This window comes from Pleurodeles waltl, chromosome 6, assembly GCF_031143425.1.
Source record: "Pleurodeles waltl isolate 20211129_DDA chromosome 6, aPleWal1.hap1.20221129, whole genome shotgun sequence".
NCBI classification, from domain to species: domain Eukaryota; kingdom Metazoa; phylum Chordata; class Amphibia; order Caudata; family Salamandridae; genus Pleurodeles; species Pleurodeles waltl.
In genome coordinates, this window is record NC_090445.1 from 601,869,446 (window position 1) to 602,013,624 (window position 144,179).

General features: G+C 46.8%; 1 protein-coding gene across 1 annotated transcript; it reads right to left on the minus strand.

The window, feature by feature from the left end:
* Positions 1 to 1,248: 1,248 nt before the first annotated feature.
* Positions 1,249 to 104,591, minus strand: LOC138301998 (uncharacterized). The gene is made up of 3 exons (XM_069242426.1): positions 104,135 to 104,591; positions 53,431 to 53,564; positions 1,249 to 1,409 (listed from the first exon to the last, which is right to left on the minus strand). Exons 1-3 carry the CDS (start codon positions 104,572 to 104,574, stop codon positions 1,300 to 1,302), a joined length of 684 nt encoding a protein of 227 aa, XP_069098527.1. The 5' UTR covers positions 104,575 to 104,591; the 3' UTR covers positions 1,249 to 1,299.
* Positions 104,592 to 144,179: the final 39,588 nt, after the last annotated feature.

Below are 144,179 nucleotides of genomic sequence, written 5' to 3' on the forward strand. Positions count from 1 at the left end.
TATATATATATATATCACCTAGTGGTGGTCATCACTAGCTAGTTATAATTAGGACAATGTTTCCATAGCAAAAGTGCTTTTTGACGTGCCTGTATCTTTGGCACCGTTTGACGAATCTTCATTAAATTTTCCCAAAAAAGTGTCCTGGTGATTCCTATTGTGCACGGAAAGTTTTGAGGTGATCTGTCAAGAGGGGGCTAAGAAAAAGGAGGGCGTCAAAAAAGTTGCATTTCCCATGTTAATTTCCATAGGACCTTTAGACACAACTACAGCCCGAAGCACTGGACAGAATTACACCAAATTTGGCAGAAAGCTATCTTTAGGTACACAAATTACACCTTTGCTTATTTGGTGTAAATCCGCTCAGTAGTTTTTGAGATAGTAAAGAGAAAACACATTTGTATATCTGGGGATGCGTATCCTTTGTGAAGTATTCACGAATAATGCCGAGCTCATGCAGGGAAATGCACAGCTTTGATAGGCTTCAAACCAGGAAGTGTTGGCAGCCATCTTGGGACTCGGCTTCAGGCGAGTGCCACTAAAAAAGTTTTTAAAAAAACAAGGGGCCAGGGTAGAGTCACCTTCGCCCCTTAGCTCTGGTTCTCCACAGCTAAAAAGCATTTTTCTTTTAAAATGTTGTCGCGATTCAGCAAAACAAAAGAAAGAAACAAGCGTAGGATCCTGCGCTTGTTTTCTATAGAGCCCTCGGGTGGGCCAGGTCCTGGGGACATTGATTTATATATGTGGGGGGCACCAGACCCTGCCCCACAGCCCCATGGACCACCACCTCCCTGGGGCGATTTCAATTAAATGTGCGGGGCGCACTTCCCCCCCCGCACACTACAAGGACCACCACCTCCCTGGGGTGCGAGTTATAGTTACCTTAGGGCACAAGTTATAGTTACCTCTGACTATAACAGGTGAATTTCTATGGTTTTGTACATTTAAAATGGGAGCCTAACTGTAATGTCCCTGTAACCTTTGGTTTTTTAAAGTGAATTTCTATGTTTTTTCATTCTATTTCCTGTTTGTGCTTCTCTATTGTACATGGACCCATCAGTTTTAAGAATGACCACTTGTGTGACTTGTGCGGCTCCCTTACAAATTACTTCTAGAGACTCCACTGGAGGAGAATGGGAAAGGTTTGTCATGGAAGAGGCATTTTCTTCAAATTAATAAAAGTAACCAGTTCTGAATATATTTCTTCACTAGTCCAGTAGTGTTATTTAATTTTATTGACCCAATTAATTAACAAAAATAGTTTGAGAAATAAAAAATGCAGTTAACAATTGTTGAAAATCACAGCAAAAGTACCACATAACGTGAGGAGCGTTTCATTTTGCAGTACATATTCAGAAGTCTGGTCCATGGAGATCGTGTCGCCCTTTCTGCTTCACTGACCGGAGACCCTGTAAGTTGAATTAGAAGATATTTAATTTGATACATGTTTTGAAATGGTAGTGGTTGAGACTGGGCAAGATTTGGTGGTGAGACATCATTGCTGCGCTACTGATTCATACAGTTACAGAGCTAATGTGAGGTGATGTTTTGAAATGAGGGAGTATAATTATAATTATATCATTCATAAGACTTCTCATCAATAAAAATATAATTATCAACAATAAAAACGAATGCATAAAATGAAAAATGAGAGCAACCTTAGGATTTTCATGCTATTAACATGTCAAGTTATTTACTACCTACACTAAAAACAAAGCCACAGCAAAGGCCATCCTCTTTGAACCCTGTTCTAATCAGCTATTTCAGGGAACTTTTAAGGATTAAAAAATGTTACTTACTTGTAATTCCAATTCTGGATCGTAAGAATCATCACTGAAGTCATAAACATACAATATTCCCTCCAATGTGCGGGCACCCCTGAACACCTCTTTAACACAGGATAGTAATAAAAAAAATCTACATTGGGGCCAGGCATTTCAATGTAAGTTAATTATTATGTCTCCCCTATAGAGATTGACAGGAAGGGACCTATCCACAAACTGCATTCTGTAGTAGGTTTTGTAGTACTATGCTACTACTACTGTACATACTACAAAATGCAGATCTTATCTTTTTCTGTGCTAAGAACTCCACCCCAACTGTGGTATCTCCACACACATAAGTTTACATTTAGGGGGTCATTTTGACCCTGGCGGTACGGGACCGCCAGGAATAAAACGACGGAAGCACCGCCAACAGGCTGGCGGTGCTTCCAGGCGTATTCCGGCGCGGTCGCACCGCCGGGGCCGGCAGTATTCCGCCACTTTTGCCCCGGCGGTGTTAATCCGCCTGGGCAGCGCAGGGGATTACAAGTCCCTGACGCCAGCCTTTTTCTGGCGGTTTGCACCGCCAGGAAAAGGCTGGCGGAACGTGGAGTTGTGCGGCCCCTGGGGGCCCCTGCACTGCCCATGCCTTTGGCATGGGCAGTGCAGGGGCCCCCTGACAGGGCCCCATGCAGCTTTTCACTGTCTGCTATGCAGACAGTGAAAAGCGCGACGGGTGCAACTGCACCCGTCGCATGGCCGCAACACCGCCGGCTCCATTTGGAGCCGGCTCCTATGTTGTGGCCGTGATCCCCGCTGGGCCGGTGGGCGGAAACTAGGTTTTCGCCCGCCGGGCAAGCGGGGATCTCCAAATGGCCGCGGCGGGGGTGCGGCCAGATCTTGGCGGGCGCAAGATCGTAATGACCCCCTTAGTAGTAAATTGCAGAGGGTTGGGGGAGTGGCTGTAAAATGGAGAAAATGGGGAAAATTTGTGACTAATGGGGAGGGGTTTAGTAGTAAATAGGGGTTAAAGAGGGCTACATGCACCTACCAAAAAAGAGTAACCCCACGTCTGTTCACAAACTGCAATTCTATAGTTAGTATTGGCACAAAGGAAATTAGACAGTAAGAAGCAAAGCAGTAGTAAATGTACTTCAGCACCACATATGACCACTAACAGATATTGCAACATCCGCCCACAGAATATAATTGTGGTAAGGGCTTAATACAGGCCCCCAAACACATTTTATATGTTAACATATTTGAAAAACCTTTTTTTGGTTATAAAGTTTAATGAAACAATAATGCTAGTAAAATATTAGGAATGATTTCTTATCTGTAATCCTAGTTCTCTCATAGAGGAATTTCCATTGAAATCATAAGCACTGAATATTCTCGCTCACGTGCAGGGGTTCCAGAGCAATTGTTTCAAATACATCTTCTTAAGTGTAGATATTTGCCTTTCTTCAGTAAGGCCCAGTGAAGTGCTTACGTTATTAAATGTTTCACAGCATATAAATGAGGCTGTATTGGCCATGTGCTTTAATTTGCACTTAAAAAAGTGAAAAACAGGAAAAATTAGCTTGAATTGTCTTATTAGTCCTTACAAATGTCATTCCCAAACCTTTTTTTTTAAAGAAAATGATGAAAAAGAACAAACTATGCAGACTTCGAGGCTGCAACTCTGCAGGTATGAAAAGAGATTCTGGCCCTCATTACAACCCTGGTGGTCGGTAGTAAAGCAGCGGTAAAACCGCCAACAGGCCGGCGGTAAAAAAAATTGAATTATGACCATGGCGGAAACCGCCAACATAGACAGACACTTTAACACTCCAACCGCCACGGCGGTACAGACAAACAGCATGGTGGTCACCGCCAACAGACAAGCGGAAGACAATGTACCGCCCACACTATTATGAGAGGCCAATCCGCCACCTTTTCCAGGGCGGATTCAACGCGAACAAAAACACAGCGGAAACAGAACTTGGAAGGGAAAACACTCACCTCTACACACCCCACGAGGAACCAGGACGCCATGGAGCCTGAACTCCAAATCCTCCCTGTGATAGTCTTCCTGCTCCTCTATCAGGAGCACGAACGACAGCGGCGACGACCACGGTGAGTACTGCACCTACAACACAGGGGAGGGGGGAGGGAAAAGAGAGTGACACACACACGCAACACGCAACACCCCCACCCCCACCCTCACCCACAACAACGTACACACAAATACATGCTGCATTACATTTACACCCCCTCGCTCCCCCTGGAAGAACGCAATGACAAAAGGAAATGATTGTACGCATTGTAATCAAGAATAATCCATTAGTCAAAAATGTATATACACTATAAACAATTATGTACACCAAGAATTCAAATCCAGGTACTGCACCTATATAGTCCGTGGACCACTGGGCCCAAAATGCATGGGCGAGGCCCACACTCGATACCTGATCGAAACGGAGAGAACACTGCAGGGGCATCAGATCAAAATAAAACAGGCACCTCAGGGGGAAGGGAAGGGGGGCACCTCAGCCGGATGAGTGCACGACGCCAGCTCCACGAGGGGGCTCCATGGCCATTGATGTATCCTGGGGAGTGCAAAGCCACAGTCTCTCAAGTCTCTCCAGTGGGTGGTTTGCCCACTGCTTTATCCTGGGGAGTGCAAAGCCACAGTCTCTCAAGTCTCTCCAGTCGGTGGTTTGCCCACTGTTTTATCCTGGGGAGTGCAAAGCCACAGTCTCTCAAGTCTCTCCAGTGGGTGGGTTGCCCACTGCTTTATCCTGGGGAGTGCAAAGCCACAGTCTCTCAAGTGGATGTCTTTCTCCACTGGTTCTGGAGGGGGCTTTGTGCCCAGAGTGCTTCATCCTGCCAAGGACTGAGGTAGTGGATGTCTTTTTCCACCGGGTCTGGAGGGGGCATGGTGCCCAGAGTGCATCATCCTGCCAAGCACTGAGGTAGTGGATGTCGTTCCCCACTGGTTCTGGAGGGAGCTTTGTGCCCAGAGTGCTTCATCCTGCCAAGGACTGAGGTAGTGGATGTCTTTCTCCACTGGTTCTGGAGGGGGTTTGGGCCAAGAGTGCTTCATCCTGCCAAGGACTGAGGTAGTGGATGTGACACTCCACTGACGGTGGTGCAAAATGCAGGCTGCCCAGGCCCCTGGAACTGACCACCAACCTCGTAAGAATGACCACTGGGGATGGCAGCCATGTCTGCGGTGGTGCCACTGGCTCAGGATGTCGCGGGCCGCTGGCGGTGGGGTCAGTAGCGGCGGTGCTTGCGGCGGTCATTGTGGCGGCGGTGCTGGTGGTGGCCTCACTGACTGCGGTGCAGGTGGCTGGCTCACTGACTGCCGTGCTGGTGGCTGGCTCACTGACTGCCGTGCTGGCGGCGGTGTCAGTAGCGGCGGTGCTGGTGGCGGGCTCACTGACTGCGGTGCTGGCGGCGGTGTCAGTAGTGGCGGTGCTGGTTGCGGGCTCACTGACTGCGGTGCTGGCGGCGGTGTCAGTAGCGGTGGTGCTGGTGGCAGCCTCACTGACTGCGGTGCTGCTGAACGGCACAGTGTCTGTGGTGCTGGTGAAGGGCTCAGTATCTGGGGTACTGGCGGCGGTGTCCGTGGCGGCGGTCTTGTCTGCCGTGCAGGTTCGCGGCGACGTTGACTTGCCTTTCATTTTCAGACCCTTCCTCACCTTGGATGGTGGCACAGCTGTGTTGTCACTTCCAACAATTGTCTTGCCTGAGCCCTTGGTGGCAGGTGTTTTGGCCTTCTCCCTCTGGGATGTGGGCAACTTTTTCTGTTTTGGAGGTGGGGGAATGTCCTTGGCCTCGCTTCTTGGGGCACTGGCAGCCCTGTTGCTTGGCGCACTCTAAAATCCGGCTATTGCTGGCACCACTGTGCCCGGTGATGTGGTGGCTGAGGTGCTTGGTTGGGACCTGGAAAGGTGGGCCCTAGGAGACGGACGGGGTGGGGGAGGTATAGGGAAGAGGTCAACATTTGATAGGTAAAGCTTTTTAGTCACACTGGGACAGGTAGATAGAGGGAGTTTGGGAGTGGAGGAAGAGGTAGTGCTTGTAGGAGGTGTTCGATTGCTGACTTTGGGTGAAGGTGAATGCGCTGGAGGCTGTTGTGAGGTTGTGTGTGACTGCGTTTGTGTACTTTGGGAAGAGGGCTCACAGACACACTGGGAGAGGACACAGGGGATGTGTGAATGGTAGTGGGGTGGTGAGTGCACGTGAGCGGTGTAGTGATGGGTGTGCTGGTGATGGAGGTAGTGGCTGAAGATGTAGTGCATGCAGGTGTGAGTGGAGACGTGACAGGGAGGGAGGAGGGAGACGTGGGGGAGGGGGACAAAGTGGAGGCAGTGGATGTTGGTATGTGTGCATGGGTATGATGCTTGTGTGAGTGCCTGTGGGATGTGTGGTGCTTATGTTTGCCAGAGCCACCCTTGTGTGTTGAGGTGTGTGCATGCTGGTCTGATGGTGTGCTTGGGATAGGCTGAGGTACTGGGGATTGGGTCTTGGTGGAGGAAGTTGGAGGGGGAGGCTGGACACAGGGACAATGGCTGCCATCAGTGCAGAGGCCAGAGCCTGAAATGCTCTCTGTTGGGCTGCCTGGCCAGAAGAACAAGTTACTTACCTTCGGTAACGAGGTATCTGGTAGAGACTCTATCTAGCTGCAGATTCCTTACCTTAGAATTCCCTGGCATCAGCTTTGAATCTGAAGTTTTTTCTGAGCAGTACCCTGCGTGCGCACCGTCGGATGGCGTCTTTCGGATCTGCATGCGTCGACCAGCTCCGCGTGCGTCGGCAGCGTCGTTGGAGCCATCTATGACATCACGGTTGTCTATATAGACGCCGTCTCGGTGCGCATACGTCAGTTCTTTTCCACAACTTCCCGCGCCAGAAGCACAGAGTCATGGAAGAACCAACCAATACACTTTTAACCTCTTTGACTGTTTGGAGTAAAAACACTTTCATGCCTGTAAGAAAGGCAAAAGTTGCCAAAATCAAAAAATATACATATGTACACATAGAAACATATATACATATATATACACATATCCACATGAGAAAAAATTTCCCCAGAGCGGGGAGGCTTGGGCGGGTGTAAGGAATCTGCAGCTAGATAGAGTCTCTATCAGATACCTCGTTACCGAAGGTAAGTAACTTGTTCATCTGATAGAGACTTCTAGCTGCAGCTTGCTTACCTTAGAATAGATACCCAAGCTATAACCCATGGTGGTGGGTCTGAAGGAGATTGTTTTTTTTTTTTATATAAGGAAGTCCTGCAAGACAGAACGGGCAAAATGCCCCTCTCTTCTCACCTGGCTATCTAGGCAGTAGTGTTTCGCAAACGTGTGTAAAGAAGCCCACGTTGCGGCCTGACATATGTCCACCACCGGTACGCCACCTGTTAACGCAGTGGTAGCAACTTTCCCCCTAGTGGAATGAGCTCTCAAGCCCTCAGGAGGCTGCTTCTTCGCCAAAGCGTAGCATATTTTTATACAGAGAATGACCCAGCACAAAATGGATCGTTTCTGTACTGCCCGACCCTTCTTTGCACCAACGTACCCCACAAAGAGCTGGTCGTCCACCGGGAACTCTTTAGTGCGGTCAAGGTAGAACGATAACGCTCTTTTTGGGTCCAGTCGATGGAGACGCTCCTCTTCCTTAGAGGGATGCGGTGGTGCAAAGAAGGTGGGCAGGGTGATATTTTGACCCAGATGGAAAGGGGTCACCATCTTGGGGAGGAAAGAGGCACGAGTTCTTAACACCACCTTGTCAGGATATATCATGAGATAAGGAGGTTTAGAAGATAAAGCCTGCAGCTCACTCACTCTCCTGGCAGATGTAATTGCCACCAAAAAGGCTGCCTTAATAGTGAGCAGCCGGAGAGGACAGTTATGCAAGGGCCTCGAAAGGAGCACACATAAGGAAGGTAAGAACCAGATTAAGATCCCACTGGGGCATAACGAAAGGCACAGGCGGGAACAGATGTACAAGTCCTTTCAAAAACCTCTGTACTATAGGTGATTTAAACAGAGATGGTTGATCAGGCAACTGAAGAAAAGCCGATAAGTCTGCAAGATAGCCCTTAAGAGTCCCTAAGGAGGAACCCTTCTGGGCGAGAGACAAAATAAACAAAAGGATGTTAGACAGAGAAGAAGAAAGAGGATCAATAGACCTCTCTGAACAATAAGAAACAAAACGTTTCCAACGGCAGGCGTAGATCGACTTAGTTGAGGGACGCCTGGCTGCCAGAATGACATCACAGACCTCAGGAGGGAGGTCATAAACCATCAACTGTCGCCGCTCAATCTCCACGCATGAAGGCACAGAGTTTACAGGTTCGGGTGGAGAACCTTCCCCTGCTGCTGCGACAGAAGATCCTCCCGAAGAGGCAGCCTGATTGGAGAACCGAGGCTCATTTTGAGAAGCTCTGGATACCAAATTCTCCGTGCCCAATCCGGAGCCACAAGGATTACTTGGGCTGGGTCGTTCTTGATTTTCTTGAGAACTCTGGGCAGAAGTGGTATAAGCGGAAAAGCGCACAGGAGGCCTGAACTCCACTCACGACGAAAATCGTCGCCTAGCGATAGCCCCCTTGGAAACTCCAACGTGCAAAACTGCTGACATTGCACGTTCTCTGCGGAGGCGAACAGATCTAACCAAGGCTCTCCCCACTGCTGAAAGAGTCCTTGCGCCACCTCCGGATGGAGACACCATTCGTGATCCTCTGAGCATTTTCGGCAGAGTTTGTCTGCTCTGGCGTTCAGAGAACCTGCCAGGTGTTGAACCACCAGGGTCATGCCCTGCTGTTCCAGCCATTTCCAGAGGCGTAAAGCCTCTTGACAAAGGGTCCATGACCCCACACCGCCCTGTTGTTGCAGTACCACATTGGGGTAGTGTTGTCCGTGAACACCTGCACCACCTTCCCTTTCACAACAGGAAGAAATGCTTTTAATGCTAGCCGGATCACCCAAAGCTCCAACAAGTTGATGTGGAGCCCAGATTCCGCCAGAGACCAGTGACCTCTGATCTCCACCTCCCCCAGATGGCCGCCCCATCCCAGAAGTGATGCATCTGTCACTATCCTTAGATCTGGTTGGGGAAGGGAGAGGGGTCTGCCCTTGACCCATTCGCAGTTCACTAACCACCACTGCAGATCTTCCGCAGTCCTCTCCAAGATCTGAACCACGTCGGTAAGATTTCCCTGATGCTGTGCCCATTGGAACTTCAGGTCCCACTGCAGAGCCCTCATGCGCCATCTGGCATGCTTGACCAACAGGATGCAGGAAGCCATGAGTCCCAGCAGCCTCAAAGTCTCTCTCTCCGAGATCCAGGATAGAGGCCGAAACATCGGAATCATAACCTGAATATCCTGAACCCACTGATCGGGAGGATAAGCCCGATACTGCACTGCGCCCAGAACAGCTCCGATGAAAGAGAGCTTCTGAGAGGGAGTCAGGTGTGACTTCGGCACATTTATAGTGAACCCCAGCGAATGCAAGAGGTCCGCCGTCATCTGGAGGTGGGTGACGAGAGCCTGGGGCGTAGGAGCCTTCAACAGCCAATCGTCCAGGTAGGGGAAGACTGAAATCCCTGACCTGCGCAAATGAGCTGCCACCACCGCCATCACCTTTGTGAACACCCGAGGGGCACTGGTGAGACCGAAAGGAAGCACGGTAAACTGAAAGTGCTTGTGGCCCACCTTGAACCGCAGGTAACGCCTGTGGCTTGGCAGGATAGGAATATAAAAATACGCATCCTGCAAATCCAACGCTACCATCCAGTCTCCTTGGTCTAGGGCAGACAAAACCTGAGCAAGAGTGAGCATCTTGGATTTCTCCATCTTGAGGAAGAGATTGACGTCCCTTAAATCCAAAATAGGACGAAGGCCTTTGTTCTTTTTGGGAATCAGAAAGTAGCGGGAATAACAACCACTGCCTACTTCTGATATCGGGACTCTTTCTATGGCTCCCTTGGCCAAAAGAGCTGTAACTTCCTCGCGGAGCAAAGCTAAATGGTCCTCCATCAGCCATTCCTTTGTCGGAGGGATAGAAGGAGGGAAAGACTGGAAGGGAAGGGAGTAGCCCTTCCGTATGATCTGCAGGACCCACTTGTCCGTGGTGATGGAAAGCCAGTGAGGGAGATGAAAACGAATCCTCCCTCCAACTGGATGGACGTGATCCCGCAGAACCACACTAGGAGGGCTTGGGCGCAGTGGAGGGGGGCTGTGTGGCGGCCGACCTCTGGCCAGACCCTCTGGGTCTGATGGTACCATGACCACGTCCTCTTCCGGGATGCTGTGAAGCCTGAGGACGGTGGCTAAACTGTGGCTGGCGTGGTACCACGCCCCTCCCGAAGCCTCGGAAGGGGCGAAAGACAGATTGCTATCGTGCCAGCGCTGAAAGGCCCAAGGATCTGGCCGTGGCTCGAGAATCCTTGAACCTCTCAAGCGCGGAGTCTGCCTTTTCGCCAAAAAGGTGAGAGCCCTCAAAGGGCATGTCCGTCATGCGGCACGTGACATCCCCTGAAAAACCAGTAGAACGTAGCCAGGCGTGGGAACGTAGGGCCACTGACGATGAAATCGCTCTGCCCAGCGAGTCGGTCGTGTCCAAGCCACACCGGATTGTAAACTTGGCTGCATCTCTCCCATCCTTTACAGCCTGGGTTAGAGTGTCCCGTATGCCCTCCGAGACCTGGGGCAGCACTTGCGCCACCTTATCCCATAAAGTATGGGATTAACGGCCCAATAGGCAAGAGGTGTTTACAGACCTCAATGCCAGGCTGGAGGAAGAAAATATCTTCTTCCCAAACTGATCCAGGCTCTTGGATTCCCTCTCCGGGGGAGCGGAAGTGAAGGCACCACGGGAAGTAGAGGTTTGGACAACCAAGCTCTCAGGAGTGGGGTGTTGTGTCAGGAAACTAGGGTCACTGGGAGCGGGTCTATGGCGGCGGCCGACCATACTATTCACAGGAGCCCCTGTGCTGGGTTTGGACCACGTACCCAGAAGGACGTCTGTAAGAGCCTCATTGAAGAGCAACAACGGCTCCGATGTTGGCACCCCCGGCTGAAGCACTTCTGTCAGGATATTCGTCCTGACTGGCACCGTAGGCAAATCTAGGTCCAAGACCTCAGCTGCCCTACGCACCACCATAGCAAAAGAAGCCCCCTCCTCCATAGCCACATTAGGAGGAGAGAGCATACCAGTATCTGGAGATGGGTCCAGTTCACTGGCCTCCCCTAGATCCTCATACCAGTCCTGCTGCAATCCTGATTCTAAAGGGTCCTCAGACCCCTCCCATTCCTCTCCTGCGTCTGGCTATTCCAAATAATGCTCAGACAATGATCTGGGCCGAATCGGCTCCGTCGAAGTCGGAGTCATCGTTGTACGACGTCGCTCCGGCTCCGGATCATCCGGAATAAGGATAGGGCTACCACCGGTGGGCGCCGGTGGTGTAATCGTCGACATCGGACCCGGCGCCGAAGGAGGTCGACTGTGAGAGACCGGCGCCGGTCCAGATCCATTATCGGATCCTGAGGTCCCCAACGGCGCTGAGGCCGAAGCCGCCAGCGTTGAATCCGAAGGGGCCCCTGCTGACCCCACGGGGACCGAAGACCCACCCAAGGGTACAGCCCGCTCAATGACGAGACGCATGGCCTTGTAGAATTCTTTTATTTGAGCGGGGGTCGATCCGGTCCCCGGAAAGGGGGGAAGACGCGGATTCGACCCTGGCGACGGCCCCGCAGAACTGCGCCCGGAACGTCGGCATTCCCTAGACGCCTCGTCGGTCGACGGGCGTGGCGAAGACGAAGTCCGCTTGGACTTTTTCTTCTTCTTGTGCCTCTTACCTTCCAATGACCTCGAATGCGAGGAAGAGGACTTGGGGCTCCGGGAGTGGTGCCGCAACCTCCTCCTACTGCGAGACCGTGACCTCCGCGGAGTCGCGCCGACCGAAGACTTATGTTGGGCCGCAAGAAGCTTAAGGGATCTCTCCCTCAAGGCCTTCGGCTCCGTGGCCCAACAATCGGAGCACGAGGTGGAATCGTGGTCCTTGTCTAGGCACCAAAGACAAACTCGGTGCGGATCCATCACCGACATGGTGCGATGACAACCACCACACGGCTTGAATCCTGTCTTTCTCGAAGACGTGACTCCAAACAGCCAAAAAAGCGTCAACAAACCGTCGAAGCAGGGTAGCTCTTTCCAAAACTGCGCTTAACCGGCACGGAAGGAAAAGAACTGAAGTACGTGCGGCGAGATGGCGTCTATATAGACAACCGTGACGTCATAGACGGCTCCAACGATGCTGATGACGCACGCGGAGCTGGTCGATGCACGCGGATCCGAACAACGCCGCCCGACGGCGCGCGCACAGGGTACTGCTCAGAAAAAACTCCGGATTCGAAGCTGACGCCAGGGAATTCTAAGGTAAGGAAGCTGCAGCTAGAAGTATCTATCAGATTGAATGACCTCCAGGTATGCATTTGTCTGTTGCAACTGCCTCTCTACACCCTGATTGGCATTCAGAATGGTAGACTGCCCAACAGTGAGGGATCTCAGGAGGTCAATGGCCTACTCACTGACGGCAGCAAGGCTGACTGGGGTAGGGCCTGAGGTGCCTGGGGCGAAGGAGATGCCCACCCTCCTGGGTGAGTGGCCACGGGACACACGCTGAGGGGCTGCTGGGAGGGCGGTGCTGGTAGGGGGGGTGGCGGCTGTACCTGTTGATGCAGGGGGCACAGAGGGGCGTGCCACCGCAAGGGAGCTCCCATCAGAGGAGGAGTCGGTGTTGCTGGTCTCTGCTCCTGTCCCCGCCATGGGGCTTCCCTCTTGCTCCGTCCCACTGGTGACTTCAGACTCTGTTGTCTCGCCCTCCAGGGCCATGTGGGATGCAGCTCCATCCTGCTCCGGTGGCACAGGTCCTCCGCCTGATGCTGCTAATGCACACAAGAACTGGGAGACCACAAAAAGGGGGGGGGAGGAAAGAAGAAAGACATGTTCAGTGCATGCAATACCGCAACTGTTGGCTGACACTACAGACAAAGCAGCCCCCTGCACTACGCCGTGCACTTAGAGTTCCCTAATTAGTCACAGGGACATGGGGTACATGTCCTATGCCCGATTGCTGCACACATGGAAGTCACAGGAGCCTGACTAGGTGTAGATGGCTCTTACCACTGGTGGGGTTGGGGTGCCACTTGGCCTACCTCACAAATGGTCCTTGCCTACAAAGCTTGCCCTAGCCTAGGGGAACGCACTGCCCACCTCCCCCACCCAGACACCTCCAATGCGCACAGAGTTAGATGGATGTGATGGTACTCACCCCCTTGTGGCTGCTGTGATGCCTTCAAGCGCCCATCCAACTCCGGATCCGCCACCGCCAGGATCCGGAACATCAGGGGGGTCATGGTGCGATGGCCACCCCTCCCACGTTGGGAGGCCATCCCAGCTGGGCCTCCGCCATCTTCTTGCTCCAGTGGCGAATGTCCTCCCATCTTTTCCAGCAGTGGGTGCTCCGTCTGTGGTGGACCCCCAGGGCCCGGACGTCCTTGGCGATGGCACGCCAAATATCCTTCTTCTTTGGGCGCTGACCTACAGGAATAATACAGGGGAAAAGGAAAAACTTTAACCGTCCGGATCGTCACAGTCATTGTCCCACATTCCCACCCTTGCCCTGACGCACATACACTCACCGACCGATCATGCAGGCCTCACCCCCGTATCTTCCATCCACACTACTCCAAACAGGCATTGCCCATACAGCATGCTCACAGTGTACTCACCTGTTTGTCTGGAGGACCGTAGAGTAGCGTCTACGGGGGGAGGACCCCATCCACTAGTTTATCCAACTCCTCCGATGTGAAGGCAGGGGCACTTTCCCCAGACACATGAGCCATCGTCGCTTCCAGACCGAGGTCACAGCAGCACTTGCAGTGTAGGTCCTCTCCTGTCGAAGATCAGGTATCAAGTGAGTGAACAGGCAGAAAATGGCGGTCACGTCCGCGGCGGTGCGTACCGTCACCGCCGGCGTACATCGTCATTGGCTCCTGGGACCCATAGGGCCCAATGTTAACCAATGCAGGATTGCGCCGTGGTCTTCGACCGCCTACTGTGACGGTGTACAACGCCAGCGCAGTTACCTCATATCCCCTTGTCCCACATTACAGGTCAGGCAGCCGCCATTTCAGTGGGCCACATGGCATTACTTTTAAATGCGTCACACATATCTAGGCCAGGCACATAGCGGATTGATAAATGTGTGCAATAAAATTGTTTTTTTACTACCTCAGTGTTGGCTGACTCTGTGCTCGCTGTTCTCATCCATAGGGCATGTCTGCTGGGGCAGGTGAGGAGATGGCGGCATCCTCCGGTGTACAGACCGCTGGTGGACCTGTCAACAATGGAAGAGAAACAAGTGATAGTCACCTACAGACTTGATCGTGCCACAATCCGGGAACTGTGTGCCCAGTTGGAGCCAGACCTGATGTCAGCTATCCGCCATCCCACAGGAATCCCCCCCCTCTAGTGCAGGTCCTGTCAGTACTCCATTTCCTGGCAAGTGGGTCTTTTCAAACAACAGTGGCCCTAGCATCAGGGATGTCCCAGCCTATGCTCTCAAATGTGTTGTCCAGAGTGCTGTCTGCCCTGCTGAAACACATGCGCAGCTACATTGTGTTCCTTCAGGTGGAGGATTTGCCTACAGTGAAAGGTGACTTCTATGCCCTGGGACATATCCCCAACATCATAGGTGCCATTGATGGGACACATGTGGGCTTGGTCCCCCCCACAGGAATGAACAGGTGTACAGAAACCGGAAGAGCTACCATTCAATGAATGTGCAGATGGTGTGTTTGGCCGACCAGTACATCTCCCCTGTGAACGGCAAGTTTCCTGGCTCAGTGCATGACGCTTACATTTTGAGGAATAGCAGCCTCCCTTATGTGATGGGGCAACTTCAGAGGCACCATGTGTGGCTAATAGGTGAGGACAAGGACCCTATACCCTGTGAATAGTTGTCTGGGTCTGGGGTTGTCCCTAAGGGTTAGTGTGTGTCTAACAGTTGTCCCTCGACATTTGCAGGTGACTCTGGGTACCCAAACCTGTCATGGCTACTGACCCCAGTGAGAAATCCCAGGACAAGGGCAGAGGAACGCTACAACGAGGCACGTGGGTGAACTAGGAGAGTGATAGAAAGGACCTTCGGCCTCCTGAAGGCCAGATTTCAGTGCCTCCATATGACAAGTGGTTCTCTGTACTACTCGCCAAAGAAGGTGTGCCAGATCATTGTGGCCTGCTGTATGCTGCACAACTTGGCTTTGCGACAATAGGTGCCTTTTCTGCAGGAGGATGGTCCAGAAGGAGGTCTTGTGGCAGCTGTGGACCCTGTGGACAGTAAAGAAGAGGAGGCAGAAGAAGAGGATATCAACAACAGAAACAACGTGATCCAGCAATACTTCCAGTGAGACACAGATAAGAAGACATCACTGCCTCCTGCATCTGATAAAATTGTTAGACCTACCATATGTCTGTCACTTTTACCCAGTGTATGAACCCTGACCTATCACTTTGCCTTTCCATTTCACAGATGTGGGTCCTACTGTGTGACCTCTGCTATGTTACCACATGGACTAGGGCTGTGTGACATAGGTATGTTGACAATACAATGGACATTGCTATTTTCCTCAGTTATTACAAATACACATTTGTGAAAGCACAGACTGACTCCAGATTGTTTTGTGGTTCAAGGGTTTTTATTTAAGTGCAAAATAGTAGACAGGGTTGTAAAATGGTCAGGGGTGATGGAGGAATGTCCATGGCAGTGTCCAGATATTTGTCTCACAGGTGCATTGTCCAAAGGGGCACAGGAAGTGGAGCTGGGCAGTTTAAGGATGGACAGGGTGACAAAGTGGGACAGAAAGATGACATTCAGAGTGGTCTCATTTCTTGGCGGGGGTCTTGGCATTGTTCTCTGTCTTTGTCCTGGATCTCAGGGACTGTTTGTGGGGTGCTGGTGTTGTGGTCCTGTGACGGTGTCTCCTATCCACTAGCGCCGGTGGAGGTGGTGGGCAGTTTGTCATGCAGGCTAGTGTCAGGGGCCCCTTGTTGTGCCAAAGTGCCCCTCCTGGTGTTCACAAGGTCCTTCAGCACCCCTACAATGGTGACTAGGGTGGTGTTGATGGACCTGAGTTCCGCCCTGATCCCAAGGTATTGTTCCTCCTACAGCCGCTGGGTCTCCTGAAACTTGGCCAGTACCGTAGCCATCGTCTCCTGGGAATGATGGTACTCTCCCATGATGTTGGAGAGGGCCTCGTGGAGAGTGGGTTCCCTGGGCCTGTCCTCCCCCTGTCGCACAGCAGACCTCCCAGTTCCCCGGTTTTCCAGTGCCTCTGTCCCCTGAACCGTGTGCCCACTGCCACTGCCCCCAGGTCCCTGCTGTTCTGGAGTTGGTGGGTTTGCCTGGGTTCCCTGTAGTGGTGGACACACTGCTGCTTGACGTGGCCTGGTGACAGAGGTATGGGCCCGCTGGGTGGGTGCTGTGCTGGTGTTTCCTGAGGGGGGAGGCTCTGTGGTGGCTTGTGACTGTGTCAGGGGAACCGACTGTCCTGAGGTCCCAGATGGGCCGGGCTGGTCATCTAGATCCAGTTGGACAGAGCTGCTGTCATCACTGTGGGCCTCTTCTGTGGGGGGGTGGACATGTCTGGAACCTCCTGTCCGGTGACGTTGGGTAGGGGTCCTGCAGGGGTGTAAAGGCATGATTATTGCATCTGTGTGTGCCATTGTGTGCAATGGGTGGGTGACCCTGTACCCCAGTGCTTACATTCTTGTCTAGCACCTTGTGTGATAATTGTTTTGGGGTCTGTGTGGGTATCTGTAGTGGACATGCTTTGGTGATGGGTGTCCATGCTTTGTTGTTGCATGCAGGGATTAGTGTTGGGATGGGTGGTTTGTGATAGTGGGACATATGTGAGGTATTGGAGTGATGGGGGTGAGGGCGAGAGTGGGGTATGTGATAGCATGCAGGTAGGGTGGGGGATATGGTAGTTTAGATTTGACTTACCAGAGTCCATTCCTCCAGCTACTCCAGCAAGGCCCTCAGGATGCAGTATAGCCAAGACCTGCTCCTCCCATGTTGTTAGTTGTGGGGGAGGAGTTGGGGGTCTGCCGCCAGTCCTCTAAACTACAATCTGGTGTCTTGAGACCACGGAACGCACCTTCCCCCGTAGGACGTTCCACCTCTTCCTGATGTCATCCTGTGTTCTTGGATGCTGTCCCACTGCGTTGGCCCTGTCCACGATTCTGCACCATAGCTCCATCTTCCTAGCTATGGAGGTGTGCTACACCTGTGATCCGAATAGCTGTTGCTCTACCTGGATGGTTTCCTCCACCATGACCCTGAGTCCTCAGAAAACCTGGGGTGTCTTTGCGGTGCCATGGGGTGGTGTGGGTGATGTGTGAGGTGGTTTGTGTTGTGATGTGTGAGGGGATGTGTTTGTGTGTGTTGTGTGAAGTGCGTGGATGTTGTGTTAGTGATGGTGTTGAGTGCCTGTGGATGCTAGTTTGTTGATGTTGGTGTCTCCCTCTGACCTTCTGTCGCAATTCTGGCTGTAGGGGTTTGTGGGTGATGTAAGTGTGTGTTTTATATTGGATTGGGTGTGTGGGAGTGGTGTGTGTATGTGTATCAGGTGTGTGTATTTGGAATTGTCCAATGTGGTTGTGTTTTGTAAATGGGTGTATTTTGAGGGCGGAGGTGTGTACCAATGGAATACCTCAATTGAAAGACCGCCGCGTGGATTCGTGGGTCGTGATAGTGTGGGCGTATTCTTGTTGGCGTGACAGTGGAGGTTTTGTTATTGCCAGTTTATCACTGACCTTTGGTGTGGCGGACTTGGGTGGGTGTCTAGATTTTGGCAGATTCTGCCTGTGGGTCGTAATAGCTGTAGCGGATTTCCGCGGCCGCAGGGGTGTGTTGGCGGTCTTCTGCACGACGGTAAGCGGCATTTACCACCAATGTTGTAATGAGGGCCTCTGTGCCCTTAAGGGCTCACAGCCCACAAATATCCCATCATGCCCAGTAGGTGTCAGTTACCTCAGTTCTTTTTTACGCAGCCAGCAGTATTATTAGTTCGAGAAACTGATTGCCTATTAATTGTCTCTGTTTCTGCAACACGAGAAGAGGGTGGGTTGCTTATGATTTAAATGGCGATTCCACAGGGAGAGAACTAGGATTGCAGGTAAGAAACCATTCCTTCGCTCTCAGAGGATCTCCATTGATAATCATAAGCACTGAACAGAGTAGCAAGCCCACCCCTACAAAATGCTGTGGAAAAGAAATGAGACAGCCCATAGAGAAAATTAGGCAAATAGATTCCTCAGAGAAGCCTGTCCTACTTGAGCATTTGTTCTCGCATCGAGTCAAAGTGTGAACTGATCTCCACATAGCTGCATTGCATATTTCAGCAATGGGGGTATTCCTCATTAAAGCAGCTGTAGCAGCTTTCCCTCTAGTGGAATGAGCTTTAGGCTTACTGAACAGAACTTTATGTTCTTTCTGGTAGTATAACAAGTTGCAAGATACTATCTACCTGGAAATAGATTGCTTAGACGTGGCTAAACCTACACAAATAGGGCCATAGTTCACAAACAATTGATTAGACTTGATTAGACTTGTGTATGTCTTTTGTTTTGTTTAGACAACATTTTAAGACTTGCCTAACATCTAAAGTATGGAGAGTTCTTTGTGCTGGAGTGGAAGGGTGTTGAAAGAAAGTAGGCAAAGTAATGGCCTAGTTAATGTGAAAATCCGGAACAACTTAGGATAAGAATTTTGGATGAGTCCTCATAACCACCTTATTGCTATGGAACATATATGGTTTATGAGAGCATTAAGCTTGAATCTCACTAAGCCTACATGCTGATGCGATAGTCACTTCCGAAGCAGCTTTCTAAGAAAGGTGTTGTAATATAGCCTTATAGCCTGCTGTAGCAGGCTATACTGGCCATTAAAGGCCCACTACAGTGTTAAAGGCCCAAGCCGAAAACACAGAATCGCTCCAATTTAAAAGAATAAGATGAATGTGCTGATGGGCGTTTAGCCACTTTGAGAATGTTCATGCATTCTTGCAGTAGATTTAAATGTCCAATTTGTATGGGTTCAGGAGCCATGCTGATAAACTCAAAGAGGAGAGATTGGGATGAATCATCTGACCACCTGAATTTCAGTAGAAGGGCTGTCTGTACAGCAGCTTCATATAAGGAAACTCCGACATGGAGAGAAGGTTTGTCAACCACCATTGTCGGGCCACTCCGGAACTATCAAAATCATTCTAGCCTTCAAGTATCACTGTTTGATGATTACTGGTGGAATTAGGGGAATCGGAGGAGAAGCATAGAGAAATATGCCGGACTACTTGATCCATGGGGGGAGCATTCCCTAAAGTCCCTTGTTGGTAATACCTCGAGGCGAAGGCTGGGCATTTTTTGTTTCCTGCGGTTGCAAATAAATCTATGAGAGGAAACCCCACATGCAGATGATGTTTTGAACAACATTGTTGTGTAGAACCCACTCATGATTTTCTTGAAGAATCCTGCTTAGTAAGTCTGTATGAACATTATGTTCCCCAAGAACATTATCTGCAGTGATTCTCATCTCTCTGGCTAACAAACAATTCCATATTGTTTGGGCCTCCAGTGACAAGGCTCTGGACCTTGTTCCCCCTTGCTTGTTCCAGTAGCACATCTCTATTATGTTGTCTGTCTGAACAAGAAGCTATTTTGTCTTGAAGGATGGTAGGAATGATTTAAACGCTAAATGAACAGCTCCTAGTTCCAGGAGGTTGATCTGATAAGTAATTTAATTTGAGGACAAGGTTTCCTAAATTTATTGTAGGTGATCCATGTGTGCTCCTCAACCTAACAGAGAGGCATCTGTCACTACTGTCTGAAAGGTAACATCCGGACCAAAAGGCATCCCATGAAGAAGATTTTTCAGCTTGCACCACCATTTGAGGGAGAGCCTCGCTTTGAAGAAAGCGATGATTGACTCCACTGGTCCTGCAGACATTCTTGTAGTGGTCTCAGGTGAAGACAGGCACTTAGCATCAGAAATATTCAAGATGCCATTGAGGCTAAAAGAGATTAAACTTTTTGCACTGTAGGATGAGAGGCTTTCAAGAGAGACTGACTTTTCAGAAGTATGGATAAAAGTATTTCGTTCCAAGGATACGTTTTTTCTTTTAAGGTGCCAATGGTTCTCCTTGATAATGTAAATATTGGACTAGTGAGGAGTTAATTTGTTGTGATTGACATGAAGATCAGTTGAAAGCAGTGACCGTTATTTAATAATGGAGCTGTTCTTGTTATTGAGATGAAGCATTGTTAAGCCAGTCATTTAGGTATGGATAGACAAATATTCTGAGTTTCCTGAGATGTGCAGCAACCACAGCCATGCACTTCAAAAAAGTTCTGGGGCTGATTTGAGGCCAAAAAGAAGTGCAATGTATTGATAGTGGTTGTGATCTACAACATATCTCAGTAATTTGCTTAGATTTCTTGCTATTGGAATGTGAAAGTACCCATCCCAAAGATCTATGGAACAAAGCAGTCTCCCTGATGGATTTGAGGATACATTTGATGCAGTGCTAGCGCTCATTTAATCAAAGATAAGGGGAATAAATCCTCATGCCTTGATGGATGAGAGGAATGAGCTACGCCACATGCTTCTTATCTCAGCATTTGCAGATGTTGGTAGGATGATTGTTGGAAATGGCCCTCTCCGCAGGGTTACCCCCAAACGCTTTGCCTTTTTACCTCTACATTTGATGAATTTACTTTTGCTGGCCTAAAGACTTGGTGCACTTTACCATGACCAACCAGTGCTAAAGCGCCTGTGCTCTCTCCCTAAAACATGGTTTGGTTGGTAGTGACCTAATTCAAGGCTGAACTGGCCTTACTGGGCATTGGGTCTTTCCCTGGGAGGCTGAAAGGGTGGGGGCTGCTTTTGTTACTGTGGGGGAGGTGGGGGGGTTGAAGCAGTGCAGCAGTTTTGAAAAGCACTGCAGAGTTCCTTGTATATCGAATAGTTTTCAGGCAACAATAAAAGTGCCAAGATAACACTGGTAATCAATGTACCTGCTGGAGAGACATCCAAGTTTTGTCTAGTGGCAGTTTTGACTCATCTAAGGCAGCACAGAGGATTAATATGTCTGCTGCAAAGTGCAGATTATAGAACAGTATTATATGAGCATAGCTAAGTGGGATACTGCTTTTGTCCTAGAGATCATTTTACTACTCTGCAGTTCATAATTTACAATCATAGTCTAGCACAGTGAGCTATGAACTGCCATCAAAGAGCTGCATGCACTTTGCATGATGCAGCTTAGAAAGTGATGTTTTTCCCAGTCTTTGATTAACCTAAATATGTTAAAAAGGGTGTGTTTGGGTAGAAATAAATTGTTATTAGTAAATTCCTAACTACTGTGTTATGTTATGAATCCTACGTTTATGCTGCCCCAGACCAAGCACTCTTAGAAAAATCCTACCAGTATGAATGACTTGTGAATCCTACACTTGTAGCCCCCTTTCTCTTATATAACATTTTCAATACACTGATTTACACATACATGATTCATTGTCTCTGTATGTGTGTTTGCAATGTAAAGTGCTCCAGCACACTATGCTGGTAAGAGAGGGGCTATAAAAAAAAGTAAATATATGTGAGTGAGGGGCTATGGAGCATTGACAGGCACTGTTAGAGGACAATGGTGAGAGAATCATTGAAGAGCCCAAATAGAGATTGCCATATCCTGGTGCTGTGTAAGGTCATCATTTTCTAGGCTTTTAAAACAAATACAATCAAATATGTAAAAATAAATGTGTTATAGAATTCACGGTTTTGCCATTTATTCCCAAATTTTCTTGTGTGGGTTGGGGTAGGATCCCGCAAGCCACATTGTAGTGGCTCGCTCGCTATGTACCCTTTGCGGGTGGTCTGATAAAATTTGCCAGGGCTATTTTGGGTTCATAGTCCGGCCCTGACCTAATTGGCATATTTAATTTATTTATAATTCCTTAGTAAAGTGCACTGCACATGCCCAGGGCCTGTAAATTAAATGCTACTAGTCGGCTTGCAACAGTGCTTGTACCACCATAGCACTTTAAAATATGTCTCTGGCCTGCCATTGTAGCCTGAATGCAGTGTTACACTGCCATGTCAATTTAGCATTGCATTTAAAATCCCTTGCCAAGCTTTAAACTGCCCTAAGGCAGGTCCAACGTAGCCCATAGGGCAGGGTACCTGTAAATAAAAAGCAGGACATAAATTATTATGTTTTACATGTCCTGGTACAGATAAAATCTCAAATTAGCTTCTCACTACTGTGAGACCCCACCTCCCTCGTAGGATAACATTGGGGATTCCTTAGTACATTTAGTAACCTGTAATACCTATTTGAGAAAGGATGGATCTGTCATGTTTGGCACCTATAAAATTGTAATGATAAATCCTCTTTAATGTTAAAATCAGATTTACTGATACAGTTTTGAAAATGCCACTTTTAGAAAGTTGGTATTTTCCTGCTCTTAGTCCTGTGTGCATGCAGCCTGTTTCTAATACACATCTGGAATGGGTGTCAGTTGGGCTCTGTGCATTCCATCTAGACAGTCACACACAAAGGGAGCTTGAGTGTGACTGATGGGTCATCCACTGCCTGATGGACCATTCTGGGCAGTATGGGAGAAAGGGGCTAGATGTCCTCTCAAAAAGGTCTGGCTCCAGACTCATCTGTAGTGAGTCTGGAGCCAGGGCAGGAAGGGAGGATCTTTGTGCACTTCAAGGCCCTTCTTTGAAGCCCCCCCACTTCAAAAGCACAACAGAGTATAAGAACTGAACCTCTGACCCTACCAACTCAGTACACTTCTGGACGTGTGGATATTATGCCAGCAAAAAAGACTTGTATTGCTGAAGGACTGCCACTCTGCTGGACTGCTGCTCTGGAAGAACTGCATCCATGTATCAATACAGTTGCGCTGCTTGGCACTGGTGCATCTCCATTGATGCCAACTCATCGCCGCTGCTGCAAGAATCGACAGTGCAGCACATAGTCTCCACTTCCGATTAATCTATGCATCGCTTCCATTTTCAGGTTCGATGACAACACATAGCCTCCTCTGTTTGTTGCATCTCCCTCAACGTGAACGCGAACGCAAACAATGTACTTTACAGCGGGCCAAGGCTGGTCCCTGTATCCGACCTGCGCTCCATCGTGGTCTGCCTGTGTTTACAGATTTGACCCGATCTAGCGTGAGCAGGTAGCCCCGATTGGTGCTTTGCAGGAAACTACATTTCAGTTCATTCTGTAAAAATTCATAACTCCTGTTCTACTTATTGGAATTTTTAACAATATTAATTGCAATTTTGCAATAAAGAAACATAACACACTATTCAAAATAATTGTGAGTGACAATCGGATAAAACATTAGGGACAGGGCCAGAGGAGCTTGGGGGCTCATCTTGCTGGGATTGTGAGCGGTCCTGTCTGAGGACAGGAGATCAGGAGAAACATTGAGATCCCGGCCTATGATGATGTCTCCTTTCACAAAATGGGAGATTCTTGGAAAAAAGTCTGAATACATTTCCTCTCTCTCCCCACTGGGCCCACAGACTTAGACTATTGTTGTCTGTTTAGTGCCGAGCTTGCCTACCTGACAGCCCTCCCTGCCCCTCTAGATGCTATCTAATTTGAAGGCAAGGTCATGCCGAAGTAAAATTGCCTCTCCTTGTGTTTTACACATATAGGAGGAATTAAATTGACTTGGATACTATTAGGAACAGAGGTGCCTTGTATCAGTCTGAAGAAGATGTGTCTCTTGGAATAGAGCCATGTCTACCTCTGTCTGGCACAGCCAGTTTGTCAGAGTTCTACGTTTAAGGGGGGAATTGAGGCCCTGGACATTTAGTGTAACTATGTGTAAGGTCGATATGGCCAGGCGTGTAAGTGATACTGGCCGGCATGGAAGAGAAGGTGGATGGGATCGACCTCTGTCCCACCGCCCATGGATTTGCTGGACAGGTGTGTTAGTGAAAAAGAAAACAAACTAAACAACAGTATGAAACAGTGCATAGGTAAATGCATGAACAGCTCACCAGTCCCAAGGATAACAAATGTCTCGGAGCGCAAACCGCAACATGTGGGTAACTCACAGGATGTGTGAAAAATCATAGAGAGTCTTGTAGGTAGAGGGCTGACTCCTGAAAAAACCATGGGAGCCCCTTCTCCCCCATGTACTCATAGTCAGATTCGAAGTAGGTGAATCAAAGTTCAGTTGACGGTTCAGTTTAGTTTTCAGTTGACGGCAATCATCTGCTTGTCAAGTAGATAGCGGCCACACTGTCACCGCAACCACCACAATGGGAACTCACGGTGGGGTGTCATCGTCCAAGAAAGTTAATCTAAGGACTTTGTAAGGCTTGATTCTCTGCTTGCAGGCTTTCTTTTGATGAGCGTGTGGGTTAAAAGCACCAACCTCCTCCTCTATCCACCAGCGCCAAGTCTTTTGATCCATGTAGAACCTTGCTATTCGGAAAGGGCATCCCCAGAGCCTCACGAGCCTCCATTCGTGTGTGGGCCACTATCCTCTTGTTGCTGTAGCTAAAATGAAGACAGAAGTGAAGCCTTATCCGTATCGGATCTTGTTGGTCTGCAGATGTTGGTACTGTCGTTACATCCTCTTCGATGAACCAACGTGTGTGCAGACATGTTCTGGTAAATAGTGATGTTATCCCCTTAAAACACAATTGGTTCATGCTTTCTTGCATTATTTGTTCTTTCTGGTGGGAATAAGGCACTCTGGTGAGGGTATGCGTTGCTAGGTTCTTATGTGTTTGTAGCATTGAGTACAATCTATGCGTGTGGTCCAGGAGCACCGGTTGGTCATCTGGCTGTTGCAAGAGGTGGACGAAGAGGGACTGACCGTGGGCCCGTAGATCCACCAAAGGGACCATTGTTGCGATGCCTCTAAAGCGTATGTTATGTTGTCTGCAGACGTTTTCTAGGTCATCAATCTTGTCCTGGAGCAGTTCTTGGTATATGTCAAGCTTTTCTATACACGTTGTGTGGTCATTATTATCTAGGGCATGGTCAGCAACCGTGGATTCAACTGTTGTCAGGCCAGAATCTATTTGGCAGAGGTCCGTCACTTCCTAGTATAATCCTTTCATAGCGACACAATGTCCTTCTGGAACTCAACCAATAAGAGCTGGATATTCGCTTTGGTCACAGGAGACCAGAAGTCATGGCCTTCCTCCGAGCTTTGGGGGAATGCCGAAGGGTCCCCCCATGAAAGTGGGGGGGGATCGACTTCCTGAAGCATGGCCTTGATGGAAGTGAAGCGGGGGTCTTAGGGCCAGATGTAGTAACCGTTTTGCATGGCACAAACTGCGAAAATCGCAGTTTGCGCCATGCAAAACGGCCATCGTGATGCACATTCCCATTTTGCGAGTCGGTACCGACTCGCAAATTGGGAATGCGACTCGCAAATAGGAAGGGGTGTTCCCTTCCTATTTGCGACTCGCACGGCGATGCAGAATTGCTTTGTGACCGCGAAGGCAGTCACAAAGCAATTTGCAGTTAGCACCCACTTGAAGTGGGTGCTAACTCATTCGCAAAATGGAAGGGTTCCCATGGGACCCCTTCCCCTTTGTGAATGTCGCTATAAATGTTTTTTCAGAGCAGGCAGTGGTCCAGTGGACCACTGCCTACACTGAAAAAACAAATGGTTTCATTTTTTTTTTTGTATTGCAACTCGTTTTCCTTTAAGGAAAACGGGCTGCAATACAAAAAAAAAAGAAACTGCTTTATTGAAAAAGAAGTCACAGACATGGAGGTCTGCTGTCTCCAGCAGGCCACCATCCCTGTGAGTGCAGGGAATCTCAAGGGGGTTGCAAATTATGACCTACCTCATTAATATTAATGAGGTGGGTCTTTGCGACTCCCTTGAGATTCGCAGAAGGTGTCTGAGATGCCATTCTGGATACGATTTTGCAAATCGGAAATTGCGAGTCGCACCGACTCGCAATTTCCAATTTGCAAAATAGCATTTTGCTACATCTTGCCCTTAGTTCTGTTTGTCACCTTTCTAGAAGGGACGAGTATCATCTCACCTAAACCCTTGAGGTCTGCCCCGCACAGTCAGCATCATCGAGGGCAACTCTGTATTGTCCTCTTGCCGGCACTTCATGTCTCTCAGCCCTTCTGTAGTCCGCACAGCAGTTCGGGAAGGCCCTGCCACTCAGTGTCACAGGACGTGTCTCCTCTGCACAGTACAGATGGGCTAGCTGGGCACGGGGCCCAGGTGATGTGCCACAGCATTAGAGGTGCACTGCCCCTTCCATGGTCTTGGGTTAATCATAGCTCTGCTGTGGTAATCGCTACTCCTTAATCTCTCCCCCAAATCTTCATGGCCCTGCGAGTTGCAGGGGTCACCTCTTTGCCCGTAGGCCTGTTTGCCTTGCCATGCTTCACAGGTCATCACAGGAGTTGAACTATGTCTCAGGAAGGTCGACTGCAGCGATATGGGGGCAACTACACTCAGGGCGGTCAAAAGTCTGCTGGGGCCATTCCGACCTTCCCGCTGGGCCAGCTGGCGCTAACAATGTTAGCGCCCGCCGGCCCAGCGGGAAGGGGGCCCGCAACACAGAAGCCGGCTCCGAATGCAGTTGCACCCGTCGCGCTTTTCACTGTCTGGCTAGGCAGACAGTGAAAAGCAGGCTGGGGCCCTGTTAGGGGGCCCCTGCACTGCCCATGCCAGTGGCATGGGCAGTGCAGGGGCCCCCAGGACACCCATTCCCGCCAGCCTCTTCCTGGCGGTGTAAACCGCCAGAAACAGGCTGGCGGGAAGGGGGTCAGAATCCCCTGGGCAGCGCTGCTTGCAGCGCTGCCCTGGCGGATTCGCCCAGCCGGGGGAAATCCGGCGGGAAACCGCCAGACCCGGTTTTCTGACCGCGGCTTTACCACCGCGGTCAGAATGGGCTGGGAAGCACCGCCAGCCTGTTGGCGGTGCTTCCGTCATTCGCGGCCCTGGCAGTCTTTGACCGCCAGGGTCGGAATGACCCCCTCAGTCTTTAGCTCCAGCCCAGAGTAGTCTTGGAAATCAGGGACTGCATCTTACTAGGGCCCACTTTCTAACTCCGTCCTCTCAAAGGCCCCCAGAGGGTCATCAAACAGTGGGCAATTCAGGGGGCAGCAGGCCTACAACAGCAGCGATGTTCTTAGGCCCCAAAGAGCAACCTGTGCATTGTGATGGGCTGTCTGCACTTCAGTAACACCTAAAGTCACAAAGGCGTCCCTGAAGTGTAAAAGCTGTAGGCGACATCCGCTCATTTCTGGGGCCCTCCTTTTGCCTCCTCAAAGTGGAATTCTCAATTCAGGCCCTCCTGGCAGCACTCACATTCCTCTGTGAGACAGGGCAGTGCCCCCTCCTCTCTGGGGCCCGCTGGCTGCTATGCTAGGTGGAAGTCTGTAATTCGGTCCCACGTACCGCATCAATATCGCCGGCAACTGCCCCAGGCAGCACTGGTAGGTGTGAATAAGTTATTGCAGGCAGCGCCACGCTGCATTCAGGCTCACCTTGACCATCCAGAGCCTCCAATATTCTTAGCCCCCTCGGCCCAGGGACCTTGACAATGGCAGCTGTGATGCAAGACCTCCTGGTAGTTGGGTCCTCAAAATGGCTACTCTATCTCTGTGCAACACCCGCAGAGGGACGCTCCGGGGCTATCCTGACTTTAACACCCGGGGGGCCTGCCAACGCGGTCCTCCCGCTCAACACACTCAGGGAGTGCCATTGGTGACATCAGGATTTTGATTCACCACACTTTAGGGAGAGAAATCCAAGCACCCATGCGGAACCTAGCGGAGACACGTCATGCTTGGTCTCCTCCCTGGCCACGCCCCCACATTTATTGAAGTTTTATCATTTTTGTCTTGTTTTGATTATTAAATTAAGCCCCATTTTCTAACTAGATGTGGTATCTCATTGTGTGGTGTTTTCACTGTTTTACTGTTAGAAGTGTTGCACAAATACTTAACACACTGCTTCTTAAGTCTGATTGCTCTGTGCTAAGCTACCAGGGGGTTAGCCAGGTTCCTGCTTGGACAGGGTGAATACCTCTGCCAACCAGAAATCCAATTTCTAACAATGATTTTGGAGGAATATTCAGTGGAGGGCTGGTGAATCTGAAATATTAACCATTCTGTACAATATTCAGAATCCAGGCAACTTTTGTGATGGATTTCCACTCTGTTAGATATTGTGAGATGCTTCCCCCTACCTGAGTGGGTAACGGAAGAAGGAGAAGCAGAGACTCATTGTTTGAGCCTGTAGGATGCTTTCCTTCTTGGGCAGGTTGGTGGCCAGCTCCTCTGTTGGATTGATCCTTTGGTGCTGCTAGAAAGGCCTTAACTGCTGCTGTTGGTGGTGTCCTTGCAACCATTGAGGGGTTTGGACCTTCTGTGGATAGAAATACCTTTCATAAGGTTTGTAAGGGTTTCTTCATTGTTCCCTGTGTTTCTCTAGACCAACTGCCTTCAAATCGTAATCTGTCTTCATTCTAGCCATTTTGACATCCATATGACACCCAGAGTGTTGCATGAGAACGAAGATTAAGTATTCTCTGTTGACATTCTTGCTTGAGTGCTGTATGACGTAGCCAAGAATGTCGTCTAAGGGCCAAACCATGACAGTAGGTGAGCGTCTTCATGAGGAGTGCTGAGACAGATAGCGATGTCTCAAAGGCACTTGTGCTTTCAATCTATGATGAGATCTATTCTGAGGAGGCCTTGATCTCAGAGGGGAAGCAAGAGGCCTTGACAGAGAAGGTGTCCAACTGTGTCTCTGTCTGAGGAAGAAGAGGAGTCAAAATATGTGGCGGAGGCATTGAAGGTGCTGGCGGAGGTGGAGAGTGTGGAACTAGAATGGGCGATGATGGAGCATACGCCCTGGAATATTCTGAGTCAGAGGTGGATGGTAATCTTCTTAATCTTAACCTTCTGACTTTTTCCACAGGTCTGGAATGCCTTGATGTCGAAAGACTTCTTGACGTCGATTTTCCCCTATGTCTTGACATCAACAGACTTTGACATTGAACATTTTCTGTGTCTTGATGTTGTGGAATCCTTCGATGTTATCTCCTGCATGTTGACGATGAATGTCACCTACTTTTTAACATCAACCCAGCTCCAGATGGTGAGTATGGAGGCATTGTACCTTGTATAGACGTCGATATTCTCAATGCCAACTTGGAACTTGAAGATGCTCTTTCTTTTTGGATCACCCTCTCCTGGAGTCCTCAGAAGACAGTTGTAGAAGACTGATCCTCTTCTCGCTCATGCAATGTCCCATTTTCAAACTGCACCTCCTGCTGTCTGCATTGCTCTTCTGTTCCATGAAGGCAAATCTTCTCCCGGTCCCTCAGGGTACGCCTAGAAAAGGACATGAAGTGTACACATGTGTTGGGGATGTGGCAGCCAGGAAGGCAGATGATACATACATCATGAGGATATGATTTGGCCTTCTTTCTGCCACAGGCAAGTCATCTGTTAAATAAAGCTGGCATGGTAGTTACCTAGAGAAAAAAACTTTCCTGTCATAAAATGACAGAAAAACACACAAATGCTGAATTCCGTCAAATGAAGCAGTTGTCAAAAATTCCTATGACAAATTTTAGGAGAAAAGAACGAGTTACTTACCTTCGGTAACGATTTTTCTGGTGGATACATTAGCTACCTGTGGATTCCTCACCTAATGAATACTCCCATGGCGCCAGCATTCGACGGAAATCTTCTTACTAGTCTCTGCACGTCGACGAGGACGTCACTCTAGCCCACGCGACGCCGTCTGACGTCATACAGGCAATAAGAGGTCCTCGCCGACGTGCCGATGACAGTACCAACATTTTTTACGTGCATGAGAATAATAATAACCCAATGTAATGAAAGAGCAAAGCAACATCTCTTAATATTGTAAATCACACAACATTGCAATAAAATAGCTGTAGATTTAATATAACCTTCTTTTTTTTTTTTTTTTTTTTAAACAAATAAATATATTTATACATACGAATCATGTATATACACAATATATATAGATTTATATATAAATATACACATATATACAAATATCATATATGCAAAATGTATTGCAACTTTGAAGACCAAAAGGAGCACACTCAAGGATTGCTTGGAGAGACCAAAAAGGCAACGGGGAGGCGGGTGGGACCGTGAGGAATCCACAGGTAGCTAATGTATCCACCAGAAAAATCGTTACCGAAGGTAAGTAACTCGTTCTTCTGATGGATACAACTACCTGTGGATTCCTCACCTAATGAATAGAGTCCCAAAGCAGTACCACGCCCGGCGGTGGGTGCCTAAATGGTCAAACCAAGAAATCCTGCAGCACTGACCGTGCAAAATGACCGTCCCTTCTGACCTCAGAGTCCAAACAGTAATGTTTCACAAAAGTGTGAAGGGACGACCAAGTTGCGGCCTTGCAGATGTCGACCACAGGAACACCCCTGGCCAAAGCCGAAGAGGCCGACTTAGCTCTGGTGGAGTGAGCTCTAATGCCCTCAGGCGGATCCTTCTTTGCCAAAGAGTAACAGATTTTAATGCAAAGAACAACCCACCTGGAGAGTGTTCTCTTGTGGACTGCCTTTCCTCTCCTCTTGCCCACGTATCCGACAAACAGCTGATCCTCCAGCCTGATATCCTTCATTCTGTCGATATAGAAGCTCAATGCCCTTTTTGGGTCCAGGCGATGTAGCCTTTCTTCCTCCTTTGAAGGATGAGGCGGAGGATAAAACGTGGACAAAGTGATTGTCTGAGCCAAATGGAAGGGTGAAACAACCTTCGGAAGGAAAGCAGCCTTGGTCCTCAACACCACCTTATCCCCATAAAACGTTATATAAGGTGGTTTAACCGATAAGGCCTGCAACTCACTCACTCTCCTTGCAGATGTTATAGCTACTAGGAATACTGTTTTAATAACCAAATACCTTAAGGGGCAAGAATGCATAGGCTCAAAAGGAGACCCCATAAGGAAAGTCAGGACCAAGGACAAATCCCATTGAGGCATAACGAATGGTTTTGGAGGATATTGATTCAGAAGACCTTTCAAGAATCTGAGAACAATAGGGGATTTAAATAACGATGGTTGGTCTGGAAGACAAATGAAGGCTGACAAGGCCGACAAATAACCCTTAATGGTAGCCACTGCACAACCTTTCTGCGCTAGAGACAGTGTGTTAGAAATGGGGTCTCTGGTTGACAGTCAGGTTACCCCCTGTTCAAGCAAGGACCCTCACTCTAGTTAGGATAAAAGAGAATCACCCTCAGCTAACCCCTGCTTACCCCCTTGGTAGCTTGGCAGAGCAGTAGGCTTAACCTCAGAGTGCTGGGCGTAAAGTATTTGTACCAACACACACAGTAACTTAATGAAAACACTACAAAATGACACAACACCAGTTTAGAAAAATAGGAAATATTTATCTAGACAAAACAAGACCAAAACGACAAAAATCCAACATACACAAGTCAAGTTATGATTTTTCTAAGGTTTAAAATAAAAAGAGTCTTTAGGTAGTTGTAACAACACACTAGCGCTGCTAGCGTGTAAATGTACCTGGTTTGCGGCAAAAATAACCCCGCACGGGCGGTGTGCGTCGAAAATAACCCTGCACGGGTATATGCGTTGAAAACAGCTCGGCTCGGCGAGGTGCGTCGAAAAAGCCAGCCACGCGACGGTCCGAAGTCCCGCGGCGCTGGTTGCGATCTCTCAGCCTTCGTCAGCGATGCTGCGCGTCGTTTCTCCTGCTCCGGGCGTCGATTCTCCGGTCGCGTCTCCAGCGGCGTCGTTTCTCAGCTGCGGAGCCGGCGTCGCGTCGTTTTCTCAGCCGCGATCGGATTCGCGTCGATCTTTTCTCCGCACGGTGCGCGGTGCGTGTATTTTTGTCCTTAGGCTGCCAGCCTCTCCTTTCAGGGTCCCAGGAACTGGAAGGGCACCACAGAGCAGAGTAGGGGTCTCTCCAGAGACTCCAGATGCTGGCAGGAAGAAGTCTTTGCTATCCCTGAGACTTCAATAACAGGAGGCAAGCTCTACATCAAGCCCTTGGAGATTTCTTCTTCAAGATGGAAGGCACACAAAGTCCAGTCTTTGCCCTCTTACTCAGGCAGAAGCAGCACTGCAGGAAAGCTCCACAAAGCACAGTCACAGGCAGGGCAGCACTTGTTCCTCAGCGATCAGCTCTTCTCCAGGCAGAGGTTCCCCTTGATTCCAGAAGTGTTTCTAAAGTTTGTAAGTTTGGGTGCCCTTCTTATACCCATTTTAGTCTTTGAAGTCACCTTCCTTCAAAGGGGACTCACACCTTCTTGTGAAATCCTGCCTTGCCCAGGCAAGGCATCAGACACACACCAGGGGGTTGGAGACAGCATTGTCAGAGGCAGGCACAGTCCTTTCAGATGAGAGTGACCACTCCACCCCTCCCTCCTAGCAGAGATGGCTAATCAGGAAATGCAGATCACACCCCAGCTCCCTTTGTGTTACTGTCTGGTGTGAGGTGAAAAACAACCCAACTGTCAAACTGACCCAGACAGGGAATCCACAAACAAGGCAGAGTCACAGAATGGTTTAAGCAAGAAAATGCTCACTTTCTAAAAGTGGCATTTCCAAACTCACAATCTTAAAATCAACTTTACTAAAAGATGTATTTTTAAATTGTGAGTTCAGGGATCCCAAACTCCACATGTCCATCTACTCTCTAGGGGAATCTACACTTTAATCATATTTAAAGGTAGCCCCCATATTATCCTATGAGAGAGAGACAGACCTTGCAACAGTGAAAACGAAATTGGCAGTATTTCACTGTCAGGACATATAAACCACATTACTATATGTCCTACCTTATCCATACACTGCACCCTGCCCTTGGGGCTACCTAGGGCATACCTTAGGGGTGCCTTACATGTAAGGAAAGGGAAGGTTTAGGCCTGGCAAGTGGGTACACTTGTCAAGTCGAATTTACAGTGTAAAAATACACATACAGACACTGCAGTGGCAGGTCTGAGACATGATTACAGAGCTACTTATGTGGGTGGCACAACCAGTGCTGCAGGCCCACTAGTAGCATTTGATTTACAGGCCCTGGCACCTCTAGTGCACCTTACTAGGGACTTACTAGTAAATCAAATATGCCAATCATGGATAAACCACTTACATATAATTTAAACAGGAGCACTTGCACTTTAGCACTGGTTAGCAGTGGTAAAGTGCCCAGAGTAACAAAAACAGCAAAATCAGAGTCCAGCACACATCAACAACCTGGGGAACAGAGGCAAAAAGTTAAGGGAGACCACGCCAAGGATGAAAAGTCTAACACGTGTCCCCCCCAGCTAAAAGTGGGGAGCAACTACCCAACCTCATGGGAGTTCTCATCACTAAGGCGGAAGAACCTGGACAGACCATCAGCATTGGCGTGTTCTGTACCGGGTCGATGTTCCACCGTAAAGTCCATCCCCTGTAGGGAAATGGACCACCTCAACAGTTTTGGGTTCTCACCCCTCATCTGCATTAACCATCTGAGGGGTCTGTGGTCGGTCTGAACTCGGAAGTGAGTCCCAAACAAGTAGGGTCTTAGCTTCTTCAGTGCCCAGACCACAGCAAACGCTTCACGTTCTATGGCACTCCACCTACGTTCCCTGGGTAGTAACCTCCTGCTAATGAAGGCTACGGGTTGATCTAGGCCCTCTTCATTCAGCTGTGAGAGTACTGCTCCAATACCATGCTCTGAGGCGTCTGTCTGTACAACAAACTCCGTGGAGTAGTCAGGTGCCTTCAGCACCGGTGCTGTGCACATGGCAGCCTTCAGGGCATCAAAAGCGCTCTGGCAAGCCTCTGTCCAGATCACTTTCTTGGGTTGCTTCTTAGAAGTCAACTCAGTTAAGGGGGTAACAATGGTACCATATCCCTTAACGAACCTCCGATAGTATCCTGTGAGACCTAAAAAGGCTCTCACTTCAGTCTGGGTCTTGGGAGGCTCCCAAGCCAGAATCGTGTCAATCTTAGGCTGTAGGGGTGCCACCTGGCCACTCCCCACCTGGTGTCCTAAGTACACAACAGAACCCTGCCCTATTTGGCACTTGCTCGCCTTAATAGTGAGGCCTGCCTTCTGCAGGGCCTCTAACACTCTCCAGAGGTGTTGCAGGTGTTCCTCCCATGTGGAACTAAACACAGCAATGTCATCCAGGTAGGCGGCACTGAACTCATCCAGTCCTGCCAACACCTGGTTGACCAACCTCTGAAAGGTGGCAGGGGCATTCTTCATCCCAAAGGGCATCACATTGAAGTGGAAGTGCCCATCGGGGGTAGAGAATGCTGACCTCTCCTTTGCCCCTTCAGTTAAGGCAATCTGCCAGTACCCAGATGTTAAATCAAACGTACTGAGGTACTTGGCAGCTCCTAACCGATCAATGAGCTCATCAGCTCGGGGGATGGGGTGTGCGTCAGTCTTGCTGACCGCATTGAGACTCCGGTAGTCCACACAGAACCTAAGTTCTGGAGTGGCACCAGGAGCAGTAGCCTTTGGGACCAAGACCACTGGGCTGGCCCAAGGACTGCTGGAGTGCTCAATAACCCTTAGGGCTAACATCTTGGAGACTTCCTCCTTAATGCAAGCCCTCACCCCGTCAGTCACCCTGTAAACCTTATGTTTAACAGGTGTACTGTCCCCAGTGTCCACATCATGTGTGCACAGGTGTGTGACTCCTGGGATCAGGGAAAACAGTGAGGCGAACTGTCCCAGCACGTGGCGACAGTCCCTCTGCTGTTCCTCAGTCAGGGACGGGGAGAGGATCACTCCCTCCACAGACCCATCTTTCTCTCCTGCAGACAGGAGGTCAGGAAGAGGCTCACTCTCTTCCTCCACCCCGTCATCTGTCGCTAGGAGCATGGATAGCTCAGTTCGCTCAAAGTGGGGTTTGAGGCGGTTGACATGTAGGACCCTCAAGGGGTTCCTGGGGGATTGCAAATCTACCAGATAGGTGACCTCGCTCTTTCTTTCCACCACCTCAAAAGGCCCAGTCCACTTATCTTGGAGAGCCCTAGGCTCTACTGGTGCCATGACCCACACTTTTTGTCCAGGCTGAAACTCAACCAGAGTGGCATTCTGGTCGTACCACCGTTTCATGTCCTCCTGGCTTGCTTCCAGGTTCTCCTGAGCGAGACGCCTGAAGCGGGCAGTCTGGTTTCTTAGTGCCAGCATGTAGCTAAATACATCCTGGGGTGGTTTACTAGGAGCTTTCTCCAAAGCCTCCTTCACCAGACTGAGCGGTCCCCTCACAGGGTGGCCATAGATGAGCTCAAAGGGGCTAAAGCCAAGTCCCTTTTGAGGCACCTCCCTGTAAGCGAACAGAAGGCATGGCAAAAGGACGTCCCACTTACGCCTCAAGGGCTCTGACAGGCCCTGAATCATGCCTTTCAAGGTGCGGTTGAATCTCTCAACCAGACCATTACTTTGGGGGTGGTAAGGGGTGGTGAACTTGTAGGTTACCCCACACACCTTCCACAGAGACTTCATATAAGTGGATATGAAGTTTGTACCCCTATCAGATACTACCTCCTTGGGGAACCCCATGCGGGTAAAAACCCCCATCAAGGCACGTCCCACCACGGGGGCGGTGACCGTCCTTAGAGGAATAGCCTCTGGGTACCGTGTGGCATGGTCCACCAAGACCAGGATGAACCTGTTGCCCAGGGCTGTCTTGGGATCCAGAGGCCCCACAATGTCAATTCCTACCCTTTCAAAGGGAGTACTGACTACCGGTAAAGGTTGGAGGGGAGCTTTGCATTTCCCCCCACTCTTGCCACTTGCCTGACAAGTCTGACAAGATCTACAATAAGCAGCTGACTGCTTGTTCATCAAGGGCCAGTAAAAGTGGGAGCCAAGCCTCTTATAGGTCTTGTCCTGCCCTAGATGTCCTGCCAAAGGCACATCATGAGCCAAACCCAGTAGGAAGGTCCTGAAGCCCTGGGGTACCACCAGCATACGAGCTGACCCCGGCTCAGGAACCTTAGGCTCACTATACAGGAGGCCATCCTCCCAATAAATCAGGTGAGTACCTGGCGCCCCGCCAGCCGCCTGGGCTGCAGCCTGCTGCCGCAGTCCCTCAAGAGTAGGGCATTCCTTCTGCGCTGTGCAGAATACTTCCCTGGTGGGTCCCCCTTCCTGCTGCCACTGCGACAGCTCAGGGACCTCCCCCAGTTCAGCCACCTGTTCCCCTGTAGGTTCCGGGGCATCACCCTCAGGCTCTGCCTCCTCCCGGACCGTGGGAACTTCTGGGGCGGGTTTCCCGCGCCTCCTGCCTCTCCTCTTCTTGGCGGTCCCCTGGGCCACTGTTTCAGGCTCCAGGGGCTCTTGACTACCCTGATTGGCTGCCATAGACCGGGTGGATACGCATACCCACCCAGGCAGACCCAACATCTCCAAGTGAGACCTGTGTTCCACCTCCTTCCAAGGGGAATCCTCCAGGTCGTTGCCTAGCAAACAATCAACAGGCATGGTTGGACTCACAGCTACTTTCCAGGAACCTGAGACCCCCCCCCATTCAAAGGGAACCTGCGCCACTCTGCAGAGGCGCTCAGAGTTGTCTACTGCAACTACTTGGTGAAGTACCCGGGGATCAATCTGCTCTTCAGACACCAGGTGACTCCTCACTGTAGTCACACTGGCTCCTGTGTCTCTCAGAGCCTCCACCCTCTGTCCATTGATGGTCACCCATTGCCTGTACTTCTTAGTGTTATCAGGCACTAGGTTTCTCTGGACCATCTCACTGTCCCCTAGTGAGACAAGGGTCATTTCTGCTGGTTCCCACCCACCTGAAACCAACTCCTCCCCAAGCGCTACACTGGCCAAACCCTGGGACGGTGCACCAGTGGGTGCCGGTGTACTTTTGGGGCATTTGGGGTCCCCCCTCACATGACCCACCTGGTCACATGAATAGCACTTACGTAGGGGACCACCTGCCATTGGCTTCCCTTTGGAGAACCATGGCCTCTTTTCACTGGGGGGTTGGGAATCCTTACCCTGGGAATCAGTTTGGGGCCCTTTAGAGAACTCATCCTGTTTGCCCTTACCCCCCCCTTTCTTCTGAGAGGGACCCTGCCCACCCTTGGCGTGGTCTCCCCCATACCTCTTTTGGACCCTGGTGCTCTCCCAGCGGTCCGCTTCCTGTGCAAGCTTCCTGGGGTCAGTCAGCTTGCTGTCAATGAGGTGCTGGCGCAGCTCTGGAAAACATAAACTGTACAAGTGCTCCCAAGCAATTAAATTGTAAAGCCCCTCATACATGTTTACCTTACTGCCCTTCACCCAACCATCCAGTGACCTGCAACAAGAATCAACACATTCCAACCATGTTTGGGATTCCTTTCTCTTGTAGGATCTAAACTTCTCTTTGTACTGCTCAGGGGTGAGACCATACCTGGTAAGTAAGGCCTCCTTCATGGCAGGGTAGGTGAGACTCTGAGCATCCCCTAAGGCCGTCAGTGTGTCCCTCCCCTCTGCCTCAAAATGCTTCCACAAGGCTGCCCCCCAATGAGCTTCAGGGACCAGGTTCATGTGGAGAGCTGACTCATAACCCTTGAACCACAAGTAGATATCATCCTCCCTCTTATAATCCCTCACAAGGTCTTTTGGGATGTGTACCCTTCTCTCAGGCTGCACTGTAGAATTGCTGCCACCATCCCTACTGGACTGACTCCTCTGATCAATCTCTTTTAAACTGAGCTCATGAGCCATGTTTATCTTCCTTTCCTCAAGGGCCAGCTTTCTCTGTTCCACCTCAAGGGTCAGCTTTCTCTGTTCCACCTCTAGACTGAGCCTTTTCAACTCCAACTGGTACTCCCTCTCTGCCTGTCTGTCCTGTAACTCTCCAGGTGTCAGACTCTTGGAGGACACACTGCTACCTGCCCTGGAGATTCTCCCCTGAGACATAGCAGGCCCACCCACTACATCAGTGTGAGTGACTTGCAACTCCTCTTCCCCCTCTGGCTCCTCATCTGTGTGCCCCTCAGCTGCTTTGGCTGCCACCCAGGCCCTCAGCGCCTTTTGCAGCTCAACCTTCTTGGATGAGCTCTCAATGGGACAGCCAACATTCCTACAAAACTGCTTCAACTGAGCCACCTTGTAGCTCTCCAATTTCTCCAAATCAAAAGCAGTTTCAGCTAGGGCATCTCCAGACTGAGACATGATGAGAGGTTAAAAAGAAATATGCACAGTTCCAAAAACAGAAAAGCAAGTTCTCAAATGAAGTTTCAGCAAAGTCAATCCCGGGATCAGTGAAAAAAAAAGAAACTGAATGCAGAAAAAAACAGTCCAAGTAAAAAACAAAAATCACAAGACTAGTAGTATGTGGTCACGTAGTGGTCTGAGATCAAAACAGTAGTGTACACTTAATTACTGTATGTCAAGTACAAATACAAGTCCAAATCCCGACCGCTGGTCACCAATGTTAGAAATGGGGTCTCTGGTTGACAGTCAGGTTACCCCCTGTTCAAGCAAGGACCCTCACTCTAGTTAGGATAAAAGAGAATCACCCTCAGCTAACCCCTGCTTACCCCCTTGGTAGCTTGGCAGAGCAGTAGGCTTAACCTCAGAGTGCTGGGCGTAAAGTATTTGTACCAACACACACAGTAACTTAATGAAAACACTACAAAATGACACAACACCAGTTTAGAAAAATAGGAAATATTTATCTAGACAAAACAAGACCAAAACGACAAAAATCCAACATACACAAGTCAAGTTATGATTTTTCTAAGGTTTAAAATAAAAAGAGTCTTTAGGTAGTTGTAACAACACACTAGCGCTGCTAGCGTGTAAATGTACCTGGTTTGCGGCAAAAATAACCCCGCACGGGCGGTGTGCGTCGAAAATAACCCTGCACGGGTATATGCGTTGAAAACAGCTCGGCTCGGCGAGGTGCGTCGAAAAAGCCAGCCACGCGACGGTCCGAAGTCCCGCGGCGCTGGTTGCGATCTCTCAGCCTTCGTCAGCGATGCTGCGCGTCGTTTCTCCTGCTCCGGGCGTCGATTCTCCGGTCGCGTCTCCAGCGGCGTCGTTTCTCAGCTGCGGAGCCGGCGTCGCGTCGTTTTCTCAGCCGCGATCGGATTCGCGTCGATCTTTTCTCCGCACGGTGCGCGGTGCGTGTATTTTTGTCCTTAGGCTGCCAGCCTCTCCTTTCAGGGTCCCAGGAACTGGAAGGGCACCACAGAGCAGAGTAGGGGTCTCTCCAGAGACTCCAGATGCTGGCAGGAAGAAGTCTTTGCTATCCCTGAGACTTCAATAACAGGAGGCAAGCTCTACATCAAGCCCTTGGAGATTTCTTCTTCAAGATGGAAGGCACACAAAGTCCAGTCTTTGCCCTCTTACTCAGGCAGAAGCAGCACTGCAGGAAAGCTCCACAAAGCACAGTCACAGGCAGGGCAGCACTTGTTCCTCAGCGATCAGCTCTTCTCCAGGCAGAGGTTCCCCTTGATTCCAGAAGTGTTTCTAAAGTTTGTAAGTTTGGGTGCCCTTCTTATACCCATTTTAGTCTTTGAAGTCACCTTCCTTCAAAGGGGACTCACACCTTCTTGTGAAATCCTGCCTTGCCCAGGCAAGGCATCAGACACACACCAGGGGGTTGGAGACAGCATTGTCAGAGGCAGGCACAGTCCTTTCAGATGAGAGTGACCACTCCACCCCTCCCTCCTAGCAGAGATGGCTAATCAGGAAATGCAGATCACACCCCAGCTCCCTTTGTGTTACTGTCTGGTGTGAGGTGAAAAACAACCCAACTGTCAAACTGACCCAGACAGGGAATCCACAAACAAGGCAGAGTCACAGAATGGTTTAAGCAAGAAAATGCTCACTTTCTAAAAGTGGCATTTCCAAACTCACAATCTTAAAATCAACTTTACTAAAAGATGTATTTTTAAATTGTGAGTTCAGGGATCCCAAACTCCACATGTCCATCTACTCTCTAGGGGAATCTACACTTTAATCATATTTAAAGGTAGCCCCCATATTATCCTATGAGAGAGAGACAGACCTTGCAACAGTGAAAACGAAATTGGCAGTATTTCACTGTCAGGACATATAAACCACATTACTATATGTCCTACCTTATCCATACACTGCACCCTGCCCTTGGGGCTACCTAGGGCATACCTTAGGGGTGCCTTACATGTAAGGAAAGGGAAGGTTTAGGCCTGGCAAGTGGGTACACTTGTCAAGTCGAATTTACAGTGTAAAAATACACATACAGACACTGCAGTGGCAGGTCTGAGACATGATTACAGAGCTACTTATGTGGGTGGCACAACCAGTGCTGCAGGCCCACTAGTAGCATTTGATTTACAGGCCCTGGCACCTCTAGTGCACCTTACTAGGGACTTACTAGTAAATCAAATATGCCAATCATGGATAAACCACTTACATATAATTTAAACAGGAGCACTTGCACTTTAGCACTGGTTAGCAGTGGTAAAGTGCCCAGAGTAACAAAAACAGCAAAATCAGAGTCCAGCACACATCAACAACCTGGGGAACAGAGGCAAAAAGTTAAGGGAGACCACGCCAAGGATGAAAAGTCTAACACAGTGCAAAAGACAAAACATGTGAAAGATGAGCATGTAAGGGATCAATCTGTCTCTCTCCACACCACATAACAAATTTAGACCACCTATTAGCGTAGATAGATTTAGTGGAGTGTCGCCTGGCCGCTAAGATAACATCCACTACATCAGGCGGGAGAGAGAAGGAACTCAGGTTGCCCCGTTCAATCTCCAAGCATGTAGGTGCAGACTCTGGAGGTTGGGGTGTAAAACCTGCCCATGCGACTGCGAGAGGAGGTCTGCCCTGAGAGGGAGACGGAGCGGAGGGCACAGTGAGAGTTGGAGAAGGTCGGAGTACCATACCCTCCTTGGCCAATCCGGAGCTATTAAGATGACTTGGGCCCGGTCTTGGCGAATTTTCCTCAACACTCGAGGAATCAAGGGTATGGGGGGAAACGCGTAAAGCAACTGGTCGCACCAGGTTATCTGAAACGCGTCCCCCAACGCTCCCTGCATCGGATACTGGAGGCTGCAGAATAACGGGCAATGCGCGTTCTCTAGAGTGGCAAACAGATCTATCCGAGGAAACCCCCATATCTGGAAGATTAGACAGACCTGATCTGGATGGAGACGCCACTCGTGGTCTGCCGAGAATTGGCGACTGAGACTGTCCGCACGTACATTCAAGACCCCGGCCAGATGATTTGCCACCAAGCAAATCTGATGGTCCTTTGCCCAGGACCATAGCCGAAGAGCTTCTCTGCAGAGAAGGTACGACCCTACTCCTCCCTGTTTGTTTATGTACCACATCGTGGTAGTATTGTCCGTCATGAACTGCACCGACTGACCACAAAGGGATGGGAGGAAGGCCTTGAGAGCCAGACGTACAGCCTGTAACTCCAACAGATTGATATGAAACACCTGTTCCTCTGGAGACCAAAGCCCTTTGATCTCCAGATCCCCCAGATGAGCTCCCCATCCTAGGGTGGAAGCATCCGTTATGACCGTGGCCACTGGTGGCGACTGCGCGAACGGCTTTCCCTGTGAAAGATTGTTGCCCGCAATCCACCACTTCAATTCCACAGCAGCATCTCTGGAGATCTTGACAGTACCTTCTAAATCTCCCTTGTGTTGAGACCACTGCCTTCGGAGGCACCACTGAAGAGCCCTCATGTGCCAGCGAGCATGCGTGACCAACAGAATGCAGGAGGCGAACAGACCGAGCAGACGAAGGACCTTGAGGACTGGAACTACCGCTCCATTTCGAAACATTGGAACCAATTCCTGAATATCTTGAATCCGCTGAGGCGGAGGAAAGGCTCGACTCAATGTTGTATCCAGTACTGCCCCTATGAACAGGAGGCGCTGAGAGGGCTCCAGGTGAGATTTGGGCACGTTCACCGAAAAGCCCAGGTCGAACAACAACTGGGTTGTTGACTGCAGATGATGCGACACAAGCTCCGGGGACTTGGCTTTGATCAACCAGTCGTCCAAGTAAGTTAATACTGCTATCCCCTTCCTTCTGAGCTCCGCCGCAACCACTGACATCACCTTTGTGAAGACTCGAGGTGCTGAAGTAAGACCAAACAGGAGGACCGCAAACTGATAGTGCTGCGACCCTACCACAAACCGGAGATACTTCCTGTGCGACTTGAGTATCGGGATATGAAAGTAAGCATCCTGCAAGTCGACAGACACCATCCAATCTTCCTTGTTCAACGCCAAAAGCACCTGTGCTAGGGTCAGCATCTTGAACTTTTCCTGTTTGAGGAACCAATTCAAGATCCTCAGATCCAGGATTGGTCTCAACTGACCATCCTTTTTGGGAGTCAGGAAGTATCTTGTGTAACAACCTCGACCCTTTTCCTGCTCTGGGACCAACTCTACCGCGCCCTTTGAAAGGAGGACTTGAACCTCCTGTTCTAGCAACAGGAGGTGTTCTTCTGAACAATAAGATGGGCGGGGCGGGATTAGGGGCGGGAACTCCCGAAAGGGAAGGGCGTAGCCTTTCCCCACAATGCCGAGAACCCAAGTGTCCGTTGTGATAGACTTCCACTTGTGGAGAAAATGCTGTAATCTTCCCCCTACAGGAGAGGAGTGAGTGGGAAACGGTGGAAGCCTAAGGCTGCTTCCCCTGCTGCACCCCTCCAGAGGACGAGGAAGAGGCAGAGTGCTGTTGAGAGGCTCCTCTGGTACGGGCCCCACCCCTCCCCCTCCCTCTAAATGACCTATAGGGGAGGGAAGAGGCGGGTTGCTGGAACCTCCCCCGAAAGGAAGAGGAAGATTAGCCACGCCCAAATCCCCGAAACTTCCTGAAAAATCTAGAAGAGGCAGAGGAAGAAGGAGCTTGCAGTCCTAACGATTTGGCTGTGGCTCTGCTCTCCTTAAATCGTTCCAAGGCCGAATCTGCCTTGGCTCCAAACAGTCTGTCCCCATCAAACGGGAGGTCCAGCAGGGTCGACTGCACATCCGCAGAAAACCCTGAGTTTCGGAGCCAGGCCTGTCTTCTTGCCACCACAGCCGTGCCCATCGCTCTGGCCACCGAGTCGGTCGTGTCCAGCCCAGACTGGATAATCTGGGTCGCGGCAGCCTGGGCGTCCGAGACCACATCCAAGAGGCCCTGGGGGAGCTCCGTAAATGAAGACGAAATATCATCCATCAGAGCATGGATGTACCTCCCCAGAATGCACGTTGCGTTGGTGGCCTTCAAAGCCAAACTGCATGACGAAAATATTTTCTTGGACTGCGCATCCAGTTTTTTGGAGTCTCTATCTCCAGGCACCGTCGGGAAGGAACCAGGCGCTGACTTTGAGGAACAGGAGGCTTGCACCACCAAGCTCTCCGGCGTAGGGTGTCTAGAGAGAAAGCCAGGGTCAGATGGTGCAGCTCGATACCTCCTGGCCACAGCCCTATGAACGGCCGAGGAAGACACCGGCTTCTTCCACACCTCCAACACCGAATCCAGCAAAGCCTCATTAAATGGCAAGAGAGGCTCAGCTGCAGCAGAGGCCGGATGCAATACCTCTGTCAGCAAATTCTGCTTCGCCTCTGCCACCGGCAAAGGCAGGTCCAAAAAGCTCGCTGCCTTCCTCACCACAGCATGAAAGGAAGCAGCCTCCTCCGTATATTCCCCTGGAGACGAAAGGTCCCACTCAGGGGAAGTGTCCAACCCACTGGCTGTATCCAGACCATGTAGTCCGTCTCCAGAGTCCTCAATCTCTCCCTCCTCTAAGACTCGCTGGTACTCCTGCTCTTCTAAAAGACGGAGAGCACGCCTCCTCGAATGAAGTCTCTCCTCGATACGCGGAGTCGACATGGCCTCCGCCGACGTCGAAGAACGGCGCCGATCTCCAGAAGCGTCTGACGCCGCGTCTGGCGCCACAGGCAGCTTCGGCGCCGAGGTAGGAGCCGGAGGACGAGGTCTTGGAGCCGATGGACCAACCGGAGTCACAGGGCAAAATCCTGACTTCGACGGAAGGGCAACCTCCGGGGCCGAAACATCCGAAGCCACCGGAGCGGCCATCGACGCCGGCACCGGCGCCGAGCCCACATTCCCAAAAGGGAGAAAGGGCATAAAGGGTGCCGGCCGAAGAGGCGCAGGATCACCCAACGAAAAGGCCAAGGGCCCCGAAGGACCAGCTGGAGCAGCTCCTGGAGCCATCTGCTGAAAGATGGTATACATCGCATTAAGAAACGCGGTACTATCGGCTCCAGGAGTGGGAAAAGCCGGATACTGGGGTGCCTGGATCGAGGGCGACCCCGACGCCGGCCTCGATGTCTGCGACGCCGGAGAAAACACAAGAGGCTGCACCACCTCAATCACCGACGCCTGACCAGGCGAAGTCGGTGACGCCGGAGAGGGCAACGGCGTCGATGGATGCGGCGTGACCGTGGGGCTGACCTCCCAAGTCCTCCGACGCCGAGCCGAAGGTGACCTCGAACGAGACTCCTTGCTGGAATGACGTCGTGAGTCTCTACGGCGCCGGGAGTCTCGATGACGCCGGTGAGACTTTGGCGAAGAAGACTTCTTATGATGTTTCTCCTTCTTCTTTGACTTTGCCATGAATAACTTGGCCTCACGCTCTTTGAGGGCCTTCGGATTCATGTGTTGACATGAATCGCAAGTCGAGACGTCGTGGTCGGAGCTCAAACACCATAGACAGTCGGAGTGAGGATCTGTAACTGACATCTTGCCCCCACACTCTCGACAGGGCTTGAAACCCGACTTCCTCTGAGACATTATTACCGCAGAGAAGACTACGCAGCAGACAATACACTGTAACCACGAAGGTAACAGTAGCTCCCTCGAAGATAACCGTTTCGAATGCACGGAAAAAAGGGAACTGTCATCGGCACGTCGGCGAGGACCTCTTATTGCCTGTATGACGTCAGACGGCGTCGCGTGGGCTAGAGTGACGTCCTCGTCGACGTGCAGAGACTAGTAAGAAGATTTCCGTCGAATGCTGGCGCCATGGGAGTATTCATTAGGTGAGGAATCCACAGGTAGTTGTATCCATCAGAAAAGTCCTGTAAGGCTGAGCCCAATGCTTCAAGATCCTGTCGTCAGGAGCCAGAAAAAAGAACAATTTGTTTACCTGACTAATAATACCAATGGCTGGGTAAAAAAGAACTCACATAACTGCCACCTACTGGGCATGATGGCATACTGGTGAGCTGTGAGCCCTTAAAGGCACAGGCTCTCTTTTCATATCTGCAGAATTGCAGCCTATATGTCTACACTGTCCTCTTCTTTCTTCCACATTTTCCTTGAAAAATGTTTGGTGATTGAGATTTGTAAGAACAAATAACCAAATTCCAGTTGATTTTTCCTAGTTTTGTAATTATATATTAACCCTTTTCTAAATACAAATTAAAGCAATTGCCCACTATAGCCTCATTTATAGGCTGCAACATTTAATAACTTAAGTGCTTCTCCAGGACTAACTGAAGAAAGGAGAACAAGTACACATAAGAAGATATATTATAAAGAAGTGCTCTGGGATCCACGCACATGAGCTGTATTATTCAATGCGTAGGATTATCAATAGAGATTCTGCTCACTTTGGTCTTATTTTTAAAAGATAAATATTGTCTAATTTCCAAATACTGTATGGAGTCTTTTTGTGGTGTTTTCATTGTGTTGACATGTGTGTGTTGCACAATTACTTTACACATTGTCTCTTTGGTTAGCCTGACTGCTCTGTGCCACGCTACCAGAGGGTGAGCACAGGTAAATATTTAGAGTGTATCTTACCTACCCTGACTAGGATTGTGTCCCTAAATGGACAGGGTGCATACCTCTGACAACTAGAGACCTAATTTCTAACAGTAACTGATTAATTCTGGTTTATACAGCCCATAACATTTATTCTCTCAAAAATCATTTAGGAGAAGCCAATACTGTTCATCAATTATATTCACTTTGACTACTGACCTAGTTTTCTTCAAACATGCCATTTTTAAACGAATCTTTGAATAAATATCATTCAAAGAAAAAATAAGAATATTTGCAAGCTCACTTTATTGCAGCAATTTTCCAAACATTTTCTGGTGGTACATACCTGCTGAGATGCACTCTTTATATTTTGTTATTATTCTGTGCCCAGGCTCTTCAGAATAGATCATCCTGGCTACAGGTCTGCTAACTACCCTTAAATGATGGCATTGCTCAGGGCACTTACGATCCTGTGTCTAACACTGAATGTCTCTATTAATGTGCAGTTTGGTCAAGGCTGCGAACATGTGATTGCAGATGCTTTGTCTGGCAGCTAATTTGATGATTTCAAGAGGATAGTGCTGAATACAGATAAAATTACATCTTTCTCACCAGACCTTTGGAATTCTTGGCACTCTAACTACACAAACAGGAACCACCCTCCACTGCATAGAAGAAGTTGGGTAGTTATGAGGTATATGTGGAGGCCTATTGATCCTGTAATCAAACCCCAGTACACGGCCAACCACCTGTCCCGCACGGACATTGGCTGAAAAAACACAAAGGTAAAAAAAATGTTGTTATAGTTAGGTGAAAATTTTTGTAAAAATAGAACATTTTAAACTAAAACAATCCACTAAAATAACTATAACTCGTGTCCCCACTATGTAAAAGGTTGCTATCAATGGTGTATTTCAGATGTCACCATAGAACATGTCATGAGTGATCTACTATGTGAGGGCATAAGAAGTGTATGTCGACTGGGATAGTTATTGTTACTTCAGTTAAATATAACTGGTGAATCTCAGTATTATAGTTTAAAATGTTACGTTTTTGCTTACATTCCCTCCTTAGTATAACATCTCTTTAACCTTTGTTTTTTTAGTGAATTTATTACGTTTTTTCTTAATGTAAATTAGGATATTATAACCATACCTATCAAGTCACTTTAAAATTGTTTTTTATGTGAATTTCAGAGATTTCTTTTAAGGTAATATAGAAAAGGTTATCATTTTAGGTAAGGCAGACCTACTGGCTTTGTCAAGGAGCAACACCACCAAAATATAGATGGCAGACCTACTGGCTTTATCAGGTGGTAAGTACATTAACGTGTATAAACCTACTAGCTTTGTCAAACGTAACCACAATAATTTATTAATAACTATAAACCAAAGCATTCCTTATTAATACAGTGCTTAGTAATAGTTGTAAATATATTTAAAATAATAAATTTTTATTCAAACCAACTATACAGGTGCATTTGAGTCTTGCTTTAATACTCTTCAGGTCACAAAATGTTGCATTAGGCCCAACCATAAGCCGCACTCTAGCTAAACAGCATACATCTCCAACGCACAGTGCTTTAAAACATAAAGGCTCTCCTGTGGTCATGTATTCAATGATCCAAGAAACTTACTGCAAATCTTTTTTAATGTTCCTAAGTGGACTGGCGTGCTCCCCTGCAGGCCCCAACGACATTTACAAAAAATGGTTAGGTTGCCCTTGCCCCTTCTCTGGGGTACAATGAGGAGCAAAAAATATAAATAAGAAGCCCTCACAGGCAAATATAGGATGCTCCCCAAAAGGAGCACTAATTATAAAATGAGCTGTCACTCCACTCACTTCAGATTCACGTTCTTTAACTCTGTTGTTTTTTAGTTTTTTTGTTTGGGTGCCCCAATCTCACTCAGAGCACAAAACAACTATGTAAAATGTTGGAGCAGCTTTGGAAGTCCATGCCCCCCACAGGCCCTGACAGCTCCCTGCCCTGTTGCAGGAGCCAGCTATCCTTTCTTTTTTGGTAGGGTGACCCAGTCCCACTCGTGGCACCCCACAACTTAATCCAATGTTGGAGGTCACGAGGGGGGCCAATGGCTCTCACGGCCCTGCCGTCTCCCCAGCCACCACCCATCCTGGGTGCCGGCAGGAGCTGGCAATCCTTTTTTTATTGCTGCCTCGGTTCCATCCGGGGCACCCACTACAGAAGAGTTGGGGGTGTAGGGAGAAGACCAGTGGTCCCCGTGGTCCCACCAACTCCCTTGCTAATGCGAATCGTAAGTGCCGGCCGGAGCTAGTTGAATTGGTTTTCTCCCACCAGCAATCCCATGCTCCCTGCTCAGAAGAGTGCAGCCAGGGAAATAGTGTTCTGTTCTCTGCCCACACTTTCCTAGGCAGGAAAAAAAACAGTGCATGGGGCCATTAAATAGCTTGGGGGGGGGGTGGGGCGCAAGCCTGACTCTCCTAATAATATAAGTGATGCAGCTACCTCCTCCCCGACCCCCAAACTCCTGTTTTGGGCCCTGGCCGTCCATGGGAAGATTCAAATTAAAAAGGGCATGGGGGCAGCGCTGTTTTTATTTAACTTTACTACGGTACTACTGGTTTTGGGTCAGGGTATCCCTACCTTGCTCAACTATATGTTTTTTTAAATTACTATTTCAGGACACCAAGTCCTACAATGGCTGCCAGACATCTTTGTTGATGTGTAGCAGCCAATCAGACCTTTTGATATGACGGTCCTGCAATACATCTGTGTCTCTAACTATCATTACATATTGAACTTTAATTTCTGAAAAACTACTTGATGCTTTTAAATCAAATCACAAAAATAACACTTTCCTGGGACAAGCCTAGCTTGCAGCTCTGAAAAAAACGATTTACCTGTGACTAGAGTACAGTAGCAGTGGTATTTTTCATAGAATGATATGCATGAATTACCTCCCAAACTCAGAGAATTTTATTACAGCAGTATACCAATATAGCAACTAATATTGAAAACAAGTTGACAATCATCAATAGATAATTTCCAGTTCATCCACCTCCTTATATACCTGCCTCTTGTCCAGCCAATCAGGTGGAGAGGCTAAGGGTTCCAACCCTTTTCAAAGGCTCCAACTGGCAAATATGATAGCTTGTAAATAATTATGAATATGCCTCTTTAACAGGAAATAGAGTAGGCACATGCTAATCTATAAAAGATACCAATTCAGCAGAACTTCAGTTACAGGTAGTAACTTTTTCTTCTGCAGAACTGGATTATTCGTAGATTTACATGCTTGAAGTAAGATTAATTAAGCAGTGTCTTAGAACTTAGACAGAATGAGGCTTAATGTAATAAAATAGGTTGACCTGCACGTGCAGTCTCAGTGGATGACTTGACATTCAGGTAGTAACGTCTGTAAAGGTGTCTGTCAAGTCCAGGTTTTTGCTTTGGAATGGCCAACAGAGATACTCCTGTAAACAGAGCCACTGTCACTGTAATGCCATTTGTTGAATGCGTTGCAACCTTGTGTCCCAAAGGTCTACCAGCTTTCACCTGGCAATATCAAATGCATGATGTAATCTATCTTGAAATGCTCTATTTTGAAAGAGGATAGTTTTTGTGAATGTTTGCATACAAAACAAACAACTGGTCAGTCTTCTGAAAGTGCTTGATGTATAATGAGTGCAGAGCTTTCTCGGTAGCCATAAAATGTTGAGAAAAGGTTAGTAAATGTACTTTTTTATTAGGATGAAATGTGAGAACTTCTGAAAGGAACTTTAGATGGTAAACAATGCTATATGGTTTATGTCAAATTTAATGTACTGTGGGTTAACTGGAAAAGCCTGAATTGCTCCAACTCTTCCTGCAGAAGTGATGGCCAATAGGAGAGCAGTCCAGTCTTCGAAGATAATATTTGAATTGAAGCCTTATGTATCAGTCCAAATGGATCTCTGATTGGTTAGCCTGGAACGCGTTTAACTCTCAAGATGGCAGGGTTTTTGTAGCAGTGGAAAAGTAAGAAACAAGCCTTGCATACATCGTTTTACCACTTTAGAAGACAATAACAAGGGTGTAAATGGAGTTCTTAGACACCTAGAAATGGCTGCTAGGTGGAAGGTGATACAGGTGTACCTCAGCACCCACAAGGTAGTATTTTATGTGGCTGCACAGAAAGTCAATCCGTTTTGTTTGCTGATGCCCAGTTGCATATTTTTTTAAGATTCAAAGAATAAGTCTTTACAGTTGAAGTGGTCCTAGCTACTTGTAGGATATTTCTAGAGCTTGGAGGAATGTTCAGCAATCAATATTCTAGGTCTGCAAAAGCCACGTGGCCAGGAGCAGGTAGGGTGGTCATGAGGAAACCCCCTGTTTTGATAAATGTATTTTATTTTATTTCCACCAGGCCATGGCTTGTTTCATTTTGTGGGTTACCTGTATTATTATGTTTTCCAAGCAGCATGCTATCCATTTCCATTGCATGTCCAAACCTTCCTGAAGGGGCCTTATTTTCCTAGTAAGTATTGTGGTATGCTTGGAATGCTGGACAACAGTATTCCTAGCAGCGCCTTGATTTTTCTAGCTATTATCCAAGTTTTTGTACTCATTTTTTGAATCACAGAAAGTAATCTTTCTGCCTTTTCCTGCAACAGATATACCTTCAGTTGATTTTCAGAGATGTTTCCACCTAAGAACATTTTCTGGTTCGGCCGTAAGATAGACTTGCTGATGTTGAGTAGAAGACCCAAACTCTTTAGATCTTAGGTTTCTGACAATGTAACAATTGATTGATGCACAAACTGTGCCTTGATGAACCAGTTGTCAATGTATGGACAGTCTCTGATACCGTAGGAACACAGCTACTGCAGCCATGCATTTTGTGAACACCCTGGATGATGACTTCAGGCCAACAGGAAGTGATTTCAACTGGTCTCAGAGGTATCTTCTGGGCCTGTGATGGACTGACAGATGGAAATATGCATTCTCCAGCTCTATGGATGCCATATAATCCTCTTTGTTTATAGACTGCACTACATTCAGTTAGGACAGCACTTTGAAAGTCTGCATTTTGACAAATGTGTTCAGTGTCTGAAGATCTTTGATAGTTATACATTCTCCATTTTTTTTTTTTAGAATGAGGAAGAATTCTGAATAAAATCCCTTGTTCATTTTACTTCTTGGACCTCGTTGTATGGCTTATTGAGGAGAAGCTTTTTTATTTTTTTGTTTTGGTGCCTCTAGGAGGCTGTGTTTTTAGAGTGCATGCCCTGTCTGTCTGATTCCTGATCTAAAATCCTTTCACTATCGGAGGTAGCCGAGGATGAATCACCCAGGGATTGTGCTGGTGGTTCCAGCCTAATCCCAATAGGTGATATCGACTGCATCGTTGGCATTGTAGAGTGGAGCAGTGGAGTCTGAGGCAACATGATAAAATGCTGTCTCTGCCCTTATTGTCCATTTCTCTACTGACTGCAACTTATCACCTTTTACTGAGTCTTTGATAATGGAGCCATTTTCAATTTAATTAATCATGTTATTGTATTTGGTTGCCAGGTCGTCATCGGTGGTTGGCTTGCCTTTCAACTATGAGTTTGTCTCTGGCAGGGTGGCTGTTGACAATGTAGTATTCACCTTCGCCTTCGAAGTACTTGAGGGTACCATTCTTGTCTTGTCACATGATGCAATATGTATTATACTTGTGAATGGCAGAGGCATATATTTTCACTTCTTTTTTGCTAGTGATTCTCCTGAAACCCTAGCTGCTACCTCACAATAGCCAGAAGTCTGTCCCTTCAAGAAGGCACAACGGGTCCTAGCAAAAACTGCCCACTCTCATTTTACATAATTGTACAATGTGTTGTTAACTATATGTAATGTTATGTATGGCTCTAGTAGAGAACCCTTGGCATAAATAGCTGAATTCAAATCCAGTCACTCACAGCTATGACTGAGCAACAGTTGTTAAAAAAAGCTGTAAACAGGGCCTCTGAAATTATGCGCCAGTACAGGGCCAAATTATGCAGCAAGGTTGTGTAATTTATGCAACAAGAAAAGTCAAATCATTCGGCATTATGCAGCACATTTTATACTAGTATTAGTTCATTATTTCATCATTTGTAAACTTGGTAATTCAGTATGGTCATTTGCTGCACTTCATCAATACCAGTTTAACACCAAAATATAGCAATAAGCAACAGAAAGGTGACCAGTCCAGCTTTGTAAATGGCCTTTCACTGTGCTGCAACACGTGTTGCGGCATTTTTAGTAACTTTTGAACCATTTGAGTGAGAAACAATTTTTTTTGTTAAAGTCAGCAGATTATGGCAGCAGATGATGGATTATGAGGCAAATGCAGCACATCTATACTTATGCAAATCGAACATTTGCATAATTCCAGTGGCCCTGTCTGTAACTCACTGCTGCTACGTCATAAAGGAATTCCAGGCTGCTCTGGCAGGACTCTCACAGAGCCCGTCGGAGCAGCGCTGGAAACCAGGAAGCACAGTTTCTGGAGGAGAGGGCACATAGAGTGGTGGGGGTCGATAACAGAAGGTCATGCATTTTTAACACTGTAAACATAGAAGAGAGGCCAGGTTATGTATGGCTCCCTCATTTCTCTTCTGACCCTGCGTAGTAATTGAAATCAGGGGCAGATGATTTTGGGGCCATGCTTAACAGAATTATAGATGGGTGAAAAGTAAATTACGCTCCATCCACCTACAGCTTTACCAGTTTTTTCAGAGCAGAGCTTTCCTCTGTCTCCTAGGTCTGCTGCAAGCTCCTTGATAACCAGCTAACCTTCCACTCCCTTACTTACCTACAGCTCAAACGTTATCTTCTAGTCAGCTATCGCATGACTCACAACAGTACTTACCTCCAAGATAAACTAAACACAAACTCTCAACAGAAATTATTAGTCAGAACACCCATCATAGTTAGCTGACTACTACCAAAACATTTACCACTAATCAGAAACAATGCAAGTTTTTCAGTCTCAGGCATGCTTCCCACAGCGAGCATAAAATCACTTTCTTCTCTTTTACTATATTTAGACACTTGCCATTACGTCATGCTTAGGGCTGATGCCTTCCTTTGCCTTAAGGAAATACTACCAGCAATATATGCCACATACGAACATTCACCATAACACCTTCCCCACACATCTTGTAAACACCAACAACAATGCACCTCTAGGACATAAAACCATCTGGGAGATAATCACACAAAACTAAGAATAAACTTAACAAAACGTACAAACACATTTAATACAGCTTATATGAGCCACAAAGCCAGCAAAACCCCACTTAAACTATCCCAGTTATTACATATTTGTAAGCCACACGTCTGACAGATACTAAACTATGATGTATTTCAACCTTTAAACAGACTAGACCCTTAAGATCCAAATATGTAATTGACGAATGACTGCGTTTCTGGTCTGCATTTAAAGGCATGGAAAGTACACTGGAAAAGCGACAATACAACTGGGCTATATTAGTGGCAGAATAAGAACTAGACAAACTCTACTGACATAACAATTCATCTTCATTTTATACAACCATTTTAGTTCCGCTTATAAAGGCAATATATACAATCTGAAATAGACTACGAATAACAACAGCATGTTTTCTAGAACGCAGTATGCAACTCTGAAAGACAGAATGTAGGAGTTACTATGGTGAAAAAGTTTAACTTTATCACTTAATTACAGTCCAGGTGATCTTTATGTACTTTAAAAATTACGAGGGTCTTGGATGAAAAAGCAATGTGCGCCTTCATGCTCTCAGCTGTGCTCTCCATGTACACAGTGAAGTTATTCATGCTCACCTTTCAGCAGATGATCGCTTTCATCCTCGTCAGTGCTTGATACTTCAGCAGAAATCTCCCAAGATGTCAAAGGCGTGTCCAACCTGGAACCTTCATCTTCCTTGCTGAGAAGTGGGGACTCTGCTGTCTGAACGCTGATAAGCAGACTCAGAAGTTTTAGTGTAAATATAAGGTGTAATATATGAGGGCATGCAAAAACCATATTGAAACATGTCTATATTCCACTGTATTTATGACTGCACAAGTCATCTGTAATAAGAAACTGATAACACTACTCAGATAACAACTTAATATATTCTTCAAATGCTATATATTCTTTACATGGAAGCAAACAAATAAAACACTCAGTAGCCCCAGCTTGCACAGGACATATAATTTAGTATTAAAGATGGCAGGACAGAGAAAACCAAAATATGGTTAGAAAAAAGGAATGCTATTCTATGGCATGTGGAAATTTCATAGGGCGTTTTGAACTACATTTTATGTAGAAAATTCCATGAAAACATTCAGAGGAAAAATAATGTATAGTGTCCCCATTGCATTGGCATTTTAACATTCAGCATAATTCTGTAGAATATTCCACATCACATTCTAAAGAAATCTCCATAAAAATGTCAGAAATAAAGATGTGCTAGTTGATTGATAAATGTTCCAGATATGAAACACTCACTCATTTTGGAACATGGCCTGTAGGAGGCTGGCCCTCGGTGTAGTGTGCAAAGCTAGGCACACTGTGCGGGGGGTCCAAGGAACCACACGTTGGTTTTACGGGGATAAAAACTAGATCACTTAATATTCAAATTTTTAAGGTAGCTTGGTCGAGCAGTGAGCCTATCCTGGAGAAGTGCAAAGCATTTGTTGTACTCACAGTATCAATCTTGCCATTCACACACTCAAAGGAATAATTGGAGACCAATTTATAAAAATACTTCAGACGTTTATGTAATTTTTAAGACCAAGATTATCAAAATTGGTTTAATACTTTTTGAGATATGGATTTTTTAAGATTAATAAAAGTAGTCTTTTTGTGTGTAATTACGCACCATAGGAAATAAGGGAAAGTCACCTTTAAAAATACATATAAAATCACACAGTTGCTTTACCAAGTTCCTCTTTTGCAGGTTAGTCGAGGTCATCGGTAGACACACTGTGCCAGCTGGAGAAGCTTGGGCGGCTCCGGGTTCCAGCAGGAGTGGCGGTGAAATGTCTCTGGAGCTGGTGCAGGGCCACTATGAGGGACCACTTGGAAAATGTTTGTGCAGGTAAGTTTGGAGGTTATCCTTTAGACTCCCTTTGGACTGTCGAGGTTGAAGGGGGTGAGGGACCCTTAGGGCACAGGGCAGCTGGGTGCAGAGCGAATCGGTGAACCAGGAGCTGTGCGCAAGGGTGCCCTTTGGAGCTGGAGGTAAGTCGGGTCAAGGGTTGTGTGCAGGATAACGGAGGCACTCTGATGGGAGGTCTGGGGTGTTCCTGAAGTGTCTCAACTGGGGCTTCCTCCTGGTCCTTTTTCAGCCCAAGGAGGGTTGTTTTCCTGGTGTCCGATATCAGCTGACCAATACCCAAAGTACTTGCATGGTTCAACCACTGGAGGGCACAGTGCCACCACATGTGGCACACTTGCGGGGTTAGTCCTTGCGATCATTGGTGTGTTGTTGGGTCCAGCTGCAACTTCCAGTTCTGGAGTTAGCCACTGGTCAGTGAAGTGATCCTCACTGGTTTGCTGGTTTCTTCTTGTTGCAGAGTGGTACCTTCACTCTGGAGGGGGTTCTTGGGTGATTTCGAAGCCAGGAGGTCCTCTGTGGTTCTTTAGAGTTTTTCCAGTTGTTCAGCAGCTCCTCGGCAGTAAATGTCGTGTCCTGGGTGCAGCAGGCATGGTTTGTCACCTTTTCTATGTGCAGCAGGTCCACAGTTCTCATGCTTTGGATTTTCTTGGTGCTGGTCTTTTTGTCCATCAAATCTGATTACCTGGTCTAGGGCTGCCCACTAAATATTGAATTTAGTGGGTGTTTTAGAGGAACCTAGTAGTGTCCAATTGGACAACTACCTTTGGGTGGCTACACCCACTTACGTGACCACTTTCTGTGGGAAGGGTCACTTTCCTATCCCTGACTAGCTATTTTTCTTCCATCAAAAATGGAGGAAAATGAAATGGAGTGTCCACCTCGCAGGCAACACCTTAGCAGTGGTACATGCCAGGTGGGGCCACTCCTCTTACCCTTGGTGTAGTTTCCAACCTTTGCTCTTGCCCATCTGCTGCTAGCAGCAGGCCTGGGGGCTGAGTTTTAAAGGCATTATGCCCTTTGAAGCTCGCCACAAGGGCAATGCAAATTACTGAGTGCACATTCCTTAGCACCTCCACCCAGGAAGGGCATAGCTCTACAAACAAGAGAGACAAACCTCTCCCCCAACTTTTGTAAAATGGGTGTCTGGAGGTGGCAGGCTGGCTAGAACCAGTCAGCAACCATGCCACTGCAGTAGTTAGCTTTTGAACAGGAGACCTCTAAGGTGACCCCAGGGTACATTTAGGGATAAATCTAATACAGGTACAAGTTTGGATTTATTATTCTGAGTTGTTTGATGCCAAACAACCCACAGTTCAGAGTGGCCATCATGTAGCTGAGAAACTCGTGTTGATCAGTGTCCAGCACATGTATTAAAATAGCTGTTTACTCACTATGTCCCAGGTTAGGCAAGGACACAGTGGAGGCATATTGCTCATGCAGCTATGGCCTCACATATAACATGGTGCACCTTGCCTTAGGGCTGTAAGGCCGAGGGATGTCTTACCCATAGTATATGCAGTGTATGGTGGAAAGAGCACACAGGCAGTGTGCCATGTTGTGTTTGTGTTTTAGGTTTTCCACAAGTACACCCAGCCTGCAATGCTGGGGGCATCTGGATGCATGGCCCTAGAGGGTGGCAGAACCAGTGCTGCTGCCCTCAGGGACCTACCCACAGTTCCCCATGCCATGGGTACCTAAGGACCTTTTACTAGCGACTTACAGTGGTAGCTAAAGGTGTATCCAATTGTCCCAATGCATCACAACCTGGTTAGCAGTGGCCCTGGTCACTACAATTTCTAGGCTATATCATACATCAGGCAAAAAGTGGGGGCCAACCATATGAAAAAGAGGCCTTTTCATACATGGTCACAGATTTTTCAGAAATGACAATATGCATTTTCAGCTTGATAGACTTTCTACACGAATGCCTGAAGCACACACCATGTAAAATTCTCTGGACAGTAAGCTCCCACTCTATCAGGACCAACCACAGTAAAATGTTGATTAATTGTAGTCCGAGTCCTGCATCGTAGGCATCTTCATAGAAGTAATAAACATTAAAATAATTCCCCACTGTGTGTGCGAACCCCAAAGCACTATTCATAAATGTATTGTCCACTGAAACGTCACACAGGGTGTCAGCGTTCATTTGTCCTTATGATGAGCATTCCCTGTAATAGTTTATCAGGGACTAAATTGTTTCTTGGAAATCCATTAAATGAAATTTAATGAGCTGTTTCAAGAGTTAATTGCAGAATCTGGTGTGCAAGAAAGGTGTGAAAGTGTATTAAAAGGGAAAGAATAAGTGCAGCGGGACAGGCTTTCATTGAAAGGTGAGAAAAAAGGGTTCTATCTCTTTAAGGCCCATATTTATACTTTTTTAGCGCCTCATTTGCGTCGTTTTTTGACGCAAAATCGGCGCAAACTTACAAAATACAATTGTATTTTGTACGTTTCTACCGATTTTGCGTCAAAAAACGGCGCAGACGCGGCGCAAAAAAAGTATAAATATGGGCCTAAGAGTCTACAAACTTCCACTACCCTAAAAGTATTTCAGGGGCAGTTACCTTACAGGGCCAGTTCTTTCTTATGGTAACACTGGTATTAGGTTTCATTTCATTCCTAACAAGCAGAACTGAAACTACAAATAAGTAACCTTTTTTTCTGCATCATGGGATCTTCATTCGTACTCATAAATGCTGCAACAGACTTGCAAGCGAATTTTTTTTTAACATCTAAAAGGCAACTGTTGGGCTGCAGAAAGAAAACAGAAAGAACATTACCTCTATGTGTAAAGAGAATAGACTGACACAAAATAGATTTTCTATTTAAGAGAGAAGACCGTTGGTTTAGTGTCTGAATCCAAGCAATGGTGTGAATGTGTGAACATACTTCCATGTTGCTGCCTCACAGAGGTTAGCAATTGGTACATTCCTGATATAAGCTGTCGTAGCTGCTTTCCTTTGACAGAATATGCCTTAAGCTTTCCTCACAGATGTTTGGTCACTAGCTGGCATCATAATGTGAAGCATACTATCCATCTATCAGTAGATTGTTTCAGTGTAGCTAGACCCTGTCTGATTTTGTCATAGTTAACAAAAGTTACTTTGTTTTTCCCAGGTCTTTTATGTTATCTTTATAAAAGCAAAATAATCTTTGGCTGATGCTGAAGAGGTCAGAGAGGGGATTGAACTCTAAATTGGCATTACCTCCTACCTTCTGCCTTGAACTGCTGTTTGAAGAACTATTTTTATTTATTAAAGGTCCACTACCTTCAGGGTCTGTGTCTCGTTCCTCATTTTTAGCATTTTTCTCCCATGTGTTGACAAAAAAAGCAAACATTGAAAAGGGAGAGGTTAATAATTTTTAGCTGTGCCTCTGGTTTTAAGGGGGCAAGGAGGAGCCAGGAGGACCTGTGTATTGATACTCCATGGCAGGAGGAGCCAGGAGGAGCCAGGAGGACCTGTGTATTGATACTCCATGGCAGTGTCTCGTAGCTGACAATTCTACTGAAACAACGACTGTACTAATAATGTCGTTAGAAACCAATGTATTGTCAGGAAGCATTTTAGCAAAGCCGTGCTGCAAATGATTTGGCAAGCCATCTATGAAGGATTGCAGGCCGCTGCATATTTCCCTTTTATGCCTTTCCAGTAGTACTGTCATACCAGACATTTTCTTTCTCATTCCAGTAGAGTTGTAGTTTACAGAGCTAAAGCGTGACTTTTTCTCACTGAAGTGATCATAATTGTATCAGACTTCGGTTCAGTTTTCAGGAAAAATGGATCCTGTAGTGGTACCTTATATTTTTTCAGTAGGTTTTATAGTGTCAAGCAGAACCTGTAGTAAAGGCAGCAAGAATTTCAGAGCTTGGCTGTAGAGTTTCTAGAACCACGAACACTGCTGGCTGTGGAGCCTCCAGGCGAATGGTAAGGTTAGCTGCTCCTCTGGCTAGTACTTCATGAAAGTTAACAATGTTGTCAATGGGAGAACCTCTTTCTTTTTCTTTATTTCTTTATTTCAGATTAAAAACACACTCCAGAAAAGAAAAACACAAATCATAAGCAAGAAACTAACCATAAAACAAACACTACTAAAAGGAATACATCCTGCAATCAATAAATACATTCAGTTTATCTCTATTAAAACTGATATCAAAAAAGTCTGGTTTGTTTAATGAAATCACAAGTTCATAATAAAATATATATAAAAACAAATCTCTTTATCCAACAACAAGGCCACAGTATATTTTTGAACTCTAATCGCCCCAGCCAGGAACTTGGCCACCTGCATACAAATAATGGGGGGGTGCAACATTTGTAAATATAACAAAGCAGGCTTTGCTTGATAAAACCCTTTCCCTCTCAAAAGGGGAGCTATATAACACTGTCATAAAGATCAAAAGTGACCACAAAAAAACGTAAAGTGCATGGTGTCCTGAGTTGAAAAGTTAACGCAGGAACAGGGAATGCGATCATCCCCATTATAACGTATTTGGGCGACAGTTAAAGCCAAAGTAGCAAGTTAAATTTAAAACGTGTTAATAAAACGCGCTGATACGCTGAATTCACAAAACCGAGATAGGGCTCCAAGCCGGGCTCCATTTGCGTTAAAATATAAACCCTGACCGAGGTTTTCTGTAGCTCCTTATCTTCCCTCTCACTTTTTGCCTGGGCCATAAACTGTTGCTTGGCCTCAATAAATCCTTTTTTTAAATTAGGTCAGGAACAGAAAAAAACTGAGGGCATCTTAACTTATCAAACATTCTTTTAACATAAAATAACCACCGGGTCTTGAGCATTGTAGTGCAAGACAATCTGTGACTATGGTCTGATTTGATTCTAACTCCCATTTAGACCAGAGTTTAAGCCAACACACTACCGGTGCTAAGGCCAACATGTTGGCTATATACCCCACACCTAATTCCTCACGGGTGGCAAAAGAGGACCCTGACTGAGGGAGACCAAGCAATCTTCTGATACAGGCATTTTGAACCTTCTGGATCTCCCCACAGTCTTTATATCCCCAAACGCCACATCTATATGATGCTATCGCTACACATTCGGCAGAATAAACTTTTAATAATGCTAAAACAGGCATAAGCCCTAACTGAGAGGCAAAGTCGAAAAGTGCAGCCACGGTCCTGGCCATAGCTTTTCTCTTCAACTTCAAATGTGGGTCCCATGTACCATTTTCATCAAGGATCACCCATAAATAAGGGAAAAATGTGACTCTTGACACTTAATGCCCTTCACCAAACATTTTCTTACTCTGCCTTCTACCAGGCCTGATGACCATAAAATGGGACTTAGAATAATTCACGAACATGCCAAGGGAGGCCATAAACTTGACAAAAGAATCAAGAAGACGCTGGAGACCCATCGAAGTTCTGGCCAAAAGCACAGTATCTCCGGCATACACCAACACTGTTATCAGTCTTGACCCAACCATGGCACATGATTTGAGGCAGAGCTTAAAACTGGGCACAAATGATTAATGTATAACATAATCAATAGTGGCACCAGGATGCAGCCCTGCCTTACACTATTCACAGCATTTATCGGGGCTGACAAAGACGTCCCAGAAGTAAATCTACCCTTGCCGTGAGGTTCTGGTGAAGATTATGCAAAAAATCCACAAGGTGGATGTTAGACCTGACAGCCTTAGGGTGGTCACCCCTAACTTTTTGCCTTCCTCCCTCAACTTTTTGGATACTGTTTTTTCTGGTTTTAAGACTGTACACACTTTACCACTGCTAACCAGTGCTAAAGTGCATATGCTCTCTCCCTTTAAACATAGTAACATTGGATCATACCCAATTGGATTATTTAATTTACTTATAAGTCCTGATTAAAGTGCACTATATGTGCCCAGGGCCTGTAGATTAAATGATACTAGTGGGCCTGCAGCATTGATTGTGCCAGCCACTTCAGTAGCCCCTTAACCTTGTCTCAGGCCTGCCATTGCAAGGCCTTTGCGTGCAGTTTCACTGCCAATTCGACTTGGCATTTAAAAGTACTTGCCAAGCCTGAAACTCCCCTTTTTCTACATATAAGATATCCCTAAAGTATGCCCTAGGTAAACCATCTGGCAGGGTGCTGTGTAGGCAAAAGGCATGACATGTACCTATGTAGTTTACATGTCCTGGTAGTGTAAAACTCCTAAATTCGTTTTCGGACACTGTTGTGAGGCCTGCTCCCTTCATAGGCTAACATTGGGGCTGCCCTCATACATTGTTTGAGTGGTAGCTGCTGATCTGAACGGAGTAGGAAGGTCATATTTAGTATGGCCAGAATGGTGATATAAAATCCTGCTGACTGGTGAAGTTGGATTTAATATTGCTATTTTAGAAATGGCACTTTTAGAAAGTGAGCATTTCTCTGCACTTAAATCTTTCTGTGCCTTACAAACCACGTCTGGCTGGGTTTAGTTGAAAGCTCCTTGTGCATTCACTCAGACACACACAAAACACAGGATACTCAGCCTCGCTTGCATACATCTGCATTTTGAATGGGTCTTCCTGGGCTGGGGGGGTGGAGGGCCTGTCCTCACACTAAGGACTGCCACACCCCCTACTGGGACCCTGGCAGACAGGATAGAACTAAAAGGGGACCTGGTGCACTTCTAAGCCACTCTTTGAAGTCTCCCCCACTTCAAATGCACATTTGGGTATATAAACAGGGCCTCTGCCCTCAGACTCTTCCTGGAGATGAAACTTGTAACCAGAACCTGCATCCTGACAAGAAGAACTGCCTGGCTGCCCAATGGCCTCACCTTACTGCTTTCTGTGAAGGAATGCTGCCTTGCTGCCCTGCTGCTCTCTGGCTGAGGTGAAGAAGTGCTCTCCAAGGGCTTGGATCGCGCTTGCATCCTGTTCCCTGAAGTCTCAGTACCAAAAGAACGAGTTACTTACCTTCGGTAACGACTTTTCTGGTGGATACATTAGCTACCTGTGGATTCCTCACCTCATGAATACTCCCATGGCGCCAGCATTCGACGGAAATCTTCTTACTAGTCTCTGCACGTCGACGAGGACGTCACTCTAGCCCACGCGACGCCGTCTGACGTCATACAGGCAATAAGAGGTCCTCGACGACGTGCGGACGTCAGTACCAATCATTTTTTACGTGCATGAGAACAACCAGGCAATGCAATGAAAGAGCAAGGCAACATCCCATTATATTGTAAAAACACACAATATTGTATGAATAACTGTAAATCTTTTTATATAAATATATATATAAAACTTTCTCTTTTAAAATATATACACACACCAAGTATATACACAAAGATATATACATATATACATATATATAAATATATTATATACACATCTATTGCACCCTCAAAGACCAAGAGGAGCGCACTCAAGGATTACTTGGTAAGACCAGAAAGGCAACGGGGAGGCGGGTGGGACCGTGAGGAATCCACAGGTAGCTAATGTATCCACCAGAAAAGTCGTTACCGAAGGTAAGTAACTCGTTCTTCTGATGGATACAACTACCTGTGGATTCCTCACCTCATGAATAGAGTCCCAAAGCAGTACCACGCCCGGCGGTGGGTGCCTAAATGGTCAAACCAAGAAATCCTGCAGCACTGACCGTGCAAAATGGCCATCCCTTCTAACCTCAGAATCCAAACAGTAATGTTTTGCAAAAGTGTGAAGGGACGACCAAGTTGCGGCCTTGCAGATGTCGACCACAGGAACACCTCTGGCCAAGGCCGAAGTGGCCGACTTAGCTCTGGTGGAATGAGCTCTAATGCCCTCAGGAGGATCCTTCTTTGCCAAAGAGTAACATATTTTAATGCAAAGAACAACCCACCTGGATAGTGTTCTCTTGTGGACTGCCTTTCCTCTCCTCTTGCCCACGTATCCAATAAACAGCTGATCCTCCAGCCTGAAATCCTTTGTTCTATCAATAAAGAAGCTCAACGCTCTCTTTGGATCCAGACGGTGCAGTCTTTCTTCCTCTTTGGAAGGATGAGGCGGAGGATAGAACGTGGACAAAGTAATCGCCTGAGCCAAATGGAAGGGTGACACAACCTTCGGGAGGAAAGCAGCCTTGGTCCTCAACACCACCTTATCCCCATAAAAAGTTGTATAAGGGGGCTTTACTGATAAGGCCTGCAACTCACTCACTCTCCTTGCTGATGTTATAGCTATCAGGAAGACTGTTTTTAAAACTAAATACCTCAAGGGGCAAGAATGCATAGGTTCAAAAGGGGACCCCATAAGGAAAGTCAGGACCAAGGACAAATCCCATTGCGGCATAATGAATGGCTTTGGAGGATATTGATTTAGAAGACCTTTCAAGAATCTGACAACAATAGGTGATTTAAATAAAGATGGTTGGTCTGGAAGACATATGAAGGCTGACAAGGCCGATAAATAACCCTTAATGGTAGCCACTGCACAACCTTTCTGCGCCAGAGATAGAGCAAAAGACAAAACGTCCGATAGATGAGCATGCAAAGGATCAATCTGCCTCTCTCCACACCACGCAACAAATTTAGACCACCTATTAGCGTAGATAGATTTAGTGGAGTGTCGCCTGGCCGCTAATATAACATCCACTACCTCAGGCGGGAGAGAGAAGGAACTCAGGTTGCCCCGTTCAATCTCCAGGCATGTAGGTGCAGACTCTGGAGGTTGGGGTGTAGAACCTGCCCCTGCGACTGCGAGAGGAGGTCTGCCCTGAAAGGGAGACGGAGCGGCGGGCACATTGAGAGTTGGAGAAGGTCGGTATACCACACCCTCCTTGGCCAATCCGGAGCTATTAAGATTACTAGAGCCCGGTCTTGGCGAATCTTCCTCAATACTCGAGGAATCAAGGGTATGGGAGGAAACGCGTAAAGCAACTGGCCGCACCAGGTTATCTGAAACGCGTCCCCCAACGCTCCCTGCATCGGATACTGGAGGCTGCAGAATAACGGGCAATGCGCGTTCTCCCGAGTGGCAAACAGATCTATCCGAGGAAACCCCCACATCTGGAAGATTAAACAGACTTGATCTGGATGGAGACGCCACTCGTGGTCTGCCGAGAATTGGCGACTGAGACTGTCCGCACGTACATTCAAGACCCCGGCCAGATGATTTGCCACCAAGCAAATCTGATGGTCCTTTGCCCAGGACCATAGCCGAAGAGCTTCTCTGCAGAGAAGGTACGACCCTACTCCTCCCTGTTTGTTTATGTACCACATCGTGGTAGTATTGTCCGTCAGGACCTGTACCGACTGACCACGAAGGGATGGGAGGAAGGCCTTGAGAGCCAAACGTACAGCCCGTAACTCCAACAGATTGATATGAAACACCTGTTCCTCTGGAGACCAAAGCCCTTTGATCTCCAGATCCCCCAGATGAGCTCCCCATCCTAGGGTGGAGGCATCCGTTATTACCGTGGCCACTGGTGGCGACTGCGCGAACGGCTTTCCCTGTGAAAGATTGTTGCCCGCAATCCACCACTTCAATTCCACAGCAGTATCTCTGGAGATCTTGACAGTACCTTCTAAATCTCCCTTGTGTTGAGACCACTGCCTTCGGAGGCACCACTGAAGAGCCCTCATGTGCCAGCGAGCATGCGTGACCAACAGAATGCAGGAGGCGAACAGACCGAGCAGACGAAGGACCTTGAGGACTGGAACTACCGCTCCATTTCGAAACATTGGAACCAATTCCTGAATATCTTGAATCCGCTGAGGCGGAGGAAAGGCTCGACTCAATGTTGTATCCAGTACTGCCCCTATGAACAGGAGGCGCTGAGAGGGCTCCAAGTGAGATTTGGGCACGTTCACCGAAAAGCCCAGGTCGAACAACAACTGGGTTGTTGACTGCAGATGATACGACACAAGCTCCGGGGACTTGGCTTTGATCAACCAGTCGTCCAAGTAAGGGAATACTGCTATCCCCTTCCTTCTGAGCTCCGCCGCAACCACTGACATCACCTTTGTGAAGACTCGAGGTGCTGAAGTAAGACCAAACGGGAGGACCGCAAACTGATAGTGCTGCGACCCTACCACAAACCGGAGATACTTCCTGTGCGACTTGAGTATCGGGATATGAAAGTAAGCATCCTGCAAGTCGACAGACACCATCCAATCTTCCTTGTTCAACGCCAAAAGCACCTGTGCTAGGGTCAGCATCTTGAACTTTTCCTGTTTGAGGAACCAATTCAAGATCCTCAGATCCAGGATTGGTCTCAACTGACCATCCTTTTTGGGAATCAGGAAGTATCTTGAGTAACAACCTCGACCCTTTTCCTGCTCTGGGACCAACTCTACCGCGCCCTTTGAAAGGAGGACTTGAACCTCCTGTTCTAGCAACAGGAGGTGTTCTTCTGAACAATAAGATGGGCGGGGCGGGATGAGGGGCGGGAACTCCCGAAAGGGAAGTGCGTAGCCTTTTCCCACAATGCCGAGAACCCAAGTGTCCGTTGTGATAGACTTCCACTTGTGGAGAAAATGCTGTAATCTTCCCTCTACAGGAGAGGAGTGATGGGGAAACGGTGGAAGCCTAAGGCTGCTTCCCCTGCTGCACCCCTCCAGAGGACGAGGAAGAGGCAGAGTGCTGTTGAGAGGCTCCTCTGGTACGGACCCCACCCCTCCCCCTCCCTCTAAAGGACCTATAGGGGAGGGAAGAGGCGGGTTGCTGGAACCTCCCCCGAAAGGAAGAGGAATAAGAGCCACGCCCAAATCCCCGAAACCTCCTGAAAATTCTAGAAGAGGCAGAGGAAGAAGGAGCTTGCAGTCCTAACGATTTGGCTGTGGCTCTGCTCTCCTTAAATCGTTCCAAGGCTGAATCTGCCTTGGCTCCAAACAGTCTGTCCCCATCAAACGGGAGGTCCAGCAGGGTCGACTGCACATCCGCAGAGAACCCTGAGTTTCGGAGCCAGGCCTGTCTTCTTGCCACCACAGCCGTGCCCATCGCCCTGGCCACCGAGTCGGTCGTGTCCAGCCCAGACTGGATAATCTGGGTTGCGGCAGCCTGGGCGTCCGAGACCACATCCAAGAGACCCTGGGGAAGCTCCGTAAATGAAGACGAAATATCATCCATCAGCGCATGGATGTACCTCCCCAGAATGCACGTTGCGTTGGTGGCCTTCAACGCCAAACTGCATGACGAAAATATTTTCTTGGACTGCGCATCCAGTTTCTTGGAGTCTCTGTCTCCAGGCACCATCGGGAAGGAACCAGGCGCTGACTTTGAGGAACAGGAAGCTTGCACCACCAAGCTCTCCGGCGTAGGGTGTCTAGAGAGAAAGCCAGGGTCAGATGGTGCAGCTCGATACCTCCTGGCCACAGCCCTATGAACGGCAGAGGAAGACACCGGCTTCTTCCATACCTCCAACACCGGATCCAGCAAAGCCTCATTAAATGGCAAGAGAGGCTCAGCTGCAGCAGAGGCCGGATGCAATACCTCTGTCAGCAAATTCTGCTTTGCCTCTGCCACCGGCAAAGGCAGGTCCAAAAAGCTCGCTGCCTTCCTCACCACAGCATGAAAGGAAGCAGCCTCCTCCGTATATTCCCCTGGAGATGAAAGGTCCCACTCAGGGGAAGTGTCCAGCCCACTGGCTGTATCCAGACCATGCAGTCTGTCTCCAGAGTCCTCAATCTCTCCCTCCTCTAGGACTCGCTGGTACTCTTGCTCTTCTAAAAGACGGAGAGCACGCCTCCTCGAATGAAGTCTCTCCTCGATACGCGGAGTCGACATGGCCTCCGCCGACGTCGAAGAACGGCGCCGATCTCCAGAAGCATCTGACGCCGCGTCCGGCGCCACAGGCAGCTTCGGCGCCGAAGCAGGAGCCGGAGGACGAGGTCTTGGAGCCGATGGACCAACCGGAGTCACAGGGCAAAATCCTGACTTCGACGGAGGGGCAACCTCCGGGGCCGAAACATCCGAAGCCACCGGAGCGGCCACCGACGCCGGCACCGGCGCCGAGCCCACATTCCCAAAAGGGAGAAAGGGCATAAAGGGTGCCGGCCGAAGAGGCGCAGGATCACCCAACGAAAAGGCCAAGGGCCCCGAAGGACCAGCCGGAGCAGCTCCTGGAGCCATCTGCTGAAAGATGGTATACATCGCATTAAGAAACGTGGTACTATCGGCTCCAGGAGTGGGAAAAGCCGGATACTGGGGTGCTTGGATCGAGGGCGACCCCGACGCCGGCCTCGACGTCTGCGACGCCGGAGAAAACACAAGAGGCTGCACCACCTCAATCACTGACGCCTGACCAGGCGAAGTCGGTGACGCCGGAGAGGGCAACGGCGTCGATGGATGCGGTGTGACCGTGGGGCTGACCTCCCAAGTCCTCCGACGCCGAGCCGAAGGCGACCTCGAACGAGACTCCTTGCTGGAGTGACGTCGTGAGTCTCTACGGCGCCGGGAGTCTCGATGACGCCGGTGAGACCTTGGCGAAGAAGACTTCTTATGATGTTTCTCCTTCTTCTTTGACTTTGCCATGAATAACTTGGCCTCACGCTCTTTGAGGGCCTTCGGATTCATGTGTTGACATGAATCGCAAGTCGAGACGTCGTGGTCGGAGCTCAAACACCATAGACAGTCGGAGTGAGGATCTGTAACTGACATCTTGCCCCCACACTCTCGACAGGGCTTGAAACCCGACTTCCTCTGAGACATTGTTACCGCAGAGAAGACTACGCAGCAGACAATACACTGTAACCACGAAGGTAACAGTAGCTCCCTCGAAGATAACCGTTTCGAATGCACGGAAAAAAGGGAACTGACGTCCGCACGTCGTCGAGGACCTCTTATTGCCTGTATGACGTCAGACGGCGTCGCGTGGGCTAGAGTGACGTCCTCGTCGACGTGCAGAGACTAGTAAGAAGATTTCCGTTGAATGCTGGCGCCATGGGAGTATTCATGAGGTGAGGAATCCACAGGTAGTTGTATCCATCAGAAGGACTTCATCTCTTCAAGAAGGACTTCTTGTGTGGCGAAATTTGACGCAGAGCCTGCCAGAAACGACGCGCAGCCTGCACCGCGTTGAAAATTTCACCGCACTCCGGACCGGACCGACCCAGCCTGACTTCGCAACGAGAAGATCGATGCAGCCCCAGCATAGCGACCAGAAATTCTACACACGGCCCACTGGATCGACACACAGCCGAGCCGGAACGACGCAGCCCAACTTCCAGAGAGGAATCGACACAGCTCCTGCTGTGCGGTAGAAAATTAGATGCAACGCCCACCGGATCGACGCAGCTCCTGTGACTTTGTCCTGACAGCGCAGGAAATCCATGCACCGTCCCGGGGGCGTCTGAAAACCCCGCAACCCGATAAGGATCCACGACCGTGCAGCCATCCCTGCATGAAAACTAAACGATGCCTCGCCGTGTGTGGCCCGAGAAATCAACGTACACCCCTTTGTTTACACGCATCTCCTCTGTGGTTGTTTGCAGAGAATTTTCACGCAAACCAGGTACTTTGTGCTTAAAAGAGACTTTGTTTGCTTTTAAAAGACTTAAAGACACTTTACATCACTTTTCAGTGATATCCTAAAATCTACTTATTGCATCTTTGATCGTTTTGACCTGCATCTTATCAGATAAATATTACATATTTTTCTAAACACTGTGTGGTGTATTTTTGTGGTGCTATATTGTGTTATTGTATGATTTATTGCACAAATACTTTACCCGCTGCCTTCTAAGTTAAGCCTGACTGCTCAGTGCCAAGCTACCAGAGGTTGGCCACAGGATAATTTGGATTGTGTGTGACTTACCCTGACTAGAGTGAGGGTCATTGCTTGGACAGGGGGAAACCTGACTGCCAATCAAAGACCCCATTTCTAACAGTCCGCATCCAGGCCCATATCAATAAGCATAGACCATAACTTTTATCTATTTACTCAGTCAAATGCAGAGGACAGGTCCATAAAAGCGAAATGTAGCCACTCCTTGGTGACAGAATATTTACCAATTAAAAGATGCAAATTTAAGCATTGATTCCCTGTCCCCTACCCTCCCTGAAGCCATACTGGAAACATGAAATAATGTTTCATTGTTCTAGCCAAAGGGACATCATAGCCAAAATGACCCTTCACAGAAACTTTACAGATTAATCAATGATTGAGATGTGTCTATAACACATTGGATCAGATCTGTCCCCTTTATTAAAGACCGGAATAATAATGGAGCTTTGCCATGAACTAGGAGGGCCCACATACCATGCCGCATTAAAGATGCAGGTAAGGATTTTAATCCATAAACCTACATGATGATAAAATAAGTCTGCCAGACCCCATCCAGACCAGGGGCCTTATTTTGTGACATGGCGGCAACCTCTTTATCCACCTCCTCCTCAGTAAACCTCGCAGAGACTCCCCCACTGCCCTGCCCAATCCCCAATCAAGTTGTACACTTAACCGGATTTCCATAAATCACTGCTAAGTGATTTACCCACTCAGCTGCTGGGATAAACTTATAAATTATCCTGTTCAACTCCTCGGAAAAAAAGGATGATTAATAATTTCCCAGAAAGAAGCACTATTACTCAAGGTCTGTGGGTTTTACAAGTCCTCCCAGGCCTGTTCCCTAATCTCCCTTTTTTGCGCTTAAGAAGCCTGCAGCATGTGTTTGTCTCTTGGATACCCTTAGCAGACCAACCATCTTTTTAAAGATCCTTTCAAAAGCCTCCAAGAGCACACCATTCTCCTGAGGGGCACCCAGCCAAACTCCAATATCAAACTCCATCAAGCTTAGTTGAAAGTCCATTTTCCTGTCCATGATCACTGGGGCCCCTGGATACCAAGGGAGCTATCAGTAAAGACAGATGTGCAGAGAGAAGCAGGCCCACTTGCCACAAAATACCAGGCCTGTCTTCCCCAGGTCTGCATCCCACTTCTTTCCAAACACCTGAAGTCAATAAGGGGGTATTACCAGGGGTGTTACCAAGATGACCACCGCTACCCAGCAATCCAGAGACAGATCAATTTTGGGACTTCCTTGGAACAAGGGCCTGGAAGTCCACATGTAACGGCCCCTGGCAAATTAGTAGCACCGTAAGTCGAGGCCTTGTTACTGGGACGCCCCGGCACCAAGATTCTAAAAGAGACTCCGTTTTATCCAGGTGCTCTCTAATGGGGGCTAAGCAGGTATCCAATATTAACTCTAACCCCTTAGCCATGAGCCCCCATTCAATCACCCCCCGGGAACCAATAGTAACTACTTGCCCCCGCCTGAACACACTGTGCCTTTGATCCAACTCAGCACGAAACTTGCCTTTTCCTTTTAGCAACCGGCTCTCCTGATGTTGAGGGGGACCCATCCTCAGACCGACTTCTTACTCTCTTTGGGGGCACAACTCCATCCAAAGGCAAGGCTGCTTCCACCTCCCTACCTCCTCATCCCCTCAGCAGCTACAAATGCTGAACCAGCAGTGTCTTCACCCTCGGCAGATGAAGCTACCCCCCAACCAACAACCTTCTTGCAGTTAAGTCAATATCATGGGACACAACACCAGTAACACGTTCCATCATGGTGTCAATGCTGGAAGGCTTGCAGGGAACAACCCCGCTGCACGCCTTTTTGCACTTCCCCATTACACATTAATGAGACGGGCACTCACCAAAGCACTCTACAGCATCTTAAAAAGACAAACAAAACAGGGGTGGGGGCAGCTCAGCCTCCTCTGGGCTCTGAGTGGTGCAGAGTCGAGGGCTCCTTTAAAGCACCTCCCGGCGCGAAAGAATGGTGGGTGCGGCCTTCCTTCCGCTGGGGCTGCTGGTATATGTGGTCTTTTACCCCCTGTCCTTGGTATCAAACTCCCATGTAGTGAGAGTCAAGGCATGCTGGATATGTCTTCCTGCCACTGGGGCTGCTGGTACATGTGGTCTCTCACCCCCTGTCCCGTGGTATCAAAGTCCCACGCAGCAGGATTTGAGGTGTCCTTTAAAGTGCCCCCCGGCATGAAGAAATGCTTGGCACAGTCCTCCTGCCGCTGGGGCTGCTGGTATGTGTGGTCTCTCGCCTCCTGTCCCACGGTATCCAAGTCCTGCGAGCGGGAGTTGATGTGCCCATTAAAGCGCCTCTCGGTGTGAAAGAATGCTGGATGCGGCCTTCCTGCCACTGGGGCTGCTGGTATGAGTGGTCTCTCACCTCCTGTCCCGCAGTATCCAAGTCTCAAGATGGTGACACAGCTGGTGAAATTGAAGTATAAGATGAATTAGTATAATAGTCTGTCATAGAAATTCTGGATTTTCCTTTCCAGAATACAATGGGTAAAGGGTGGAAATCTGTGAGGAGATGTTGAATTTGGTCTCACAAATAGTAGTGGAGACATTAAGGCCCTCATTATAATCCTGGCGGTTGGTGTAAAAGTGGCGGTAATACCGCCAACAGGTTGGCAGTAATTACCGCCAAATTATGACCATGGTGGATAGATCTCAGATAGACAGCCACTTTACCACACCGACCGCCAGGGCGGAAACAACAGCCACCACGGCGGTAGACGCCTACAGCCAGACGGAAGTCAATGTTCCGCCCACCGTATTAAGACACAGGAAACGCCACCTTTTCCAGGTTGGTACCAATGACATCAAAAGCCTGGTGGAAACACTGCACAGAAGTGAAAGGACTCACCATTGGAGACATAGGGAACAACCACTCCGCCATGGAGCCCGAGCTGCATGTCTTCCCCATGGTCTTCTATGTGCTGCACCACCACGAGCACCGACGACGGCGAAGACGACGATGGTGAGTACTGACGCCTAGCACACAAGGGAGGGGGGAAGAAAAAGAGAATGACACACACACACGCACAACCCCCCCCCCCCACAACACCATACACCCAATCAGCTGCATTACTAAACCATATTTACCCTGTAACTCGGATGAGTAATGCAAGGACACAAGAAATTTACTAAAGTGAGTGCAATAAGAACACAGTATAAATAAAGTTTAGCCAATGTAACAGATAATTACAATTGTACAGTTCAAGGGACATTGCCCAGTACTCAGTTTGCGTGGGCCACATGGCCACAGGCCAAAGTCCAAGGCCCCACCGGTTCTGGAGGGGGCATCGTGCCCTGTGCTCTTGATCCTGGGGAGGCTGGGGTTGGTGGGTGTCTTACCTACTGGTTATGGAGGGGGCATTGTGTCCTGTGCTCTTGATCCTGGAGAGTGCAAGGTCACAGTCTCTCAGGTGGGTGTCATACCCACTGGATTTGCAGGGGGCAGCCCGCACAGCAGCCCATGGAGGCAGGACTACATACCGTCTGCCAGCGGTGACGGCTGCTCAGGGTGGTAGTGGTGCTCCTGCTGCAGCCGCTGGTGGAGGGAATCTCTAGCCCTTCCCCTGCAGCCTCAGATGGCTGCACAACCATGGTTGTTGGTGGGGGCTCTGTCTGAGTTCCTGGCCCAGGCCCCTTGCCCTTGCTGCCTGCTGGGGCTGGCTCATTGGTCTTCTTGGCAGCACATGGGGCAGGCTCCTTGGTCTTCTTGGCAGCAGCTGGGGCAGGCTCCATAGTCTTCTTGGCAGGAGCTGTGGCTGACTCCTTGGTCTTCTTGGCAACTGCTTGGGCAGGCCCCTTGAGCTTCCTGGCAGCAGCTGGTTCAGGCTCCTTACCATTGAGGCTGCCTTGTGTAGGCTCCTTCATCCTCAGGCCATGTGCCCTGGATCCTTTCCCACCACGAGTGGGTGTGGTGACTACTGGTCCTTTGGACTGGGTGGCTGAGGTGCTTGGCTGGGTTTTTGCCACCCTGGTCAGGCACGCAGGATGGGGGGGGAGAGGTAGGGACGGGGCCAATGGTGGATAGGAAAAGCTTTTTAGGGACATTGGGGCGGGAAGAAGGAGAAGGTTTGTGAGTGGAGGAAGAGGGAGTTGTTGTAGGAGGTGTCTGCTGATTTTGGGTGCAGGTGCATGGGCTGGATGCTGTTCTGAGGTGGATGGCTGTTGGGTGTCTAAGCGCTTGCGTTTGTGTACTTTGGGGGGACAGACACAGTGGGAGAGGACACAGCGGACGTGTGTATGGCTGTTGTGGGGGTTTCTGCCAGTGAGTTGTGTGTTTTGCTAGGTGTGGTGGTGATGCTGGTAGTGGATGATAGTGTAGTGCATGCAGGTGTGAGTGTTGACGGAACTGGGAGAGAGGTGGAGACAGAGGAGGAGGGGGACACAGTGGAAATTGTGGATGTTGGTATGTCTGCATCTGGATGGTCTTTGTGTGAGTGCCTGTGGGATGAAGTGTGGTGCTTGTGTTTGCCTGTGCCACTCTTGTGTGTTGTCTTGTGTGCATGCTTGTCTGCCTGTGTGCTTGGGATAGCTTGGGGTTGAGGGGAATGGGTTTGGGAACAGGAGGTTGAAGGGGGGATGGTGAAAATAGGGACAATGGCTGCCATCAGAGAGGAGGCCAGAGCCTGGATTGATCTCTGTTGGGCCGCCAATCCAGTGTGAATGCCCTCCAGGAATGCATTAGTCTGTTGCATCTGGGCTGCCAGCCCCTGGATGGCATTTACAATGGTTGACTGCCCTACAGAGATGGATCTCAGGAGGTCAATAGCCTCCTGACTCAGGGCAGCTGGGCTAACTGGGGCCCGGGCCTGAGGTGGCTGGGGCGAAGGAGATGCCTACCCTGCTGGGTAAGCAGGCACGATCAACTCGCTGAGGGGCTGCTGGGAGGGCGGTGCTGGTACGGGGGTTGGCGGCTATACCTGTAGCTGCTGTGATCACAGAGGTGTCTGCCACCATCAGGGAGCTTCCATCGGAGGAGGTATCTGTGTCTGAACTGTCCCCTCCAGTCTCCGCCGTGGTGCTCCCCTGACCCCCTGTCCACCTGTTGCCCTCACCGTCATTGGACTCTGCCTCCTGGGTCCTGTGGAATGCAGCTCACTCCATCAACGGTGCCTCTGCTCCTCTGCCAGATGATGCTAATGCACATAAGGACACGGTGACAAAACAAAAAGGAGGGGGGAAATAGACAAAGGATACACTTACTCAATGGCTGCACCAACACCACTGTTGGAGTCCACAGCACACTCACACACATGGGTACAGGCCTACACACTATGCATTGCACTACCAGTGATATTGCTAGCCACCAAGGCATGGAAGGGGCACACACCGGCAAATCCAGCACACCTAGGACCCATGCAGCCTTGACCAGTAGTGGATGCCTACGAGGTGGGTAACAGGATTATCCCTTATGGACCCTTGCCACCAGGGGACCTATGCTGCAATGTCAGGCCTGGCCTAGGGGCACCCACTGATACACATCCCCCACCCGGATACCATCCTACAATGCATAGGTTGTAATGATGGGCACTGTACTCACCCCCTTGTGGCTGCTGTGATGCCCTCAAGTGCCCATCCAGCTCAGGATAGGCCACTGCCAGTATGTGGGCCATCGGGGGGCAGGGTTCGACGTGCACCCCTTCTTCTTTGGGAGGCCATCCCCAGCTGGGCCTCTGCAGTCTTCCATGCCCAGCATCTCAGGTCCTCCCACAGTTCCCAACCGTGGGTGCTCTGCCTACCGTAGACCCCCAGGGTCTGCACGTCCTTGGCAATGGCACACCATATACCCTTCTTTTGATGGGCGCTGACCTGCAGAGGCAACACACAGGAAAATGGAATTAGTCAAACAGTCCTGCTTTTTACACTTACGGCCCACCATACCCCTTCACATCACCATTTACACACACATGGCAGGGGACATCCACCCACCCCCCTTACACAAGGCCTTCACACACCACTGCATGCATTCATGCCACATGTATCGTGCCCACAGTGTACTCACCTGTTGGTCTGGAGACCCATACAGCAGTCGGTATTGGGGTAGGACCCCATCCACCAGTTTCCCCAACTCCGCCTAAGTGAAGGCAGAGGCCCTTTCCCTAGTCACACAGGCCATGGTAGGTTCCAGACACAGGTCACAGCAGCACATGCAGTGTAGGTACTCTCCTGTTGAAGGTCAGGTAGCAAGGGAGGGATCAGATAGAAAATGGCAGTCACGTCCGTGGCGGTGCATACCATCACTGCCAGCATAGATCACCATTGGCCACTGTACCCCATAGGGCCCAATGTTAACCAATGAGGAGTTGCACAGCGGTTCCCGACCGCCTCCCGCAACAGCGCACAACATAAGTGGAATTACCTCACTTCCACCTGCCCCTCCACACACAGTACAGGTGGACGCCATTTCGGGGGGTGGTCAGGCCCTAGTAAATAACTGTGTTACTGTTTAAATTTGGACATACAGGACAATTCTCACTGACCCATTACAATTTGTTACCTTGCATCGTGCTGTTGTTGCCCCATTGTTCAGTTTGTGACCGGCTCCTCACTCTTTTGTCCCTTAGATTGCTACCTCTGCGGATAAATAGAAGAGGGAGACATACCCCCGTGTACAGACCCCAGGTGGACTTGGCTACACTGGAGGACAGGCACATCATCCTCTCCTATAGACTTGACAGGGCCACAATCACAGATCTGTGTGCCCAATTGGAGCCTGACTTGATATCTGCTATCCGTCACCCCACTAGGATCCCCCCTCTTGCACAAGTTCTATCAGTGCTCCATTTCCTGGCAACTGGTTCTTTCCAAGTGACAGTGGGCTTGGCAGCAAGAATGTCACAGCCAATGTTCTCAATAGGCTGACCAGAGTGTTGTCTGCCCTGATTAAACACATGTGTAGCTACATTGTATTTCCCTAGGTGGAAGATTTGGCCACAGTAAAGGCTGACTTCTATGCAATGGGCCATATCCCCAACATTATTGGGGCGATTGATGGAACACATATTGTTTCCACTCAATGAATATTCAGATGGTGTGCTTGGCGGACCAGTACATCTCCCATGTCAATGCTAAATATCCTGGGTTGGTGCATGATGCCTTTGTCCTGAGGAATAGCAGCATCCCAAATGTGATGAGCCAACTACAGAGGCAAAGGGTGCCTCTGTAATAGGTGAGCCCTGGTCCCCACCCAGTATATGTTGGTGTATGGGTATGGTGTGGGCCATATGGGACAGTGTGTGGCTAAATGCTGTTCCTCAATATTTGCAGGTGACTCTGGTTACCCCAACCTATCGTGGCTACTGACCCCTGTGAGGAATGCCTGGACAAGGGCAGAAGAACATTACAATGAGGCACCTGGGCGAACCAGAAGGATCATAGAAAGAACCTTTGGCCTACTGAAGGCCAGGTTTAGGTGCCTCCATCTAACAGGTGGATCCCTGTGCTACTCACCCAAGAAGGTCTGCCAGATAATAGTGGCATGCTGCATGTTGCACAACCTTGGCCTGAGACTCCATGTGCGTTTTCTGCAGGAGGAGGAGGCAGGAGATGGCCGTGTGGCAGTAGTGGACCTAGTGGACAGTGAGGATAAGGAAGCAGAGGATGGGGATGAGGACAACAGAACAGCAGTGATTAGACGATATTTCCAATGACACACAGGTAAGATAGTGTTACTTCACATTTCATTGTCAATATTTTGTAATTCTTTGGCACTGGCATGCTGTTATTTCCGAATTCTATGCCCACTTACTGAACCCTTTGACAAATCATTTTTCAGATGTTGGTGCCTCACAATAGCTCCTGGTGTGATCACTGCAGCCAACTACAGGTCTTTCATATGTGCTCATATTCTGTAAAGTTGATTTGCAATGTGTGTACCTGTTACAATGAATACATATTTGATATACATGATATACTCCAAAATGATTTTTTTTTCAAAGGGTGTTTATTGAAGTGCTAATATATGGGGGGGGGGGGCAAGTGCAATGGGATGGGGTGATGATGGAGGAAATTCCAGGGTATAGTTTCAGTCTGTAGCACAGGTGCATTGTCCTTGGGGACATAGAAAGAGGAGCAATGGCAGTTCAAGGTGGACAGGGTGACACAGTGGGACACAAGGGTGACATTCAGTGTGTGTCTCATTTCCTGTGGGGGATCTTGGCAATAGTCTCTGGCTTCTGCCTGGATCACAGGGAACGTTTGTGGGGTGATTCTCCTGCAGGGGGAGGGGTGCTGGTGGCCTGTGAGTCCTGTGGCGGGCCTCCTGTCCACTAGCAGCAGCGGAGGTGGAAGGCAGTTCAGATGTCTGGCTAGTGGCAGGGGCCCGCTGTTGTGAGACTGCCTCCCTCATTATATTGGCCATGTCTGCCAGCACCCCTGCTATGGAGACCAGGGTGGCGTTGATGGCCTGCAAGTCCTCCCTGATACTGTCCCTCCAGCAGCCGCCTGTTCTCCTGCACATTGTCCAGGATCTGGCCCATCGTGTCCTGGGAATATTGGTATGCTCCCAGGATCTCTGCAAGTGCCTCCTGGAGAGTCGGTTCCCTGGGCCTGTCCTCCCCCTAGTGCACAGCACTCCTCCCATTTTCCCTGTTGTCCTGTGCCTCTGTCCCCTGAACTGTATGCCCACTGCCACTGACCCCAGGTCCCTGATTGTCATGGGTATGATGTGTGGCCTGGGTCCCTGTAGAGGTGGACACACTGCTGGTTGACGTGTCCTGGGGACAGAGGTGTGGGTATGCTGGGTGGGTGCTGTAGTGGTGTTTCCAGATGGGGGAGGCTCTGTGGTTGTCTGTGACTGGGCTTGGGTAACCGACTGTCCAGAGGTCCCTGATGGGCCAGGTTCATCATCCAGATCCAGGTGACCAGAGTTGCTTTCATCACTGTGGGCATCTTCTGTGGGGGGACTGGATATTGCTGGCACCTCCTCTCCAGTGACATTGGCTGGGATACCTGTGGGGATGTAAATGATGTGTTATTTTTTCTGTGTGTGACATATTGTGCATCAGTGGCTTGCCTTCTTTGGTTGTATTTGCCCTGGCAGCTTCCACTTGTGTAAGTTGGTATGTGGTGGGGTAGCTGATTCTCTCTAGTGTGCATGCTTTAGGGTTAGGTGTCCATGCAGGGCTGTGAGTGGTGTCCATGCATTGGTATGGCATGCAGGGCTTGGCATTGGGATGAGTGAGATGTGATGGTGAGGGGTGTGGGACGTGGTTGAGTGATGGGGGGAGAGGGTAAGGGTGGGGGTAGGTGATAGCATGCAGGTAAGGGAGTGATAGTAGTAAAGAGTTGATTTACCTGAGTCCAGTCCTCCTCCTACTCCGGCCAGGCCCTTAGGATGCATGATTGCCAAGACTTGCTCCTCCCATGCTGTTAGTTGTTGGGGGAGGAGGTGGGGGTGCACCTCCAGTCCTCTGTACAGCGAGTTGGTATCTTGATGCAATGGAACATACCTTCCCCCATAGGTCGTTTCACCTCTTCCTGATGTCATCCATGGTTCTTGAGTGCTGTCCCATGGCTTTGACCCTGTCCACGATCCTCCGTCATAGCTCCATCTTCCTTGCAATGGATATCTGCTGCACCTGTGCTCCAAATAGATGAGGCTTTACCCTGATGATTTCCTCCACCATGACCCTTTGCTCCTCCTCTGAGAATCGGGGGTGTCTTTGTGGTGCCAGGGGTTTTGTGTGAGGTGTGTAGGTGAGGGTGTGTAGGGTAATGTGATGGGGTGTGTGATGTGGGGTATGTGAGTGGTGTGTGGCTCTGGTTGTGTCAGTTGTCTTGCTGTCTCTGTCTGGTGCCAACTGTTTGTAGTCGTAAAGGGTTGTGGGTAATGTGGGTGGGTGTTTTATAGTGGTGTGGGTGTGGTATGTGTATGGGTGTCAGGTGTGTGTTGTTTGAATTGTCCATTGTGGTGTTGTTTTGTATGTGTGTGTGTATTTTGAGCGTGGCGGTATGTACCTCCAATGGTTTACCGCCACTGAATGTCTGCCGTGGGTCATGATGTGGTGGGCATTGTTCTATTGGCGTAAGGGCGTGGGTTCTGATGCTGCAAGTTTATCACTGACCTTTGGTCTGGCGGATTTGTGTCTGTGGCAGTATTCTTTCTGATTGGTGTGTGTGTGTCATAATATGGTATATGGATATCTGCTGCAGCTGGGGTATGTTGGCCGCAGTCAGCGTGGCGGTAAGTGGGATTTACCACCAATGTCATAATGAGGGCCAAAGTGTGGTCTCAATATCACCTTGGGAAATGATAGCTGCAAGGGTTGTAAAGGAATTTGAAGTGGACTCTCATAGGGGATTATTGGTTTTAGTGACTTGAAATTAAGTGGATGTGTGATTGAATGAGGTAAAGTCTGAGGGGGTTTAGATTAGCACGGTACTCTTTTTTTCTAAGTCAGAGTCAAAGATAAAGTTTAAAAATGAGGTGTCACATTTGGGAGCACACTTTTTTTGATAAGGCGATGCCAGTCACAGAGAATTTAGGGGAATTGACATGTCCAGCTGCAAGAGTGGACATAGGGAAACAGTTTTAGTAATGTGCACTACTTCTGAGTAAATGGCTGCACTACTTAAATTAAGATACCCTCATATTCTAGGCACAGTGAGTTTTTGCTTCTACATCTGAAAGCCATGGAAGTACTGTTTTGAGTTTAACAGACAGAGGGCTAAGGCATCTATATATTTTGCTGAGTACCTGGCCTAAATAGACTTCTTGTAGCCATTTTCAAAAATTACTCATGGTTTGGGTCCAATTTTCAAGCCTCTTACTAAAACATTGTATACAAAGTGACAAGTAACCTCAGAAGTCCACCAGCTGTACAAACCAATATTTCCAAAGAGCCCTAAAGCCATTGATTGAGTGTCCGTTTACGCAATGAAGCAAAATCTTCAGCTAGAATGGTAATAAAATAGGTAGATGAGTGGGCACATAAATTAACTTGATATGTTCAAATCAACAATATGTTATCTTACAATGTGTGATGGCACAATTGATGACTACTCCTACTCAGTCTGCTGACCATATTCTGGACCCTGTTCTCACTTCTTCAGAAGGCCTCTAGAAGTATCCTCATATCTTCATTTCAAGTGAAGAGATGATTATGAGGTACCTTTATCGCAATCTTGCCACCAAGGAATTAACGTGAGGATGGTGCTTTAGATCAATGTTCTCTGGCTTTCCAGCTCAAGGTCCAAAATCATGTTTTCAACTTGAGAACTACCCTATCTTTTTACTTTCCCCCTTATAATTTGTGGCAACATTAACATTAAACCCTCCTTCTCAGCAGAGGTGTAACACAGGCCCCTGTATGGCAAGGGGGCCTGACACATAAAGGGGCCCCTACTCATCCCCAGGCACATGTATAGCTGTGTGATATGAGATACTTGGGGGCTCTTCATCACATTCTGCAGGGGGGGGCACCAATTTGCTTTACACAACTGCTTGCCAGACCCCATTTCAAGAGCCATGGGGCAAGCAGGGGCTACAGCTCCTCAACTATGGGTTTTGAGGTTCTTTTCCTCTGATGTTCTGAAGCTCGTCCTACTATTACTCTGCAAACTGGGTCAAATACAAACCATTCTGCACTTGACAATCAGTGGTAGCAATGCCAAGCAGTCACAGGCTACTAAAGGATGCAGTGAGGAAGTGCTCAAGCTCAGAGTGTAACACCCACATAACGGTGCAATAAGCAAATGTCCAAACACATACTTATCTTTCAAGAAAAAAAAAGTATTTTAATGCACATTAAACCATGATAATACACACTAACACACCTAAATATGGTTTGCTGTCTCTGGGTGCTAGCAGGCAGTGCTGTGCCTCTACCCGCTATCTCTTCCTGGCCCCACTCTGATGTCGGTGGTCCCTATCTCTTGGGTAAGAGATATTAGTGTGATTGGAGCTCAGGTGAAGTTCTCACTACTTAATGGCCTTGTGCTCAGTTGCTTATGGTTCAGTCATAAGCTTCTACCACATGCAGTGGATCAGTCCTCAGTGGAGCTGCCCAGCTTCTCCATTAATGGCTTGTCCCACCCTCTCTTCTGAGTGGTGGCATGCCAGTGAACAGCTCCTTTGATGTGCTCCATGGCAGCTGCTGTGCCACCCAACTAGCAGAAGTGGGTCAGTGTTATTTATCATAAACATCTGAGGCCCTGCACAGGCTGGCAACAGAAGTTGCTCAGAGGCTGGTTCTTTTGGTTATGATACAGCCAACCAGAGGCCAAATCATTGGTGATGATGCAGCCAACCACAGGCGGATACTCTAATGAAGAGACCATGCACGGGCAGATACAATGGTGATGGTGCAGCCACACACAAATGTCCAACAAATTCTACATTGTTACACTAAAAAATATACATGATTTACTTTCCACCATATGTGTCTTAGGTACAAAATTGAGGGAAAAAATTAAGCTTTTGTTTTCTGACAATCTGTAACAAGTAAATTTTAGTATCAAATGTATCCAAATGTTGACCAAGATGAAATGAAAGTACTCTTTCAGATAACCAAGTTACTTACCTTCGATAACGCCTTTTCTGGTGGATACATTAGCTACCTGTGGATTCCTCACTTAATGAATTCTCCCAAATGTGCAGCATTCGACGGAACTTTTCTTTCCAGCTCAGCACGCCGGCGAGGACATCACAATTGCCCGACTCCACGCAACTCCATCTGACATCATCGTGGCAATAAGAGGTCCTCGCCGGCGTGCTGACGTCAGTTTACACCATTTGTTACGTGCCTTTGAAGCTAATAGGTGATAACCGACATCACTCATTCACTACAATTGCATCAATGAAAACCTTTATACAAATTTTATTAAAAAATAAACAACTAATAATATCAATATATATGCTTATAAGAATACACATTTAAAAATGCACACACATATATATATAAATAAATATATACATATATACATACCCATATACATACAGAAATATACATATATATATGTGTGTGTATATATATATATATATATATATATATATATATACACCCAAGGAGATCTTGGTCTGAACAGACAGACAATTGGGAGGCGGGTGGGACCGTGAGGAATCCACAGGTAGGTAGTGTATCCACCAGAAAAGGCATTACCGAGGGCAAGTAACTTGTTCTTCTGATGGATACAACTACCTGTGGATTCCTCACCTAATGAATAGAGTCCCAAAGCAGTACCGGCTCAGAGGTGGGTGTCTGACTGATCACACCAAGAAATCCTGCAGCACAGACCGCGCAAAATGGCCATCCCTCCTAACTTCTGAGTCCAAGCAATAATGCTTCGCGAAAGTATGGAGGGAAGCCCAAGTCGCAGCCTTACAAATGTCAGCCACCAGAACACCTCTATACAAGGCCAACATGCCCGACTTAGCCCTGATGGAATGGGCTCTAATTTCAACAGGAGGAACCCGCTTTGCCAATGAATAGCATGTCTTAATGAAAAGAATGACCCACCCGCATAGTGTTCGTTTGTGGACAGCCTTGCCCTTCCTCTTCCCCACGTATCCGACAAAGAGTTGGTTGTCCAAGTGGAACTCTCTCGTTCTGTCTATGTAAAAACTCAAGGCTCTCCTTGGGTCCAGCCGATGTAGTCTGTCCTCCTCCTTAGATGGATGTGGAGGAGGATAAAAGGACGAGACTGTGATAGACTGCCCGAAATGAAAAGGAGTAATTACTTTGGGGAGGAAAGCTGCCCTGCTCCTCAGTGCCACCTTGTCCGCATGAAAGGTCGTAAAAGGGGGATGAACACAGAGAGCTTGAAGCTCACTCACACGCCTAGCAGACGTAATGGCCATTAGAAAAACAGTCTTCAAGACTAATAGTCTTAATGGACAAAAATGTAAAGGTTCAAAGGGTGAACCCATTAAAAAAGTTAAAACTAAATTTAAATCCCACTGGGGCATAAGAAACGGAGTGGGAGGAAACCTATTAGTAAGCCCCTTCAAACACCTTAATACTAAAGGGGATTTGAATAAGGAGGGATATCAGGTAAGCATAAAAAGGCTAAAAGAGCCGATAGATAGCCTTTGACAGTAGCAACTGCACAACCCTGCTGTGCCTAAGACAATGCAAACAACAATATGTCCGACAAATGAGCTTTTAAAGGGCAAATTTGCTTCTCTCCACACCAAGCAAAAAATGTTGCCCATCTGCCCGCATAGATAGATTTGGTGGAGTGTCGTCTGGCTGATAAAATAACGTCCACCACTTCCGGCGGGAGAGAAAAGGAACTTAGGTTGCCCCGTTTAATCTCCAGACATGAAGGTGCAGGCTCTGGAGGTAAGGGTGTAGAATCTGCCCCTGCGACTGTGAGAGGAGGTCTTCCCTGTGAGGGAGACGGAGCGGTGGGCACAGTGAAAGTTGGAGAAGGTTTGTGTACCACACACTTTTCGGCCAATCCAGAGCTATTAAAATGACTTGGGCCTGGTCTTGGCGAATTTTCCTCAGAACCCGAGGAATCAAGGCTATGGGGGGAAACGCATAAAGCAACTGACCTTTCCAGGACATCTGAAACGCGTCCCCCAATGCTCCTGGCACCGGATACTGGAGGCTGCAGAACGACGGACAGTGCGCGTTCTCCCGAGTGGAAAAAAGATCTACCTGAGGAAACGCCCACATTCGGAAGATGTAAAGGACCAGGTCCGGATGGAGACGCTACTCGTGATAGGCTGAGAAGTGCCGACTGAGATTGTCCGCACATGTTTAGAACTCCGGCCAGATGATTTACTGATACTCAAATCCAATGGTCATGAGCCCAGGACCAGAGCCGCAGAGGCTCTCTGCAGAGAAGGTACGACCATACTCCTCCCTGCTTGTTGACATACCACATTGCAGTAGTATTGTCCGTCAGGACTTGGACCGACTGACAGCAAAGGGAAGGGAGGAAGGCCTTGAGAGCCAAACCTATCGCCCGCAATTCCAGCAGATTGATATGACACATCTGTTCCACTGGAGAACAATGACCTTTGATCTCCAGGTCCCCCAGATGAGCTCCCCACCCTAGAGTGGAAGCATCTGTTATAACTGTGGCCACTGGTGGTGAGAGTGAAAACGGCCTTCCTTGGGAAAGGTTGCTGTCCACAGCCCACCATTGTAGATCTGCTGCAGTGTCTCTGGAGATCTTGATCGACTCCTCGAGATCCCCTTTGTGCTGAAACCACTGCCTGTGGAGACACCACTGAAGAGCCCTCATGTGCCAGTGTGCATGAGTGACCAACAGAATGCATGAAGCGAACAGACCGAGCAGATGAAGGACCTTGAGGACTGGAACAACCGCTCCACTTTAAAACATTGGAATCAACGCTTGGATGTCCTGAATCGCTGTGGCGGAGGAAAGGCCCAATCCAATGTCGTATTCAGTACTGCCCATTTGAACAGGAGGCTCTGAGAGGGCTCTAGGTGACACTTGGGTACATTTATCGAAAAGCCCAGATCGAACAACAACTGGGTTGTCATCTGCAGGTGATGCAGCACAAGCTCTGGAGACTTGGCTTTGATCAACCAATCGTCCAGGTAAGGGAATACCCCAATTCCCTTGCTCCTGAGACTTGCTGCAACCACCGCCATCACCTTCGTGAAGACTCGAGGTGCTGAAGTAAGACCAAAAGGCAGGACATCAAACTGGTAGTGTTGCGACTCCACCACAAACCGGAGATACTTCCTGATGCGACTTGAGAATGGGAATATGGACATAAGCATCCTGCACGTCGACAGACACCATCCAATCCTCCTTGTTCAGCGCCAAAAGTACCTGTGCTGGAGTCAGCATTTTGAATTTCGCCTGTTTGAGGAACCAGTTCAAAATCCTCAGGTCCAGGATAGGTCTCAACTGTAAGGAAATGCCTCCTTGGCATGGTTACCCCCTGACTTTTTGCCTTTGCTGATGCCAAGTTATGATTTGAAAGTGTGCTGAGGCCTGCTAACCAGGCCCTAGCACCAGTGTTCTTTCCCTAAAACTGTACCTTTGTCTCCACAATTGGCACACCCTGGCATCCAGGTAAGTCCCTTGTAACTGGTACCTCCGGTCCCAAAGGCCCTGATGCCAGGGAAGGTCTCTAATGGCTGCAGCATGTCTTATGCCACCCTGGGGACCCCTCACTCAGCACAAACACACTGCTTGCCAGCCTGTGTGTGCTGGTGGGGAGAAAATGACTAAGTTGACTTGGCACTCCCCTCAGGGTGCCATGTCAACCTCACACTGCCTATGGCATAGATAAGTCACCCCTCTAGCAGGCCTTACAGCCCTAAGGCAGGGTGCTCTATACCACAGGTGAGGGAATAGGTGCATGAGCACTATGCCCCTACAGTGTCTAAGCAAAACCTTAGAGATTGTAAGTGCAGGGTAGCCATAAGAGTATATGGTCTGGGAGTCTGTCAAACACGAACTCCACAACACCATAATGGCTACACTGAAAACTGGGAAGTTTGGTATCAAACTTCTCAGCACAATAAATGCACACTGATGCCAGTGTACATTTTATTGTGAAATACACCCAGAGGGCATCTTAGAGATGCCCCCTGAAAACATACCCGACATCCAGTGTGGGCTGACTAGTTTTACCAGCCTGCCACACACCAGACATGTTGCTGGCCACATGGGAAGAGTGACTTTGTCACTCTGTGGCCAGGAACAAAGCCTGTACTGTGTGGTGGTGCTTCTCACCTCCCCCTGCAGGAATTGTAACACCTGGCGGTGAGCCTCAAAGGCTCACCCCCTTTGTTACAGCGCCACAGGGCATCCCAGCTAGTGGAGATGCCCGCCCCCTCCGGCCACGGCCCCACTTTTGGCGGCAAGGCCGGAGCAGATGATGAGAAAAACAAGGAGGAGTCACTGGCCAGTCAGGACAACCTCTAAGGTGTCCTGAGCTGAGGTGACTCTGACTTTTAGAAATCCTCCATCTTGCAGATGTAGGATTCCCCCAATAGGATTAGGGATGTGCCTCCTCCCCTCAGGGAGGACGCACAAAGAGGGTGTAGCCACCCTCAGGGCTAGTAGCCATTGGCTACTAACCCCCAGACCTAAACACACCCCTAAATTGAGTATTTAGGGGCCCCCAGAACCTAGGAAAACAGATTCCTGCAACCTAAGACGAAGAAGGACTGCTGACCTGAAGCCCTGCAGAGAAGACAGAGACACCAACTGCTTTGGCCCCAGCCCTACCGGCCTGTCTCCCCACTTTGAGAGAAACCTCAACAGCGACGCGCTCCCCAGGGTCCAGCGACCTCTGAAGCCTCAGAGGATTACCCTGCATCTAAAAGGACCAAGAACTCCTGAGGACAGTGGCCCTGTTCCAAAGAAACTACAACTTGCAACAAAGAAACAACTTTGAAAAGACTGCACGTTTCCCACCTGACGCGTGAGACTTTCCACTCTGCACCCGACGCCCCCGGCTCGACCTGTGGAGAAACAACACTACAGGGAGGACTCCCCGGCGACTGCGACCCTGTGTGTAGCCAGAGTTGAACCCCCTGAACCCACCCAGCGACGCCTGCAGAGGGAATCCAGAGGCTCCCCCTGACCGCGACTGCCTGCTTCCAAGGACCCGATGCCTGATAAAGACACTGCACCCGCAGCCCCCAGGACCTGAAGGATCCGACCTCCAGTGCAGGAGCGACCCCCAGGTGGCCCTCTCCCTTGCCCAGGTTGTGGCTACCCCGAGGAGCCCCCCCTCTTGCCTGCCTGCTTCGCTGAAGAGACCCCTGGGTCTCCCATTGAAATCTATTGCAAACCCTACGCCTGTTGGCACCCTGCACCCGGCCGGCCCCGTGCCGCTGAGGGTGTACTTTCTGTGCTGACTTGTGTCCCCCCGGTGCCCTACAAAACCCCACTGTCTGCCCTCCGAAGTCGCGGGTACTTACCTGCTGGCAGACCGGAACCGGGGCACCCCCTTCTCCATTGAAGCCTATGCGTTTGGGCATCACTTTGACCTCTGCACCTGACCGGCCCTGAGCTGCTGGTGTGGTAACTTTGGGGTTGCCCTGAACCCCCACCGGTGGGCTACCTTGGACCCAACTTTGAACCCTGTAGGTGTTTTACTTACCTGCAAAACTAACCAAAACTTACCTCCCCCAGGAACTGCTGAAAATTGCACTGTCTAGTTTTAAAATAGCTTATTGTAATTCTTGCTAAATCTGTACATGATATTGTGTTGATTCAAAGTTCCTATGATACCTGAGTGAAATACCTTTCATTTGAAGTATTACTTGTAAATCTTGAACCTGTGGTTATTAAAATAAAATAAGAAAATATATTTTTCTATACAAAAAACCTATTGGCCTGGAATTGTCTTTTGTGTGTGTTCCTCATTTATTGCCTGTGTGTGTACAAAAAATGCTTAACACTACCCTCTGATAAAACTACTGCTCGACCACACTACCACAAAATAGAGCATTAGAATGATCTCTTTTTGCGACTATCTTACCTCTAAGGGGAACCCTTGGACTCTGTGCATGCTATTTCTTACTTTGAAATAGTACATACAGAGCCAACTTCCTACATCAACCGACCATCCTTCTTGGGGATCAGGAAATATCTTGAATAACATCCCTGACCCCTTTCCTGCTCCGGAACCAACTCCACTGGACCTTTTGATAATAGGGATAGAACCTCCTGTTCCAACAACAGAAGATGGTCTTCTGAACAAAAAGAAAGACGGGGAGGGAAGGGAGGAGGAGTCTCCTGAAAGGGAAGGGCATTGCCTTTCCTCACAATACTGATGACCCAAGAGTCTGATATGATCGACTCCCACATGCGATGAAAAACAGATAATCTTCCCCCTACAGGAGATACATGGGATGCAATAGTGAGCAGACTAAGGTTGCTTCCTCTGCTGTGTCCCCCTGAGGAAGCGGAAGAGGCAGTGTGCTGCTGTTGGGTGGCCCCTCTAGGCACAGCATGGGGATCCGAGAGAAGTCCCTGCAAGTCCTGGGGCATTTCAGGTAGCACAGCCTTAGCCGCGTCCATAAGAGCATAAATGTATCTACCCAGGATGCAGGTTGCGTTCGTCGACTTGAGAGCCATGCTGCATGATGAAAAGACCTTCTTTGCCGACTGCTCCATTCTTTTGGACTCTCTGTCAGAAGGCACACCAGGAAAAGAACCAGGAGCAGACCTTGATGAACATGACGCCTGCACTACATGACTCTCCGGAGACGGATGTTTAGCAAGAAACCCTGGGTCCCCTGGAGCTGCTCTATACCTCAGAGGAACAGATCTATTAACTGCCAGCGAAGAAACAGGCTTTCTCCACACATCCAAAATTGGGTCAGTGAGAGCCTCATTAAAAGGCAGCAACGGCTCTGCAACAGCTGAGGCTGGATGTAACACCTCTGTCAAAATATTGGTCTTGACCTCAGCTGAAGAAAGTGGGAGATCCAAGAAATTTGCAGCCTTCCTTACAACCGAATGAAACGAGGCTGCCTCCTCGGTAAACTCCCCTGGTGAGGCTAAGTCCCATTCCGGGGAAGTGTCAAGCCCACTGGCAGAGTCTAACCCCTGAAAGTCACCTAGGGGCTCCAACATTTCCCCTTCCTCCAGGAGCTGTTTCCGGTACTCTCTTTCCTCCAATAGCCTTAGGGCCTTCCTTCGGGAATGCAATCTGGCCTCCAGCCTCGGAGTCGATAAAGAGCTGACCGACGTCGAAGATCGGTGTGGAGTTGGTGGCATAATCCGATCTCCGGAACCATCCAACGCTGGCATTGGATCCATCGGCACAGTGGATAGCAGATCTTTCCCAACCTACGCTGTCCGACTTCGAGGCAACTCCATCGACACTCCTGCTGCCATTGGGACATACATCGGCGTCGAAGGTCCTTCCACCGATGTTGACGGCACCTGCACAGCCGGCGCTGGACTAGTGCCCCCTGCCGGACAGAATGGCATAAATGGCGTCGGTCTATGAGGAGCCGGAGCACCCAGAGAAAATGCTAAGGGACCACTGGGGCCAGTCAGTGCACCACTTCCCGGTGCCATATTCTGAAATATGGCAAACATGGCATTAAGGAGTGCCGTCGGATCCGATCCAGGAGTAGGGAAGGCAGGATACCCCTGTGGAGCCGGCGCCGGATCTTGGACATCCGACTGCCCCGGAGAAAAGCGTGGACTCCAAGGCTCTCCGTCACTTCAAAGACCGCCGGCGCCGGTGAAGTCTGTGGATTCAGAGGTTGGGGAGTCACCGTCGGGCTGACCTCCCACGACTTATGACATTGAGTAGAAGGAAACCTCGAACGGCTTCTTCTGGAGCGATGCCGGGAATCATGATGACGCCACTCATGACTCTTCACCAACTTCCCCGACGAAGGTCTATGCCGACTCCTTTTCTTCTCCTTTTTAGCCTTCGCTAAAAATTATTTGGCCTCCTGCTCCTTGAGAGCTTTTGGATTCATCTTCTGGTACGACCCACACTCCTGTACGTCGTGGTCTGAACTCAGACACCGGAGGCAGTCATTATGAGGGTCAGTGACTGACATACGACCTCCGCATTCTCTGCAAGGCTTGAATCCGGACGTCTTCAGAACTGAAATTAGATAAACACAAAGTATCCCTTCAACAGCGATCGACACAAGAGCTGGTAGAAATAACCGTTATCGAAGGCATGGACAAAAGGCAACTGACGTCAGCACGCCGGCAAGGACCTCTTATTGCCGCGATGACGTCAGATGGAGGCGCATGGAGTCGGGCAATTGTGACGTCCTCACCGACGTGCAGAGCTGGAAAGAAAATTTCCGTTGAATGCTGCGCATTGGGGAAAATTCATTAGGTGAGGAATCCACAGGTAGTTGTATCCATCAGAAACAAAAGTTTCATCTTCTGTGAGATTCCTGGATGATAAATTATCATTTTATTCTCACATCTTTGTCGAGTGACCTTGTTTGTGATCTCATTTTCACTCCTTGTTACCTTACTCCATTTCCATTTATGTTTGTTTTTTCCACCCTTTTTCTCTTTCCAAACTTCTCTCCCTGTTCCTGGCTCACTTTAAATCCATCATTCTTGTCTGTTTTAGTTCTATTAAAAAATACGACCCAAGTCTCATTGTAAAATCACCTCTATCACTACTGACATCTGTTCCAGTACCAGTCACTCAATGAACATATACTAGTTGCAGGTCTTGGTTTTTGTTCCATTATAGCTCAAATTTACAGATATGCAAACATACTTGACCCAATCTATAGAATTGTTCATCTCTTTTAAATTTCAACGCTTTTATATTTTTTGATTTATTCTGATATTTAGGCAATACATCCTCCAAAATGTTGTAATTGTTTTTTGTACCGTCTCCCAAATTCAAATCCCTGAGTTGTTGTTTAACTTTAGCTATTTATGTTTGTAATTCCTTCTTTCTGTCCACTACTTACTCAAGCCATTCAAATCTTCAACTGCTGGAAAACTATTTAAACATAATCCACAAGGGATTCTGTCTATCTGCATATATATTTGTAAAGTGGGGGCATCCCACCATTTAGAGAATTCTTTGTTCTTTAAAATTTCCAATTTCAAAAATAAGTCGCTCAAAACTCTTGGTTTATACATGCCCTCTACACCTACTCCTAACATCTTAGATCTGCCAGCAAAAGATGTCCCTAGTCAATTATTGTTGTTTACTTATAAACATTGACATCTTTAGAAAATATCACAAAAGGGATAACCAATATTAAAATTCCAGTATCAATTGACATATATGCTGAGTCGGTTCCTAATTGTAAATACAATAAATAAACAAACTTGGCAAGCAATAGGGATAATCTATCCAGCATAAAGGTGCACCCTCGCGATGATAGCTGCTCACTATCATCAGAAGTATACACAACAAAAATGTCTTAATGTAGGAGGTACCCCAAAATAATTTTTAAAAGGCAGGTTCTTAGAATACCAAATGTCAGGTATATTATTTGTATACATAAATAGCATGGATGATATATGTCTGCCATCATAGTTCATCATAGCATAATACATTCAGTTTGTTTAGAGCATACAATTTGCTAAACACGCGTTGGCTGGCATTATTTCGGCTTTATTCTTGTTGTGATTCAACAGAATTAACCCCTTCGCTGCCAGGCCTTTTCCCCCTCCTGTGCTGAGCCTTTTTTTGGCTATTTGGAGCAGTTCGCGCTTAGGCCCTCATAACTTTTTGTTCACATAAGCTACCCACGCCAAATTTGCGTCCTTTTTTCCCAACATCCTAGGAATTCTAGAGGTACCCAGACTTTGTGGGTTCCCCAGAAGGAGGCCGAGAAATTAGCCAAAATACAGTGAAAATTTCGTTTTTTTCAAAAAAATGGGAAAAAGGGGCTGCAGAAGAAGGCTTGTGTTTTTTTCCCTGAAAAGGGCATCAACAAAGGGTTTGCAGTGCTAAAATCACCAGCTTCCCAGCTTTCAGGAACAGGCAGACTGGAATCAGAAAACCCAATTTTTCAACACAATTTTGGCATTTTACTGGGACATACCCCATGTTTACGATTTTTTGTGCTTTCAGCCTCCTTCCAGTCAGTGACAGAAATGGGCATGAAACCAATGCTGGATCCCAGAAACCGCAACATTTCTGAAAAGTAGACACAATTTTGAATTCAGCAAGGGGTAATTTGTGTAGATCCTACAAGGGTTTCCTGCAGAAAATAACAACTGAAAAAGAAAAATATTGAAATTGAGGTAAAAAAACATAAATTTTTCTCTACGTTTTACTCTGTAACTTTTTCCTGCAATGTCAGATTTTCGAAAGCAATATACTGTTACGTCTGCTGGACTCTTCTGGTTGCGGGGATATATAGGGCTTGTAGGTTCATCAAGAACTCTAGGTACCCAGAGCCAATAAATGACCTGCACCCTGCAGTGGGTTTTCATTCTATGCCGGGTATACAGCAATTCATTTGCTGAAATATAAAGAGTAAAAAATAGCTATCAAGAAAACCTTTGTATTTCCAAAATGGGCACAAGATAAGGTGTTGAGAAGCAGTGGTTATTTGCACATCTCTGAATTCCGGGGTGCCCATACTAGCATGTGAATTACAGGGCATTTCTCAAATAGACGTCTTTTTTACACACTGTCTTACATTTGGAAGGGAAAAATGTAGAGAAAGACAAGCAGCAATAACACTTGTTTTGCTATTCTATGTTCCCCCAAGTCTCCCGATAAAAATGATACCTCACTTGTGTGGGTAGGCCTAGTGCCCACGACAGGATATACCCCAAAACACAACGTGGACACATCACAGAAAACAGAGCTGTTTTTAGCAAAGTGCCTACCTGTAGATTTTGGCCTCTAGCTCAGCCGGCACCTAGGGAAACCTACCAAACCTGTGCATTTTTGAAAACTAGAGACCTAGGGGAACCCAAGATGGGGTGACTTGTGGGGCTCTGACCAGGTTCTGTTACCCAGAATCGTTTGCAAACCTCAAATTTTGGCTAAAAAAACACATTTTCCTCACATTTCGGTGACAGAAAGTTCTGGAATCTAAGAGGAGCCACAACTTTCCTTCCACCCAGCGCTCCCCCAAGTCTCCCGATAAAAATGGTACCTCACTTGTGTGGGTAGGCCTAGCGCCCGCGACAGGATATGCCCCAAAACACAACGTGGACACATCACAGAAAACAGAGCTGTTTTTAGCAAAGTGCCTACCTGTAGATTTTGGCCTCTAGCTCAGCCTGCACCTAGAGAAACCTACCAAACCTGTGCATTTCTGAAAAATAGAGACCTAGGGGAATCTAAGATGGGGTGACTTGTGTGGCTCGGACCAGGTTCTGTTACCCAGAATCCTTTGCAAACCTCAAAATTTGGTTAAAAAAACACATGTTCCTCACATTTCTGTGGCAGAAAGTTCTGGAATCTGAGAGGAGCCACAAATTTCTTTCCACCCAGCGTTCCTCCAAGTCTCCCGATAAAAATGATACCTCACTTGTGTGGGTAGGCCTAGCGCCCGCGTCAGGAAACACCCCAAAGTGCAACGTGGACATATCCAAATTTTTTAAAGAAAACAGAGGTGTTTTTTGTAAAGTGCCTACATGTAGATTTTGCCCTCTAGCTCAGCCGGCACCTAGGGAAACCTACCAAACCTGTGCATTTCTGAAAACTAGAGACCTAGGGGAATCCAAGATGGGGTGACTTGTGTGGCTCGGACCAGGTTCTGTTACCCAGAATCCTTTGCAAACCTCAATATTTGGCTAAAACAACACATGTTCCTCACATTTCTGTGGCAGAAAATTCTGGAATCTGAGAGGAGCCACAAATTTCCTTCCACCCAGCGTTCCCCCAAGTCTCCCGATAAAAATGATACCTCACTTGTGTGGGTAGGCCTAGCGCCCGCGACAGGAAACGCCCCAAAGCGCAACGTGGACACATCCAATTTTTTTTTTAAAAACAGAGTAGTTTTTTGCAAAGTGCCTACCTGTAGATTTTGGCCTCTAGCTCAGCCGGCACCTAGGGAAACCTACCAAACCTGTGCATTTCTGAAAACTAGAGACCTAGGGGAATCCAAGATGGGGTGACTTGTGTGGCTCGGACCAGGTTCTGTTACCCAGAATCCTTTGCAAACCTCAATATTTGGCTAAAACAACACATGTTCCTCACATTTCTGTGGCAGAAAGTTCTGGAATCTGAGAGGAGCCACAAATTTCCTTCCACCCAGCGTTCCCCCAAGTCTCCCGATAAAAATGATACCTCACTTGTGTGGGTAGGCCTAGCGCCCACGACAGGAAACGCCCCAAAGCGCAACGTGGACACATCCAATTTTTTTTAAAAAAACAGAGCAGTTTTTTGCAAAGTGCCTACCTGTAGATTTTGGCCTCTAGCTCAGCCGGCACCTAGGGAAACCTACCAAGCCTGTGCATTTCTGAAAACTAGAGACCTAGGGGAATCCAAGATGGGGTGACTTGTGTGGCTCGGACCAGGTTCTGTTACCCAGAATCCTTTGCAAACCTCAAAATTTGGCTAAAAAAAAACATGCTCCTCACATTTCTGTGGCAGAAAGTTCTGGAATCTGAGAGGACCCACAAATTTCCTTCCACCCAGCGTTCCCCCAAGTCTCCCGATAAAAATGATACCTCATTGTGTGGGTAGGCCTAGCGCTCACGAAAGGAAATGGCCCAAAACATAACGTGGACACATCACATTTTTTCATAGAAAACAGTGCCTACCTGTGGATTTTGGCCTCTAGCTCAGCCGGCACCTGGGGAAACCTAGCAAACCAGCGCATTTTTGAAAACTAGAAACCCAGGGGAATCCAAGATGGGGTGACTTGCTGGGCTCTGACCAGGTTATGTTACCCAGAATCCTTTGCAAACATAAAAATGTGGCCAAAAAACACTTTTTCCTCTCATTTCGGTGACAGAAAGTTCTGGAATCTGAGAGGAGCCACAAATTTCCTTCCACCCAGCGTTCCCCTAAGTCTCTCGATAAAAATGGTACCTCACTTGTGTGGGTAGGCCTAGCGCCCACGAAAGGAAATGGCCCAAAACACAACGTGGACACAACATATTTTTTCACAGAAAACAGAGGTGTTTTTTTCAAAGTGCCTACCTGTGGATTTTGGCCTCTAGCTCAGCTGGCCCCAGGGGGGGGGGCAGAAATGCCCTAAAATAAATTTGCCCCCCCAACCCGCACCCCCCCCCCCCCCCGGATCAACCCTTGCCTACGGGGTCGCTCCCCCTGCGTGACATTGGCGCCAAAAAAGAAATCCCCGGTGCCTAGTGGGGCAGAAATGGTCTAAATACAACTTGCCCCCCAGGGGCTCCCCATCTCTAAAAAAACAAACTAACAAAAAAATTTGCCCTGGCGTCTAGAGGTTTCTGCCCCCTCTGGGGGCAGATCGGCCTAATAATAGGCTGATCTGCCCCCAGGGGGGGCAGAAATGGCCTAAAATAAATTTGCACCCCCAACCCCCACCCCCCCACCAGGAGCGACCCTTGCCTACGGGGTCGCTCCCCCTCCGTGACATTTGCACCAAAAAACAAATCCCCGGTGCCTAGTGGTTACTGCCCCCTTGGGGGCAGATTGACCTAAAATTGACCAATCTGCCCAACGGTCTAAATACAATTTGCCCCCCAGGGGAGCGACCCTTGTCTGATGGGTCGCTCCCCATCTCTAAAAAAATAAACAAACAGAAAAAAAACACAAAAATAAAATTTGCCCTGGCGCCTAGAGGTTTCTGCCCCCCCCCCCACCCCCAGGGGCAGATCGGCCTAATAATAGGCTTAGGGAGGGCAGAAATGGCCTAAAATAAATTTGCCCCCCCAACCCGCACCCCTCCCCCCCGGGAGCGACCCTTGCCTACGGGGTCGCTCCCCCTGCGTGACATTGGCGCCAAAAAACAAATCCCTGGTGCCTAGTGGTTTCTGCCCCCTTTGGGGCAGATTGACCTAAAATCGACCAATCTGCCCCCAAGGGGGGCAGAAATAGTCTAAATACAATTTGCCCCCCAGGGGAGCGACCCTTGCCTGATGGGTCGCTCTCCATCTCTAAAAAAACAAACAAACAAAATAAAAACACAAAAAAAAATTTTGCCCTGGCGCCTAGAGGTTTCTGCCCCCACTGGGGGCAGATCGGCCTAATACCAAAAGGCCGATCTGCCCCCAGGGGGGGCAGAGATGGCCTAAAATAAATTGCCCCTCCAGGGGAGCGACCCTTGTCCAAGGGGTCGCTCCTCATCTGTAAAACAAAAACAAAAAATCCCTGGTGCCTAGTGGTTTCTGCCCCCCTTGGGGGCAGATCAGCCTAATCAGAATAGGCTGATCTACCCCCCAGGGGAGCAGAAAGGGCCTAAAATACTTCCCCCCCAGGGAGCGACCCTTGCCCAAGGGGTCGCTCCCGTTGCGTGAAATTCACGCAAAAAAAAACCTCCCTGGTGTCTAATGGTTTCTGCCCCCTTTGGGGGCAGATTGGCCTCATCAAAATAGGCCAATCTGCCCCCAAAGGGGGCAGAAATGGCCTAAATATATATTGCCCCCTAGGGGAGCGACCCTTGCCTAAGGGGTCGCTCCCTACTTAAAAAAAAAAGAAAACATTACAAAAAGAAAAAAAAAAAAAAAAAGATCCCTGGTGCCTAGAGGTTTCTGCCCCCCCTGGGGGCAGATCGGCCTAATAATAGGCCAATCTGCACCCAGGGGAGGCAGAAAAGGCCTTTCCAAAACAATGCCCCCCCTGGGAGGGACCCTTGCCCAAGGGGTCGCTCCCTTTTGACAGTTTCAGTAAAAAAAAAAAATCCCTGGTGTCTAGTGGGGTTTCAAAAGCCGGATTGCAAGCAATCTGGCTTTTGAAACCCTGGGAAAGACTTCAAAGGGAAGGAAATACATTTCCTTCCCTTTGAAGCCCCTCCGGGCCTTCGCCATGGGATTGAAAGAGAAATGCAAAGCATTTCTCTTTCAATCGCGCTGGAAGCAGAGCTTCCAGCGCGATGGGGGAGACCCTGTGACTAATCAGCGCGCGCTTGCGCGCTGACGTCACAGGGGGGGTTAGGGGGGTCGGGGATGGGAGGGGAAGGGCTTCCCCTTCCATCCCTGACTTGGGTGGGGTGGGGTGGGACCCCACAGAGGGAGCGCTAGAGCTCCCTCTGGGCTCTGTGCACAGAAAGTAATGGTTACGTCCTGTGCACAGCAGCACTGTGCCTCAGGACGTAACCATTACGTCCTGGGCACAGAACGGGTTAAAGTCTCTACCACTAGTTATTTTTCACTAGTGAATTGTACCTAAAGGGAAACCAGTTGTTGGTTTCTCTGTGATGATGGGTTAACTCTGATGAACAAGTTACTCACCTTCGGTAATGCATTAGCTGGTAGAGACAGCATCTATCTGCAGATTCCTTACTCATCAATCTTCTCCAGGCGCGAGCCTGGATCCAGAAACCTTTTTCTCATAGCACATCTGCACGTCGGAAGAGGGCATTGAGCAACTCCGTATCAATGTTGTCCAATGGATGTGATGTCAGCAGAGTCCATATAACCCCCTCTTGACGTGCTGACGTCAGTTTTTTCTGTGACTATTTTCTGTGCTCAAAACGGGGAGCCACATATAGAAACTGCCTATTTTAACAGTGTGCTAGAACAAAAGAAACCCCTGTGTCAAATAATCACTGAATTCCTAATTCAAGGTGTTGATTTCCATAACGAAATCTCTGATTCCAAAGAGGACTCAGTTCGCAGAGTGGGGAGGATGGGATATTCGTTAAGGAATCAGGTGCTAGATCCTGTCTCTACCAGATAATGTGTTACCGATGGTAAGTGAGTTGTTAATCTGATACAGACATTTAGCAGCAAATTCCTTACTTTATAATCAGATACCAAAGTCATAGTACCCTAGAGAAGGAAGCTCAAACTGAGACCTTCAAAAAAGGCTCTAAGCATCACAAAACCAGTCTAGAACAAGAGAAAAAGACCAGACAATCGTAATAATTAAGGTGGGTAATAATATACTCTATGACATAAAAGCCTGTAAAAGAAATCACAGGTAAATAAAACCATAAGACATGAAAAACTTGAAAATAAGTTCATCCATGTTAGTATGTCAAATGTGTGTCAGAAAGGATCCAATATTATTGAAAGTCTCTAACCAGATGAAAACCGGTCTATTACAAGAGAGATAGACCATGCATTCATAAGAATACTTATGAGTAATCATATACTTTTTACTAAAAGAACTGTGTAAAGGATTACGGTACAAAAAGAGTCATAAAAACTTTAAGAGAATGGAGATAGTATCACCCATGATCGAAACCATTAAGAAACTGTCACTAGAACAAGAACGGCCTAGAACAAGTAAAAAAGACCAGACATTCATAACAATGTAGGTGAGCTCTAAGATATTTCACAAATGAATACCTGTGGAAGGAACCACGGATAAGAAGTCATAAAACACTCAAAAACATGGAATAAGTAAAATCCATGTTAATATGACTAATCGGTGTTAGAGGCGAACTGACAAAATGAATATTGAGCTACTTCCTTCCTTAGTGGGATGCAAGCCCATGCACAAACACCCCATCGATACTGTGGAAAGGACCACAGCAATGACATAAAAAAGGCAAAGTAAACATGGATAAGATATACTACCCATGACCGTGGGACAGTAACACCAAATGAGCTATTTTCCAGTTCAGGAGTGTAGTGTGTCAAGTTACACACTACTTGGATTACATTTGTCTGGTAGGACTAGGTGGGTCAGGCTGTTTAAGAGGTCAAGGCAGGAGTTAAGCGCTGTGTTTGTTCTGGTTTACTTGACTCTTGAAAGTGTGGTAATTGTTATGGTTTTACGTTGTTATGTTCTTGTGGTTTAATTTTGTTTTTATTTTGAGATTGTGTGGAGGGGCCCAGCTGCGCCATTTACACAGTGGGTCACTCGTTGGTCCTTTGGGTGGTGAAGCAGGAGGATTAAAGGCATTCTGGTCAGCAGGTGGGATTGGGCGGAGCTTGGGTTGTGGTTTGGTGGTGTGGTAGAAGTGGTATTAGATGGAGTGATCTATTGGGCACACTTTTGAAGAAACTAGCATCAGGTTTTTGTACAGAATTGTTAGTGGTAAATCTTGGAAAGAACGATCTTATGTCGTTATACGGGATTGGTTTTCTGAAGGCTATGAATGTGGATTTTGCGAAGGTTAAAGAGCTGTAGTCAGGTACTCATATTTTGTGCACTGAGAAAGTGCCTAGAAGAAATTGGCGAAGTGCATGAAATCCAGGGGAAATTGAAAAACAATGAAAGAAAGTCAATAGGGAGAGGAGAGGTTTCTATGGGTCATTGGATATTCCTGTTTTCAAATATCTAGAAATTGTGCATGATGATGTTTTGCTTTTTCGGCAAGACTGAGTGCATTTATCTTTACTGGGCAATGATTTTTATCTTCTAGAATTGTGCCTTAAAATTGCTTAATTTTGGGTGAGAAGTTATGGGATTAAGGATGAGCTGGATGTTTGAGGAACCTTGTTGGGTGGGGCAGGAAAACGCTGTTGAGTTTTCCGGGTTGTCGGGTTAGAAGGCATTTGTTGGAATGGGAGGGGTTCTGAAAGGCAGAGCAATCACAGGTTAGGGATATCAATCAAGGATCAAAGGGATGGCGGGCAATGGGTAACAACAGAAGGTGGAGAGCAGGACAGAGAGGTACAGGATTTTAGGTACAATGTTGAGATGGGAAGAGTCATCTCTGCTGGTTAAGATTTCTTAGAGGATGGGGTTGGGCATTAGGCGGTTTTCAATATATTAGTGAGGTTGGTTAGTTTTGTAAGTCATATTGCTGAGGTTAGTGATATGTTTGCCAGATCTGTGCTATTAAAGCAGCCTTTTACCCCTTATCAATGTCTGAATGTTGTTGTTCGTGCCCCGTCTCGCCGGATGGGGGCTTGGAGGGAGATGGGCTTGCCCAAAATCCTCTCTGGCTGGTCTGGGCATGGTGGTGCATGCCAACAGTGCTCTGGCGCCTTAACTGGACGGGTGGTGGAATAAGTGGGGTTTTTAATTGGTAATTAGGGTGTGGGCAGCCTCTTAGCCGTTGTCACACTCAGGGGCCGGGCATGGATAGGGAGCTGTCATCCTTCTCGCCCTTCCCATTTTTTCTTTGTTGACTGGATTTTCAATGGTTTGGGTTCTTTGCTTGAATTTTGAGTTGATATTTTCATGGTACAGGTCTGTGGAAATGTTTAGGAGATTGCAGCTGGTAGTCAGGCATGGCATTGGGCAGGTTAGATGGGAGGGGGGCTGAATGGCAGAGCAATCACAGGTCAGAGATAATGATCAAGGACCAAAAGGATGGAGAGGCAAGGGTAACAATGGAAAATGGTGATTTTGTGTACAAGGTTGGGCTGGGAAGGGTCATCTCTGGGGGGTATGATTTCTTGGAGGGTTGGGTTGGGCTTCAGGTGGTTTTTAATGTATTAGTGAGGTTGGTTAGTTTTGTAAGTCATATTGCCGAGGTTAATGATTCATTTGCTAGACCTGTTCTATTAAAGCGGCCTTTTGCCCTTTATCTATGTCTGAGCATTGTTCTTTGTGCACCATCTCACTCAATACATATCTGACATGCTGTCCTAGAGTCAGGCACTTAACCATTACAGATAATGGAGCTTCAGGACTTTCCAATCATAGTGGGTACCTAAGATACTTACACCTTATACCAGGTCCAGTTATCCCTTATTAGTGAAATGTAGGCAGTGTCTAGGAGCCAGACTCTCTAGCGGTAGCTGTAGCTGAGCAGCCAAGGCTTATCTAGAAGACATGCAATGCTCATGCAGTACCACCGTAGTCACACAGTACTCACACACATGAAAGAAAATACTCAGTGTTACAAAAATAAAGGTACTTTCTTTTGGTGACACAAATGCCAAAAATACCATAGAGCTTATACTCCCTTAGGAGGTAAGTAATAAACAAATTATGCGCACTAGTATGCAGAAATAGCTGTAAAAACTGTTAGAAAACAGTGCAAATAGTGAAAAACACAATAGTTAGAAATGGGCCTACCATATACCATATACTAAGAAAGTGGAACGTGAATGTCGGTTTCCCACCTAGGCAAGTGTAGTGTGTAGAGGGGCGCTGGGAGTATTAGAAAACACCAAAGGTAAGTAATAGAACCCACCCCAGAGTCCAGCAAAGCAGGAGTAAATCACTGTACCTTTCCTAGAACTCACAAGAACATGAGAAAGAAGATAATGCAAGAACCAGAAGAGACTGCAAGATACCAACAATGGATTCCTGGACCTGAAGACCTGTGAAAGAAGGGGACCAAGTCTAAGAGCACTGAAGAGTCCAGGAAGAACAGGAGCCCCTGCTAACCTGGATGAAGGTGCAAAAGAAGAACCACTGGTGAAGAACAACAGTCAGTACTGTACCCAAGAAGAAGGATGCGGGTTCCTGGTTGGTGCAGATGATGTCCCACACCGGATGGATGATTGCAGTCTGGTTTGCGTAGCTGGATTCTGCCAACAAGCCTTGGCATACGCAAAGCTCGTGCTCCGCGCAAAATGGCGCTGCCTGGGACCAGGAGGGACCTGGTGGACTCTACCCAGGAGGGGGAGTCAGAGAAGGCTCTCAGCAACTCAGAAGACCAGGCAGCGCACACAGGAGCGCCACAGCATGGGGACAAAGAAGGTGCAGAAGGAGGCCCATGCCGCACTACAAGAAAGGGTCCCATGCCGCTGGAGAACCACGCAGGAAGCTGTGCGTCCCAGGATAGAGTGCTGGGGGCTGGAACTGCAAGGTGCACGAAGAACTTCGTGGAAAGATACCAACAGACCTTGGTAACTGCAAAACATGTGGTGAATGGGGGTAGAGTTTTGCATGGGGAGGCAAGCTCTTACCTCCACCACAGTTGGACAGTAGGACGTCAGGACCGTCGGGACCACTTCAGTCCACCACCCGTGAGGCAGGATCCATGCAACTCGTCAGGAGAGGGGACCCATGCAGATGGTCATCATTGCAAAGAGGTGCCTGCTGAAGCAGGGGAGTGGTTCCTTCACTCCAAGAGAGATTCCTTCGTTCTTCTGGTGCAGGCTGCAGACAGGCTGTCCTCTGAGGAGGCACAACCAGGAAACAGTTGCAGTTGCTGGCAGGAGCTGAAGATACAACATTGCAAAAGTAGTCTTTCCTTCTTTGTTGCAGTTTGTACAGTTCCTGGAGGGTCTAGATGCAGTTTCTTCAGTGAGAGGGTAAAGTAAAGGATGCTGAGGATTCCTGCTGGAGTCTTGCAATCCGAATCTGAAGAACCACCCAAGAGAGAGACCCTAAATAGCCCTGAAAGGGGATCGGTCAGCTAAACAGGTAAGCACCTAGCAGGGGAGGGCTCTTGTTGGCACTGGACACTCAGATGCTCCCAGAGTTCCCTGCCAACGTGGAATCCGAGATGGCAAAACCCAGGTAACCCTCTAGCTGAGCTCTGAGCACCACCCCTGCGGTGGTGATAGACAGAGGAGTGGTCACTCCCCTTTCCTTTGTCCAGTTTTACGCCAGAGCAGGGACTGGGGATCCCTGAACCGGTGTAGACTGGATTATGCAAAGAGGGCACCAAGCCAGTGGCTTGGGGAGGCTACCCCCTCCCAAGTTTGTAACACATGCTTCCAAAGGGAGAGGGTGTAACACCCCTCTCCCAAAGGACATCCTTTGTTCTGCCTTCCTGGACTTGAGCAGCTCAAGCAACAGGAGAGCAGAAACCTGTCAGAGAGGTGGCAGCAGCTGGGGCTGCCTGGAAAACCTTAGAAGGCTGGAATGACAATACTGGGGGTCCTCTAAGGAGCCCAAAGAGTGCCTGGAATCATACAATCAATGCTTACAAAAGCATTGGGGTATGATTCCAACATGTGTGATACCAAACTTGTCTATGTTTGGAGTTACCATTATGAAGCTGGACATAGGTAGTGACCTATGTCCAGTACACGCGTAAAATGGGGTCCCCACACTCATGAAGTCTGGAAAAATGGTCCTGGAGGTTGTGGGGGCACCTCTGCTAGTGCAGGGGAGCCCTCACACACAGGTACTCTGCACCCTGCCCTCAAGGCTGGAGGGCCTGCTATAGGGGTGACTTATAAGTGGCCTGGTGCAGTGTAAATGGCAGTGAAGGGGTGCATGCACCTTTTCACACAGGCTCCCCTGGAACCCTAATGCCCTGGGAACCTAAGTACCATATACTAGGGACTTATAAGGGGGCACCAGCATGCCAATTTTGGGTGAAAGTCAAGCACACTGACATCAGGTAGAAAATGGGGGTAATCATGGCAAAACGAGGGTACTTTCCCACACCTGTCAGAAGTTGGAATAGAGGAGAAAGGTGTGCCTTCGTACCTCCAACTCTATTCCGGCTTCTGATTCTGTGGAAACTCATAGGCCTGCCTGTGTTGTGCTATTAGAAGGAGTTAGGAGTTGGAGGAGTCAGGAAGCAAGGGCCTGCCTGCAGTTCAGAAAAAAGGAGCATGAAAGTTTTGTGTTTCTCAGCCTCCAAATTTGTACGAGTGTGCGTTTGTGTGTTGGGAGTGCACCTGTATGTCTGTGTAATTGATCCTTGTATGCGTGCCTGTGTATGTATGTATGTTTGTGTGAGTGAGTTTTTAAATATGTGTATGGTGAATTTAGAAGCCTGTTAGGTGGAAGGTATTGGGCCCGAAGGAGGAGGGGTATAGCAAAGATGGGCACCGGAGTGGATAACAGCAAATAAAATAACAGTATGGAACGTCTAAGTCATCGAGTTGATGGTACTATAAATAAACAATGCGTTTTATAATATTAGCTAAGTGTGAAAAGCAAACTTACTGCTTTAGAAGCATTACTGTTATAGCACATTTCAGACTGCTATTTGGCGGAGTTGGCCTATATTCTTTCCTCTCCCATCTATAAAATGTACACACAAAGTAAACTTGCATCGAATGAAAATTAGAGACTTGGACAAATACGTCATTAGATAATAATATTTACGAGGAAAGAGGACAAACTCCGACTCAGGTACACTTGCCAGGATTTACGAGGAAAGAGGACAAACTCTGACTCAGGTACACTCGCCAGGAGATAAGGAGATAATGTTTTGAGAACCGCATGACAACCTTGCCTCATTGTTTTGGAGAGTTTTGACATGCAGAAGGGGTGGAGGGAAGGGAATATTGAAATTTGCGATCTGGGGAGAGGCCCAGTTAAGGAAAAGGTGCGGTTCCTTCGATATAACACCAGCCAAAGGTTTAACAAACCACAGAAGTGCCTTTAAAGAATGGGCTGTTGCGTTATCAAGTTGGACTGCGCGTGAGGGATATCTTATAGAAATATATTTAAACTGTATCGTGTTCTTTTTAATTCCTTGTTCCGTCGTAAAGCCTCTTTAGATTTCCTTCTTCCCTGCCCATGATTACGCAGCCTTTGTGTGGGCTCACTCTGACGCATAGATTTCCCTCAGCCTTTTCTATGTTACCTGATGGTTAACCCCCAATCAGTCTTACCAGTCAATCAGACCGGCACCATGGGTTCAGGACTAGTTATCTCGACATCAATTCACCTTCAGTGGTATGCTCACTGATTTTGCTTTTAACCAGAGAAAATGGGCAGGGCACTCCTGAATGTGCAGGAAGAGGAGTGAGTTTGGGTGGACCTGGGAAGCCTGAACTCTCAGTATTTACTCTACTACTCACTGCTCTCCTATGACTGTAATTCTCCATGATCCCTTTCATAACTACTCCTGGGTATCTTTTATTTAGTACTCTCTCCATCTTGTTTTTCTCTATGTCATCCTCTGTTCTCTCTTACATATCTATCCTCTCTCGTATCTCTTTATCACTTTTTGTGTTCATTTCAGTGTCTCCCTCTGTTTCTTTCACTCTCTGCAGTCTATTCTTTGGTTATTGTTTCTCTTCACTGTGATGCTTTTAACTTTGTTTATACTGAGTTGTCTGTCTTCTCACTTCCTTTGTCCACATCTTCCATGCCTCTCATTTAGTTCGTATACGTTTTACCATAATTTCAACACACATGACCACTATTTACTGTGGCACACTACTCTCTTCTTTATCTATGACCATTCTCACCCTTTTCCTGCCACGATAAACTGTGTTCTTTTGCCCATTTATTTTCACTGCCATCTCTTCCACATTTCTTCTGGGGAATGTCCCTCCATAATGCTGGGAGACTCATGGGAAGGAGTCCTGTACTTTGTATATGAATCTGTGCCCCACCACTTTAAAAGTTCACCGGCGCAGGCCACCACTGCCCAGCCCTGCGGGATAAACCCTTACCTTTCCATCTTTACTGCGCTCCCCTCCAGGCCTTCTTTCGCGGCACTGCGCTCCTTCCCTTCGGTCCGGCTGGGAGAAGTATCCTTCTCTGGAGAGGGTCCGCCTTCCCACCCTCTAGCACTCCCGTCCGCGGCCTCTCGCTTGGAAGAAACCAACAGGGCCTCACCAAGAGAGTCCCTCATGCCCATGCTGGCATCCGCCCTCGGAGAGCAGGTGTCTTCCCTGACAGGTCCTCCAAGAAGAGATTCTCCAGGAGCACCATAGGGGATCTCCCCAGCTCCTGCTCCCTCGCCGATAGCAGAGAGCTCTATGTGAGGCCACGAAGCAGCAGCGTCTCCCTGTTCTAGACCTAGCGCGGCTCCATCACCGGAGCCAGCGGTGTGGTCAGTGTCCCGGAACCGCTGCCCTCGGCTCATGAACCTGTGGAAGAAAACCAACATGTCGGAGTGTGCAGAGGGCTGGTGCGGTGCTTGCCGCAGTGGGAGTTAAATCAGTTTCTTTTTAAAAAATCAAGCGACGCAGCAATGGCTCGGAATGTTCTACCGTTTCTAGACTCGTGACACTGGCTGGAACGTTGATTCGCCACGCGAGGCACAAACCGGTCTTCTTACGCGAAGAAACATTCCAATGACGGAAGTTTCACTGATCATGGGAGTACCTAATGGGGCCCGCTCACGCGCGGTACGGAGCACTACTTTTACATACGAAGTTCCCTGGCTTCCGCTACATGTGTGAATAGGAACAGAAAGGGTATACAGAGACCCGATTCGTGTATATAGATACCCCATATCTTACACCTGCCGAGGAGACGAGGTATGGTGATATTTTTATTGAAGGTATGAGGACATCTCTTACTGTCTAGGCATTCCTAAGAAACCTCATTCATGCCCACAGAAGCCGTGAGGCTTAGCAGTTTGTATGCGTAGGGTGGCTATGGAGAGATCATATGATTGTGCTTAGAAACAGAGGAACGGCCGGATATAAATATGCCAGAGATTTCTTCTTCATAAGCATGCTCTGTGCGACCTAATTTGTTCCCACACAAGCTCTACTGAGGCCTAATAGGGTGCGCATGAGTACAAGGGCACTTTCTTCATGTGCACAGGATGGAAGGTGAGCACAGTTTAACAACTCTAGAAGTTGTTCTTGTTGATCCCTGAATATCCAGGGGGACATTGTTTAGATGAATGGGAACTGCCAAGATCCTTACTCAAGTTCCTAGAAGCTTTGCAGGATCGTTTTTCATATGAATCTAGGCTCACTAAAGACCTAATTGATTTGTATGCCCCATTCATTTGACAGGAGCTATGCGAAGACCTCATGATAGTGCAAAGGAGCATTAACATTCTACAGGGAGTGCAGAATTATTAGGCAAATGAGTATTTTGACCACATCATCCTCTTTATGCATGTTGTCTTACTCCAAGCTGTATAGGCTCAAAAGCCTACTACCAATTAAGCATATTAGGTGATGTGCATCTCTGTAATGAGAAGGGGTGTGGTCTAATGACATCAACACTCTATATCAGGTGTGCATAATTATTAGGCAACTTCCTTTCCTTTGGCAAAATCGGTCAAAAGAAGGACTTGACAGGCTCAGAAAAGTCAAAAATAGTGAGATATCTTGCAGAGGGATGCAGCACTCTTAAAATTGCAAAGCTTCTGAAGCGTGATCATCGAACAATCAAGCGTTTCATTCAAAATAGTCAACAGGGTCGCAAGAAGCGTGTGGAAAAACCAAGGCGCAAAATAACTGCCCATGAACTGAGAAAAGTCAAGCGTGCAGCTGCCACGATGCCACTTGCCACCAGTTTGGCCATATTTCAGAGCTGCAACATCACTGGAGTGCCCAAAAGCACAAGGTGTGCAATACTCAGAGACATGGCCAAGGTAAGAAAGGCTGAAAGACGACCACCACTGAACAAGACACACAAGCTGAAACGTCAAGACTGGGCCAAGAAATATCTCAAGACTGATTTTTCTAAGGTTTTATGGACTGATGAAATGAGAGTGAGTCTTGATGGGCCAGATGTATGGGCCCGTGGCTGGATTGGTAAAGGGCAGAGAGCTCCAGTCCGACTCAGACGCCAGCAAGGTGGAGGTGGAGTACTGGTTTGGGCTGGTATCATCAAAGATGAGCTTGTGGGGCCTTTTTGGGTTGAGGATGGAGTCAAGCTCAACTCCCAGTCCTACTGCTAGTTCCTGGAAGACACCTTCTTCAAGCAGTGGTACAGGAAGAAGTCTGCATCCTTCAAGAAAAACATGATTTTCATGCAGGACAATGCTCCATCACACGCGTCCAAGTACTCCACAGCGTGGCTGGCAAGAAAGGGTATTAAAGAAGGAAATCTAATGACATGGCCTCCTTGTTCACCTGATCTGAACCCCATTGAGAACCTGTGGTCCATCATCAAATGTGAGATTTACAAGGAGGGAAAACAGTACACCTCTCTGAACAGTGTCTGGGAGGCTGTGGTTGCTGCTGCACGCAATGTTGATGGTGAACAGATCAAAACGCTGACAGAATCCATGGATGGCAGGCTTTTGAGTGTCCTTGCAAAGAAAGGTGGCTATATTGGTCACTGATTTGTTTTTGTTTTGTTTTTGAATGTCAGAAATGTATATTTGTGAATGTTGAGATGTTATATTGGTTTCAATGGTAATGAAAAATAATTGAAATGGGTATATATTTTTTTTTGTTAAGTTGCCTAATAATTATGCACAGTGATAGTCACCTGCACACACAGATATCCCCCTAACATAGCTAAAACTAAAAACAAACTAAAAACTACTTCCAAAAATATTCAGTTTTGATATTAATGAGTTTTTTGGGTTCATTGAGAACATGGTTGTTGTTCAATAATAAAATTAATCCTCAAAAATACAACTTGCCTAATAATTCTGCACTCCCTGTATGTCCTGAGGGAACATGATGGATGGATTGCTTGAATTGGCAGCAATCCACTCTGTCTCGTTTTCTGTTCACAGTGCCACCACAGGCAGGTCCTGCTGCAATAGGAACAGTCAAATCTCAACTGGAAGGCTGGATCCCCTCTGAGCGAGAACAGAGGCAACCCCAGAATGGTTTCAGCCTATTTGAGCCTTCTCACTAGGGTGCACCTTGCATCCAATGGAGTAGTGAGCACACGCTGAGCATACCACATCTGAGCATACCTATCACACCTAGGGCATCTCACGGAGAGAAAAGAAAGAATGATGAGTGGATTGTTTGAATTATTTTCAGCAACTGGTAATTACTCTGGGACAGAGACATTTTACATTTTTAATTAATGTGCAAAGTGGGCAATTGCCCAGAGCCCACACCTTCCAAGGGCCTCCCTGTAAAGATTCTATCAGACCTCTGTCTAGTCTATTTCTCTATCTAAACCTCTCACCATCTGTGCCTATCTCAACATCTGACTCCATCTCTCTACCCAGTGTCAAATTAAGTATTTTTAGGTCCTGTGCAAGACATAGTTCAACAGTTTTTGCCCTATTAAACTTTAACTCATAATTCTGTATGATTTGGTATCATGTGGGCCTAAATTAGCAGGAGATGCATAACACAATTCAAAGTGGTTTCATATAGTGGCCTCCAAAATACGTTTTGCTCGGGTCATCCAAATTCCTTAATGTTACACTGCCCTGGGGAGCAATGCAGTATCACATTTTTCCCACAATACTACTTCTAACAGGGATCGCCTATATGCAACTCAGTCTTCGTCCTGCTCTAATATGTACAGACAAGCCCAAACTTCCAGGCCAAGTCCCCTCTGAGAGAGAACACACGCAATTCTACACTGGTTTTGACCTATTTGGGCCTATTTGGTAGGGTGATTTTGGTTCCAGTTGCACAGGCCAACAACTGTTGCACCCAAAGTGTTTCACTGAAGAGAACAAGTAAGTGGTGGGTGAATTGCTTGAAATAATCTCAGTCACTTGGGAATTACTCAAACCCTCAATCAAGTCCCTTGCTTTTTTTTTTATTTCTCCCACTATACCCCCTCAGAGAGGTACCAGTCATATGCAAATCAGACTTGGTCCTGCTTCAGCCTGAAATGCCAGGCCAAGTTCCCTACGACTGGGAATACAAACAATCCTAGACTGATTTTGGCCTGTGTGGGACTCCTCAGTAGGGTGCAACTTGCTTCCAGTGGCCCAGTGAACACAGGATCCTCATCTGGGTGTACCTGTTGCACCTAGGGCATCACACTGAGGGAAACAAAAAGCGATGGGTGGTTTGCTTGAAATAATCTCAGCTGCTGGTAATTACTCTGGGGCACAATCCAAGCCATCGTTTTTGCCCACCATGCCGCATCTGACAGGTATTAGTAATATGCAATCATCCTTGGTCCTGCTCAGATGGGCACAGTCCACCCCGAATTGTCGCAGCAGGCCACCTCTGAGTAGGAACCCAAGCACTCCTAGCCCCTTTTAGGCCTAGTTGTGCATTCGAAGGAGGGTGTTGCTTAGTTCCAGTGGCACAGTGCGCACAGACCAACACCTACTATCATACTGATGGAAACAAAAACATTAAAAAATGATAGGTAGGTTGCTTTAATTAATATCAGTCATTGGTAATTAGCCTGGGCCTCAATCCAGTCCATCATTTTGTTTGCCAGCCATGCCACCTCAGACAGGTACAAGCCATAGGCATAGACGTTCTGAAGAGACAATATATTAGTGCATAAGAGATCTCTTTTATGTATAGGTGCACTGAGAAGACCACTCATTTGTGTAATTAAGATACTTCATGTTTGTGTATAACAGCATAGAGGATCATTCACAGTTGCTCTCAGTTAAATGGAGTCTAGGGACTTTGTCCCTATCTGAGAGCATATGAAGGTAAACAGAGAACATATCTCATGTTTGTGTGTGCTTGTAACCCTGTGCTCCTGCAGGCCATTCACTTGGTACCATATCTGATATGCTTGAGGAATTAGGGTAATTTTTGTGTTGTAGAGTGGCAGCAAGAATATATATGATACACATGGGTACAGCAAGTGCAACTGACTGGACTTGCAGGGAGTTGTTTAGTTATGGTTTGCACAGGACTGACTTTGAAGAACTAAAACCGTGGAGTTTTTCAGAGAAATCTCGTAGTTGTTATGCTTTATTCATACTGTCTGCCAGGGAGCATAGCCCGTACGCATTCATGGCCTGCAAGGTGTGACTGGCACCCTGCTTCTCATTCTCTCTAAGTCACAGCCCCGAGAGGGGTTTCCCTATATGTGAGGCAGAATCATTCAGGACTCAAGGGATAGTTAGGTCAGCATTTGGCTGAGTTGAGGCACCAGCAGCAAGATTCCCCTGCTTGTTCACATCCACTGACCCTCTGTCATCTCTGAAAGGACTGGTGAGGAAGAAGAGCTGATTGGAACGCAGATCCATCAGATTCATGTAAAGACGTAAGTGGGTGATGCATAGTTATTAGAGCCACTGACCTGGGTGGGTGAAATAGGGTTGTGACCAGTGATCCATATACCAGGCAGTAGAGCTCGCCTAGCTATTGCATACAGCTAGGTATTTGAAAACACCTTCCAAGAAGATGCCAGGTTAGCCATAGTATGAAGTGATAGAGAATGTGCAGGGTCGACTCCTCAGAGCCTCTAACAACGCTCTTCATTGGTAAGCTGTCTATTTGTCAACATTAAGAATTTTGAAAGAACCCCCATTTGGGAAGATAAGGGTGTCCAAGACCCAAATAGAATGAAAATGCACAGAACATCAGTGTGATTTGGTACAAGCTAACAATCACATGTGTGACATGGAGGGAAAGAAGAGGAGAAAAGGGGCTGTGTGTGGGATGGGCTGAAGTCTGGTGTGATGTGCTACAGTGTGACAAGGCATGCATGTCTGTTGTGCTTGTTGAATGTTGTGGGTTGACCCGGCTATCCAAGTGGACATAGTTGGTCCCACATATGTGAATATATCGAGTATCACTGTAACCAGAAAAAGTGCCTAGACTGGGGCTCCTCTGGACTCTGATTATTTTGTAATAAACAGGAAAACAAATTATGAGAGTAATGCTTTATTTAATCTCAGTTTCTGGTAATTATTTAAAGCTGCATCCTAATTCATCGTTTTCGCTCAAAATGCCACCTCAGACAGGAACAAGCTTAATGCAAACTAGGCTTGGTTCTTCTCTAAAAAGAACAGTCCAACCTAAATTGCTAAGCTAGGTGGCCTCTGAACAGACACACAAAAACCCTGGTTCGAGTTTGGCCTACGCAGGTCTAGTCAGTGGGGTATAACTTGAGTTCTGTGCCATATTAAACACATAACCCATGTCTGAACATACCCATCACACTCAGGGCATCACAATGAAGAAAATAAAAAAGTGATGTGTGGAACTTGAATTCGTTTTAGCCACTGGTAATTACTTGGGGCAACACCCCATTCCTTCTTTACTGTTGCCCACCATGCACTTCAGACAGGAATGACCCATGTTCAAATCCCTGATTCTTTTCTAGTAGGAACAGTCTATTATGAAGTGCCAGGGCAGGTCCCCTCCCAACAGGAATGTCAGCGGCCCCAGACCAGGTGTAGATATTTGGGTCCGTTGGAGTGAGCAAAGGACCCCAGATGGGTATAACCTTTGCACTTAGGGTGTAAAACTGAGGGAAGAAAAGATATGCATGGAATGTTTGAATTAATCTCATCACTGGAAGTTATTTGGCTCCACGTCCCAGTACATCATTTTTACATTATGTCTCAACAGTGGATGCACTGTCATTGGGGCATTTCTTGTAGCCCCCGCCCAAAATCTTAAAACGGGCTTAGAGCCCACCCCTTACTTACCATTGGTTGGCTTCCACATCACTCTCATTTCATTTCTTCTCATTGGTCAGGGCCTCCTGCTTCCACTTTCTGTTCATGTCTTCCTGTCTTCCTTGAAACATGGACCAAATACAGTTTCCTGTCTCTGACCAGTGTCCTTTCACTGGCTGCAAGCTTGCAAAAGTACTTTTTTATTTTTTATACTAGCACTTCATAAGGGTGCATGTGTTAACAGTCCCTCTCTATCCTTTCCCATCCCACCCGCTCCCAACCCCGTCCTTGTTGCTTGTTCCCGTCCCTCCAACCCACTCCTGTGACCTAGTTCTTTGTCCCATCGCTCTCACCCACCTCGTGCTTGGTGGTCACTTGCCCATGTCCCCCACACATCCTTCCCATCGCCCCCACCCACCTCCTGCTTGGTGGTCACTTGACCATGTCCCTCCCACATCCTTTTTTCTTGTGAAATGGGCCAGTCTGTATTTCACAGAAAGCATTAGTTGATCTTGTGCCAGCTCTGAAATTCCAATGTATATTAAGCATTGTCAGTTGGAAATGTCATTTCCATTAGATTTTGGGATTCTCGCTTCAGCTTTTAGTTTGCAGATGTGTTTTATTCATATGGAGTTCAGCACAAGGAGTCAATTGTACAAAAGCGATACATTTCACCATGCAAACAACTTTTAAAATACAAATGAATTGACATTCCCTACTAGCAAGTAGCAGTGATGCTTAGCAGGAAACAGCTAAGTTGTAAACTGGTTGCGCCATTTATATTCCAATCGTATTGGTAGGCAAGATAACTCAGTAAACTGAGCATCCAACTGGCGATAGGGTATAATCAGATTTTCATCTTTTAGAGAACAACATCATAAGCACCATACAAAGGAGTATTCTTAACATTATTAGTACGGCTCAGTTCAGCGGTGCTCACTCAGGGCGCTTAAGCTCACTCAGGGCGCTTACTGATTTACTTGGATAGATATGGCGTGACCTGCGATAAAATTACAGTCTGGGATGTTAGATAGTTAAACTGTATTTTGCACAATAACCTAGAATTCTGTTCAGAAGAGCTGCCTTTCATTTGTCAATCGGATGTTAGGAGTGGTAATTGCTTGAGCGTGCATACGCGCTATAATTTTGTGCGATGTGTGCTGCTTGATAGTCAATGACTAGTAATCAGCATTCAACCAGTGCTATATGACTCTGTCTTTTTCATATATAAGAACATCTGTCACCTTGAAGCAGCATGTAGTAAAGGAACATATTCTGTGATAAATCTGTGCTTGAAGGCGCTGGGCAGATGATGATACCTCCCCACATGGTTGGACTTCCCCAACACATTTAAGAAACAAGCCAATAGGTTTCGCCTATGCGTGACATGTAGGCTTTGTCAATGTTTTTTAGACATGTTTCACAGCAGCAACCAGGCTGCTGTGCAACAGGGCTGAACGTAAAGAAAATAATAGCGATATGACGCTGTCAATGCTGGCCACATCATTGCACTTTTATTTTCTTTCCCTTATGCCGTATTGCACAGTAGCCCACACTGCTGTGCAACAAGTCTAAAAAACATTGACATAGCCAATAGATCTTGCACAGGTGAAACCTACAAGCTTTGCCGATGCTTGTTGGGGTTGCTTCTGTTACTGCCTTTAGAAGACCTGGCTTGGCAGTTTGGGCTTGACTGTTCCATTGAAGCAGGACCAGGACTGATTCACATATGGCGGTTCTCTGTCTACAGTGGCATAATGCCATGAACACAGTGTTTCATGAGTGTGGACGTTGAAGCCCTCTGTCTCCCACTAGAGAGAAACATAACCCTTTGCTCTACAACAAGGATGTTAATGAAGGCTAAGGGCAAAAGTGGTGAAGAGAGACAGAGATGCACATACTCCTGCAGACTAGTGTTTGGAAAAACTGAAAGGATTTCGGATGCACAGTCTCTCCAGGCCCAAGTTATGAATATCAAGGTCTCCACCTGAGAGAGAGAGAACACAATTACTAAGGCATCCACAACACAGAATAGAACTAAGACTTAAGAGTAACAAAGTACGGAACTTACCTGGAGCAAGCAGAGGGCATGCTGTAACTAGCCCTTATATACAGCAGACCCCACACACAAACAGAAGGTGGAATGCCTATGCTGCACCAGGCGAGAGAAGGCCTGGATAAAGAGGCAAACTGACAAGTAGGTAAGAAGAACACTCAAGAGCACACACGGACCCTTGCCCCCATCAGGTCTTCAACTTCGGAAACAAGACAATCGACAATGAGCTCAGGAAGGTTGTAAATACCTCAATCTCCATGGCCTCCTTCCCGGAGGTTTGGAAGCACGCTGAAATGAGTCCCAGCACATTGAAGTGAGGCCCCTCTTGAAAAAAAATCCACCGACCCAGCTAAATTGAAGAACTACCAGCCCATCTCTCTGCTCCCCTATCCAGCAAGAGCCCTCTAGAAAGCGATTAACCAGCAACTCACCCAACACCCAGAAGACCGCAACCTCCTGGACCCCTCTCAATTTGGATTTCAAGATAACCACAGCACAGAGACCGCCCTGATTGAAGCCACAGATGACATTGGAGCCCTCCTGGACCATGGGGACACAGCAGCCCTTATCCTCCTGCACCTGTCTGCCGTGTTTGACACCGTCTCCCACGCCATCCTGATCAACAGACTCCTCCACATCCATATTCAAGGAAATGCCCTCAAATGGACCTGCCTCGTACCTCACAGACAGAACCCAAAGGATTAGTCTCCCACTGTTTGCCTCAGACGCAAGAAGATCATCTATTGAGGCCCCCAAGGATTGTCCCTCTGCCCGACCCTCTTCACCACCTACATGACTCCCCTGGCTATCACCATCAGATGACATGGACTCAACATCATCTTATATGCCGACGACACAGCTCATCGTCTCACTGTCCGAAGATCTTTCCATCACAAAAGCTAACTTCCACAGATGCATGATGAACGTAGCGGAGTGGATGAAAGAGAACTGTCTCAAACTCAACACCGAAAAAATGGAAGTCCTCATCTTTGGGAACCACACCTCACCATGAACTGACACATGGTGGCCTGCACAGCTCAGCACACCTCCTGCCCCAACAGACCGCAACCTTGGCATCATCCTTGATAGCATGCTATCCAGGAAGAAACAAATCAACGCAGTCTCATCTGCCTGCTTCTACACCCTTCATATGCTCCCCAAGATCTTCAGGTGGCTCCCAGCAGACACCAGAAGAACCTTCACATACAGGCCCTCATCACCAGCAGACTGGACTATGGAAACACGCTATACGTAGGAATCACAACACACCTTCTGAAGAGACTCCAGGGAATACAGAACTCAGCCTCAAGACTTATAATCGACCTCTCCAGAAGGACCCACATCACACCCCATCTAAAAAAACTACACTGGCTCCCAGTTCAGAAGAGATGCCAGTTCAAGGTGCTGACTGTGCCTACAAGGCCCTGCACAAGGAAGACCAGTATACACCAACAAACGCCTGACCTTCCACCAACTGACCAGACACCTGTGATCAGCTTTCCTCTCCCACAGATCAGTCGAGCCAACATCAGAAGATGCTCCCTCTCGCACCTGGCAGCCAAGGCCTGGAACAACCACCCCTGCGCTCACGACCACACCGTCACTCCGGTGATTCAGAAGACAACTAAAGACCTGAATGTTCGAATAATCGTTACTCCACACATCAGCATACAGCTCCAGCACCTTGAGACCCTCATAGGTGATTTGCTGAGCTCTATAAATATTTGATTGAGAAGGCAGGACTTACCAACAGAGGGTAAGAAAACCAGAGGACTGAAGGGAACCAAACAAGGAAGAAAAAAACAAAGGTGAAAGATTGAACGGGCATATTGCAAACGGTAGCGAAAAGCAGAGTCACAACAACCGCAAGGAAACAATTCAGGTTGGCCACTATTGACCCATAGATGTGCCTCATTGTATTAGTCCTCTAGTGACTGGGACTTTGCACAAGTGTGTGAAATGTGATTTTTCAAATGTGAGTGCATATTTTCTAACATGCTGTGTGCCATCTTCTCAAAGTTCTCATTCTCCTGTGTCCTAACATGTCTTTGGACATGACACACAGTGGGCGAGGACATGCCTCGCAGTTTGGCCTGGACTAGTCCTACTGGAGACAATCCATGACTTATTTGGATGAGTCAGGCCAATGTCTAGAGTGCCATCTAATTGGTGAAAAGATGGTGGACTAAAATGTGTCCCAGAGCGATTGGCATTGCCTGAGATTCATTCAAGCATTACTTCTGTAACCATCTTGTTTCTTGTAATCTGTAATAAAGACCAGAGTATGGCTCAATACCCGCTACATGAGTGTATTTTCTCATTCCTGTCATTATAGAGGTACTTCTTATAAAGTTATGATGTTATGTGTAGTACAGAGCCTTGGCACGCTGATACACACAAGCACACCTTACTTTGCCTCCACTGTGTACTCTCGTATATTACTCCACTCCTCATGGATGTCAATTAGAGATAGCATGTGCCGCCGTTGACTGTCCCTTTGTACCCTTAGCACTGCCATTGCTGCTCCTGGTCAATCAATAGTTTGGGCATTATCCACACATATACCGATAAGAGTAGGAGTTCCAGTGTCTGCTTAGGTAGGAGACACTAGTGAGAGGAGGACCCCTATGACCAGAGGCTGTTAGGTGAGATGCCAGGATCTTGCCTTAAGCAACAGTGAATCAGACAGCTGAGCTAGCACTGAATGAGATGATTAATGGTAGAGCATGTGTGTGGCTTCCTTGGTGCCACTGAATAGAAGCGGCATAAGATAAAGTTAGGAACGTTTGTGACCACCAAGCAGGGTGTTAATATTCTGAAACTATGTCTCATTGATTCCTAAGAATATTGACCTCACATAATCAAATTTCATTAAATATAAATGCAATATCATGGCTTTGCTGTGACAGTCCATTAGATTACGGCCTTCACTCCCACTGTTGGTAATCGGCAGGATTGCCTTAGTAAATATGGTACTCCACCGAAAATTGTGTTTCTTTGCAATTCTCCCAATACAGGTTGCCAAAACTATCTTCAAAGGCATTGATGTCTTACTGTTCCAGCGGATATGAGGTCCCTGGCAGAGGAAAATAGCTGTTGCACACTTAAGGTTGCCTACTGCTGAGGTGGGTAGCTGTTCCGGATATGGAACTCTGTTATCTAGCAACACAGTTGCAATGAGCGGCTCGATGTCAAGATTATTGGTGGGTGTCTGATGCCATGATGATGCTACAGCCCCCACAAGAGATACACAGAAAGATTGCAGCTGGCCCCCTCTAGAAAACCTTCTCTGCAGGGTGAGCAGATATTGTTCCCTACTCTCATATATTTATAGTCCCGGACTCTGCAGTGCACATGGGCTCCCTACACCCACAAGCTCTTGTTAATGGCACTTTTAACCTTACCACACAGAGGTAATTGAAATGGACTCCATGACTGGGTGGCACTGGACATTATTGCAGTTGTGGATCTGTATGTGGCAGGGCTGGTGGACAAGCATGATCTCCTTATGCAATACTTCTAGTTACATGGGGTGTGGTGGCTGCAACGCATGAACAGTGGTGAGCCAGTGCAACTCGATTGCCATTTCATGTGTGTCTTGAGAACATGCACAGGAGTAGTGGTGCTACCGAATGTGTGGCGTGCATGGGCTACAGATGCCACGAAGCCCAGTGTTGACCACTTCTTATCCTTTGTTTGCCTTCAGGTGTCCCTGCCCTGAGGCATCTGAAGGATCCTGTCCAGGTAATTGTGTGTCCCTACTGTGAAGCATCTCAAGGACCTTATCCGGGCCATTGCCCCCTTTTACCTTTAGTGTGAGGATATTTGTTGTTAATGCCTGACAGCTCCCACCCCGGCCGAGTGTTCTTGCCTTGTGGCATCTCAGAGATCTGGTGCGAGCGATTTGTATGTGCCCCTGCTGCAAGGCATCCAGGAACCTTGTCCGGGCCATTGTCCTGTGCTATTTTGTTTACCCTTTCAACATCAAGACCTTAGGAACAGTCTGCATGAGACCTTTAGCTCTGCTGCGGCTGTGACGCCCACAAAACCTGGAGTGGGTCGGTGAGTATCAGTTTGTTCCGAGAGACAGTGTTAGGCACATGCTTGTCCCAGTTGCCTTTTGTCCCACATGCAGCCACGCCCCTTCCCTTATTATCGGGCCATTCAAAGCCAGCACGTCCTGGTCACCGAGTGACACTTTCACCCTTACCCCTGGGCGGGCTTTCTCCTGCCCTTTTGCTGCCATGCCCCTCTGTTTGCCGACTCGTGGCTGGTGTGGGGGTGAGCTGCCATCCTTTCAAGGTCGGCTATGCCTCCCGTCTGGCGGTGGTTATTAGAGTCGATTATTTTGTTAACTTGTCATGTATTAGAGGGATCCTACATAAGGTTTGACGTACACCAGCATAACATTAAGGGTAAAAACTTCAATAAAGTATGTTTAAAGAGAAATAGAAATTTGATTTAAGGGCAAGATTAAAATGTACCCAAGGCGTAATTTAAGCTAACTGCAATATGAATTTTTGACAACTGTTAGTTATAGTATTAAATTTATTTTTAGGCTGACCTTTTTCTCTTTTTGTTTTTTGGCCTCTTTTCTTATTGGTTTATGTAAAATGAAGTTGTTAATTTAATTTATTATTCCTTTTCAGCCCTGAAAAAGTGGCATAATATGCCATAAAACATGTGCTGGCTGAAAATTATCAAGCTATTATTTTAGATTACAATGATGATTGGTTGGTTATTCACTTTATATTGACATGATCCCATGAAAATACTCAAGACAATCGTATAACTGTACATATGAAAATATTTGCACTATGATATGTTGGAAATAAAAGGAAAAACTGAAAGTAAAATGTTTTGACTTTATTGTTAATTCACCCAACAAACTTAGTATAAGACGTTACTCAGATATGTAGTTCAGTTGTGTGCTAGTGTTGCATGGTAACTCAGTGATGTACAATGCTAATTCAGTGGCAGTAAGTCTATAATTATAGTGTGCTGAGGTACACATCAAGCTAAGAAATGCACACTGATTCCTTGTAGAATGATCCGAAAGGCAAAGTCCTATGGCACACATACAGGCACATAAACTATGTCATGCAGATCCCAGATCAGATCAAACACAACATAATAATCCATGTGACCCAACACAGATGAACACCAATCGATGTATTGCAAAACTGGCCTTCACTTAGCAAACAGAATAATAACAGATCACCAAAACTGTGGTTAATCCAAATTCCCATTAAAATGTCGAATACTTGCCCATACTGTACAATTGGTGTGCAGTCATCCAATTGATGAATGCACATTACAAAAGTGATGGAAATAAAACAGCAATAGTGCAATGTTGAGAATTGGTTCTGAGGGTCTGTAGTGCTTTGATTGTCAGTGGTAGTGAATTTCTAGGTTGTGGTAATGAGGTGTGATTGTAATGAGATGCTGGCAGGTGTGTAGGAGACAATACATTTCTGGGGGGACAGGGACAGCCTTGGGGACTTTTTAATCGACCCTATACAAATTGCTCATTGTTTGAGAACTGCAGGCTCTGATAAATGTACACAATCATATATATTGGAAGTGAAATAGGGAGAAAGGAAGGCATGTTGTCACAGTCTGAAAGTATCTTTTATTGTTATTTACATTCACAAAGTAATTAGCTCAAATGTGAAAATAACATGTTGATTAACCTTGCATCTTTGTGAACGAAGCAAATAAAAGTAGAAGGGTAAAAAGGAAGAACATGCCTTTTGCATCCTACACCCATCATGCCCCTAGACTCATGCCAATTGGAACCACACTGGAGATATCAAAAGCGATTAGGTACAACAGTTATGAACTGTGCTCAGAAGCCATAGTTCTAATAACACTTCTACTCCTGTGTGTGATATTGGGCTGCTCAGCTCCACATCAGTCATAACTGGAAGCATTTCAACTAAAGAAGTCCTTGGAGTTACAGGCTATATAAACATGGGATTCTTTAATCCACATACAAACTGCAGTCACTTATTTTTTTAGAATCGGCTATTTGTGATGCACCAAGTCACTGAGTATAAAGAAAAGACGTTCACCGATTATGAAGAAAAGAGATCAGAAAATGACTATTATAAGGTTATTCGGGTCAAGTTCGTACATCACAATGCCTTCTGCCAGAGCTAGCAGGCAAAATGAAAGGAAGATCAGGTCACAGAGCAAAATTAATGCAGCTGTTTAAAGCAACAAATGGAATGTTGCTTTTCTTTCTTCTGCTTTATTTTATTAGCTTGCAATGACAGAAGCTATGCACTAAGGTTTTAAGTGGTTTGTGGGAATATTGGTGGTGTGACCATGTATTATTGGGGTAAAATACCTTTTGCGCACATAAGGATATTGCAAGTCACCTCGACGTTCATACCTTATTAACAAGCATTGGCAAAGCCAATAGGTCTCTCCTATGCAAGATCTAATGCCGTGCCAAAGTGTTTTAGTCATGCTGTACACTAGTAAGACTACCATTGAGCATGGCTAAAATTTAATGGCATAAAGGAGAATGATGTGTCATCGATTGGTGTGGCGTAGTGTCATGGAGTAAAAAGAGTGTCCTAGAATGGAGTAGTAACCTAACTCTAAAGGGTCCCTTGAGTAAAATGCAACACCACTCCAATAAACAATGAGAATAAAGTAGTATATAAATGGAATGTTTCGTGCATTTATTCAATCAAAATATAAAAGATGAAATGTAGTGGGAAAACATCAACAGGGAAAATCAACAAAAGACTTTGGTATTCTGACATTACACAAGTTATCTGGATCACCCAGTGTCACCAATTACAAGAAAAATGTAAAAGTAACCCACATAGCACAGCGGTAGGCATCCACAATAATGATTTACAAGCTTGCATACACCGACTTTTACATGAATGACTCAAATAGTGAATCAAGAAGTCATTAGCTCATAGTACCTATGCTTAAGCAAATTATATACAATATCACAAATTCAACGCAAGGTACTTTGGCCGACAGTGGTTTGATCCCCTAGACAAGTATCAGGATCAGCCTCAGCCTTAATAAAGCTTGAGATAAAAGAGTTACTGAGTGCTTGTAACCAAAAAGGCCAAGATAAATCTGACTTACGTCTCACATGAGTGAGAAGGCAATCAATTGAGATCTGACTCTCTAATCAAGCGCCAATGCCATAAATTAGTAGTAAAGTGTAGTAGTGTCAGAGTGTAGTAAAGTGTCATAGAGTGGAGTGGCAGAGTGTCGTAGAGTGGAAAGGCATAAAGAAGAGTGAAGCAGCATAGAGTGAAGTAAAGTAACGTGAAGTGGCACAGAGTTGGGTAGAGTGTTGTTGGGCATAGTACATTGTTGTATCGTGGAGTGGCATAGAGGCTTTTGGAGTGGAGTAGAGTATCGTAGACTGAAGTGGCATAGAGTAGCATTGAGTAGCATAGAGTGGAGTAAAGTGAAATGGAGCAGCATATAGGGAGTTTTGTAGAGAGCTACAGAGTGGAGAAAGTGTTTGAGTTTAATGGAATAGAGTGTCAGAGTCTAGTAGCATGGAGTGAAGTGTCATAAAGTGGAGTTGATTGGTCTAGAGTGAAGTGGTATAGAGTACAGTGGTACAAAGTAGATTGGCATAGAGTGAAGTGGTGTAGAGTGCATTGGTTGTGAGTAAAGTGGTGTAGAGTGCATTGATGTAGAGTGTACTGGTTTAGAGTAGATTGCATTAGCGTAGATTGGTGAAGAGTAGAGTAGCGCACAGCATAGATTCCAGTAGTGCTAAAGTGCAAATGTTCCCGGTCTAAATTGTATTGGTGATTGATTTATCCATGATTGGCACATTTGATTTACTAGTAAGTACCTAGTAAAGTGCAATATGTGTGCCCAGGGCCTGTAATTCAAATGCTACTAGTGGGCCTGCAGCACTGATTGTGCCACCCACATGAGTAGCCCTGTAAACATGTCTCAGACCTGCCTCTGCAGTGTCTGTGTGTGCAGTTTTAAACTGCCATTTCGACTTGGCAAGTGCACCCACTTGCCAGTCCCAAACCTTCCCTTTTACTACATGCAAGCCACCCCTAAAGTAGCCAAAGGTAGGACATGTACTGGTGTCCTTCACATGTCCTGATAGTGAAATAGGACATGTAACTACACTTGGTTTTGACTATTGCAAGGCCTATCTCTCCCAGAAGGTAACAATGGGGATTGCCTTGAAATATCTTTTAAGTGTAGTACCTAAATGGAAGCAGATTGAGATATGGAGTTTGGGGTCTCTAAACTCACAATTTAAAAATACATCTCACTTTTAGAAAATGGACATTTTCTTGCTTAACCATTCTGTGCCTCTGCCTGTCTGTGGAATACATGTCTAGAACAGGATGACAGTTGGGCTGTCTGTGCATTCACTCTAGACAATCACGCAAAGGGGACCGAGGCGTGCCCTGCATATCCTGATGGCCCATCACCAGGCTTATGGGTCTTCCTGAGGTAGAACAGTGGGAGGAGCTGACACTTGCACCTGAATTGGGCTATGCCTGTCCTTACACAATGCAGTCTCTAACTCCCTAGAGTGTGTCTGGTGCCAGAGCAGGGAAAGATTTGGTCTTGTGCACTACAAAGACTTCTCTTTGAAGTTTGCCTACTTCAAAGACAGAAATGGGTGTAAGTACTGGACCTCTGACACCACATAGTTAGAACACGTCTGTACTGAGGACATTATGCCAGGAAAAAGAGCTGTATGCTGTAAGAGGAACTGTGACTCTGCCTGTTGCTTTGCTGTATTGGCCTGCTGCTTGCTGCTTCTGTCGTGGCAGTGAAAGAACTGTACTTTGCTTTCTACATCCTGCTTCCAAAGGTTCTCCAAGGGTTTGAACTGGGCTTGCCTTCTGTTAAGAAGCCTCAGGGCCATCAAAGACTTCACCTGCCAGTGCCTGGGCTCTCCTGCTGAGAGTCCTGACTTGCCAAGTGGTGCCAAATCCAGTTCCTGGGCCCTCGGAAGTGAGCTCTGGTGCAATTAAGAAGAAACTAAAGACATCGACTCCAGAGCGACTTCGGAACTTGCGCCGCTGCCTGCACTGGGGTCGTGGTCCCCACTGAGTGCAACCACAGTGACCTGCAACACAGGCCAACACCATGACAGCGTGAGTCCCGAGCATCGTGTCATCGACTCCCATGACACCCGGCACTGACTCCACCACCTAAATTGTGGCCCCATGGTGTGATTGCAACACTGCAAAGTCGATGCCTGGTGTCTTGACTTGCTGGAATCATCGACACCGCCTTATCGTAAGGAACTGATGCCTCACAACCTATGCCGCATCACCCCCTCTGCACCCATAAGGAACCGACGCCTCACCTTCCCCTTCTAACAGTAAGAAACCAACGATTCACCTCCCCGGTAGCAGTAAGGAACCGACTCTGCACCGGCTCCAGCGATGCCTCATCTCCCCGACTCATCGTTCTCCAAGGTACTGTACTCAGGGGTCCCTGCGACTCCGTGACTGGCCCGCACTCCCTCGCGAGTGGCATTGGACTGTGGAAAGTGCCTCCATCAAGACACCATGATAGCCCCAGTTGGAGCTATTGTGTATTTAAGTGCTATACTAAGATTTAATCTTTAAAAAATCTTATCTTTACTTGTGCATGTTGGATTTATGTTGATGTGGACTGTTTTACCCAGATAAATATTGGCTGTGTTTCTAAACTTGTGTGGAGTCCTTTTGTAGTGTTTTCACTGTGTTACTGTGTGTGTCTACAAATACTTTACACATTGCCATTGAGATAAGCCTGACTGCTTGAACCAAGCTACTCAGGAGGTGAGCATGAGTTTTCTTAGCTTTGTGACTCCCTTGCCCTGACTAGAGTGAGGGTCCCTATTTGGACAGGGTGCAAACCACTGCCAATTAGAGATCCGATTTATAACAACTAGCATTTTGGCAAGTTGTATTTTCAAGTCACCTAGCCTTTTAAGAAATTTAGGTTACAGAGAAGTACTGAGTTACGCTAGGCAGTACCAAATAAAGAGGCTAGAATACTTTACGAGGCTTCCTGGTAACACTGCATTTCTGTTGCTGTGGCTCCTACTGCTCACTCAAGTTTGTTCACCGACCTTGCACTCCTTTTTTCTCCATCGTTGGTTCCTTGCATTGACTGTTTTCCTGCATCCTGTTTTTCAGTGTCTTTGTTGGCTGGATATGTTTGTCTCCCACATTCCAGGTTTTTTTCAACAATGCTCAGATACCAGGAGGTGTCCTGGTACCACTGGGAGGTCACTCAGCTTTACTCTAGCGCAAGCTGGTACGTAAATGTGTATCCCTTATTTAATTCTGCATTGCTGTTGGTGCATAGCAGTGAAGTGGACACAATCACCCCAGGTTTCACCAACTACTCAAAAAAACACTGTGATTGTATGAGTCCAGCAGAGATTTGAAATCACACTATGCCGTGTGCTGAAGATGATTTCCACATCTTCTCTTGTTTTATTTCTTCCTTTTTCTTTGGGCCTGCACTTGCAGGCCATAAGGAGCCCCAGGAGTAGACTGTGTCAGAAGTGTGGGGTTTGTCTCAATTTCCAATGTTAACAGGTCTTGACAGTGTGTAGGAAGAGCAGTGAATGGAAAGAGCACTTAAGGAGTATAGTATTTTTCTTCTGATGGGTGATTATCAGACCCTGGTTGGGAGGGGCGATTTAACAGAGCAGACAGAGGCTACTGGACCCCAACTGCAGTGGATAAAGTAATTTGTCACTGGTTTTCATCCTGCTATGGCTTGAGCACCCACAAGCTCCCTATGGAGGTACTGAGTGGGAAAGAGGTCAGGACCCAACAGTCAACCAAGAGACAGAATAATGTAACGTGCAGCTGACTGCTTATCGTTTATGCAAAAATAAAGTACTTTAGTCAAACGTTAAAACTAAATACCACAAATCAAAACTAAATATCACATAATTCAATGGAAATGACAGGATGGGTTTGCAAACTAAGTTGCCTTTTAAACAGCAAGATGGTATACCCCTTCTTCCTGGTATCCTCCCTATATCCCCCTTTCTCCCACTACGGTCATAATTCTGTATCTATAGTCCCCAGCACAGTAAAGGTTTAGACAGATCAGGAGCAGGTGCAGACAGCCCAGATACTCTCACCGGTGAAATGCCCAACTCAGTTCAATGTCTCTTTACCTATTCGGCAAAAAATGGCCTAGTGTGTGCAGCAGACTCATCTGTACACATTTAGCGCCAGATGTAGGAAAATCCTGAATTGTGAATCGCAAATTGTGAGTCAGAGAGACTCGCAATTTGCGAGTCGCAATTCAGGATGCAGGATAGTGTCCCTGACACCATCTGCGACTCGCACGGGGGTCGCAAAGGCCCACCTCATTAGTATTAATGAGGTGGGTCGCTATTTGCGACCCCCTTGCGAATCGCAGCACTCACAGGGATGGTGGCCTGCTGGAGACAGCAGACCACCATGTCTGTGACGGCTTTAAAATAAAACAGTTTTTTTTTTTTGTAATGCAGCCCGTTTTCCTTAAAGGAAAACGAGATGCGTTACAAAATGAAAAAATTAAAAATGAAACGTTTTTGTTTCATTTTTTCAGAGCAGGCAGTGGTCCATAGGACAGCTGCCTGCTCTGAAAAATGTTTTCCATGCCATTCACAAAGGGGAAGGGGTCCCATTGGGACCCCTTCCCTTTTGCGAATGGGTTACCCCAGTGTGACACTGGTGGTAACTACGATTGCTTTGCGACCGCGTTCGTGGCCACAAAGCAATGCAGCATCACGATGCGACTCGCAATTAGGAAGGGGAACACCCCTTCCTAATTGTGACTCGCAGTCCCATTTTGCAAGTCGGCTTCCCACTTTGGCAAAGACACTGCTTTCATTCTTAGCTTTCATTCTCAGCATCTGCAGCAGCAGTCCCGGTCTCTTAAGCCAGCAGCAAACTGCTGTGCGGCATGAGATACTTGTTCACATACAGTCTTATGTAGCTAACACGGAAACTGCATAGATGAACTAAGGTAACCACTTTATGGCACAGGTCACTCCTGGCTTTGCTCTCTGGGCAAATCAACGTTCCCTGGGTGCTCGTCCCACTGGGAACATGCTGAGATTCTCCTCTTGACTGTCTCTCCTCCTGCTGGGCCATGAACATTCCTTCCCTCTATTAGCGAGTAGGCAGGCTTCTAGGCACTTAAGGCAGACCCTTAGCTTTTAAAGTCAAAAGCACAGACTTCAGGTGATGTCCTCTCACCTTTGGCGACTGGCTGTACTGTGTGGTGTATTGTCTCCCTGTATGAGGTCAATAGAAGAACTTTGAACTGCAATAAAGTGGGGTGGTTTGTATCCCACCTTTATACACATTTTCCAGACAGGGGATCTGGGTTCTCTGCCTAAAATCTCAGAACTGGTATGTGGCCAAAATGCTAGTGGAGTGAGAACTCCTCTTTCCTGATACATGTCCAGTTTCTCTTTGAAATGCCCACATTTGCTCTATCTCCACATACAGATGAAGCTGAAATGCTGACATAGGCCATCATTATGACCCTGGCGGTCAGGGTTAATATGGCGGTAGTACCGCCAACAGGCTGGCGGCACATACCGCCTATTATGAGATTATGAGCCAACCCACCACTTCTCCACTCATACCGCCATGGTGGTATGGGCCGCCGGGCCAGAGATGTCTATCTCCAGCCTGGCGGTCAACATAGTACTGCCCATGACATTAGCAATGCCACGAAAACCATGGCGGGAGGCCCTACCTGTGACAGGGAATTTCTTCCCTGTCACTGGTAGGTGGCTCCCCCAACACTCACCCGACATTCCCCCAGCCCCCCTCCATTCAGACTCACTCACCTACACACACTAACCCCCCACCACCCTCCGATCCACTCCCTCACCCACTACCCCCTCCGATACACAAACATACCCCCCGAACCCCATACACGCACCACCCGCAGACACGCACACACCACACAACTGACCCCACCCCCTCAGCTACACATGCACACATCACCCCCTCTCCTGACCCCACTAGTCACAGCGCCTGTCACCCCACACCCCCTCCCCACATACATGCACACAGACACCCACACGCACCATGCATACACCCATTTACTAACACTGCCATACACGCATTCATACACACACTGCATGCACGCATTCATACACACACTGCATGTACGCATTCATACACGCATACTTCCAGACATACTCACACACATTCTTACACAATCATACTGACATGCAGACAGGCACTCACTTCACCATACTTACACACACATTCACTCACGCATACAACCACGCAAACAATACAACACACACAGTCGCATTCACACACACACTCACACACTCAGACACACACACACACAACACCCCCACCATCCCACCCCTCTCTCCTGTCGGATGCCCAACTTACCTTTTACGGCGAGGTGGTCATCCGACAGGGAACGGGAAGGGCCGCTGGTACCGCCAGCAGCACCCTGCCAGCAGAACACCGCCATGCCGTAGTAATGGTCATAATATGGCTGGCGGCGTTCTATTGGCAGGGTGCTGCTGGTGTTAGCAGTGCCAGCTTACCACTGTTTGCCAGCATGAGCACTGCCGGATTTCCACCCTTATTGTGGCGGAAGTCAGGCAGTGCTCATAATATGGTAGACGGATGGTAGCCACCGTGGCGGTCTGTTGGCGGCCGTCACCTCGGTGGTAGGTGGTTTTTATCGCCAATGTCATAATGAGGCCCATAGTGTGCTTGGTGCCCCCAGGGGGCCCCTGCTGGATTTGGGGGAAGGGGCAACACTGCAGAGCAGCAGGCAGCCAGCAACACCTAGGGTCCCAGAGGAGCACACCATGCCAACAAAGAGCCGAGCTTATGAGTCAAGTCGACTGGCCCTGAGTTGGTGTCAGAGGGCGAAGGCCTTGGGTGCTGTAAGTTAAAGGTGATGCTGCTGAGGGACCATCTTAGGGTGGTGCAGATGAGGCTTTGGGAGCTGTGTAGGAACTACACCCTTAATGAGTGACTGGTAGTAGTCAAGTGATGCACCTGAGCACTTCAGAGGCAGCTGATTACCAGTGCCTGAAAGAGTGGGGGGCTGGAGTGGACTGTGGAGAAAGTGCAGTGTCAGCACATTAATGTATAGTGATAGACACCGTAACCCATTGGCACCTTGGGACATGTTGTGTTTGGCATTACCACTGCACCTATGGCGCTACCCCAATTGCTTGTCTGCACCGCACATGTTTGGGCCAGGACCCCTCTTTCCCACACCAATGTGTGACTGAACTTAGATTATCATGTAAACTGAGATGGATTATAAATGATCTGTTATAATGACACAAGTATTGACCAATCATAATGGAGTAGATGGACGTAACCAAGAGGGTTTGTCACCTGTCAGTCTACTTGCTGAAGATTCTTCCATATGCCTGGTTAATAGAAATACCAGACCAAAGAGAAGTACTGCTATGTGCTTTAGATGTGGTTCAAAAAATCACCTACGGAATTCTTCTTCATGTCGCGCACTTGGCAAAAGAAGTATATGGTGTCACAAAATTGTTTACTTCCAGGGGTTTGCAGAAGTGTAGGTTTTAAAGTGAAGAGAGGTAAAGATCAGTAATGTGAATGTCAACAAAGAAGGGGTTCAACAGTGCACTGACAAATGTTGTAATTTATTATTAACTATTGATACTGAAGAGTCTTATAATTCAATTTCTTTAACAAGATAGGGAGATGAAAGGACCCGTTTGTCAGGCGACTATTGATGGTAAGGTGGTCACTGTCATGGCAGATTCTAGAGTCCCCATCACTATTTTAGCGGATATCACCTTTTGTAGATTGTGGCCTGACAATATGGTTCTTGTACCGGCCGATATAAATCCCAAGGCATATGATGAATAAGATGTATAGCTTTTAGGTTATTTCACTTCAACATTTGAATGCTTAGGTAGACAAATTTTAACAAAAATGTATGTGGCAGTGAAAGGTTGTGACATCATAGGGTGGAGGGATTTAGCTATGTTAGGCATTTATTTACGTCCTGGTCATTGAGAACCCATTATTTTGAAGAAAACTCCTTTATGTAATATTCAGAGTGGGGATAATTTGATACAAAAATTGATTAATAATTACCTGACAGTTTTGAATGATTCTATTGGCACTCTAAAAGGTTTTGAACATGTTATCAAACTTGAAAAAAAAATCCAGTTATACACAAAGTTAGGCCTCACAAAGTTAGGTCTGTATTGTTGAGCGTTAGACACAAATTAAACAATCTTCTTGACAAACTAGTACTTGAGAAGGTTATAATAACTACGGACTCGTCTGAGTGGGTTTCTCCCATTGTTCTCACAAAAAAAGTTCTGGGGATTTGAGGTTGTGTGTTGATCTCAGATCATTTAATCAGAACATCTTAGTGGATTGCATCCTTATCACGTATGCAAGAAAGGATAGCTAATATTGGAAACGCTAAATATTTTTCCACCATAGACCTTCTTTCTGCTTATCACCAAATTCCACTCAGCTCTGAATATCAAACTTTAACCACTTTTGTGACACCATATGGTGCGTACAAGTACTTAAGATTGCCATTTGGTCTTGCGTCAGTGGCAAGTGTTTTTCCGAAAACTCATGGCTACATCATTTAGTCTAGAGTTTCAAGTCCAAGATTTCCAGGATGACATTTTGGTTTTTGCAGTATCTGCAGAAGAGCATAATATTATTCTTGAGAAAGTTTTCAAAATCCTACGGGGCTGTTGTATTACTTTAAAATTAAATACATTTAAATTCATGGCACAGGAGGTGGAATACCTTGGTCACACTATTTCTGACAAAGGTATCAAACCAAAAACCTGCAATGAAGAAGCTATAAAAAAAGCACCTCCACCTATGAATCCCTTAAATCATTTTTAGACCTCTGTGAGTATTATACACCATTTCACACAGGCTGCACTGGAAGTCCTGTAGAAGCCTTTGCATGGGCTCCCTATGGGTAGCAAAAGTAATGCTGCAACCCATAGGGATCCCCTGGAACCCTAATGCCCTGGGTACCTAAGTACCATATACTAGGGATTTATAAGGGGGCACCAGTGTGCCAATTTGGGCTGGCATACTGGGTTACCAGTATGTAGTGACAAATTTGAGAGGAGATAGAGCATAAGCACTTCAGTGGGGAACTGGAATGTTGGCTTTTTACCAGCTGTTTGCCGGCCCACTGTATTCTTCACTGGTCGTGGTTTCTTCTTTCCTCAAGACTTAAGTAAACCACTTCATTTACCGCAGTGTCCCCGTGGTTTTACTACATCGTGGAAGAGAACAGCATTTGGGAGTCATGGAACTATTACTCTTTTCCCCTCTACAACAATAATTCTGTAAACATATGCAATTACACACAACATTTTTCAATCCAGAAAAGCAGGATAAAAACTGGAAGTAAATAACGTTTTAGTATGTCTGGTAATATAAAATGTAATCCCCATGGAAAGAAAAAACTCTTATTAACATCAAGAACCCTTGTAAAAGAAATGAGAGGCAGCAACATATATAACTTTACAGATAACAGTTTTAAAGAAAGAAATTAGTTCTGAGGCCGAGGCGATATTAAATCCAATAACACCTTAACAACCCACACAAAGAGTAGTTTGGTTCAGGAGCAATCCTGAGACCAATTGGCTTTAGGGTAATGAAGAATAGGAAATGTTTTGCCCTCCTTTAATGAAAATGTGACCTGCTGACATTGCAGATCCAAAAGCATTTACCGTTCTGTAAGCGTTCTGTTGAATTAGTGCCAAAGACGCTATATGCAGATGTAGATAAGTTCAGTTTTGTTTATTAGCTTCAAATCAAGATACAAAAAACAACCTTACAGCAGAACAGCCTTCTGCTTAATTGCCGATATTGGAATACCCGGGAATTGCAAATCCTTATGTCATGAGGAAATTCTGAGGACATCTATGAGTTCCAGCACTGTGAGTGAGAACTTCACAGCAGAGCCATTAGTTAATCCACAAAACACTCCCATACATGAACACACATTGTTGCAAAGCCCCTTGTGTGCAGTAATAAAGCTGGACCCTGAAGCATAAACAGGCAGTTTTTTTATTCACAGATCAGGATGCATCTAAGGACATCAGTTGCTGTTACAGGTTACAAGTATAAATGCAGGAGACACCACTACAAGAATTGGACTGCCCTGCTTATCCTCTGCTCTGAGCTGGTGTATCTGTCAGACCCACACTACAGGCAACATTCCATGCAGCATCATACACCTATGAGCAGGGACACATAGAACACGTGGAAAATAAGACACCACACATTGCCCTCCTTTAGAAATACCTTGACAGGGTATTTTTGCATTAACGTATTGACAAAGCTTTTGAAAGAAAATAGACCACACAGAGAACACTACACTCAACAACTATCAGGCACATACAGAGACATAACAACATGACAAGACCTGTATAAGGCAAATTCCACCCAGGAACTTGGCACACCACCTATCATTCAACCAGGCACAGATCATAAAATCAATCACAAAATCTTTCAACCTTCACTCATTCCAAAATAAGAGCGTTTTAGGAGGACCAGGGTGTGGAACGCCTTCAGGACGATCCAAACAATTATGTTCCCTGGCACGTGAAAGGCACTGTCAATATGCCCAATGAAACTCCTGTTTTGTGCTTGCTGTTGACACATCTACTTAAAGTACCAGAACGAGGGGCAGGCAGAAGGCCCGCCGCAGATCACAGCAACCAGAAGTGGGAGGAAATGACCCTAGAACCAATGGGACGTGGTCCCATTAAACCGGCTGGCAAACTGAACCGGGGCGCTCATGCCGACAAGGAGGCTGGAGTCATCACGGTGTCGGGAGTCAGCGGAGCTGAGAAAGGAGGAATGAAACCCTCACAAGGAAGCACTGGAATGATAGACCTCCCTTTCCAAGTGGAAGACAATGATGATCGAAGGCAACACGACATGAGATCAGGGAGCAACTGAGGAGCCAGGAGGCCATCTGGTTGAATGCAGTGCCCCGGCATGCTCCTGGAGAAGCGTGGCTGTCTCAGGTACACGCTCCTATCCTGGGAAGATGAGCGAGGCAGGACGGCAGGGACACAGAATGAATGGGGACTGGGAGTCCCTGGTGACGATGTAGAGACATGGGGCATATGAGTATATCATGGTACGATTGGCAGACTTACCCATGTAAAAATCCCTCTGCTGTCAATATTCTATCACTGTGCCGCATTTTAACAATCTCTTGTCAAGTGAGAACACACAAAGTGCTTTGTGGGTGATGGTGTTGCGTAGACTCTCATTATTCTAATGAGACTACTGGATCTTGAGTGGCAGAATCGCCTGCGGTGTGGGAGACTGAGTCTTACCCACTACAGATGACACCTGTTGCCCCAATCCGAGTTTTGCTCCCGCTAACTAGCAGTGCCTCATCTCTACCCAAGGGCAGGGATGATTGGGCAGCCGAGCACATGACATAATTGATTTCTCAGGGAAACCGTGGTCACTCAGGTCTCATCTGTTTCTCACAGGTACATTAGTCTCACATACACAATGACAAATAGAGGCAGTAAATGTTTCAATAAGATTTTGATGAAGTACTGCAATAACCAGGACGATACAGCATGACAAGATTAAAATTGTGACAAGGAGAGTAAAGCATAGAAATAACGCTACCATATTGTCACTAGAGTCAATAGACTAATTCCTACCTATGCTATAATAGAGCACAGCATGGTAAGCTCTAATTCTCCCCTTCAGGTTCCCCTGGGAAGACATCATCCCCCATACCTGAGCAAAGGCCTGAAGTCTGCATAAGCAGCTGTAGCGAAGCGTTCAGCAATCAGCATACAGTCGTGGTTCTCTGGCTGGAATCTCCCTCTAATGTGTAAAGGACAGGGAAGTGTTTATATAATAAAACAGCTGATGTTCCAAGAAAATGTCCCTACGTAAGGATGTGTGTTTTTCTATGACTACCAGACACAAAACTTTTACCACGTTCACCGGCAACCTATCTTACTACTGCCTTGAATGAAGCACAGAGTGAGCAAGAATGCCTTGTTTGAGAACGCAGTGCTGGCCTCAGCAGGAACAGCTAGATAGAAATAAATAAAACAAGACCACAAAAATGGCTATTGTTAAAATAATAAACAAAGCTGAATAAAATATATCTTGGTTAAAGTGCACAGTGGCATGCCTAGTGTGCTAAAATAACGTGCAAGGAGCTATAACTAAAATGGCTACACAACAATGTTGGTGGGCTAAAATTCTGTTCCCTTTTTCCTATTTGACTTAGAATGCAGTGATCTAACCTTCCCCGGAAAAGACCCTGGATTAAGCAAGAAACAATCCTTAATTATTTAGTCTAAAACTGGAACAAGTGCAAAGCTAGGGCTGAGTGTGCTCTAGGTATGGAGGGTTTCAGGAGTCATTCGCAAGTGCCAGGCATTTCTTCACACGCTTCCTTCTAAATTAATCAGTCACGGGGCTTCTGGAACTCACAAACGCTATGCTTCAGCTTGGAGAAGGTGGGTGCATTGGTGTTCAGAATGGAATTCCGTCCCTTTAAAGCTGATGTCACTTTGGTAATTAACTTTTTGGCTTCGTTGGTGGCCTCCAGCCTTGCCTGCAGGCCAGTTAACAACTATCATTCGTCCATTTCGGCCGGTCACTTACCTGTTTCAGGCAGGCCCGTGAGTGAGCACCTGGTTGTGTGTAAGCTGATGAGGGGCATTCATTTTTCTAAACCACCATAACCCCGATACTCTTCCCTTTGGGGTGTTAACATGGTTTTGCCCTTCCTAAAGAAGTGGCCGGAGAATAAATACCTTTCTCATAAACAATTATCGGCCAAACTGATGATGCTTCTGTGCCTCAAATCATGTAAAAGAGTTTCAGATGTCCATGCCTTGGATTTGGCTGGCAGAGTTTTTTCACCAGAAGAGGTTTCCTTCTCCATTTCTCATCAAACTAAATGTAACATTAGGACTATTTCCTATCCGGCATTTCCCCATAATTCTAAATTGTGTGTGGTGCAATGCCTCAAGGCATACGGAGCCGCCACAAGTGAATTTAGAAGAGACCCTGGAGGCCAGGTTCTCATTTTTCTTCAGAAACCTTTAAACTCGGTGGCAGCTACCACTATGGCAAGATGGATGTGTTAGTTGCTTTCGGAGGCTGGAAATGACAATTTTTTGGAGTACATTCAGAGGAGCCATGGCATTTAAATCCTTTGCTGTAGGGTCCAGATTAGAGGATACTACAAAGGCCACAGACTGGTCGACAGAGTCATCTTTCAGAGCTTTCTATTACAAACTTATTGTGGAAATTGCTTCAGTTGTGGCTGATCAGCTTTAAACAAGCATAATCAGAGCCTCCGGTCTGGACATAGAAAAAAACATTTTTGAGCATACGCAACAAGAATTTTCAATTCTATTAAGGACACGGAGGCGAGGATTAACCTACCCTAAGACGTATTTCAGCTGTAAATATAAGTTAATTATTGTTTCCTCCCTTGTGTATCGGATGATGTGAAGTTGACCCACCCTATGTTTCATTGTATTTTAATGAGAGTTTGACTTGAACTATGCAATTCTCTTGTTTTTCAAAAAACACTCTGGATATTATGGCTTTATGATCTTTTCTGGATTTCCAGGCTATGATTAGAAAAAGAACTGAGATAACCCATGGTTGGAAGTATTTGTCCTTCTCGAAGTTGGTCCTGTGGTCGGTTACGAAGCGGATCAGAGACTTTAATTTTGCCTGAAGGTTTTGGAATGATACTCTGCACTTGGCATTTTAGTTATCTGTTCTATTTGTCTGTTATTCTGCAAAGAAAGAGGACACAAGATGCATTGGGCATTACTTACAGAGACATGTTGGATACGATTGGTGCATGTGATAAGGGATAGTAATGGCAACATGGGAAATTTAATTTTTAGATTTATTGTGTTGTGATTGGCTGCTGTATTTTTTTCACAGTAAAGAAAGAGAAGCATAATGAGAGCCTCCGGTTCTGACATACAATCGAGAACCAGCTCGTGATGGAGGTCTGTTTTAATACAGACACAAGAACCCCACAGGTTGAATGAGTGTTTTGCTCACCACATGGCAAAATTAAACTATTTTGAAGTTCTCAGCCTTAACAAACTTCTCTACACATGAGAAAATCTTGCATTCCTTGTCAACCAGCACGCTCTGTATATAAAAATAAATTGATCCGATGACACAGCATATATTGCACTAGAACCTTTTAAGACAACCAGCCAGTTTTATTACCTTTTTGATGTAAATGTCAGTCATTAGCAGTCGCCTTTATAAAGTTATTAAACACTTCAGCTGATAGCTTCTGGTCTCCATTAACATTGCACATTGCACAATTCTCCTGTCACTTCTTTACCCAAAGTGTTTGTTTAAAACACTTAAAGAATGTGTTTTACTTACCGCAAAAGGATTTCGATATTATCATCTCACTCTGCTACAATTTGTGCAGGTTTAACAATTTGTCAAACATCTGTGCCGTATTCAAAGCAGCTTCCATTTTAGAACAGTCAACTTCACCTAAGCACTACGACTTTCTTCGATGGCAGGTTTTTTCCTCAGGATTACACTGCGCCCAGCAATAGCTCCTCTTCACTGTAACTGTTCTCTTCCCTTGATCTTTAAAGGGCTATGTTTCACATTCTTTAGCCCCTGAAGTAGATCAGAGGCCGTCTGGTGTAAAAAGACACTGGTGGGGCATCTAGTTTTTATTTCTAATTATTTCACGTGTGATTTATTCAATATCGCCTGCATCGCTGTAAAGTCCCCTGTGCGCAATAATCAATATGCATCCAGCAGTACCATCAGGTAGCTTCTTTATTCATAGATCAGGATGCACTTAAGACCATCAGTTGCAGTTACAGGTTACAAGTATATAGGGCAGGATATCCCACCAGGAACATGGGACTTCCCTGCTCATCCTCTGCTTTCAGCTGGTGTATGGGTCCTACCCACTCTCCAAGTGATATAGCAACATTCCATAGAGCATCACACACCTAGTGAAACAGGGACACACAGAACACATGGAAAGTAAGACACAACCACATACCGTATCAAATTCCTCGAAGCATGTTAATGAGAACAACATGGATCAATCAAATGCACAGATTATAAACACTACTGCTGAAGAAACAGTAGAACCATGCAACTAAAAATAAGAACATGATTAACTAATAAAAATCTAATATATGCAAATTCTGGCTTGACAAAACAGTACTGCAAGGCATAATGACTTCATTACATAATCTACCCACTAAGTTGATCTTCCATGGCTACGTTTAGCTAGACCACCCTTCCATTAGGGATCACCTTAGAAGATCTGGAGAATTCAGACACTTCTGGACACAGTTATCAAATAATCTTCCTGTCTTGAGCCATTTCCTGGGATAGTAGCTTTGGCTCAGATTTCACCATCCCAGACATACTTCACACAAAATCTGTGTCCAAAACTGCTACACTTCTTAGTACTTCCTTTTTAATGAAGATCCCCTGTATTTGAACTCCCTCGTTGTTGGTGAACCTTGGATTTTTCACTCGAACCACAACACCCCTTTCCTACTATCTTTGTTTAACACAGTTTTTGTTATTGAACCAGGCTTTATAATTCCTCTGATACTCTCTGTTTCTGGTGAAAATGTCCTAGTCATCGTGGATTATCTTGCATAGTATTTTCATTTTATTAGTACCCAGTCAAGCTGGGTTGAGCTCAGAATTATGTTTTTTACCCTTTAATGCAAAAAAGACGTTTCCATGTAGCTGAGTTAGGGGAATTGTGATATTCCTACTAGGCTTTTCTCAACATATACTTCAGTGGAACATTGGCATATACAGCTTTTCTGCCACATACATTGACCACATGGTTAATTCATTCCGGCTACCCATTGGCCTTTGGGGAATAAAGAGTGGCTCTTAAATGTTTAATTGACACGCCATTCAAAAGGTTCTTCATCTGTCATGAAACACATTCTACTTCTTTATCTGTGAAAATAAACTTAGGAATTTCCTCTTTCAAGCAAAATCATTTTTTAAAGAATTCTGTCACCATCCAGGTATTCACTGATCCCCACACACTTGGCCACCATGCACATAGAAGTATAATCCACAAGTAAAAAGAACATAATGTTCCTTTTGTGGCAAAAGCTCAAATGGACCAATAATGTTCAGACCAGGATCCACCCAGAGTTCAGAGTGAACCTCTACTGGAGATAGCAGCGTTTGGTGTGCAATTTGATTCTTGTCATTGGTAGCATTCAACCAACAATCTTTCATGTTGTCATCATTCTTAAAGAGCAAATTTAACAAACAATCTTCTGTACAATTTTGAAATCTTGGTATGTATTCTACTTGAAATGTGTACTCCAGAGTTCTTCAGTCCATTGGTTAATGTTAACCTTTTATACATGAGCAAGTTTGTATTAAAGGTCAATGACCAGTTTTAACCATAAAAGGCATACCGCACAAGAAGAATTTGAAGTGATGAACAGCCTAAGCATCAGCCAGTGTTTCACGTGCTATGACTGAGTAGCGTTCTTCTACTTCCCTTAGAGAACACAAGGCAAATGCTGTTACTTTCTCTTCTCCATTAATAAGTTGAGAAAGCATAAGAAACCTGCCTCACACTGGCATTAGCGATCAGAATTACTCTTTTACATGATAAATATCCCAGAGTTGGTAACTTGCCAACACACATTTTGACTTACTTTAAAGCACATTCACATTCATCCTTCCAAACATATTGGGCCCCCTTTCTTAAGCAACATTCTCAATGGCTTAAGTATATTAGAAAAAATAGGTATAAAGTGTGAACAGAAATGAGCAATACCAAGGAATGGCTTAATCTGATCACAATCTTTGGGGTACAGACACATCATTGTTGCACTTAGCTAATTCTAATTTTTGACTACTGCCCTCCCCGGAAATTGTATCCCCTAAGTAAGGGCCTTATTTAGATCTTGGTGGTCACACTGCCAAACTACGTCGACTGTGGACCCAAAAAGCCCATCACAAAGACGGTGTTCCGCCTACCGTATTTATATGTTACAGTTTTGCTAGCGGATTGAATGGCGATGGACTGCTGGTGGAGGGAGACGGCGGCAGAACCCAATGAATTTCGTACAATGGCAAAGGCTATGCAAGAGAGGTAAGTGACAAACACACACTGTCTCTTAACCATATATGTACCCATGCACTACCCACTTCACAACACACCACGTTCACATAATAACAACAGATCATTTGAGAAGGTAGTAGTGGTGTAATTATAGCACCTCCTAACCTACAGACAATAATAATAGTGTGTAAAGTAAAATACAGCAAAACACCATCAACAAGGTGCTTGCGGTATTCTAGCCCTGCTACCAAAGACACAGAAATCAGTGGTGCCCTATGGATCCACTGAGACTTTTTAGTCACAAAGTTACAAGACGCACTCTGAACACAAAGTCCAAATATAAGTCTTATGATCCAAATCGTAAGGATGTGTAGAAACCAGACAGAATCTGACTCTTTTATTGGTATGTAGCGAAATCGTTTTTTTCAAATCTACAAATTCTTTCCCCAGCAGCTGACGTGTTTCGTCACATCAGTGACTTTTTCATGGCAGTGAAGGTACATGACAAAAACCATAGAATGTAATAGCTTCTAGGTAAAGCGGGATGAGAAAAAGAATGTAAGTGTACATAGACCTTATTCAAAGCAAAGAGAATCAAGAGATCCCAAGACACACTGTGACAGGAGTAGAAAGTCATGCTACAAAACTCTATTCAACAAGAGGACATAAACACTACCGTGCAAAATAGTAAAAAGCAAGACAGCTAGTGCATAGAAAAACAATAGGAAGTGCAATTCTCTGAATGGACAGGTAGACTGAAAAGAAAGAACAGTATAAAAAAAAGGTAAACTGACCTATAAAAAATGTAAAAAAACGGTCCAGTGCTGAGTCATATAATGGTCATAATCATAAGGCATATAAGCGTGGTACCACAAGATTACAACACAAGCATTAGATGAGGTAGGTACAACACTCACTCCATGTAAAATACCAGTTATTGACATAGTAGGCAACCTACCAAGGAACCCGTCGTACACGCTTGGAGTAAAAAATGTGATGCTCCTCAAGAAAAGTCAAAAGGATGTCTGTATCCAGAAATCGATCCTTTCAGTCAAAGTTCTGAGTTTGGGCTGCCATTATATAATGTTAAAATAGGTGTTCTTAATCACGGACAGTCTTGAATAGACCTAAAGTCTGGTTAGTCAAAAAGACCAACCAAGAATCTACTAGATCTTCTGCAGAAATCTTCAGATTGTGTCCTTATACGCCACCCATTTTGAAGATGTTTTCTTTGGTAGGTCTTCTGTTTTACTATTCTGATGGTTTATGTAATGAAGTGCGGGATTGCAATTTTTGATCTATCACTATATATTTCTGCAGCCTAATTTTCAATCATAGAAGAATTTTTAACATTTCTCAGTGCACATTGCCTACCTTCTATACCACAATTCTTCAAAGGTCTTTTTGACTAACCATACTTTAGGCGTATTCAAGATTGTCAAGATTGTCTCCAAGCCCCACCTTTACCACCGGCCACACCACAGGGACACTACAGGAGAAGGGAGGTCATCCCAGGTAAGCTGCAGGTAAGTGTATGTGTGTGGTGTGCCATTGGGGGCCCCTTACATGGGGCCCCCTGGCTGGAACTGGGAATGTAGGGCTTCCCTGGGAACACTGGTCCTTTGTGGTGGGCATAGGGGTAGTGGTAATGGCTCCTGTCTATACTTAGACAGAAGTCATTATTTGGCTGCTTGTGCATCAAAAAATGACGCTAGGCTGACTAGCGGCAGATATTTTGCTGCTAATCAGCCTGTCGTCATTTTTGACCCACTAGCACCATTACCCCTGATGCCATCCCTCACCGGTTAGCGTATTTTTGTGAGATGGTAGCCATTCCTTAGTGCCACTGTGCGTCATTTTTTGAACATGGTGCACAATTGGCTTTAGGAAGTGGCGTTAACTCACGTTAGGAAAAATGACGCACAACTGCATTGGCGCAGTTGTGCGCTATTTTTCATAGATTTGGGCCTAAATCTGTTATACTGAATAATTTCGTTTCACTAAACGCTGCCAACATTTCTGAAATATTCAGATGTGGTTGACCGTCCATCCATATGTATTTACATGCCCTTATGATTTTGCCTCCCTCTTTAGTTGGGCAACTGGGGCAAGCCATCCCAAAGATTCAACATCTCCAGTAATTCCCAATTTAAAAAACCTCTAAAGTTCTGCCTTAAGTGCATCCATCATCATGGTCGGTGTCTCCTGACCTTATAAACACATAACGTGTCATTTTTCTTCATAATTATGTTATATTCAAACCACTTCAACAGCCCTAACTCTCTGTCAAGCACATCTGGAAATTGCAGGACATTGTCCACATTATCATGATCATTAGATACAGGATTAGTTCTGCAGAATTGGAAGTAATGGCCAGGTCACCTTCATGACGCGTTCTTAGTAGATTGTCTCCACATTTGGCAATATATAGTTACCAATTTACTATCTATCCTTTAACTGAATTTTTATAATGGTGTAATCTAAGACATCAATTTTGGTTCCACCATACCCCACCGGGTTGACGGTAACAGTTCAATGTCTTTTTTCCCAAATTGTTTATTTCAGTTTTGATCACCTACCATTGTTTATGGTTAACCTGAATCAGTTAATACTTTTCCTCCTATTACTAATATACATTCAGGCATAATTATTAAATTACTATTCACCCTTCCAAGTTGGGTCAGGGTTAGAATCACTTTTCTCATAATATTTGAGATACTCTAAACAGTTTGTATTTTATCACTCTTATGTAGTCTAACACAATGGTCTTTCTTTCCACATTTTAGTGTTATTACAGAGATGATTCATACTACTGTAGTGGCTTTCTCTAAATGTGCAATTTTCTGCGATTAATAATTTTTTAATACTTTGATTTTTATGATGATTTTAATTGTAACTAATGAATTATTAATGGTGTATTTAAAAATGTTTTTATTAGGTGTTTAGAAGTGTGCTTATTAATTTAGTTTAACTGCGCCACATTTTTGCAGAGGCACCATTTTATTAAAATGGATGCTCATTTGGTGTTCTGTTCATCTTGCACCTGCTCATTCACCTCTCCCCATCAAACCCCTCCTGCAAATCTTCTATCCACAGTCTTTGCAGGGCACAGGACACTGTGATGTAACTGATTATTTTCCTTAGAGAACATGTATCATAAATTAAACTTTCTTTGTGAGCTGAATGTATCAATCACAAGGGCATCTCTGCAAGAAATTCCAATGCGGTCTGCTATCTGCGGAGATGCTATCTCACACTAGTGTATGAATCTTTGTTTGAATTTTTTTTTCTTATTGTGTTGTTTATCTCCAGACAGCAACAGTGCAGAACGTGTTGAAGTTTTCCTTTCCTTAGAAATGGGTTAGCTTTATATGCCTATGTGTGACGATCTTAATTCTGATCAATAGGTGTCATCACTAGTCATGCCATGGTGGTTTTGCTGTTTTTGTTTATTACTTATTCATTTAATATGCATAAAGACCCTTGGTTTTGGGAGTGAGTCAGAGACGTTTCGTTTTTCCTGGACTTTGTTTCCAGGACTTTGCTCTATCACTAGAGACATAGACCCTTTATTTAGAGCCTTTTCTTTTTCCACTAGGGATGCTGTCTGTTCATCACATGATTTTTTTCTGATTATTGGTACGTAGAATAATTCTGATGTCTGACTAAGTACTCTGCATCTGAGCTTTCATGTCTTATATTTTGCATTGTCTTTGTAATGCTTAATTAGAGTGTTTTGTAATAAACCCCTTTAACCTTTCCCTGATCTAGGACTGTAATGCCTGATCACAATCAAATTCTGATTTGGTCCTCCGGTCTTGTGGGAGTGAGATGTAAGCTGGCTCCCAATGCCACCAGAGCCTTGCAACCACCTGAGAAATAAATAAAACTTTAGATGAGAACAGCACTGAGTTGAAAGGGGAAGTGAAGAAAAAACTAAAGAGGGTGTCCTAGGGATCTCTTAAAAGTGACAGCACCAGTTCTCCAATCTGCAGATTCCTTCAGTGTTCTAGTATTGTTGTGCATCTGCAAGAATGCAATACGTTTTTAGGACTTTCTCTTCTAAGGCATAACCATTAGCATGCAATTGAACATAACTGGGGAAGTGTCTGTTCTTACCTAATACTTCCCACTTTTCCACTAGATTCTAACAGCTGGAACCCTGAGTATGCATTGTAAATCCCAAGGACTGAAACAAATACAGAATATAGGTCAATTAAGTACTCAGAAAGTCACTACTATTTGAACATCGCTATTGCACCCAAAGTTACCTAAAAATAGGTAAAGATAAAGAGAAAAATGGTCTAAGGCAGTCCTGATATCAATGGAATTAAATAATTTCTTTAATGTCTTGCAATAAACACATATCCATAATAGTAGTGATTAAGTAATGTCCCATGAAGGGCCCAAAGAGTCTGATAAATAAAAGTTGTTAAATCTCAATCACTGTGCTTTAGTAGAGTAAACACCAAATAATAGGCATTTCCTTCTTTCGCAGAGTAAATAATCACCATGTACAAGAGTTTGTGGAATTACAGCACTGCATTAAGATTGTGTATACAACAATGTATAATAATCATGCACCTTAACAACTTAGAAGAGCATTCAGCTATTGGTAGACCCTCTTGTGCCCTTTGTGCCATCGTAGGTACTAAGAAAAAGGAAAAAATATTAACACTAGCGTGTCAGCAGCATGAGGTGAGGGAAACAAAGAATTGCAGGAAGCTCAAAAACAGGAAGTATCTCCCCTGGTGGTCACTGAATTGCAGGCATATGCACAACCTTCAAAATAATGGTAGGTCACAGGGTGAATATATTTGCACGCAAAGAGGGGCTCTTGGATGCAGCTTTTATGCTGCCACACCCAAGAATCCCAACCGCGACTAGTGCAGACTTCCGGGAGGCTGTGCTGATGCAGGGGAATGCAGAAAGACAAGACTGCATCCCCTTCCTCGGCCGCCTCCTCACTTCTTGTTTTCAGCTGTTCCACACACCCCAAAAAGGGATGCATAGCTGCAGCCGTGACAGTACACCCCTCACAAGACTCTTCTGACCAGCTTGGGCTTGGCTGGATATTACACATGACCATCCAGGGTGCATGCACATGCCCTGCAGGTTCTCAGGATCTAATCTCTGGATGACAACCTTTCTAGTCAATGAGATAGAAATCATGTCTTTTCACTCGTTTTGAGTCCAAAACTACTTTCCCTTCATAAGTTTGTCCCCAGCCTCCACTGGTGGTGGTTTAGCATCCAAACACGTGCCATCTCCAACTGGTTTAAAAAAAGACACATGAAAAACAACTGGGCGTACTGGTAAAGTAATCAGCAGTCCTAGTTTAGGGCTATGGGATTGTTTTACAAACCTTAAAAGGCCCCACAGTATTGGGCTAGAATTTATTTTGTCCCCTAGTTGTGACTCAGCTGTGACAAGAACTCAGTTTTTGAGTTTACCCAGTTTTTTATCATTCTGCTCTTTTTCTTGGGCCTAATGTTGACGAGGTTGGTGACTCTTATCACAAGATCAAAGATGCTGGGGGGAACCTGTGAGGTAAATTTTGGGGTGATCTAAAATATTGGGGTACAGTAGAATATTGGAGTTCAGCTCATGTATAACATTACTCATTTAACTCATTAGTGACAATAGAAATCCTACATTCATTACTCACGTTCCTTACACAGTATTTACATTTTCCTTAGTCATCACTTCACTCACTATATCCACTGAACTTAATATATCAGTGCTCAGGGTATCTCGAAATTCACTCACCCATTATGTGGTGTTTCCCATAGCGTCTACAATTGCCAGTGTCACCTTAAGATCTAAAGTTTTGGCTACAAATTTCTCATTCATTCACATCAATGGTGCATCTTACTAGTTGATCATTTACAAAAGGTTCAGTGATTGCCTCAAAATGACAAGTGTGTGCTTGTGTTTTAATGGAAACTACATAATTAGCAATCTTCCTTTGAACTCTAGCAAAGAACTTATGGCATTCTAACACAGTATTAACAGCGTGACGGGGCGTAACGCATTGTATTGCATGAATGTGTGATGTCAGACGGCCCGGCCTATTCTTTGTGGGTATGAAATGTGACAGGTATGGATCTGCACTCGAGCCATGGAGTTCACTGCTAAATGTGAGACACTGAGCCTTGGCCTGAATGTATGCTTAAACAGCGTCCTGGCTCAGTGTTCTGAACCAGCTCTACAGTTTAATTCTTGCTTGAGGTACGCCACTTTTTGTTATCACAATACCTTTTCTTGATCAGTTCATGCCAGCTAGTCAGCTCAGCCAGTGCAATTTTCCAAATGTTATTTCTGGTTAACCTTAATTCGTTCTTTGAGCTTGCAATCCTTTTTGTAAAAAGTGAAGGTTAAAAGAAGACAGAACAAGGTGTCCATAATCTGGCTGTATGAGTCCTTCAAGCTTTTACCTTCACTGTAGTCCTTCAGCACAGAATAAATACTTTTCCATACACATGGGTTCTTCAGTGTACACCTGTTTCAAAGATGCTCCAGGACAGGTGTAAATACATTTAGATTAATTTAATTTAATAGCTTCAAATCAGGATCCCAAAACTAGCAACCTTACAGCAGAACAGCCTGATCTCCAATTGCCAACATCAGAATAACCAACAATTGTACATGTTTATGACATTAGGAAATTCCGATGCCATCAATGAGTTCTAACTCTGCAGTGTGAAAACTCCACAAGAAAGCCTTTAGTGAATGCACACTCTCTCTTGAATGAAAATGGAAACTAAGAAGTTCTGCTGGAGATGCAGATATAGGATTCATCTTTTGTTCCACACACCAGCCCACCCAGATTGACCAGGCATAGCTATAGCTGGATTGAGTGGAAGGAGTCCTGGAATCATTGATAACTGAGAATACCTCTTTTAAAAGTCCTTGGACATGCCAGAAAGACTTGAAATATTCCAGACAAACAATTTTAGGTAACTATGATGAATTAAGTGTGAGAATTGCCCTGAGAGTCCTGGAGAAGAAGGGGAAGGTCGGAAGAATTCTCAGAAAGTCGATGGGCAACTCTATAAATTGAGCTTACCAAACTTGAGTTGGC

Coding starts and splice junctions, on each gene's coding strand:
- LOC138301998 (XM_069242426.1), bottom strand. CDS start 104,574: ATGTTGGTTTTCTTCCACAGGTTCATGAGCCGAGGGCAGCGGTTCCGG. Junction 53,565..104,134: donor AGCGCAGTAAAGATGGAAAG/GTAAGGGTTTAT, acceptor TCTGCTTATCAG/CGTTCAGACAGCAGAGTCCC. Junction 1,410..53,430: donor AAGCGATCATCTGCTGAAAG/GTGAGCATGAAT, acceptor TTCAACTTACAG/GGTCTCCGGTCAGTGAAGCA.